We start from the raw sequence: 132,037 nt of genomic DNA, 5'->3' as shown, positions 1-132,037 counted from the left end.
CTGCTGTCCATCCCTGATCATCTTTTACGAGAGAAGCTCTGTTAAACATCGGACAGACTTCTTCTGGTATTTTCTCTCCTGTTCTCTCCGATTCAGACTGTTTGTCGGAGATTCTAGCGAGCTGTACAAGCTAGCGCGACAACGGCGGCGCGGAAAGCGAGCCGGAGCACTCGTAAGGCTGAGGCAGAAAGGGTTCCGTTCTGCCCTACCGTCAATTCATCTGGCGAATGTCCGCTCCCTGGCGAACAAGATGGATGAACTGCTGCTCCTCACTTCAAGGAACACGGACTTCAGCAGATCCGCCGCGCTGTGCTTTGTGGAAACGTGGCTTAGCGAACGAACCCCCCACCACGCCGTGGAGCTAGCCGGGTTCAGGCCAATGCGAGCAGATCGCAGCGCGGAGCTCTCCGGAAAATCAAACGGAGGTGGTCTCTGTTTCTACATTGATGAACGTTGGTGTACTGATGTCACGGTGTTGAAAGAGTTTTGCAGCCCTCTCCTAGAAACACTTTTCATAAATTGCCGGCCGTTCTATTCACCACGGGAGTTCTCCTCGATTGTCATGGCGGCTGTTTACATCCCACTACACGCACGTGACCAGGTAACAGACATGGAGAAACTTCTACCAAACTCAGTAATCATTGTTCTGGGTGATCTTAACAGGGCGAACCTCGCACACGAACTCCCCAGATACATACAGCACGTTACGTGTCCCACCAGAGGGGCACAGACTCTGGACCACTGCTACACCGTGATCAAGGATGCATACAACTCTGCGGCTCGTGCAGCTTTAGGACTCTCGGACCACTGTCTAGTTTATCTGATCCCGGCCTACAGGCAGAAACTAAAAACTTCTAAGCCTGTGGTGAGGACTGTGAGGAAGTGGACAGTGGAGTCAAGGCAGGACCTCCAAGCCTGCTTTGACTGCACCGATTGGGGTGCTTTCGAAGCTGCAACCTCAGACTTGCATGAACTCACTGACACTGTCACATCATACATCAGTTTTTGTGAGGATCTGTGTGTGCAGACTAAGACCTTCTGCACGTACAACAACGACAAACCTTGGTTTACACCGAACCTCAGGAGGCTGCGCAAAGTCAAGGAGGAGGCCTACAGGAGCGGCGACCGCAAGCTGTTCAGGCAGACCAGAAACACACTGAACCGAGAGGTCAGGAAAGCCAGGAGGTGTTACGGGGAGAACCTGAAGAGACACCTCTCTGCCAATCCTGATCCCTCAACGGTGTGGAAAGGTCTGCAGAGCATCACGGGCTACAAGAAACGAACCTGTCCTGTAGAGAGCCCAAGGCTTGCTAACCAGCTAAACAAGTTCTACTGCAGGTTTGATCGGTCCTCCCACACAACGGGACCTCCTGCAGCACAATCTACATACTCACCTCTCCCCACAACTGCTCTGTCCACACCTCTATCATCGTTGTCACCCACTCACTCTCTTGCAGAGGCCGCGCCCGCACTCCAGGTCCGCGAGGAGGAAGTGCGCCAGATGTTCTGGAGACAAAAGACCAGGAAGGCACCGGGCCCAGACGGCGTGTCACCTTCCTGCTTGAAAGTCTGCGCTGAGCAGCTGGCGCCCACCTTTGCACGGATCTTCAACCGTTCTCTGGAGCTGTGTGAGGTGCCCTCGTGCTTCAAGAGCTCCACCATCGTTCCAGTGGCCAAGAAGCCCGACATCACAGGTTTGAATGACTATAGACCCGTCACACTGACATCTGTGGTCATGAAATCATTCGAGAGGTTAGTGCTGAACCACCTGAAGGAGGTCACGGGCCCCCTGCTTGACCCCCTCCAGTTTGCCTACCGGGCAAACAGGTCAGTGGATGATGCGGTCAACATGGGACTGCACTACATCCTGCACCACCTGGACACCCCAAGAACGTACGCCAGGATCCTGTTCGTGGACTTCAGCTCGGCGTTCAACACCATCGCCCCTGACATCCTCCAACAGAAGCTCATCCAGCTTGCGGTGCCTGCCTCCACCTGTCAGTGGATCACCAGCTTCCTGACCAACAGGAGACAGCGTGTGAGGCTGGGGGGCATCACATCTGACACCCGGACCACCAACACTGGAGCCCCTCAGGGGTGCGTCCTCTCCCCACTGCTCTTCTCTCTCTACACCAATGATTTCTCCTCAGGTGACTCTCCTGTGAAGCTCCTGAAGTATGCAGACGACACCACTCTCATCGGACTGATCCAGGACGGTGATTGTCAGGGTTTTCCGAACTATCTTGATCTATGATTATGTTGGAATGTATGTAACCAGTAATAAATAACCTAGCTTGTTCCATCCTACACAATGTCGTAAAACATCCCCTGCTCTGCTAATCTAGAGGTCAAGGGCTTTTTAACTTGTCTATTCAGTCTACTATCACCCCCACCCTTTTTCTCTTAATAAAGATGCTCTTGTGGGAAGCGAGAGTCAGACTTCATTCGACCATCGCTGTAAGCACAGCGACGAGTGAACTCTCCGCCTGCAGGTGTCTAAAATGACTTGCTTGACTCCTGTGTGGTTCTTGCAAAATAAGTTAGAGTGAGCACTACTCTAACATTTTGGTGCCGAAACCCGGGACCCTCATACCCGCCATCTGGCTGACGGAGGAAGACGTGCTGCATTGTCGACAAGCCAGCGTCCATTAGGAGGACCTGGAAAAGAAAGTCCTGGGAAGAGAACTTCTTCGCTGGGCCAGCATCTTAGGTCTGCCTTTGTCTGACAGAGGTGGTTTGACGGGACCCGGAAATGCAACGAACCAGGGGTCAAGTGAGTTAAAGCCCTAAAGTTGTGGGATTGTGTGGTTGTGAAACGCCTAAAAGTAAAAGTGCACAGGAATAAAAATAGGCAAGACAGAAGATAAGAAGTCTTGTGGAAGGAGGGGGTGTTGTAGAGTCCCCCTCCGGATGAAGTGGCTCTTCTGGAGCAGTGGTTTTCAAACTGTTTTATATATTTTTGTAAAATCTCACGTACCTCCGTGTACCCTCATTTGACAACCACTGTTCTAAGGGGTACAACTTCGCGTTGGCAGGGCTGGGTAACAGGACTGTTGTCTTTAGTTCCCAGGGAAGGAAGGGGTGTTGTAGAGTCCCCTCTCCGGATGAAGCAGCTCTTTTTTTTTAAAAAGAGGACTTCGCGTTGGCAGGGCTGGGTAACTGGACAGTTGTCTTCAGTTCCCAGGGAAGGAAGGGGTGTTGTAGAGTCCCCCATCCGGATGAAGCAGCTCTTTTATTTTTAAAAGAGGACTTCGCGTAGGCAGGGATAAGAAATTTGTGTGGTTGAATGTGTGACTGGTAGGATAAATTGACTAAAAAGCAGTTCTAGCATTGATCGACGCAATAACACAGGCTAGTAATTTGTTAGAAGGTCAATTTAAACCTGCATTGAGGATCCTCAAAGAAAATAAAGAGATTGAAAAAAAAAAAACACTGTAAAAATTAAAATTAAGATGAGAAAAAGGAACGATAAATCTCTAGCTCTTGAAGGAGATGAGTTCATGGCGAGTAGATTTCTTGATTGTATGTAATACATGCTGAAGTGGAAAAAGAAAAGAGAGAGTTGAATTGTGCTAGACTGTGGTTGAAAGCTTCACAAGAGAGAAGAGAATAAATCCAAAAGACAGAAAGTTGAAAAGTGCTGCGACTATGTTTGTCAGGCCGGAAGACAATGAGGCCACAGTGCGCAGGCGCACTGTCCTGGCCACGGCTCCGGCCGCAGCTCAAGCAGAAGAGCAAGAGAGGAATTCCGCTCGTGTGCAAAACTTGTATACAACAACTATGCAGTGGGACAGGCATGCTGAAAAAGTGATCCAAAAAGGCAAATGTTCTGATGTATTTCCTCTAGATGATGATAATGATCTAAATGAAGATACAACGATCTTCTTCCAAAGTTCCCAAAGGTGAGAGGAAGAGAGAGAGACCAACAAGGCCGAAGGCCACCATATAATTCAAAACCCCCATCAGATTCTGACAACTGTTGGAACTGTGGGAAACGTGGACACTGGTCAATAGAGTGTTTTAGAAGAAGAAAAAAAAAAAGCGGTGCCAGTCAAGGGGCAGAGGAAGAGGCAGAGGAAAAGTCACATTTACAGCATGACAAGCTTCCTCTCCTTTGACCGCTCATGCTAATACAGAGAAAGAAAGAATAGATGCCCATATGACAGCAAAACATGTCATTGTCAGATTATTGGAACATTCATAGAGCTCCTGTCCTTACAAGAAGTATGACAATGCTGTTTGTATGCCCAACGACAAATTACCAGGGATCAAATTGTGTGTGTACACTGAAGTTAGAATTTGCAAATCAAGTGGTAAATGAATGCAACTTGAAGATAAATAAAAAAATTAGAATGTACTGTCCTTGTGTGCGTGGGAGGGACTAGCTCATGATCGACCACAGGAAATGGCCAGCCTGTGACGAATCATTGGTGCTGGGACCTACCCTACGCGCGCGAGAGCTGTGCATGTGTGTTAAAATGATGAAGATTGGCTAAACTTTTAGTGTAAAGAAATTTGCTAGACTGTGGTCTATTCAATTTGCACCGCAGAACAGAAACGATTTGGAAAGATAAAAATGAGAGGAAAAGAGAAAAATGTGTTTGCAAGCAGAAATTGATCCACAATAGTGCATGTTAAGTCTCGAGCCCTCATGAGAAATAAAAAAAAAAAAACACAGAACATGCTTTCAGGAATTGGAAGAAGCAAAATTGTGAATTTAAGACATTGCAATGCCACATTTAATAGGAATAATTGATTGATGGTGTTATAAAATTATACAAACTGCTATATGCGAGCTAAATCTGAGAAATTGAGTTCGTTAAATCTAAAAACAAAGAAAAAATCAGATTAATTTGCCAGTAGTTTTTATGAGTTGAGTTTTTTTTTGGATTGGTGGATTGTTCTATCAGGAACCTTGAGTTGAAAATGGTATATGAATGTTGTGTGGAGAGCTTGGATGGATTGAGACCAATGTGATGGAAAGACTCCTTTTTGGAGACTGTGTGAGATGCAAATGAGCATTGATGAATGATTGCCTTGAATGATAGGAAAATACAGGTTGAATGGTTGAAGCCGTTGGCGACTACTATGGAAAATTAGTAGAGCGACTTTGCTGAAAGAGTGGTTTTGAGTAAGTTGAATGCTAAAATGAAAAACATAGCTTTTGGATTAATGATTAACTAGAGAAAAAACTGGAGAACCAGTAACACATGCAGAAGATGTGTGAACTGGGAAATTGAGAAGCGTTTTGGAAAGAAAGTCAAATTAAATGATGGAATCATATGTAGTAAAGAACACATTCTCCCAAAAAGTTTGTCAGGGTGTGAGGCATGGGCGTTGCCAAGCCTCAGAAGGAGGGAGTGAATAGGACAGATAGTGGAAGATAGTAATAATACAAACCTTTACGACATATGGATTTTCTAATACATTTAGTGTCATACTGTGGTCAAATTCTATTCTGGTATCATGCAATGTATATCTCACTAGTAACCCTAAGTGTGACCGGGTCATGTTTCGGGTCAGGTTCGTGCAGGATTGTTTGGGCCTTGGTCCATGATCTCATTGGCAGGAGACATCTGGTTTCCATTAACAACTGACAAGATATGCACCCGAGTGAGGAAAGGGATGCTAACTCGTAAATAATGAGGAGATATTGGGAGTAATCTGTTGGTCCTTTCTTTAAGACCCTTTCTGGTGCAGATAGGTTAGCAACAAGAGAGATTTAGAGGTTCAACAGAAAGACAGTTAAAAGAAAACAACATTATTAATTTGGACAGTTGCAGGCTAACAGGAGCATGAGAAAGAAGAGCTAAGAAGCGGGATCCAATTTGATCAGGGAGATTGGAAATTCACAACACCATATTCTAAGTCACATTTTTGAGCAAGGTAATTTACACAGGTAATAACGTTTGAGAGGTCAAGACATAGATCAGGGCTAGATGTGGAACGCAGACCTCGTTGAGTTAATTTTGAATAATGATACTGAAGACAATGTACTGTCTCATTAAATAGGAACTATAGACAGAACGTAGCTCGAAAATAGGATGACTTGCAGGACTTACAATATAAAGACGAGATCGCTGTTACTAGGAGAATTTGAAGTTTGGTAAACAAACGTTACTAGCGAATTGATGGCAGCAGCTACATTTGGTTACAGGTTTGATGTCCCAGTCTGTCACTCTCCAGTGCCAGGATCCCTGAAAACTTGATCCCGAGACTCCACCTGCAGCCGTGGACGACTACAAAACGGTGCCTGGCTTTGAGGCACCTTTGATCTTTGGCAAGGACAAAGAAAGACTGTTGTTGTACTTGTAGGGGGACAAGTACACTCTGGAAGAAAGACGACATCCTCGGGGACGAGAAAAGACAGTGAGAAGCGGAGGAACTCACAATGTTGAAAATGGACTCATTTGAACAATGGACTCAGTCGAGAGTGATGGATGGGTTGGCTCTGAAGCAACAACAAAAGAACACCAACTTGCAGCAGAAGACACATGGACATGAAGTGGCCGACGGCCAAATCGCACTCCTTGCTGTGGCGTGGCTAAACTTGGTGGGGCTTGAGTCAAAGTGGACAGGAGCTTCATTGTGCACTGAGTTCGACAGAACTGAGGAGATTTGATAAAAATTTAATAATGCGTAGAGCTACAGAAAGAAGCATCATGGTCAGAGATTGAACAGATTGGACAAAACAAATAGGCTAAAACGGAGAGAAACAAGAGCGAGATCTGATGTTTTGGCTCATCAGGCATAAGAAGTAGAAATTGCGTTAGATACATTTTAGAATAGGACATTTGGACTAAAGTGAATTCAGTCAAGAGGAAGCTAGGTTGCTTAATGTACCTACTCAATAAAATAGTAAGTTCGTTGCACCACAGTGGAGTTTGGGTTGTCAGAAAGTTGGATACGTTAAATTTTTGACTTTCACACAATCATGCATAGGAGTCGCACAAGGCGACAGTTAACAAAACAATGACTGTAATAGGGATCACTTACGACTGCACCGACATGGAAAAGTAGAAGCAAGGGAGTTGAGTAAGGGATTATATGCAGAACAGTCCGCTATACAGTTGCCAATAGGAGGTTCTATCAAAAGGAGCTACATGAGAGATGTATAGAATCCCTTTGTCTGTGTTCGTGCGTAACCTCTGTAAAGTTGTGTCAGGCTGTTGTCGTTTGTCTGAGCCTTGGGTGGGCGCTCGCCGCTCGGTGTGTGTGCGTTTATGTGCACAACCTGTGTGGGTGCGAACGTGTTAGGAAGAAGACGGCATGGATAAGGGAATCTCCTTTAAGACAGGAGGCAATAAATGGGAAAGCCCCTGTCATAAACGGTCTTTGGTTAGGAGGAATCATTAGGAAGTGCTCAAACTCTTCTTTCAAACACTCCTATCTGCCTCGTTAAAAAGGGCATTTCAAGATTCAAGATTCAAGAGTTTTTTATTCGCCATGTTTGAGCGTGCCAAACAAGGAATTTGACTTCGGTAGAAACACACCCTCTGTTCAACATTTAGGTGACTAACAACATTCAGGACATGTGAATAATGGCAAAAACAGTGTAGACAAATTCAAAAAGGTGTGAGGAGCAGGATGTTATTGCACAGTAATGTCTCTGAGACTCTATGAGTGGTGTGAGTTCGTCAGAGCAACAGCCTGGGGGAAGAAGCTGTCTCTGTGTCTGCTGGTTTTGGCGTACCGAGCTCTATAACGCCGTCCGGAGGGGAGTAGTTCAAACAGACTGCAACCCGGGTGAGAAAGGTCTGTAGAGATGTTCCTTGCCCGATTCCTGGTCCTGGACAGGTACAAGTCTTGGATAGATGGGAGGTTGATTCCAATGATCTTTTCTGCAGTTCTGATTGTCCGTTGTAGTCTGTGCTTGTCTTGTTTGGAGGCCGATCCAAACCAGACAGTGATGGAGGTGCAGAGGACAGACTGGATGATGGCAGTGTAGAAGGTCTTCAGAAGCTCTCGCGGCAGGTTGAACTTCTTGAGCTGTCTCAGGAAGTACAGCCTCTGCTGGGCCTTCTTCCGGACAGAGTCTATGTGGCCGGTCCATTTCAGGTCCCGAGAGATTGTGGTTCCCAGGAACTTGAAGGTGTCTGTGGAGAGAATAGTATTACTGCGGATAGTGAGGGGTAAAAGTGGTGAAGGGTCTCGCCTGAAATCCACTGTCATTTCCACGGTCTTGAGGGGGTTCAGCTCCAGATGGTTTTGGCTGCACCAGTGTACAAGAGTTGCAAAAAGCAGATGAAGAACATAGGTAGCATGATCAGGGCCCTCAGGCTGAAGGATGTGTCAAATGCAAATTTACTGCCGCCTGATCTTTCCTCCTCACAGGTCGACAACCCCATCAATCCAGGAGACTGGGTCTACATCAAGGTCATCAAAAGAAAGAACTGGGCCAGCCATGGTGGGAGGGACAATTCCAAGTCTTGCTGACTTCCCCCTCCGCAGTAAAGATCGCTGTACGACCCAGCTGGATTCACCTCAGCCACTGCAAGCTACAGGGAGTGCTGGACCCCTCATTTCGGGGTGGTGGCGAAGTCTACGAACAACGATCCCAACTCCGCTAGGCGGGGGTATGTCTCGGTGTTCCTGTCATCTTAGTAGCAATGGGGCTCCACATGCCAGGTGGATCCTCTGCTGCGTTGTGGTTGGAGCATGCTGTAGTCTATGGACACATCTGAACAGACCAAGTGTCAATGTTGACCGTGGAAAACGATGGTTACACGGTGAGAACTTTGAGGACTGAACATGGGACCCCAGAAACCCACACGAAACCAACACTTGGTACCGGTATGTGAAGGTCGCTGTGAGAGCGCACACGCAGGAGGGATGTTATCTGTGTTTCCAAAAACTCCCCTTGCTCCACACAAGTTCACTGAAGCGAAATGTATGGCATCCATGGGAGGAGTTTGATATCAACACCGTACTGTCAGTCAGTGACGCTACCCCTACCGCCCTGGACTCGCAGGAATGAATCTGTGATCAAACTATTTTGGATTAATCCCAATGTGACTGTTGGAGGACGACAGATGCCACAAGTGGCCTAAACCAGGACGCTACCTGGAATGGACTACACGTGTTTCATCCAAGAAAACAAGACCCACGGATGCATTCACGACAACTGCTCTCCAGGAGGGAACTGGATGGGAGCTTTGGACATCACCGCTGTGTGCCAGGATGGGAGAGCCATTTCAAGGTGTAAGGGCTCTCCTGCCAACATGGCTGTACCATTGGACGGGTCCTACTTCATTCGGAACGGATCGTGGCTTTATTTATATTTTCTTATTGATAGCATTCTGGTCGCCGAAGGCAGAGGGACCGTGTGAGACTTTTCCTGCGATTTAACATCGGCCAGCAGGTTTTTAGATCACACAATAAGTTTGAACTGGAGTATTGAGGGAAAACCTCTTCTTCGCTGGAAGTTATTGCTATCATTGGTTGTTTTTGTCATGTTTCACCCTACACGTTCCCCAGCACGTCCGCTGTCGTCTCAGTTTTTTATTGATCTTTCTTGTTATTGGTTTTATTATTTTTACTGTTCTTCTTTATATTTTCTTCCTTGTGTTTGGTTGATCGGGTTCACATAATCATATGATAAAACAGGAGGGATATGTCAGGGTTTTCCGAACTATCTTGATCTATGATTATGTTGGAATGTATGTAACCAGTAATAAATAACCTAGCTTGTTCCATCCTACACAATGTCGTAAAACATCCCCTGCTCTGCTAATCTAGAGGTCAAGGGCTTTTTAACTTGTCTATTCAGTCTACTATCACCCCCACCCTTCTTCTCTTAATAAAGATGCTCTTGTGGGAAGCGAGAGTCAGACTTCATTCGACCATCGCTGTAAGCACAGCGACGAGTGAACTCTCCGCCTGCAGGTGTCTAAAGTGACTTGCTTGACTCCTGTGTGGTTCTTGCAAAATAAGTTAGAGTGAGCACCACTCTAACAGTGATGAGACTGCGTACAGACAGGAGGTGGAGCGGCTGGTCCACTGGTGCAGTCAAAACCATCTGGAGCTGAACCCGCTCACGACCGTGGAGATGACAGTGGATTTCAGGCGAGACCCTTCACCACTGTTACCCCTCACTATCCGCAGTAATACTATTCTCTCCACAGACACCTTCAAGTTCCTGGGAACCACAATCTCTCGGGACCTGAAATGGACCGGCCACATAGACTCTGTCCGGAAGAAGGCCCAGCAGAGGCTGTACTTCCTGAGACAGCTTAAGAAGTTCAACCTGCCGCGAGAGCTTCTGAAGACCTTCTACACTGCCATCATCCAGTCTGTCCTCTGCACCTCCATTTCTGTCTGGTTTGGATCGGCCTCCAAACAAGACAAGCACAGACTACAACGGACAATCAGAACTGCAGAAAAGATCATTGGAATCAACCTCCCATCTATCCAAGACTTGTACCTGTCCAGGACCAGGAATCGGGCAAGGAACATCTCTACAGACTCTTCTCACCCGGGTTGCAGTCTGTTTGAACTACTCCCCTCCGGACGGCGTTATAGAGCTCGGTACGCCAAAACCAGCAGACACAGAGACAGCTTCTTCCCCCAGGCTGTTGCTCTGATGAACTCACACCACTCATAGAGTCTCAGAGACATTACTGTGCAATAACATCCTGCTCTTCACACCTTTTTGAATTTGTCTACACTGTTTTTGCCATTATTCACATGTCCTGAATGTTTTTAGTCACCTAAATGTTGAACAGAGGGTGTGTTTTTACCGAAGTCAAATTCCTTGTTTGGCACGCTCAAACATGGCGAATAAAAACTCTTGAATCTTGAGTCATCTCTTGTTGGACCGTTTTCGGGACAATTACGTATATAGTCCCGAAGGGGGGAATGTTGCAAAATTTGGATTCTATGCGTCTCTGTATGTTGCCTTAGGTGGTCAACTAGCAGCAGTGAGACTACCATAAGCTATTTTTGCTGGCCAGAGAGGCTTTGGTTTCAGTAATGTATGGATGTTAGAATATGGAAGGGAGCAGCTGCCAAACAAGGAAGGGTAGATTACCTTTTTAGGCCATTGAAAGCAACAAGTAGACTGAGACGCGAACGGCAGCTGTTACTCCAAGCCATGACATCAACGGTCTGGGAAGATAGGCTTGTCTGTCAGGAAGGGGGGGCTGCTAACATCTTTGTATTTGGGGCCACTCGAATCTTTGGAGAGACATCACTCTGACATCGGTTGAATAAAATATTTTCCCAATCAGCCGTGTGTCACTGGAGTGTTCCTTCTCTGGGCCAGCCATCGCCCACCGAGTGTTTTTTTGAAGACCAGCAAAGCAACAAAGACCATTCACTACAGCATGCTGATACGTATATAAAGATGGTACAAAATTCAACATCTATGTATACGGCAAGTTGTATTATCAACACACTGAGAGTGATGATGTTGACCAATGTAGTACTTGTCATGACATGCAGACATGGCACGAAATATTAGGCCACTGCACCTACAAGGATGTGCTCAAAGTACAGAATGTGGTGAACGGTATGAAAATTAAGGGAGATACTGTAAAGCCAAATCAAGAGTGTAAAGTATGTATCCAGGGAAAGATTGCACAAATCCGAAATAGAAACCCTGATACAAGAGCAGAGGCTCCTTTACAAATGGTGTATACAGACCTAGCAGGTCCAATTGCTAATGAATCTATTGATGGTTAAAAATATGTGCAGTCATTCACAGATGACTATTCAAACGCAGTATTTGTATACTTTCTTAGAGCAAAAAATCATACTGTGTAAGCAGCTGAAAAGTTCTTAGCGGATACAGCACCTTCTGGAAAAGTAAAGTGTATAAGGTCAGACAATGGTACAGAATTCATGTGCAGAGAGTTTCAAACTCTGTTGAGGAAGAACTGTATCAGACATGAGACATCAGCACCATACTCACCCCACCAAAACGGGACTGCTGAAAGGGGCTGGCGTACACTTTTTGAGATGGGCAGATGCAAGCTAGTTGAACGTGATCTACCTAAATGTCTATGGAACTATGCAGTTCCAACAGCAGCCATAGTGAGAAACAGATGTTTTAACAAGCGTACAGGGAAAACCCCTTAGCAGATGTTAAGAGGTAAATTACCAGACTTGTCCAAAATGAAAAAATTTGGGTCTGAGTGTTACACATACAAACAAAACAAGGGCAAACTCGACTCAATGTGTGACGTAGGTCTTTTTGTAGGCTATGATAAAAACAGCCCTGCATACTTGGTTTACCACCCAGACACTGAGAAGGTTCAGTAACACAGACTTGTCAAATTTATGTACCAAGAAAATGCGGAGAAAGAGACACAGACGGTTACCATAGAACCAAACGATGAGGGCAGATGGAGATACCCTAGGGAGGACAGTACACAAGAGGCTAACGAGAACAGGGAGAAGTCTCAGGAGTCAAGTGTAAAAGACACAACTCCACAAGGTGGTACATCTGATGTATATGATCAAGAAGAGACAAGTACTGAACCTGTCAGTGGGAGATATCTTGTACTAAGAGAGAGGAGAAAGCCCAGTCATTTAAAATATTTCGTAACAGACAGCGATGATAGTGACAATTGATTACTGCTACAGAGCAATGTGTGGTATCCCAAACACATACGCAGAAGCAATGAGATCAGCTAACTCAAAACAGTGGGTTAAATCTATGGATGAAGAAATACAGTCATTAAAAGAAAACAACACATTTACTCTAACTATTCTGCGGAAGGGCACAAAAACAGTGGGGGGAAAATGGGTCTATGCTTTAATGGCTGATATGGAAGGTAAATTCAAAGCAAGACTTGTGGCAAAAGGTTACAGTCGAAAGAAGGGGATAGACCAGGGGTGGGCAAACTACGGCCCGCGGGCCACATCCGGCCCACGGGACCGTTTAATCCAGCCCGCCAACCCTGAACAAATTGTATTATTAAACTTTTTTTTTTTTGGTCATTTTGCCTGCAATGACTGCGTTTCCCCAGTAGATGGCGAAGCGCTCGCCTGCGCATTTACTACCGGAAGCTCGGTGCACACTCACAAGTGTGTGTACGTACTCAGTAGTACGGACATGGCGCACTCTCGCTCTATTCGTATCAGTCCCGAATTTAGAGCGTGGGCTTTGACGACAGCATTCTTGTAATTCGTGCGCTGAGCTTTCAGATGCAGTTTTGCGCTAAGGCCACCCACAAACCTTCCCCTGGAATCCTTCCATTAAAATGAGTCGCCCAAGGAAAAGCAAGGTGGACACAGTGCCGAGCGTTTAAAAGAGAGTGGCCAATTTGGCTCGACGTACGCGACGTGACGTTCAGCCACATGAACGTCAACATCAACCCGTCACAGATCGAGGTAAACGGACCAACACCTCGGATCTCTCCTAAGAATTGCCACAACAAATTTTACTCCAGACTATGACGCACTAGCAAAAAAGGGAGACAAACAACACTGTTCCCACTGAAAATGAACGGGAGGCTCTCAAGTTTATTGTAAAAAAATGCATTTTGAATATGATTTGTACACATAGCAGGGATTGAAACTAGCGACCATTCTCATTTTCAAACAATGCAGGATGCTCAAGGACATTGATGCACCACCTGTTTGCGACTAATCTTAACCTGTAAAGTTCTTAAGGCTTACTTTAAGGAAGTGTTTCCCGTTTCCTCACCTCTGTTACCAGGTGTTTTGCGAGTAAAAACTCTGCTCTGATTTTCAGATACCCCTCACCGTGTTGCTGTTTTGATTACTTTATTTGGATGTATGCTTTCACCGATTCTTCAAGATGATATATTTGGTCAGAATGTTTGCCGTTTGATGTGATCTCATAAAATAAACATCTTTCATTAATCTGACCTGCAGGCACTGAAGTGATGGAGACTGTTATTCATAATAACAGTGTCGTATTTTATGAGAATCACTGATAGCAGTTTTTTAGTGAATTATTATTATTATTTTTTTTAATGCTGTTAATACCGTTTTTTTCCGTGTATAGTGCGCCCCCATGTATAGTACGCACCCCTAAAAATGGCATGCTGATGCTGGAAAAAAGCTTGTACCCATGTATAATACGCACCCAATTTTTATGAATTTTTTTAAAAAAAAAATTATTATTATTATTATTATTTTTTTTTTAAGTCCCAATGATCGTCACACACGCAGGGAGGCAATGGGTCCCATTTTTATAGTCTTTGGTATGGTCTTAACTAGGCTGGATGTAATTTTTTTTGTTGGCGTTGATTTCTCCGACTGCCCGTAAACGCACCACCGCGCTCCGTGCGCACACGGGAAAGAGGCGGCTCTGTATGGGAGAGACGTTGAAGAGGAATAAAAACACCCTTGGAAACCAAAACTTGCCCCTCGTCGTGACTCGGAGCCGCAACAAATGTTTCGGATTTGTGTAGGGTACATTGTGACAGCAAACGAGCAGGTGATCGATCAAGCGTCTGATACGAGAGCATTGCGGTCGTATGGAGCGTGTTTGAAGTGAACAGCAGAGACGAAAGGAACAAGGCAAAGTGTTGTGAAATAAAATATGACCTGTAATATGCATTTTGTTATTTGCTGATTGAAACTGCTAATTAAACTGTGAATTGAAACTAATAGGAAGAAAACAACTCTCGCTCTTTATATAGCTGACGTGTCTTGCGCATCCGTTCTGCGCATCGGATCCATAGTGCGCATGCGCAGTCATACTGCCTCCGTATGACGTCCGGTCCGCGATGGAGATTAAAAAACAAACAATATTTGACAATAACACACCATCAAGGATTTCACCAAAGCATCAAACGATGTGTCGTCAATTATGAATTTTATTGACTAAGTGTGTTGGGCAGGATGGCTGAATGCGATGCGCGATTGACAACAAACAAGAAGAAAGGTGAGTTTTATTTCGGGGGAGGTTTGTCATGTCTCGTCCCCAGTTTTGCTATGTGTCTAGGTTGCCATAGTTTCTGTTCGCGTCGCCCCTCTCTTCCTGTGTCACCTCAATCGATGTAACGTGTTTTGTATTTAAGTCCTGTCTGCCCCTCGCTCACCGTTGGATCATTGCATGTGTTACTGTCATTCTGTTCCTGTCTTTGGTAATGTCACCCTGTCTTTTTGTTCCACGACTTTGTCGGTCAGTCCTGTTGTTGGTTTTGTTGTACCATGACTTTCTTTAAAAAAAAAAAAAAAAGAAAAAAAAAATTTAAAAAAAAATTTTTTTTTTTTTTTTCTTTGTACCCATGTATAATACGCACCCCAGATTTTAGGACAATAAATTAGTTAAATTTTGCGGACTATACACGGAAAAAAACGGTAAATGCATTTGTTTTCAAAAAACTTGCTTGGAATATCCATGCTTTACTACCTACTAAAGGCCAAAATCTTTTATGCAATGACCTTCACAGGTCGCTTATATGACTTCACACAAAGCCTACGTACATCTGCTCCTGGTTCGGCCCTCCGGTCCAAATTTAGAACCCACTTCGGCCCGCGAGTCAAAAAGTTTGCCCACCCCTGGGATAGACTATGGTGAAAAATCTCCCCAACAGCAAATTCAACCACTGTGAGAGTAATGATACAGAAAGCAGTCCAGGAGGATATGCTAATCCATCAAAAGGACGTAAAAGCAGTTTACTTACACGCCCCAATTGATTACGAGATCTACACAGATCAACCAGAAGGCTATGAAGAAGGGGAATGTCTTGTGTGGAAGGTGGAAAATCTTTTGTACGGTCTGAAACAATCTGGCCGTAACTGGAATAGGGTTCTACCCTCACGGAAAATAGTTTCACACAAAACCCAGCAGACAACTGTGTCTACGCAAAGGAGACCAGACAAGGAAAGGTGATTTTGATAATCTGGGTAAATGACTTGATCATTTCAGCCAGTAATGAGAAAATAATGATGTCAAAATGATGCTTTCGGAAAATTTCAAGATGAAAGATCAGCTTAAGCATTTTCTGGGTACCGATTTCAAAATATCTGATGGATGTGTGAAAATGTTGGAATAATTTAAGTAAAGCCTTGTCATTTATGAGTTTATGGCTTTCCTTTCATCTAGGTTCTTTCTCTTTAGTGACAGGGAAGTCTTTTGATCTCTGTCAGCCATATGTGTCCTTCCTGTCCTTATGTTATCTGTGTGTTTTTGTTCCTGTAAGAGGTAAACACAGTTTGAAGTGGTTGCGTACAAGTTATCCCATATTTACTCAAGTCTTGTTCAAGTGTTTCGGACAAGTCACTCATTGTTATTGACTGTTAATTTACTAAGTAAATAAAGTCTAGCCGAGGTTTAGTTGCATTGTTCCACAGGAAAAGCGGCAATTCAAGTTATCTGATCACACTCGAGAACGGCTCGGCCAACAACTGGAGAAGAACAGATGGACAAACTCTGCGGGGGTCACGGGCCGACAATGAAGTGCTAATTCACACCACACTACATTCCTTAGCTAATCAACGTTGCTACAGACACAATCTTCCCTCCCTTTAGTGTAGCAACGCCTCTGTAACCAGGGCAACCAAAACATTAAATAGAGGAGCACGTGGAGGGAGAACTCAGAATTGATGATTGTAACCGAGTTTCCTCTCTCTATCGTTCTCCTCGCGAGAAAAGACTTAATATTCTGTCTCACTGGTGGTTTGTTTGCTGTTGCTCTTCTCTTAATAGTTATTCAGTCATTGAAATAAACCTGACAGAAATTGGGGGCTCGTTCCGGGATCTCAACACGCCTTGAACGGTTCCAGCGGGCTCTTCGACGCAGGTGACAATCCTCGGCCGAGGTAAACAAAAACCCTTTGACGGGACTGTCTCGATCAGTCCGGCTGGACACCGGGAGGGTTGACGAGATCTTCCGAGGAAGAGAATCAGCAGACCGTGAGTAGGAATATTAATTCTACTAAATAGAAACAGTTAAATTCCGCAGGGGTGGATGTGGAGCCCCCTAGCTTTCAAGCTAGTTAAATTCTGCAGCAGGAGGGGCGGACTCCTCTGTTATTAAAAAAACAAAACAAAAAAACCTTGAGAATTCTAGACCCTATCAAGTACAACTAGAAACAGTTAAATTCTGCAGGGGCGGATGTGGACCCCCCTAACGTTTTATGTTAGTTAAATTCCGCAGCAGGAGGGGCAGACTCCTCTGTTCTTAAAAAAAAAAACGCGCGTGGTATGCTTGTGAACGGTTTGACTGAGAGTGATCTCATTTGAGCGCTCCTCTTAAATAGTAAGCGAAAGTCCCTACCCCGACATGAACTAAAATGCAAAGATTGGAAAATAATTGAAAGGCAGGATCCCAACCGATTAAAAAAAAGATTTCGATAAATGGGTTAAAAAATATGAATTTGAGGGACAACCAAATTATTAGGACTTAGAGGTGCCATAAACGAAACAACATAAATAAATCTTAAAGAAATTAAAGAAGGCATCTGATGATTTAGTGTTTTGGGAGAGAGAGAAAGGGAGAGAGAGAGAGAGAAAGAGAGAGAGAAAGAGAGAGAGAGAAAGAGAGAGGGAAAGAGAGAGAGCTCAGAAAGCACTGTATTGCAGGTAGGAAGATGATGAGACTGGGCCTAACAGTAGGCAGGCAAGAGAAAACCAAAATTTACAGAGTTAGAGAAGAAGGGAGAAGTCTAGAGAAAGTAGACACATGCTACAAATTCAAAACTAAAGATCATAGCGGGAGGAATACATAAATCATGCCCTCCATGCGGAAAAAGTAGTAATAGACAAACAAAAACGAAAACAAATGAAAGCTTCAAAACACACTTTTCTGGTAGACCAGGATAGTGACACTTTTTACCAAAATGCAGGCAGAGGACAGAAAGGCCAGAGAGGGCGAGCAATGTCTAAAGGAGGCTTTAGAGGCCGAGGAAGAGGAGTTGTGCAACCTCCAATAAAATGCTGGAATTGCGGAGAAAACGGTCACATGGCACGTGGTGTGTGTGTGTGCGTGTGCGCGCGGAGGATCCACATGAATGGGTGTGTGTATGAGTGCGAGTGAGATGTGTGTTCTATGGAAGAAATCAGTAATGGAGAATGTTCTGGAGGCTGTTGAGCAATAATAGGGAAATTGAGAAGTGGACGATGATGTGTTTAAGTTTGTTGGAGAAACTAAGATGAGCAGTGTGTGGCAGTAGAGAAAATAAGACGTGTGTGGCAGACAGTGACTAGAATGGTGGCTTGATAGGATGAGAATGAGACAGCAAATGTTGTGTAGAACACTGAAAGATGTTGAAGGTGAACATGATAGGGTAGGGCAACAGCAGAGTTGGCCTGCCCTTTGAGAAGGTGAAACTGATAAGCGTGCCTGCGCTCACGCGTTGTCGCGGGGCTGTCCGCATGGGCCTTTGCTATGCTCGTGTGGGCGATGGGCCGGCATCATGGTTGTTGCAGGAAATGGCCAGCCTGTGACCAATCAACATTGATGCTGCGCCCGCCCCCCCCCCCCCCCCCTCGCACGAGGGGTGCTGTGGCTGCAGGCGAAGCAGGGACAGTGTGATTTTCTCAGAGAGTGATGCTTAAGGAAGATGTGACAATATTTGCATGAAGGATAAAAGGCACTGATGGGAAAACAAAAGTATAACCAAAACGTCAAAACAGAGGATGACGTTTGCGCAGCGTTGTTTGTTTGTATCGTTTGTGAGCTGTGTCTCTGCTGTAAGTTTTTGTGTTGTCTGTGTACTGTCAGTGTTATGTGTTGAAATTGGCTAATGTAGGTGCACAAAAGAATTGATTTGCACCGCAAAACAAAAGCAATTTTGAAAAGAAAATAAGAAGAAAAGAAAGGCAAGCAATTTTTTGTGGGCAGGAACTGGTCCACACTGCATTAATGCCTATCCCTGATGAAACCAAATTTGAGAGATGGAAAGAACTTGCTTTCTGGGATTGGATGAAGCAAAATTATTAAATAACAACATTTCAAAGCTAAATTTAGAAGAAATAGTCGATTGGTTGTGTAAGGACTACACAAGTTTTTACATTTGAGGATAAGACAGTGATTGAGTTAGTTAAAGTTAAGAAACAACAACAATTAACTATTATATTAATTTTCTGATGGTTAATTTGTTGATTTTTATCTTTTCCAATTAGTGGATTGGTTTGACACCTTGAGGAAGGAAAGATTAGGATGTGGAACACGGGTTGAGACAACCAGTTACACACGCAAAGCATGTGTGCACTGGGACACTGAGAAGCATTTTGAAAGGTGTGTCAAAATTAAATGAAGATGAAATCATATGTAGTAATACAACGCTTTACTACATATGGATTCTCTAAATCGTACAATTGAGTAAAATAAAACATACTTTTTGACTTTTGTTCAAATTACTAAGATTCTTGTGATAAACGATGAGAAACTGATTGAAAAGAAACTACAAGAAACTACAACTAAGCTAGTTGTGGAAGCAGTCCAATTGCCACGACAAATAGCTATGTGCACGTGTGCAGGGCACGCACGAGACTGATAAGGTGTCAAGAGGTAACAAGCTTGCGGACGGAACCGCATAGCTGCAGTGCAAAAGACGCTTCAAATTTTATACACACAAGAAGCGGATTGAATTACTGAAACATTTTTAAAGATGTGCAGCGACAAAGTCCATAGATTGAAATTCAATCATGGACAAAGAGAGGGGCAAGAGTAGAGAATGGCATCTATAAATGACCAGAAGACTGACCTATCCTCCAAAAAAACCTATAAAAGCGGGCAGCAATATTGAGCCATGGTTGTGTGTCGCATGGCTCAAGAGGAGGGATAATGGGGCAGTTCAGTCAGCTTTATACATCATGTGAATTTGATTCATATTCAAAACAGTTAAACAGTTATAAAAATTTTTTTTTTGAAGAGCTTGTTTAACATGCAATCCACAGGGTTACCGTTTTTTTCCGTGTATAGTGCGCAATATTTTACTAATTTATTGTCCTAAAATCTGGGGTGCGTATTATACATGGGTACAAAAAAAAAATTTTAATTTTTTTTTTTTAATTTTTTTTTTTTTTTTTAAAGAAAGTCATGGTACAACAAAACCAACAACAGGACTGACCGACAAAGTCGTGGAACAAAAAGACAGGGTGACATTACCAAAGACAGGAACAGAATGACAGTAACACATGCAATGATCCAACGGTGAGCGAGGGGCAGACAGGACTTAAATACAAAACACGTTACATCGATTGAGGTGACACAGGAAGAGCGGGGTGACACGAACAGAAACTATGGCAACCTAGACACATAGCAAAACTGGGGACGAGACATGACAAATCTCCCCCGAAATAAAACTCACCTTTCTTCTTGTTTGTTGTCAATCGCGCATCGCATTCAGCCATCCTGCCCAACACACTTAGTAAAATTCATAATTGACGACACATCGTTTGATGCGATGGTGCAATCCTTGATGGTGTGTTATTGTCAAATATTGTTTGTTTTTTAATCTCCATCGCGGACCGGACGTCATACGGAGGCCGCCATTACAGATGCGCAGAACGGTTGCGCAAGACACGTCAGCTATATAAAGAGCGAGAGTTCAGTTCTCCACCTATTAGTTTCAATTCACAGTTTAATTAGCAGTTTCAATCAGCAAATAACAAAATGCGTATTACAGGTAATATTTTATTTCACAACACTTTGCCTTGTTCCTTTCGTCTCTGCTGTTCACTTCAAACACGCTCCATACGACCGCAATGCTCTTGTATCAGACGCTCGCTCGATCACCTGCTAGTTTGCCGTCTGTCACAATGTACCCTACACAAATCCGAAACATTTGTTGCGGCTCCGAGTCACGACGAGGGGCAAGTTTTGGTTTCCAAGGGTGTTTTTATTCCTCTTCAACGTCTCTCCCATACAGAGCCGCCTCTCCCGTGTGCGCACGGAGCGCGGTGGTGCGTTTAGGGGCAGTCGGAGAAATCAACGCCAACAAAAAAAATGAAATCCAGCCTAGTTAAGACCATACCAAAGACTATAAAAATGGGACCCATTGCCTCCCTGCGTGTGTGACGATCTTTGGGACTTAAAAAAAAAAAAAAAAAAAAAAATTTTTTTTTTAAAAAAATTCATAAAAATTGGGTGCGTATTATACATGGGTACAAGCTTTTTTCCAGCATCAGCATGCCATTTTTAGGGGTGCGTACTATACATGGGGGCGCACTATACACGGAAAAAAACGGTATACTGCCTGGTCATAAAAGATGCATTCTCAAAATGGTTTGAATTGGCTTCAACAAAAACACTGAATGCCTTAACAGTGGCAAAAACGTTATGTAAAGAAATAATACCGAGATATGGGATTTCGGAAATTAATTCTCGTGACAGAACTGGTATAAAGTGTGAAAATGTGCATGGGAAAAATGGAAGATCATGGACAAAATGTTTAGACCTGGTCAAACTGTACTAAATATTACAAGTACTGTGGGTTTAACCCCGTATGAAAAATTGTTTGGGCGACAATATAGATTACCATGTTTTAAAACCAAGTGGGAAACTAAGGATGATTCAAATTTGGCATTTACATTTTATATTTATAATTAATATTTTAAAGGCAAAAAGAACAAAGCACGTTCTCATTGAGAGCATTGAAAACAAAACGCTGGTGTTCTTCCAAGGGGGAAGGGCCACATTGAATATTGATAATTACATCAACTGCCATTAAAATAGCAGAAAGGTCAGTTGAGGTGGTCCTTGCAAATTACAAAAAGGTAATTTCTTTTGAGGTAACGTTCAATCGGGAAAAAGTGACCCAAAGGGAGCCTTACCTCTTAGAAAAATGCCGGGAACAAGAAAATGGAACAATGACGTTATTGCATGTAAGGTGGCTAGGCTATCTTTGTTGCCACTTTGTTGGCTTCAGCAATGTGGTATTTGTGGGAACTAAGTCATAATGAGTAGGGGAGAGATGAGTGAACAACTTATATTGATCACTCCCAAAAATTTTTTTTAATTATGCTGCATTGTAGCAATTTAAAAGATCAATTTGACCTTTGCAGGATGATCTGCTGTGTCAGATCTGGACTGCTATGAGAGTATGATGTTTATATGTATACTTTGTCAACAACCGCTGTAGATGTTAACGAATGGGATGAATATATCTAAAGTGAACGTGGATAATTTGTTTCAGGTAACTAGTATAAGAATAAACTGCTAAACGAAACAATTGATTGCTAATGGCAAAACAAGCTGTAAAGACAATTGAATAGGTCATGTGTATGGGTTTGCGACCATTGCTTTATGTTCTACCATCACCATTGATCAAAGATCGTGTGAAGTCTATCACGTCGATTGGATTGTAAGATGTGTGACAGAGCATTCTATATAGTAATATCCATTGAAGAAAGAAAAAAGAAACCATTGCTTTTAGAGAATGTAGTCAACCAAAATTGTATACGTACCGACATGCCAAAATCGGAAAAAGCTGGAAAAAACAAAAACATAATGTCTTTAAATTTGAGAGGCGACGATGATCTGACTGAAATTGATGCAATTAGAGTCCCCAGAGGAGTTCCTGATTAATAAGAATTAATTGACCAAATTGAAGCGGGATGGGAGTCCTCCATTTGCTACTGGTGGACGATGAACAAGAACGTTGACAGGATAAATTACATCCATTGCAACATGCAGAAATTGGGCAAACGGACACAAGCGGGACTTGAGGCAGTGCACGAACAGCTAGCCACGCCTTCCCTAATGTCAATCCAGAACCGCAATGCTCTTGTTATGTTGTTGTCTGGGAAAGGAAGGGTCTGCGCAATGTTCAGGGAACAATGCTGCACCTTCATCCAGAATGACACCGCCCCTGATGGGAGCCTGACGAAGATGATTGCAAACTTGCAATCCCTCAACACGAGGATGAAAGAGCACAACAAGTGGATGACTGCTTTTGGGAAGTATAAAGCCCTTGTGTCCTCAATTACTGCTATACTCACCTTGTGTGGATGTTGTTGTATTCCATGTCTCCGTGCTCTGTTTAATCGTCTTATCACTACAGCAATCTCGCCCATGGACGACGAGGTGGCCCGGGTATGCCTAATGTCTGAACGGCAGCATGTTGATGTTAATGCAATTTTTGCACTTGAGTTTACAGACTTTTTCCCAGATCTGTGTGTTTCCGAATGATAATATCGCAACATTTATCCTTCTTTGGTGTAAACTTATTTGTGCTCATACTAGTGATCCGACAGCCGAAAATCGAGAGACGTGGTTGTTTTTGGTGATGTAAATATTGAGCAAATATGTGATAAACGGGAGGGAAATGTTGGAATAATTTAACTAAAGCCTTGTCATTTATGAGTTTATGGCTTTCCTTTCATCTAGGTTCTTTCTCTTTAGTGACAGGGAAGTCTTTTGATCTCTGTCAGCCATACGTGTCCTTCCTGTGTGTTTTTGTTCCTGTAAGAGGTAAACACAGTTTGAAGTGGTTGCGTACAAGTTATCCCATATTTACTCAAGTCTTGTTCAAGTGTTTCGGACAAGTCACTCATTGTTATTGACTGTTAATTTACTAAGTACCGTATTTTCCGCCCTATAAGGCGCACCGGGGTATAAGGCGCACCTTCAATGAACGGCCCATTTTAAAACTTTGTCCATATATAAGGCGCACCGGCCTATAAGGCGCATAAAATAGAAGCTTTACTGCAACAAACTGAGGTTGACTAGGGTTGCGGTCTGCACCCACTAGCCAATAACCAACGAGCCCTCTGTAAACAATCGCGTTTCTCAAACAATCTACTATAAAATGATTGGAACTGACTAAAGTTCAATCTAACGCATTGGTACTACTTACCTATGTTTCCCTTCCATATCGATCCGTAGATTTACTCGAAACATTAACAGCGCGGCCTATTTTGACATGAAATAGCCTCGCGCGTATAGCAGCTATCGTTATAGCATTAGCCATCCGCGATTTCCTATGAGCCTCAGCTCGCAATCTCCCATGAGCCTCAGCAAAGTGTAAACAATCGCGTCTCTCAAACGAGCTCCTATAAAATGATAGGAACTGACTAAAGTTTGATCTAATGCATTGGTACGCGTCAGCAAAATGTAAACAAACAATCGCGTCTCTCAAACGAGCTCCTATAAAATGATCAGAACTGACTAAAGTTCGATCTAACGCATTGGTACTACTTACCTATGTTTCCCTTCCATATCGATCCGTAGAATTACTCGAAACATTAACAGAGCAGCCTATTTTGACATGAAATAGCCTCGCGCGTATAGCAGCTATCGTTATAGCATTAGCCATCCGCAATTTCCTAAGAGCCTCAGCTCGCAATCTCCCATGAGCCTCAGCAAAGTGTAAACAATCGCGTCTCTCAAACGAGTGCCTATAAAATGATCAGAACTGACCAAAGTTCGATCTAACGCATTGGTAGTACTTACCTATGTTTCCCTTCCATATCGGTCCGTAGAATTACTCGAAACATGAACAGAGCAGCCTGTTTTGACATGAAATAGCCTCGCGCGTATAGCAGCTATCGTTATAGCATTAGCCATCCGCAATTTCCTATGAGCCTCAGCTCGCAATCTCCCATGAGCGTCAGCAAAGTGTAAACAATCGCGTCTCTCAAACGAGCTCCTATAAAATGATCAGAACTGACTAAAGTTCGATCTAACGCATTGGTACTACTTACCTATGTTTCCCTTCCATATCGATCCGTAGAATTACTCGAAACATTAACAGAGCAGCCTATTTTGACATGAAACAGCCTCGCGCGTATAGCAGCTATCGTTATAGCATTAGCCATCCGCAATTTCCTATGGGCCTCAGCTCGCAATCTCCCATGAGCGTCAGCAAAGTGTAAACAAACAATCGCGTCTCTCAAACGAGCTCCTGTAGTGGGTTGACATAATTAACCCGGAATCTAAGTTCACGTTGCCGAGTTCCGGTGGGATGGTTTATACGTGTGGGAGTTTCCGGTTTGAGTAGTGTGTGTTAGGATCTCGAAGGGAAAAGAGTCGGCCCGTGGTTGAGAGAAGCAAGTTATAAATGTCATTAAAACAACTGCCGTTGGCACCGTCATTTATCACTCCGCCTCCGACTCCAGTCCTTGCACACCACACTGGTGACCCTGACATCAGTCCCGCTGAGGATTCCGGGACTGAACAGAACACCGAGCGAGACGGCATGGCGCATTCCGCCGTCCTTAGGCTGCCTGAGTTTTGGGAGACTTCTGCAGCAACGTGGTTCGCACAGGCGGAGGCTCAGTTCGCCCTCCGGGGAATTACGGATGACGCCACATGCTACTACCACGTTGTCTCGGCACTCGGAAGCTCCACCACGGCCAGAGCCGTAAGTTTCATCACTTCCCCTCCGGCCCAGGATAAATATGCAGGGCTCAAGGCTTATCTCCTCAGGATTTTTGAACTGTCGCGATCCGAACGAGCCCGGCTCCTGCTTGCTATTCAAGGCATGGGGGACAGCAAACCCTCTGAACACATGGAGATGATGTTAAACCTGCTGGGTGGGGAAGAGCCGAATTTTCTTTTCATTGAACTGTTTCTGCGACATATGCCGCCGCACGTCCAAACGGCCCTCGCAAATACGACCATTACGGAGCCGCGTGCTCTTTCGGAGGAAGCGGACCGTTTCTACTTGGCCACCCAGCGTTTCGCCCCTGGTGTGCTGGCCCCAACACGCAGCTACACGTCCCCGAGCGCTGGCGTTTCCCCTGGCAGAGGACGCGCTGCAACTGACGGCCGCACCAACACAGGTTTGTGCTACTTCCATGCACGTTTTGGCGCCAAGGCTAAAAGGTGCCGCTCCCCTTGCAACTTCGACACGACGGGAAACGCCAAGGCCTGCGCTCAGTAGTGGCCGTGACCGCAGGCAAAAAGAACCGGCTGCTGTTCGTTGAGGACACTCTCTCTGGTCGCAGATTCCTCTGTGACACCGGCGCCCAGAGAAGTGTCCTGCCGGCGACAGTGGACGACGCCGCTGGAGGGTTGCACGGCCCGCCCTTAACATCCGCCAACGACACCCCCATCAGGACGTATGGCACAAGGACTGTGGACGTATGTTTCGGGGGTCAGCGTTTCACATGGGACTTTGTCACTGCCGACATCTCCTTCCCCCTGCTTGGCGCAGATTTTTTGTGCGCCCACGGACTACTCGTGGATGTTAAGAACGGCCGCCTGGTGGACGCGTTAACCTTCTCCTCCTTCGCATGTGTCCGCGATGAGGGGAGTTATGTGAGTCTCTCCAGTTCGCTCTCCGTGGGCGACATGTACCAGAAACTCCTCGGAGAGTTCCCCAGCCTTACACGGCCCACTTTTGCCGCCACCACAGCTAAACATGGGGTCGAGCACCTCATCGAGACCAAAGGGCCCCCCATCTACGCTAGGGCCCGACGGCTCAACCCGGAGAGACTGACAATTGCTCGGGCCGAGTTCGCCAACATGGAACGCCTTGGTATTGTTCGCCGCTCTGACAGCCCGTGGGCCTCCCCACTCCACATGGTGCCTAAGCCGGACGGTGGTTGGCGCCCGTGTGGCGACTACCGCCGCCTCAATGATGCCACCACGCCCGACCGCTACCCGGTCCCCCATGTTCAGGACTTTTCGATACATCTAGCGGGGAAGCGCCTGTTCTCCAAAGTGGACCTAGTGCGGGGCTATCACCAAGTCCCGGTGCACCTTGCTGACATCCCTAAAACGGCGGTGGTGACTCCTTTCGGGCTTTTCGAGTTTCTTAGGATGCCCTTCGGCCTGAAAAACGCGGCCCAGTCCTTCCAGCGGTTGATGGACTCTGCGCTTAGGGACATGCCTTTCATCTTCGTCTACTTGGACGATGTCCTCGTCGCCAGCTCCTCGGAGGAGGAGCATGCGGCACACCTGCAGGCCCTTTTCACAAGGCTCGACCAGCATGGCCTGATCATTAACCCGGCGAAGTGCGTCTTCGGGGTGCCGTCGATCCAGTTTCTTGGGCATCTCATCGGCAGTAATGGGGCCACCCCCCTCCCGACAAAGGTGGAAGCAGTCTCCGCTTTTCCCCGCCCACGTTCGGCCCGGGGGCTCCGGGAGTTCCTTGGGATGGTTACGTTCTACCACCGATTCATACGCCCGGCGGCCCACATTATGCACCCACTGTATGAGGCCCTTAAGGGTAAGACCCCCAACCAGGACATCGACTGGACCCCCGAGAGGATCAAAGCTTTCGAGGATACTAAGGCTGCGCTGTGCCAGGCCACCTTGTTGGTCCACCCGTCGCCTGGAGCCCCGGTCGCCCTCACAACCGACGCATCTGACTACGCAGTTGGTGCTGTATTTGAGCAGTGGGTTGGTGGCGCCTGGCAACCGCTCGCCTTTTTCAGCCGCCAGCTGGTCCCTAGGGAGCGCAAATACAGCACATTCGACAGGGAGCTACTCGGCGTCTGGTTGGCGATCCGCCATTTCCGCTCCATCCTGGAAGGCCGTGAGTTTACGGTTTTCGTCGACCACAAGCCCCTCACGTTCTCTATGTCCAAGGTGGCTGAGCCGTGGTCCGCCCGCCAGCAGCGTCAGCTGTCATTTATCTCTGAGTACACCACAGATATCCGACACATCGCCGGCAAGTCCAACGTGGTCGCCGATTGCCTCTCTAGAGCGGTCGTCCACACGGTTCAGCTGGGGCTCGACTACTCAAGTATGAGTGCTGACCAAGCCTCAGATCCTGGGATCCAGTCGCTCAGAGACTCTGACACTGGCCTGCGTCTGGAGGTGGTCGCGGTTGGCGACTCAGGAGTCAGGCTGTGGTGCGACCTCTCCACCGGCCAACCTAGACCACTTGTCCCTGCCGGCTGGCAGCGGGCTGTCTTTGAGGCGATACACGGCCTGTCCCATCCTGGAAGAAAAGCGTCCGTGAGGCTGGTGGCTCAGAAGTTCGTCTGGAAAGGGCTGAAGAGGGACGTGCGGGCCTGGGTCGACTCGTGTGTGGCTTGTCAGCGTGCGAAGGTGCACCGCCATACCAAGGCCCCGTTGGAACCGTTCACTGTCCCCGAGAGGAGGTTCGACCACGTCATCATCGACCTTGTGGGCCCGCTCCCCCCTTCCCATGGTTTCACCTACCTCCTCACCATGGTGGACAGGACAACCCGTTGGCCTGAGGCCGTCCCCCTCTCCTCAACCTCGGCTGCTGACGTGGCCCGGGCGTTTATTGGCACATGGGTCGCGCGCTTTGGAACACCTTCAGACCTCTCCTCGGACCGGGGTGCACAGTTTACTTCCGAGATCTGGAATGTGGTTGCTGGAGGCTTGGGCGTCAAGCTGCACCGCACCACCGCTTATCACCCCCAGGCTAATGGGCTGTGCGAGCGGTTCCACCGCTCCATGAAGGCTGCTCTACGCGCCAGTCTGGTGGATGGCAACTGGGTGGACAGACTTCCCTGGGTCATGCTGGGCCTCAGGACGGCCCCTAAGGAGGACTTGCAGTCCTCGTCTGCTGAGCTCGTCTACGGCCAGGTACTACGAGTTCCTGGGGACTTCATTCCAGACGCCACGACGCCTTGGTCGGCGGCCGGGCAGCGGTCCTCCCTGCTGGAAGTTGCCGGGACGTTCGCACCTGTCCCCACGTCACGGCACTGCACCCCTGTTTCCCGGGTGCCCACCAACCTACGCTCGGCGGGTTTTGTGTTCATTTGCCACGACGCCCACCGCGGGCCGTTGCGTCCGCCTTACGACGGGCCTTTTAAGGTCTTGCAGCACGGGAGTAAGAGCATGGTCGTGGACATCGGCGGTAGGCCTGAGACTATCTCGGTTGATAGGATTAAGCCTGCCCACGTGGATGTTTCCCGGACATTGGAATTGGCGCAGGCCCCACGCCGCGGACGCCCCCCAGCGCCTCGCCCCTCCGACCTGACCGAGCTCCCCCCTGCCCGACCGACAACGCGACCGTCCAGCCCAGCGGTCTTTCCGGCGGCGCCCCCTACCCTTGACCCCCTGCCAGCCCCTGCCACCTACACCCGCTGTGGTCGGGCTGTCGTTCCTTTCCGGCGCGGGGATTTTGACTATGGGTGAATTCTGGGGGGGCATGTGTAGTGGGTTGACATAATTCACCCGGAACCTAAGTTCACGTTGCCGAGTTCCGGTGGGATGGTTTATACGTGTGGGAGTTTCCGGTTTGAGTAGTGTGTGTTAGGATCTCGAAGGGAAAAGAGTCGGCCCGTGGTTGAGAGAAGCAAGTTATAAATGTCATTAAAACAACTGCCGTTGGCACCGTCATTTATCACTCCGCCTCCGACTCCAGTCCTTGCACACCACACTCCTATAAAATGATCAGAACTGACTAAAGTTCGATCTAACGCATTGGTACTACTTACCTATGTTTCCCTTCCATATCGATCCGTAGATTTACTCGAAACATGAACAGAGCGGCCTATTTTGATATGAAATAGCCTCGCGCGTATAGCAGCTATCGTTATAGCATTAGCCATCCGCAATTTCCTATGAGCCTCAGCTCGCAATCTCCCATGAGCGTCAGCAAAGTGTAAACAATCGCGTCTCTCAAACGATCTCCTATAAAATGATCAGAACTGACTAAAGTTCGATCTAACGCATTGGTACTACTTACCTATGTTTCCCTTCCATATCGATCCGTAGATTTACTCGAAACATTAACAGAGCAGCCTATTTTGACATGAAATAGCCTCGCGCGTATAGCAGCTATCGTTATAGCATTAGCCATCCGCAATTTCCTAAGAGCCTCAGCTCGCAATCTCCCATGAGCCTCAGCAAAGTGTAAACAAACAATCGCGTCTCTCAAACGATCTCCTATAAAATGATCAGAACTGACTAAAGTTCGATCTAACGCATTGGTACTACTTACCTATGTTTCCCTTCCATATCGATCCGTAGATTTACTCGAAACATTAACGGAGCAGCCTATTTTGAAATGAAATAGCCTCCCGGGTACAACAGCTATTCGGTGACGCCCCCTGACTACAGTTACCGTAATGCTGGGAAGCGATGCGACCTTGTAATTTACTAGTCGTACTAAAACGTACTAAAACATTTTGGCAGAGCACTGTGTACAACCAGTATGGATCAATAAATTCATCACTTGATCCATATATAAGGCGCACCGGGCTATAAGGCGCACTGTCGACTTTTGATAAAAATTTAGGTTTTTAGGTGCGCCTTATAGGGCGGAAAATACGGTAAATAAAGTTTAGCCAAGGTTTAGTTGCATTGTTCCACAGGAAAAGCGGCAATTCAAGTTATCTGATCACACTCGAGAACGGCTCGGCCAACAACTGGAGAAGAACAGATGGACAAACTCTGCGGGGGTCACGGGCCGACAATGAAGTGCTAATTCACACCACACTACATTCCTTAGCTAATCAACGTTGCTACAGACACAATCTTCCCTCCCTTTAGTGTAGCAACGCCTCTGTAACCAGGGCAACCAAAACATTAAATAGAGGAGCACGTGGAGGGAGAACTCAGAATTGATGGAGATTGTAACCGAGTTTCCTCTCTCTATCGTTCTCCTCGCGAGAAAAGACTTAATATTCTGTCTCACTGGTGGTTTGTTTGCTGTTGCTCTTCTCTTAATAGTTATTCAGTCATTGAAATAAACCTGACAGAAAATGTCACAGAAAACATATGTACACAAGATTTTGGGAAAATTCAAAATGGAAAACTGCAAGCCAAGGGACACTCCTTGTGACCAAAAATTGTGTTATACTGAAGATGCTGTTAAGATGGATGATGCCAAAATGTATAGGTAGTTGGCAGCCTCATATATTTAACAACATGTACACGTCCAGACTTATGCTTCGTGGTAAGCAAATTATCACAGTACTTTTGTGAGCCAACATAGGAACAGTGGGTAACTGTGAAACACGTTTTCAGATACCTCAGAGGAACTACAAATAAAGAGTTGTGTTTCAGGAAAAACAACAGTGAGAATTTAGGCCTAGCGGACTATAGTGATGCAGACTGGGCAGCTGACGTTACAGACAGACGCAGCACCACAGGTTACTGAATAAGCCTAAGTAACAACAATGCTTTAGTCTCATGGAAAACTAAGAAACAGCCCACAGTGGCACTTTCAACATGCGAGGCAGAAACATGGCTCTGGCCTCTACTATGCAGGAGTGCATATATTTAGAACAGCTGTTGAAAAACATTGAGTACAAATACACACAAACTGTAGTGTATGGGGATAACCAGGAACAATCGCTTTAGCCAAAAACCCTGCGAACAGACAGAGGTGCAAGCATGTAGACATTAAGTATCATTTTTTAGATCGACTATAAACGAAGGAAAAATAAACCTGGTATATTGCACTCCTGAAGATATGATCGTAGACGTCATGAACAAACCTGTCAACAGATCAAAACTTAGAAAATTTGCAAGCATGATGTTTGGTGTTTAAAAGAATGTAAAAGATCCAAATCTGTATTACTATATCCTGTGTGTATTCATATTTTGTGGGGGGGATGTTGACAAAGGACGAGGAATTTGATCGATGGATTTAATGATTTAGAGTGCACAGATAGTTTGATAACATTATTGCTTATATAATAGTTATTTGATATATAATTTATATATCGTTATATGGGCCTGTGGAATATTTTAAAGTGCAAGAGCCGTCAGCGGCGCGCACGCATTGTTGACAAAGGACGATTGATGGATTTAATGAATTGGAGTGACGCAGATGGTTTTATTAACGTGTTATTTATGTAATAGTTTTTTGAATAACTCCGCCGTTCTCAGCTCTTAGTTTGTGTTTATGTCACGTTAGCATACCTATCGTTTAGCCTGTTGTTGCTCACGTGTTGTTGCGACGCTGCGTCAGCAGCGCAGCGGTTGTTTACATAAAGAACAAAGATTGACTCGACGAGCTGCTGCTGACGCGACATTGCGCTGCTGTCGTCCCTTGAAATTCAAAGTACAGTAATCCCTTGCTACATTGCGGTTTCACTTTTTTTTTTTTTTTTTTTTTTTTTTAAAAAAACAACATATATAAGTCGCTCCTGAGTATAAGTCGCCCCCCCCACCCAAACTATGAAAAAAAACGCGACTTATAGTCCGAAAATTATGGTAAAAGGAAAATGAGTTTATGATAAAAACAATTGAATTTGTTTTTCCCCTTTTCATGATGGCAGGGGAGGCGGAGCCTCCTCTGACCGCACGTCCCTGGTTACTATGTCAGGTGCCGTCTGCTGTAGCTAGCGAGCGATGCAAGTGAGGATAATGGACTTCGAACGTGGTAAAAAGAAGAGGAAAGGCGGTGTGGAGAGGGACAAAAAAAAAAGAAAGGCGCTGGAGGAGGACGTGGCCGGATTTGTTCAGCCCCCCCCACACACACACACACGGTGCCATTAAAAACTGTGTGTGCCCGCACGTGCATGCATGCCAGTTTGCATGTGTTGTGTGCATATGTGCCGCAGCCATGTAATAAGGCTGTCCCTCTGCTGATTTATTGTTAGATTTAGTACTAGTTGATTTTGTAAGTTGAAGAGTCATTTGTTATTCTTCTTACATGCACATTCCTCTAAACTTTGTAACTGGCCCTGGCTAAATTAATATTAAAATATATGTCTATGTTTCCTATGCAAAGGTGGAAATATTGCCAGATTTGGTGCTTCAGACAGTAGGCCCAGAACTAGATCAGAGCAGCTCAAGAACAAACAGTTATGTATCTATCAATGCATGGGATTGAATAGACTATGAGTATGCATGAAATATTTGGGATAAAAAAGCAAATATTTAACTATATCATTCTTTTGATATTGCTCAAATGTGTTCTTGTCGATAATATAATTATTATGCTGGTTGTTCTGACACTCCCAGCAGATGCAGAGTATACTGGCAAGACAAGTCCAAGGAGCAGTGCAAGGGAAAGGCCAACTCAGGACAGAGACAGACAGTCAGACTCGGAGAGACCTTTTGATTATTTTGCTCGCCCTCATTCTAGAGATTTTGATTTGTTTTTCCGGTACCACCCACAACAAAACCCAAAGAATGATTGTTTGTATGTGTGTACGCACAAATGCGTTTCGCTTGTGCCCATGCATTTAAGCGTGGGTGTGAACATGCACGTGTGGGCAAGGCCAGGGTAGCCTGAAAAAATCTCCCAGTCCGGCCGGCCCTGGTCAGCGTGGTGTACAAGTTGAAAATGCGGTGTTGGGTTCACAACATTTATCTGAAAAGAATCTCACAGAGGCAGGAGATGTCTTCAATTGGCCAGCGACCTCTGCAGAGGGGCGCAAACCAGACACACAGCAAGTGTGGCTGAGATTCGCGCTCTTCCTTCAGTTTGGTCGTGCCTTTTATTGAGGAACAACAATGGGGCAAGTGTACATGAATGCGTAGTTTCCCAGACAGGAAGGACATTTCATAATTACATCTCATGACCACAGAACAACGGAGATACTACTATGGACAGACCAGTATGGTCGTCTCATGACTTCAGCTGAACAAAGACGTAGTCTTAGTGCCCCTGGGATGCATCCCTCTGTGGCGTACTCATGACTTCTACTTAAATGAGACGTTTGTCTGCTTCAGCCATCCCATGACAACCTCATGATCTGTTCATGTATAGTCAACTATGGGGCTTATTGTGTAGCGCGACTCATGACTCCATACCTGAGTTCCTTAGCCAGCCATATGCTCCCAAGTCATTATCACGAGGCCAAACTGTCACATACTGCGGAAGATCTTGCACACATAAGTAGATACATAGAATCCAATGATAAAAAGTATATTTTTCCCAACATGCGGGTCTTCCCCTTCCCGGCATAATACTCTCGCAAGATCTTCCAAGCTTTTCTTCTATTGTCCGGTGCATCTCTCATAATTAATGAAAGGCTTTCGTCATCCAAAAACTGTATTAACTCAGCATATGCATCGGCGTTCTTCTTGCCCTCAGCTGCTCTCTCTTCTTCGCTGTTTGGTTCTTCCAGAATAGTTTTCTTCAATCCGAAAAAGTGCCAATGTCCAAGCATTTTGGTCTCCCACAGCTCGTACTTCGTTTCATCTCCGTCAAACATGAGGCAGCCTGATTGCTCCTTGAGCCTCCTGATGCTCTCTGTTAGTCGTTAGCGCGCAGTCCGTTGCGACTTTCTCTCGGCTTAAAACACTATTCTTCGGGTTGCTCCTGGGCCCATAACCTGTTGAGCTTCGCGCTGTTGTACTGCGTGTTATTCGAAGAAAGAGTGTGTTGGAGACAAAAAGGAAGCTTTCTCTTTTAGGCTCTTCTTAGCCACTTTTATTCAGAACTATTTACACACTTGCAAGGTTTCTTTTTAACTAACATTAGGCACACTTGCGCCCCCTCAATTTCAAACATATCACCGCATCTGAGTACACAAACATCAACTAGGCTCCATCTTAACACTCACCCTAATTTTTGGCTTCATACTGTCTTTCCTCGTCTCCCACCGTAGTCGCACTGAAGCCGAGTCCTACGTACGCTTCGTCATATTTCCTTGTCTTAGCTTTCGGGTGACTCATTTCTCTCATCTCCGTGTCCCTCCGCCATTCTTTTCAACCCTGTTAAATATTTTTCCATGGTGTCCCACTGCACTTTTTATCGCCTGCTCTGTACGGTGTGTCCGTATGTTCCGTGCGTTCCACACTATAGAGCGAATACATAGAACATAGAAACTATATTGTTACAATATTTATAAAATACTTTTATGAGCCTTTATTGTATTTTATTGTTTTTTTAAACACTGTATATTGTACTTTTAAATGTTTTTGTAAATTATTAAACATTTAGTAAACATTTTAAAGTCAAACTGATTTGCAGAAACACTTATTTATTCAAATAAATAAGAAAAGAAAATCGGCCTAGCGCGAGCGCATCCGCACAAGACTTTTATGATTTTATTTTTATACACTCTATTGTTCTTTTAAAAACGTTATTTTATTTTAAACACTTTAAAACATTTTAAAGTGTCACGGCTCCTCTCTGCTCTTGCGTGCTGGCCGACTGACGCGGCCCAGCTTGAGCACATCCACACAAAACTTTTATAATTTGGTTTTCTATACTCTATTGTACTTTTAAAAACTTTTTTTTTTTTAAACAATTTTTAAAACATTTCAAAGTGTCACAGCTCCTTTCTGCTCTTGCGTGCTGGCCGACTGACGTGCCCCTGTGGCCCAGTGCGAGCGCATTTGCACAAAACTTGTTTTCTATTTTGAAACATTTAATTAATTTAATTTTAAAGTGTAAATGTGTCACAGCTGCTTTGCTCTTGCGGTGCTGACTGGCTGACGCACCCCAGTAGCCCAGCGCGAGAGCAAACACACATTGCTCATTCCCGGCCGCTGTCCCAAACCCTGGGCGGCAGCTGCCGTTGTCCCGACTGTGTGCACGGTGGTGCATTTTTCCGTTGTGCGCGGGCGGCTGTGTCACGTCTGCTAATCGTCAGTCCCAGTTCTACTCCGCGTGGCGATTGAGCAGCGGAGACATGATAGTATGTGTGTAATGAAGTGCAAGTCTGAGGTGCTGCCGATATTGACGTAGACCAGGGGTGTCCAACCGTTTTGCAAGGAGGGCCAGATTTGATAAAGTGAGGGATCCGGGGGCCAATAGTTTTTTCGGACATTTTTAACTACAAATATTTCACGCAAATACACACTGTTATAAGACAAATTTCATTGTCCCGATTGTCTTTATTTTTTAAATGACAAAATAACCAAATATATGCCACTCAGGCAACTCTAAAAACACAAATTCTACCTTTCATTCATATCTGAAGAGTCAGATAACATTGAACAAACTATGAAATACCTTCTTTTTCCACTGATGACCATCACGAACTTCTTCATAAGTTAGCGGTATTGGAGACGGAAATTCACCGCCTCAAAGTGTATGTGGAGGTAAATGGACAATCTGGTAAGGAGACAATCAAAGTCAAAGTCAGCTTTATTGTCAATCCCTTCATATGTCAAGACACACAAAGAAACCGAAATTCCGTTTCCTCTATCCCACGATGACGAGACATTGTACATGATAGACATACAAGTAGATGACACAAAATAAAAACAAGAAGGCACAAACAATAAATAATAATAAATAAATAACATGAGTGATGAATAAATAATACCGTTTTTTTCCGTGTATAGTGCGCAAAATTTAACTAATTTATTGTCCTAAAATCTGGGGTGCGCATTATACATGGGTACAAAAAATTTTTGTATTTTACGGGCAGTCGGAGAAATCAACGCCAACAAAAAAAATTACATCCAGCCTTGTTAAGACCATACCAAAGACTTTAAAAATGGGACCCATTGCCTCCCTGCGTGTGTGACGATCATTGGGACTTAAAAAAAAAAAAAAAAAAAAAAAAAATTAAATTTTTTTTAAAAAAAATTCATAAAAATTGGGTGCGTATTATACATGGGTACAAGCTTTTTTCCAGCATCCGCATGCCATTTTTCGGGGTGCGTACTATACATGGGGGCGCACTATACACGGAAAAAAACGGTAAACAAATAACCCAATAAATAAGAGGAGCAAAACTGAGCCAGTGTGCATACAGCAGACAGTAAGCATAGCGCAAAGTACAGGACGCTACGCAGAAAGGGGGAGCGAGTTCAGGATCTTAACAGCCTGGAGTATGAAGCTGTTGGAGAGTCTGGTGGTGCGGGAGCGCAGGCTACTGTACCTCTTCCCAGAGGGCAGAAGATCAAACAAAGAGTGAGCGCGGTGACTCACATCACTCACAATCGTGGTCGCCTTGCGGGTGAGATGGGAGGTGTAAATGTCCTTCAAGGAGGGGAGTGAAGCACCAATAATCCTACCAGCCGTGTTCACTATGCGCTGCAGGGCCTTCAAGTTGTAGTCAGTGCAGCTGCCACCCCAAACAGCAATACAGCTGGAGAGGACGCTCTCAATGGTGCCGCGGTAAAATGTAGTCATGACGGCCGGAGGAACACTCGCTCGCCTGAGTTTCCGCAGGAAGTACAGGCGGCCCTGGGTCTTCTTCGCCAGTGATGCGGTGTTGGTGGACCAGGAGAGATCCTCACTGATGTGCACTCCCAGGAACCTGGCGCTGCTCACTCTCTCCACCACAGCACCGTCGATGGTCAGCGGCAGGTGTTGGGTGTGACCCTTCCGGAAGTCCACAACAATCTCCTTGGTCTTGTCGATGTTCAGCAGGAGGTTGTTGTCCCTGCACCACGTGGTCAGAAGGTCAACCTCCAGCCTGTATTGAGTCTCGTCTCCCTTGGTGATGAGACCCACCAGAGTCGTGTCGTCAGCAAACTTCACTATGCATATGTCGCTGTAGGTTGCAATCTTACCGTTGTCTCGAACCAGTGTACAGGAGCAGGCTAACGGACTGCTAATTGGCTCTACAAAGAAGAAGGATGAAGGATGTGTAAGCGGCAGTAAATCAGCCAGTAGTCCTCCCTGGGATTTACTAGGAGCAAAGCCGAAGCATATTTCTGGTAAAGATATGGGAAGATGGACAACAGGCAGAACCCAGCACCAACAGTTTAACGAGGGAACTGACTAGCCTGCACTGAGTGTTCCTTCAACCCCGGTACCAAGGAGGAAACAACCCTGGACAGTGGCTACAACAAGAAGTAAGAGCAAACCAACCCAAGACACAGACATTCAGTTGCAAAACAAATTTGCTCCACTTCTACAAGACCTCGACTCCCACAAGGAATGCTCATCTCCCAGTATCAGAGAAAGGTATGAAGCTAAATCATCCAGGAGAAGGTCGCAGCTAACAGCTGGGCATCAAACACTGATAGTGGGTGATGGAGCTGTAAATAAGGTGAAATACTTTTGCACCGAGAAAAACAAAGTACTGTGCTTTACCAACGACATGGTGTCTGATATCTCAAAAAAAATCACGAAGATCGCTGCTGAGCATCCAACAATGAGATCTGTAATCATACATACAGGAGAGCCTTAGACCTTGCGAAGCAACAATCAGAGGAACTGAGAGATGATTTTCTTAATCTCCTGAGCAAAATGCAATGTCTAAATGCTGAGGTGTATCTGAGTGCACCTCTGCCAACGCTACGACGAGGAGAGGAGCGCTTCAGCAGATTGTGGTGGATAAACAAATGGTTAAAAGATGTGTGTACTGCTCTATCAGTGAACTATATTGACAATTTTATCAGTTTTGGGGAACGCAGGCTCCTTTTTAAGGCAGACGTTTTTTGCCTTAATAAACGACGAGTGCATTTGCTGAGTGCCAACATTTTTACCCATGTGCGTCACCCAGGAACACCCTGTGTCGCCACGCAGGCACCAGCGAGTTCAGCCAAGGACAGGAAAGGAGATAGTGTAGATCAACAGACAACACAGTGCTCTTAAGGGCAGCGGACGCAGAAGTAGGCTTCAACTGCAACGTCATCATCCCTACTCCAACAAAAAATCTCTTCCCCAACTCCTCCACCCCAAAAACAACTGGTCACCCCTCCATCATCATCCCTACCCCAACAAATAGTCTTCCAGCTCCCAACTTCTGTTACCCAGTTCAGACGACTCACTCTTGGATTTCACTGACAAGATGAAAAACTTTGTCAATATTGGAATCCAACTCACACCACGTCTTTCCTTGTTCTCACCCCTTCCCCTTCCCTATCGTTCAGCCCCTCCCATTCCACCACGCACAAAACGACCTTCCACCGAAAATCACAGAGCCCCCTCTCCGCCCATGAAACATCTACACAGTCTAACCCCTCCCACTCCACCAGCTCGGAAACAACGCTTAACCAAAGGTCACCGCCCCCCACAACTTCCTCTGAGTCACGTCTCAGTGAGACTCACAGTCTGTGAGTCGGAGTCTCACAGTTATGTGGACTGATACGAGCCGGGTCCAGGGTATGATAACAATATTAAGATTGTTCTATCCCAGAATAAATCAGGGCCCCATGGAGCTCATACAGCTTTTCCAATCCCTGTGATGATAGGTAACAGAAAAGGGATCAAACTGGTGAGAAATAAAAATAGTTCAGTTATATCTGCCAATCTATTGAGTGTAGCATGTCATCCTGAAAACTCACCAGTGTCTCCTGTTAAGGAGTTACAATTAGCACTTTTAAATATCAGGTCTCTGGTTGGCAAATCTTTCTTAATCAATTATTTTATTAACATGCACAACCTTGATTTTATTTTTTAAACTGAAACTTGGTTAGGTCAGGACAATACTGCAGCAGTACTTATTGAGGCAACACCCCCCAATTTTAGCTCTCTTAGTGAAGCAAGAATACATACGATAGGAGGCGAAGTTGCCACTCTTCAAAGACAGCTTCCAATGTAAGAAAATGTCTTACGGTCAGTTTGATTCCTTTGAATATGTTGCCATTCAGTAGAAAGCCCCCTGTCGAGCAGTCTTAGTGACCATCTAACATTCTGAAGGACACTGACCACCCTAGCCACTCCCTTTTCGAACTGTTGCCATCAGGCAGACGCTATAGATCAATTAGGTCAAGGACTAGCAGATTCGCCAACAGTTTTTACCCTACGGCGGTACTCACATTGAATGCCGCTAAACGTGAATGATTATGTCTGTGAATGTTCTTCTGTGGGTTTTAGCTTGTATTTTTTATCTTTTTATTCTATTTATTTATTTATTTTTATCTCATGCGCTAATCGGTTGGCACTTTTTAAATTTCGTTGTACGTGTGACAATGACAATAAAGATCTATTCTATTCTATTCTATTCTACAGACCGCCCAAATATGATTCAAGGTTTTTTGATGAGTTTACCAAACTGCTGTCTATTGTGGGCATGCATTTTGACTGTGTTCCTTATTGGGTGATTTTAACATTCATGTTGATAACCTTAAAGATGGGTATGCTAAAGAACTTATAAATATTCTGGATAATTTTGGGCTTTCCCAGCATGTCACAGATCCAACACATAACAGAGGTCACATATTAGATCTAATTATTTCCAAAGGTCTTAAAATCTCCGGGGGGGTGCTAATGGGACGTCAAACGCTTTGTGTGGCGGGCTCCATCTAGTGTGGAAACTGAGAAGTGAGCCCAAGCTTCTTGTGCGAGCCATATTCAATTATGTTTTCAGAATTTGCTGCGGGCCAATAAAAACTGGACCGCGGGCCGCAATTGCTAATGGGACGTCGAGCGCTGCTCGCTCGCTTCTCTTCCGGGGGTGTGTCAGGGTTTTCCAAACTATCTTGATCTATGATTATGGTGGAATGTATATAACCGGTAATAAATAACTTAGGTAGATTAGTTTTATGCTTACGTTGGTATGTAACCGGTAATAAACCACTTAAGTCTGTCCCATCCTAAACAATGTCGTAAAACATCCCCTGCTCTGTTTTCCTAGATGTCAAGAGCTTTAACTTGTTTATTCAGTCTACTGTCACCCCCACCCTGTTCCTCTTAATAAAGATGCGCTTGTGGGAAGGGAGAGTTAGACTTCATTCGACTATCGCTGTGACAACAGCGACGAGTGAACTCTCCGCCTGCAGGTGCCCAAAACGACTAACTTGTCTCCGAGTGGTTCTTGCAAAATAAGTTAGAGTGAGCACCACCCTAACATTTTGGTGCCGAAACCCGGGATCCCTCATACCCGCCATCTGGCTGACGGAGGACGACACGCTGCACACCGTCGACGGGCCAGCGTCCATTTAGCCGGACCTGGTACAGAAAGACCTAGGAAGGAAATTCTTCGCTGGGCCAGCATCTTAAGTCTGCCTTCGTCTGACAGATGTGGATTGACGGGATCCGGCTGAACAGCGAACCAAGGAGACAAGTAAGTTAAAGCCCTAAAGTTGTGGGATTGTGTTGTTGTGAAACGCGTAAAAGTGCACAGGAATAGAAATAGGCAAGACAGAAGATAAGAAGTCTTGTGGAAGGAGGGGGTGTTGTAGAGTCCCCCTCTGGATGAAGTGGCTCTTCTGGAGCAGTGGTTTTCAAAATATTTTTGTCAAATCTCACGTACCTCCGTGTACCCTGATTTGACAACCGCTGTTCTAAGGGGACAACTTCGCGTTGGCAGGGCTGGGTAACTGGACGGTTGTCTTTAGTTCCCAGGGAAGGAAGGGGTGTTGTAGAGTCCCCTATCCGGATGAAGCAGCTCTTTTATTTTTAAAAGAGGACTTCGCGTTGGCAGGGATAAGAAATTTGTGTGGTTGAGAAAGTGTGACTGGTAGGATAAATTGACTAAATAGCAGTTCTAGCATTGATCCACGAAAATAATACAGGCTAGTAATTGTTCAAAGGTCAATTTAAACTTGCATTGAGGATCCTCAAAGAAAAATAATAAAAATAATAATAATAATAATAATAATAATAAAAATTGTATAAACCTAAAATACCAAATTAAGATGGGAAATAAAAACTGTAAATCCCTAGCTCTTGACGGAGATGAGAAGTACATGGCGAGTAAATTTGTTAATTGTATGCAATACATGCCGAAGTGGAAGAAAAAGTATGGAGTAGAAGGGAAGTTGAAAGTTGAAGTGTGGAAGATAGTGGTGGATGTTCTGGAGGAGAGTGTGAATAGAAAGTCAGAGGGACTGAAAAAGAAAAGAAAAGAGAAAGAATTGATTTGTGCTAAAATATGGTTGAATGCTTCACAAGAGAGAAGAGAACAACTCCAAAAGACAAAAGATAGAAAGATGAAAAGTGATGAGGCTGCGACCATGTTTGTCAGGCCGGAAGACAATGAGGCCACAGTGCGCAGGCGCACTGTCCCGGATACAGCGCAAGCAGAGGAGCAAGAGGGGTTGTCCGCTTGTGCGCAAAACTTGTATCCAAGCTTAACAGACCTGCGCCCTCCCCCATATAACAGCAAAAAAGGTCAGGGTCAAATGATTAGAAGCCCTGTACAAACAAGAAGTTTGACCACTGCTGCTAGATTTTCCCAAAATTTAGACAATGTTGATGTGTGCCCAATGATCCAAGTGCCAAACCCTATTGTAGGGGAAGGCCAACCTCCACATACATATGTTTTTCGGCCATGGACTTTGGAAGAGGCAAGGAAAGCAGTTGAAGGGGTTACCCCTGTTGCTGAAGACCCAGAAAAATGGGCAGAAGACATGGCTGGCATCATACATTCCTATAGACTGAATGGACATGAGGCAGGAGAAGCTGCAATGTCTTCCTTGGGAAAAGACTGGGCAAAGGTTAGAGGAAATTACACAGGTAGAAATAATCAAGGGCCTTTTCCCTATCCCGTTGAGGGAAATCAATTGGGAGGGGAGTATGCAGCACAATGGAATGATCTTGTGCAAAGAGTGCGAACAATATTTCAAAGACGAGCGAATTATGGTCATTTGGCAGGAATAAAACAGAAGCCTGGGGAAGATACTGATGATTTTCGCTTGAGATTTGAAAAAGAATTCAGGGTGCATAGTGGCATCCCATTCAATGATGCAGCTGAGAGTGCTTATCAGCAACAGCTTAAAAATGCGCTCCTTACTAATTTCCGCCCTGAAATAGGCAACTGGGTGAGGAAACATTTGGTGGAAGTAGATATTGCAAGTGTGACAACAACTATGCAATGGGCCAGACATGCTGAAAAAGTGATAAAAAGAGGCAAAAGTTCTGATGTATTTCATCTAGACGTTAATGACCTAGATGAAGATACAACAGTCTTCTTCCAAGGGTCCCAGAGGGGCAGAGGAGGTAGAGGCCAACAAGGTCGAAGGCCACCATACAATTCAAAACCCCTACAAGATTCTGACAACTGTTGGAACTGTGGGAAACGTGGACACTGGTCAAAAGAGTGTTTTAGAAAAAAACAAAACCAATCAAGGGGTGGAGGAAGGGGCAGAGGGAAAGCCAAATTCTCAGCATGACTAGATTGCCCCCCTATGACCTCTTGTGCTCCTACAGAGGAAGAAATAGTAGATGTTCATACAGCATGGGACATTCTGAGTGCATTAAAAGAAAAACCATATGTTACCTTAAACATTGGAGGAAGTGAAGTTGAGTTTTTGTGTGATACCGGAGCTTGTAAAACCGTAATAAAAACTAAAGTCCCTAATCTGAAGGCCTCCCAAAATACAATTTGGGTGAAATCTGCTGATGGGCAGGTACACAAGGAGAGTATCTCCAATCCAGTTGTAGTGAGAGATGATGAAACAGGAGTCATAGCTTCAGTCTCGATTGTTCTATCCCCAAAATGTCCCATAAACCTGCTGGGACGAGATCTGATGACTCGGTTGGGAATTGCAATAATTCCAGTAAAGGATGGCATGCGAGCATGTAGAGTGAGAGATGTAGACTCATATGCTGCACAAGCAGGTGAACAGATTTCCTGCTCCTATGACATCACTCCCGAACGAAATCCCAAGCTACCAAGCAGATTGCTGAGTGAAGCTCGAAAACAATTGTCCCGACCTGAATCAGAAATGACTTGTAATCAATTACATGTCACCATGAATATCCTCACTGATCCACATGATGAGTATATTGAAAGTTTTCTCAGTGACACAGAAGTAACTTTAACAATCACTGCTCTGTACACAGATCGCGGGTCATTTGCAGCTGCTGCTGTGCTCCTACCCGCTCCTCAGAAAGACAAATACAAGTTGTCAGCTGTACCCCACATTTCATTGTTCAAACCTCACAGTATAACATGGGCAGATGTGGGTTGCCGAATTAAACTTGCTAGATCTGTCACTGATTATGAGGACAAAGGTGATGGGTGGAGCTACAGTACCAGTTGTGACATGTGGAAGCAAACAGTGTGTGAAGTAGCTGTTGGTAGGGCATGCGCTTGTGCGCTAACCTGACTAGTTGACATTTGTTTGAGTGAAAAGGAGGAGGAGGAATTGGCTGGGCTTCCTGAAAAACTGTGGACAAAGGGGCCATCTGATGTAGGACTTTTAACATCCATTCCACCGGTACAGATCAAACCAAGATCAGATTGGCGTCCAAGAGTTAAGCAATATCCTTTAAAACAGGAGGCAATAAACGGGATTGCCCCTGTTATAAATGATCTTTTGACAGGAGGAATCATTAGGAAGTGCTCGGATTCTCCTTGCAACACTCCTATTTTTCCAGTCCAAAAGGCCAATAAAATTGATTGGCGAATGATACAAGATTTACGAGCAGTGAATGATGCAGTGCAGACAAGAGCACCTAATGTGCCTGACCCACACACACTTCTGAACACTTTGAAACCAAACCAGAAGTTTTTCACAGTAATTGATCTTAGCAATGCATTTTTCTCAGTGCCAATTCACCCAGACTCACAGTTTTGGTTTGCGTTTACCTTTAAAGGACAAAGCTATACGTACACCAGATTGCCACAGGGATTTGCTGATAGTCCAACTATTTTCATTCAAGCTATCATGGCCTGTCTGGCTGATTTTCAGATGTCAAACAAAAGCCAACTTCTAGTTTATGTAGATGATCTCCTGATAGCCTCTGAAACTGAAGCTGCTTGCAAGGAAGACTCCTTAGCGTTGTTACACTTTCTCTGCAAAACAGGGAATAAAGTGAGCAAGAACAAGCTACAATGGGTCAGACAGGAGGTGAACTATTTAGGTCACACTTTGTCAGCTTCTGGAAGACAGATACAGAGAACCAGAAAGCAGATCATTGCAGATGCACCGAAACCCGAAACAAAAAAACAAATGATGTCATTTTTGGGACTCTGCAATTACTGTAGAGCATGGATCCCACATTATGCGGAAAAGACACAACCGCTGCTGAACATTGTGCATGGAGTCCCCATGGCAATGACAGAAAAAATTATGTGGACAACAGTGGCAGATGATGCTTTTGTGGTGCTGAAACAGGCTCTGATAGAAACTACAACTCTTATCTTGCCAGACTACAATAAAACCTTTGTGCAAACAGCAGACTGCAGGAATGGTTTTATGACCTCAGTGTTGCTGCAGAGTCATGGCAGCAAACTAAGACCAATTGCATTTTATTCCAAAAAATTGGATCCAGTGGCTCAATCTTTGCCAGACTGTGTCTAAGCAGTGTGCGCGGCAGCGCTTGCAGTAAGACAGGCTGCAGATGTGGTGCTTTTTCACAAAATGGAGCTGCTAGTTCCACATGCTGTAGACGTGTTGCTACTGCAAAGTAAAATGAGCTTTTTGTCACCAGCCAGACACCTATCTTACACTGCTACACTTCTGTCACAACCACACATTGTGATAAAGAGGTGCACAGTCCTTAACCCAGCAACGTTGATTCCGTTGCCGGGGGATGGTACACCACATAACTGTTTGGATGCCACAGAACATCTACAGCTGCCCAGAGAAGATTTAAGTGACACGCCACTTGACAAAGGAGAAAAGTGGTTTGTGGATGGATCATGTTCAAAGGATCCTAGAGGGAACAATCAAAGTGGCTATGCAATTGTGGGATTGCCAAACCAGATTGTTGAAGCAGAGAAGCTTCCATACAACAGGTCAGCGCAGGCTGCTGAGCTAATTGCGCTAACAAGAGCTTGTCAATTAGCAGAAGATAAGGAAGTCACTGTATACACGGACAGTCAGTATGCGTTTTCTACTCTGTTCTATTTTGCGAAACAATGGGAGCGCAGAGGGATGACAACATCGACCGGTAAGCCGGTTACCCATGCCTCCTTGTTAAAAGACTTGTTGCAGGCTATTCATTTACCTGCTAATCTAGCTGTGTGTAAATGTGCTGCTCACACCACTGGCACAGATGAAGTCTCAAATGGAAACAGATTAGCAGACAAAATTGCTAAAGAAGCAGCAGCAGGGAAACATGGCCGTGAATTCTTTTTAATAGATTCAGAGGACACACAACTCATAGATAAAACTATACTGACAGATATGCAGGGCAATGCTCCAATGGTGGAAAAACGAATGTGGACGACGAAAGGTGCAATGATGGATACAGATAATATCCACCGCATCGATGACAAACCTGTTTTACCAAAATCACTTTTTAAGGCAGCAGCAATTGCGACCCATGGGCCTTGCCATGTGTCGACAGGAGGGATGAAGTCTATCATACATCAACAATTCACTACCTTTGGTTTAGATGCTTACTTAAAAAATTTTTGTAAAGCATGTCCTGTTTGTGTGAAACATAATCCACAAGGAAATATGAGACCTAAGAGAGGCTCATTTCCAAAACCGTTTTACCCATTTCAAATCATGCACATGGATTTTATTGAGCTCACACAAAGTGGACCTCACAAATACTGCTTAGTGATGATTGATGCATTTTCCAAATGGGTGGAAATAGTTCCATCTAAACGAGCAGATGCCTTAACAGTGGCAAAAGCCATCTGCAAAGCCATCATACCGACTCATGGCATCCCCCAAACCATTTACAGTGACAATGGTCCACACTTTGTGAACCAAGTTGTACAGAACATGGCTGTACACCTTGGGATGACATTAAAAAACCACTGCGCTTGGCATCCTGCGAGCGCTGGTCTGGTTGAACGAGCAAACTCCACTATTAAGAGCAGGTTGAAAAAATGCATGGAAACAACAGGCAGATCTTGGCCAGAGTGCCTAGACTTAGTGAAGCTCTATATGAGAATTACTCCCACTTCAGAAGGGCTAACACCTTTTGAAATCATCCATGGGAGACCATATAGACTACCTGTGTTCCCTGCAGATTTGCAAAAAGCAGATGAAGAGCAGTCCTTGGCAGACTATATGATAAGGACGCTCAAACTGAAAGATGTGTCAAATGCAAATTTACTGCCGCCTGATCTTTCCTCCTCACAGGTCGACAAACCCATCGATCCAGGAGACTGGGTCTACATCAAGGTCGTAAAAAGAAAGAACTGGCTCAGCCCACGGTGGGAGGGACCATTCCAAGTCTTGCTGACTACCCCCACCGCAGTGAAGATTGCTGAACGGCCCAGCTGGATTCACCTCAGCCACTGCAAGTTGCAGAGAGTGCTGGACCCCTAATTCGGAGTGGTGGGGAAGGCTAACTTCAAAGGAGTCCTATCGTTTAGGGTGGGACGTCTCAATGTTGGTGAAGAAAACAACGATCCCCACTCCGCTAGGCGAGGGGATGTCCCGGTGTCTCTGCCATCCTAGTAGCAACGGGGCTCCATATGCCAGATGGATCCTCTGCTGCGTTGTGGTTGGAGCGTGCTATGGTCTATGGACTCATTTGAACAGACCAAGTGACAATGTTGACCGTGGAAAACGATGGTCACACGATGAGAACTTTGAGGACTGGTCATGGGACCCCAAAAACCCATACGAAACCAACACGTGGTACCGGTACGTTAAGTTCACTGTGAGAGCCCACACACAGGAGGGATGCTATGTGTGTTCAAAGCTCCCCCCTTCCTCCACGCAAGTTCACTTGGAGGCCAGAGCAATGAATGTCACTGAAGCGAAATGCATGGCATCCATGGGAGGAGTTGGATATCAACACCCTGCCGTCAAAGTGAGTGATGACGACCCTTTCCGCCCTGGACTTGTGGAAGGCACCTGTGATAAGCTTTTCTGGACAAATCTCAATGTGACTGTTAAAGGACGAACATTACCGCAGGTGGCCTACACAGAGCGGCGGCCTGGAGTGGACTATACGTGTTACATCCAAGGAAGTGAGACCCACAAATGCATTGACAGTGACTGCTCTCCAGGAGGAAACTGGATGGGAGCTTTGGACATCGTCACTGAGTGTCAAGATAGGAGAGCCATTTCAGTTGGGGAGGGCTCTCCGACTAACATGTCTGCACCATCGAACGGAACATACTTCATACAGAATGGCTGGTGGCTGTGCGGTCACAAGGTTTATCCAATGCTGCCCGCCAACTGGACAGGAGTGTGTGCACCAGTGTGGGTGACAGACCACACCTACAGGATACGACATCGACAGCTGACGACAGCACGCAACTCTTCTGGACGTCAACGCAGAGCGGTTGCAACCTTTGACCCTCATGACCCTATCTGGGGTGCGAATGTTCCAGGCGACCATAAAGTATGGTCCGTTGGAGACAAAGTTGTTCATGCGCTTTTTCCCTGGGTCGGAGTAGGAAAACAATCACTCTTCATCGAGACACTGAACTATCGTTTTCAATCCTTTGCGAATCTCTCACTGCAAGTCAACGATGGACAAAATAGAGAGATTCAGGCTATTAGGCTGTTGGTCTTGCAAAACAGGATGGTTCTGGACTTGTTGACGGCAGCACAAGGTGGTGTGTGCCACATCATTGGGACTTCCTGTTGCACATACATTCCTGGAGAGAATGATACACACATCTACGACGCCATGGCTTCGCTGAAGAACTTACAGCAGGCCATGTCAAATGACAAAGTTCCACAACAGTGGGGTTTCTTTTCATGGCTATTCTCTGGCAACTGGTGGCAACTGCTTTTGAAACTAGTGTCTCCTGTGCTTGTTGTGCTGGTGTTGTTGTGCTTGTTTACAACCTGTGTTATCCCATGTTTGAAGTCTGCTGTGACGAGAGTCGTCTCTTCTACCGTAGCACACGTAAATATACAACTTCTTAGTCGTGACGGATGTGATGACCATGATGAAACGCGGATTGCGTAGGTGCTATTATACTGGACGTGTTTTACAGAAACTTGATGATTTGACCATCGAAAATGCTTCGCAAGTGATGGATACAATGATGTACTGTTTCTGTGTTTTTCTTTTTATTTTTTTGTTGATAGCATTCTGGTCGCCTAAGGCAGAGGGACCGTGTGTGACTTTTCCTGCATATTAACATCGGCCAGCAGGTTTTTAGACCACACAATAAGTTTAATCTGGAGTATTGAGGAATGTCCTCATCTTCACTGGAGGTTGTTGCTATCAGTGTTTGTTGTTTTTGTCGTGTTTCACCCTACACGCTCCCCAAGCCGTCCGCTGTGATCTCAGCTTTTTATTGATTTTTTTTTATTGTTGTTTTTTTATTTTTGCTATTCTTCTTTATATTTACTTACTTACTTATGTTTGATTGATCGGGTTCACATAATCATATGATAAAACAGGAGGGAGATGTCAGGGTTTTCCAAACTATCTTGATCTATGATTATGGTGGAATGTATATAACCGGTAATAAATAACTTAGGTAGATTAGTTTTATGCTTACGTTGGTATGTAACCGGTAATAAACCACTTAAGTCTGTCCCATCCTAAACAATGTCGTAAAACATCCCCTGCTCTGTTTTCCTAGATGTCAAGAGCTTTAACTTGTTTATTCAGTCTACTGTCACCCCCACCCTGTTCCTCTTAATAAAGATGCGCTTGTGGGAAGGGAGAGTTAGACTTCATTCGACTATCGCTGTGACAACAGCGACGAGTGAACTCTCCGCCTGCAGGTGCCCAAAACGACTAACTTGTCTCCGAGTGGTTCTTGCAAAATAAGTTAGAGTGAGCACCACCCTAACAGGGTGGGTTGCTAATGGGACGTCGAACGCTGCGCGCTCGCTTCTCTTCCTTGCTAATGGGACGTCAAACGCTGCGCGCTCGCTTATCTTCCGGGGGGGGGGGGCATGGACACAGCTCAACAGGTTCCCATTGGCTATTAGACTTAGACTTAGACAGACTTTATTGTCATTTTGTGAACACTCAGTGCACACAAAAGGAAATTACGTTGCATACGGCTCTCAACAAAGGAATGACATTTCGGCTGGATAAAAAGTGACATTTCTAAATAAATATGAAATAAGATAAGATAAATAAGATAAATATAAAGTGCAGCAATGAAGAAAACAAAAACAGTATTTACAAAGTGCGCAGGGGAATGCTAGGCTGACTGTTCAACAGTCTGACGACAGTAGGGAAAGAACTATTGCAGAACCTGGTAGACCTGCAGCGGATGCTGCGAAACTTCTTCCCAAAGGGTAGCAGGGAGAACAGTCCTTGGTGGGGGTGTGATGGGTCACTAATAATATTTCGGGCTCGGGACACGCAGAGCTGGGATGACAAGTCCTGAATGGAGGGAAGAGGAGCCCCGATGATCCTCTGCTGTCCTCACTACTCTCCTTACGTTCTTCCAATCGGAGGCGCTGCAACCCCCACACCACACCGAGAGACAGCTCGTCAGAATGCTCTCTATGGTGCTTCGGTAGAACATCCTCATGATGGGTGGGGGCAGGTGGGCTCTCCTCATCCTCCGCAGGAAGTGCAATCGCTTCTGTGCCCTCTTGACCAGTGTCGTGGTGGTCCCAGTCCAGGTGAGGTCGTCTGTGATGTGGACCGCCAGGAATTTAGTGCTGCTGACCACCTCCACATCTGAGCTGTTGATGATCAGTGGAGCATGGTGAGGCTGGTTCTTCCTGAAGTTGACGATGATCACCTTCGTCTTCTCCACATTCAGGATCAGGCCATTGTCTCCGCACCAGCCCACCAACTGCTCCACCTCCTCCCTATAGTCCAGGTCGTCGTTATCGCTGATGAGGCCCACCACCGTTGTGTCGTCTGCAAACTTCACAATGTGATTGGTGGTGAACCTGGGGACGCAGTCGTGTGTCATCAGGGTGAACAGCAGGGGGCTTAGGACGCAGCCCTGAGGGGAGCCTGTGCTGAGGGTGATGACATCTGAGGTGTTTTGTCCGACCCGGACTGACTGAGGTCTGTTGGTGAGGAAGTCTAGCAGCCAGTTCCGAAGGGGGGTGCCGAAGCCCAGGCGTTCGTTTTCCCACCAGATGCTGTGGAATGATGGGTGTTAAACGCTGAACTGAAGTCCAGGAACAGCCACCGCAGGTGGGTGTTCCTCTCCTCCAGGTGAGCCAGGCTCAGGTGAAGAACGGAGGAGATGGCATCCTCAGTAGAGCGATTCTTCCGGTAGGCAAACTGGAACGGGTCGAATGTCGGGGGGAGTCTGGAGACTATGTGGTCTTTGACCAGCCTTTCGAAGCACTTCATCATGATGGGATTCAGCGCCACAGGTCTGTAGTCATTGAATGAGGTGATTTGAGGTTTCTTTGGCACCGGAATGATGGAGGCAGCCTTGAAGCATACAGGCACCGTGGCTTGGCCCAGCGAGATGTTAAAAATGTCTGTGATGACACCAGCCAGCTGACCTGCACATTCCTTTAACACCCGCCCAGGTATGCTATCAGGGCCTGGGGCCTTACGTGGGTTGACTCTCCTCAGAGTCTTCAACACGTCGGCTGAGTTAAGGCAGAGTGCCTCCTCATCCTGATGGGGAACAGATTTAACTGCCGGAGTGTCATATGGTCAAACAAAGTCACACGCTCCAAGCTCCAAGTGACGCCCGATGTCGCTGATGGTGGAGGGGTGCACTTGCCTGTCTTGTTGTCAGTGTTGTGTGCTTCATTCCTGCATATCACGATGTGAATGTGTGTGAGTGAGACATAAAAAAATATCCGCGATGCACCAAATCTGTCCGCAATACAAGTTTTGAAAAAAATCCACGATAGAGCGAAGTGAAGTAAAGTGAAGCGCAAAGTAGCGAGGGATTACTGTAGTCCCTGCGCACACTCTTACAATTATACCGCCACTCCCACCTACTGCCGTGGATGTCTAATTACCCTTTAATCTAGTACAGCCAAAAAAAGGATGATCCCCGGGGTCACACGCTGGCCCCACTATTTGAGAAGGACTGAGACTTTAGTTCTGAAAAAAAAGCAAAAAATAAAAAGCAACTTTCAATGACTCTTGTAATTTTTTGTGGTGTCATTAGACTCCCCTTCGAAGAAGCGATGTTCACCTGTCAATGACAAAAAAGTAGATTTGAGTAGACAATTGAAAATCGTTTTCTCATCCAGGGGTATTGTGTGCGTGCGTGTGTGTGTGTGGGTGCGTGCACGCAAACTGTGTGTGCAAACTGCACTACGTGAACTGAATTGGAGTAGGATCACCAGACACCCTTTTGGTTGCATTTATTTTATTCTTGCATGTGGCAGAGATGACCCTTCATATAATGTAATAAGGCAATAAGGCTTTTATAATTTTTGGCGTAATGATTCAGGTTTCAAATTCAGTGTGAAATTCGTGAAAAAGCTTGGCCAAATATTGTATGATTTTAAAATGCCTTTGTTTTTACAACAGTTGGGACATAAAAAAACAAAAACAAGGAAACAATCACACAAAACCTCACATAGTACACTAATATATAATGTCAGGAAAGAAGAGCAGGTGATTACTTCTAAAATGGCTTCATTTTCAAAGTGATGTGCAACAGTAAAATCCAGTTGAGACGGAATGTCAATAACATTACTTATGAGTTTTGAAAAACATGGAGCTGTGAATAATCTCAGACATTGCAATTGCTCTCAGTTTTCGCTACTCCGTCAATATGTCCTAAAACGCTCCTAGACACAAAAATCAGCAGAGCCTCATAGAGTCCTGGGTGGCAGCTTCCGTTTATAGATTCCAGCCAACGCTTTGGCGGCACTATAGATCATTTGCCGCTGTGTCATCCCCGTCATAGCCAAAAGCCATTCTGTTTTATCGATGTTCGGCAGACTGCGTTCCAGGACATCACCTACTGTAACCATAAGACCAGACCATCGAAGGCTGTAGTCGGGAGGAGTCAGAGACTGAGCCTGTACGTAGATGAGAAACAAACATATTATCTGTCTGGCTCAACTTTGTTTATAGCATATTCAGCTCACATTTTCTTCTTATTTTGGTGACTCATGACTTGATAATCTGTTTACGTATCTGATGATACAGTGATTATTCTCACCAGGAGGTACACTATTTACTCTACTCTTCGTATTGGTGTAATTGTGTGAAAGGCAATGGCCTTCACAAATGTTATTCTACACCAGGGGTGTCCAAACTACGGCCCGCGGGCCGCAGCAAATTCTGAAAACATAATTGAATATGGCCCGCACAAGCAAAGAAAAACTTTTACCGCGAAGTCCCCAGAAATGGCTGCACCGAAGAAACGTAAAATAGCAAGTGAGTGTAGAATATTTCAAACACATTGGGAAAATGAGTATTTCTTCAAAGAAATCAACAGAGTGTGTTTGTTTGATTTGTAATGAAGATGTTGCTGTGATGAAAGAGTATAATGTCCGCGCATTTACTCCCGGGAGCCGTGTCAGAAAGCTCGTTGCACACTCACAAGTGCGTGTGCGTACTCAGTAGTATGTAGTAATTTCATCTATCAGTGCCGAATTTCGAGTGTTGGCTGTGATCTCTCCTGGTCCACCAACACCGCATCACTGGCGAAGAAAGCCCAGCGTCGCCTGTACTTCCTGCGGAAACTCAGGCGAGCGAGCTCTCCTCCGGCCGTCATGACTGCATTTTACCGCGGCTCCATTGAGTGCGTCCTCTCCAGCTGTATTGCTGTTTGGGGTGGCGGCTGCACCGACTACAACTTGAAGGCCCTGCAGCACATACTGAACACGGCTGGTAAGATAATTGGTGCTTCGCTCCCCTCCTTGAAGGACATTTACACGTCCCATCTCACCCCAAGGCGACCGCGATTGTGAGTGATGTGAGTCACCCCGCTCACTCTGTTTGAGCTTCTGCCCTCTGGGAAGAGGTACAGGAGCCTGCGCTCCCGCACCACCAGACTCTCCAACAGCTTCATACTCCAGGCTGTTAGGATCCTGAACTCGCCCCCCCTTTCTGCATAGCTTCCTGTACTTAGCGCAAAATGTTTGGACACCCCTGTTCTACACCATAGGTCGGCAACCCATGGCTCCGGAGTCACATGTGGCTCTTTCATCCTTCTGTTGTGGCTCCCTGTGACTTTGGAAAATAATGAGTATTTTATAAAAGTTAAATTTTATTTACCGTATTTTGCGCCCTATTAGGTGGACCGGGGTATAAGGCGCACCTTCAATGAACGGCCCATTTTAAAACCTTGTTCATATATAAGGCGCACCGGACTATAAGGCGCATAAAATAGAAGCTTTACTGCAACAAACTGAGGTTGACTAGGGTTGCGGTATGCACCCACTAGCCAATAACCAACGAGGCCTCTGTAAACAATCCTATAAAATGACCAGAACTGACTAAAGTTCGATCCAACGCATTGGTACTACTTACCTATGTTTCCCTTCCATATCGATCCGTAGATTTACTCGAAACATTAACAGAGCAGCCTATTTTGACATGAAATAGCCTCGCGCTTATAGCAGCTATCGTTATAGCATTAGCCATCCGCAATTTTCTATAAGCCTCAGCTCGCAATCTCCCTTGAGCCTCAGCAAAGTGTAAACAATCGCGTTTCTCAAACGACCTCCTATAAAATGATCAGAACTGACTAAAGTTTGATCTAACGCATTGGGACTACTTACCTATGTTTCCCTTCCATATCGATCCGTAGATTTACTCGAAACATGAACAGAACAGCCTATTTTGACATGAAATAGCCTCTTGCATACAGCAGCTATCGTTATATCATTAGTCATCCGCAAAATCCCATGACCCTCAGCTCGCAATCTCCCATGAGCCTCAGCAAAGTGTTAACAATCGCGTTTCTCAAACGATCTCCTATAAAATGATCAGAACTGACTAAAGTTCGATCTAACGCATTGGTACTACTTACCTACCGTTTTTTTCCGTGTATAGTGCGCAAAATTTAACTAATTTATTGTCCTAAAATCTGGGGTGCGCATTATACATGGGTACAAAAAATTTTTTTTATTTTTTTTATTTCTTTTTTTTTTTAAGTCCCAATGATCGTCACACACGCAGGGAGGCAATGGGTCCCATTTTTATAGTCTTTGGTATGGTCTTAACTAGGCTGGATGTAATTTTTTTTGTTGGCGTTGATTTCTCCGACTGCCCGTAAACGCACCACCGCGCACGGGAAAGAGGCGGCTCTGTATGGGAGAGACGTTGAAGAGGAATAAAAACACCCTTGGAAACCAAAACTTGCCCCTCGTCGTGACTCGGAGCCGCAACAAATGTTTCGGATTTGTGTAGGGTACATTGTGAGACAGCAAACGAGCAGGTGATCGAGCAAGCCTTGTCTGATACGAGAGCATTGCGGTCGCATGGAGCGTGTTTGAAGTGAACAGCAGAGAAGAAAGGAACAAGGCAAAGTGTTGTGAAATAAAATATTACCTGTAATCCGGATTTAGGTAGAAAACTGAACTCTCGCTCTTTATATAGCTGACGTGTCTTGCGCATCCGTTCTGCGCATCTGTAATGGCGGCCTCCGTATGATATCCGGTTTGCGTGTGTGCGAGAGCGAGAGAGAGCGAGGGAGAGAGCGCGAGAGAGAACGCTCAACCGTAGCGCGCCGCCGACCGCCCAACTGCACCGCGCTGGTCGATTAGTGTGACAGAGCCGTCGCTGAAATTTAGAAGATATTTTTAAAGTCCTGATGTACTTTCTAAAATTTAAGTGGACCTCAGTGCGCACTGCGCAGGGAGCTTAATTTGGTGCGGTCGCGCAACCGCAGCGCGCCGGGCGCTCACTGTCGCATTGCTTAAAGAGCGCCTTTGTGTTTTAGTCTTAACACCAAAGGAACAAGGCAAAGTGTTGTGAAATAAAATATTACCTGTAATACGCATTTTGTTATTTGCTGATTGAAACTGCTAATTAAACTGTAAATTGAAACTAATAGGAAGAAAACAACTCTCGCTCTTTATATAGCTGACGTGTCTTGCGCATCCGTTCTGTGCATTTTATTTCACAACACTTTGCCTTGTTCCTTTCTTCTCTGCTGTTCACTTCAAACACGCTCCATGCGACCGCAATGCTCTCGTATCAGACAAGGCTTGCTCGATCACCTGCTCGTTTGCTGTCTCACAATGTACCCTACACAAATCCGAAACATTTGTTGCGGCTCCGACTCACGACGAGGGGCAAGTTTTGGTTTCCAAGGGTGTTTTTATTCCTCTTCAACGTCTCTCCCATACAGAGCCGCCTCTTTCCCGTGCGCGGTGGTGCGTTTACGGGCAGTCGGAGAAATCAACGCCAACAAAAAAAATTACATCCAGCCTAGTTAAGACCATACCAAAGACTATAAAAATGGGACCCATTGCCTGCCTGCGTGTGTGACGATCATTGGGACTTAAAAAAAAAAAAAAAAAAAAATTCATAAAAATTGGGTGCGTATTATACATGGGTACAAGCTTTTTTCCAGCATCAGCATGCCATTTTTAGGGGTGCGTACTATACATGGGGGCGCACTATACACGGAAAAAAACGGTATGTTTCCCTTCCATATCGATCCGTAGATTTACTCAAAACATTAAAACCCATGGCTGACGGGGGCTGTCTTCAGGCTGCTGAGGGCCAGGGACAAAGCCTTTAGAGCGGGGGATGAGGCTGGCTTGAGGACTGCAAGGGCCGACCTGTCCCGGGGCATCAAAGAAGCAAAGAGGGCATTCTCTTGCAAAATTACCGCCCACTTCAAGGACAGCAAGGACGCACTGAGCCTTTGGCAGGGCATTCAGACCATCACGGACTAGAAGCCCGCACCGCAGAGCTGTGAAGGGGACGTCCGTCTGCTCAATGACCTTAACCGCTTCTTTGCTCGCTTTGACGCTCAGAACAGCACTTTCCCGCTGAAGGCCACTCCCCCTTCACACGAACTGTCCCTGTGCCTCTCTGCCGACAGCGTGAGGAGGGCGCTTGTCGCTATCAACATCCGTAAGGCGGCGGGCCCTGACAACATCCCGGGTCGTGCGCTGAAGGACTGCGCTGGTGAGCTGACGGATGTCTTCACGGACATCTTTAACACTTCCCTGCAGCAGGCCATCGTCCCGTCGTGTTTCAAAGCTGCCACCATCGTACCTGTGCCGAAGAAACCCGCTCCGTCTTGCTTCAATGACTACTGCCCCGTGGCACTTACGCCCATCATCATGAAGTGCTTTGAGCGGCTTGTCATGGAGCACATCCAATCAGTTCTCCCCCCCCCACCATTGACCCCTTCCAGTTTGCGTACCGAGCCAAATGGTCCTCTGAGGATGCCATCTGCTCTGCCCTCCACTCGGCCCTCACCCACCTGGAGAGAAGGGACTCGTATGTGAGATTGCTGTTTGTGGACTTCAGTTCTGCCTTCAACACCATTGTGTCACAACGCCTCATCAGCAAACTTGACACGCTGGGCCTCAGTACCTACCTCTGCAACTGGCTACTGGACTTCCTCTGTCAGAGGCCACAGGTGGTACGTGTTGGCGACAAAATCTCCGTCAGCATCACGCTGAGCACAGGGGCCCCCCAAGGCTGCGTGCTCAGTCCGCTGCTCTTCACCCTCCTGACGCATGACTGCACTGCAACCTACAGCGACAACCGCATAGTGAAGTTTGCTGACGACACGACTCTGGTGGGTCTCATCACCAAGGGAGACGAGACTCAATACAGGCTTGAGGTTGACCTTCTGACCACGTGGTGCAGGGACAACAACCTCCTGCTGACCGTCGACAAGACCAAGGAGAGTGTTGTGGACTTCCGGAAGGGTCACACCCAACACCTGCCGCTGACCATCGACGGTGCTGTGGTGGAGAGAGTGAGCAGCGCCAAGTTCCTGGGGGTGCACATCAGTGAGGATCTCTCCTGGTCCACCAACACCGCATCACTGGCAAAGAAAGCCCAGCGCCGCCTGTACTTCCTGCGGAAACTCAGGCGAGCGAGCGCTCCTCCGGCCGTCATGACTATATTTTACCGCGGCACCATTGAGAGCGTCCTCTCCAGCTGTATTGCTGTTTGGGGTGGCGGCTGCACTGACTACAACTTGAAGGCCCTGCAGCGCATAGTGAACACGGCTGGTAAGATTATTGGCGCTTCGCTCCCCTCCTTGAAGGACATTTACACCTCCCATCTCACCCGCAAGGCAACCACGATTGTGAGTGATGTGAGTCAACCCGCTCACTCTTTGTTTGAGCTTCTGCCCTCTGGGAAGAGGTACAGGAGCCTGCGCTCCCGCACCACCAGACTCTCCAACAGCTTCATACACCAGGCTGTTAGGATCCTGAACTCGCCCCCCCTTTCAGCGTAGCGCCCTGTACTTTGCGCTATGCTTACTGTCTGCTGTACGCACACTGGCTCAGTTTTGCTCCTCTTATTTATTGGGTTATTTATTTATTATTTATTCATCATTCATTTTATTTATTTATTATTTATTAGTTATTGTTTGTGCCTTCTTGTTTTTATTTCGTGTCATCTACTTGTATGTTTATCGTGTACTGTGTCTCGTCACCGTGGGATGGAGGAAACGGAATTTCGGTTTCTTTGTGTGTCTTGACATATGAAGGGATTGACAATAAAGTGACTTTGAACTTGAACTTTTGAACATTAACAGAGCAGCCTATTTTGACATGAAATAGCCTCGCGCGTATAGCAGCTATCGTTATAGCATTAGCCATCCGCAATTTCCTATGAGCCTTAGCTCGCAATCTCCCATGAGCCTCAGCAAAGTGTAAACAATCACGTTTCTCAAACGATCTCCTATAAAATGATCAGAACTGACTAAAGTTTGATCTAACGCATTGGTACTACTTACCTATGTTTCCCTTCCATATTGATCCGTAGATTTACTCGAAACATTAACGGAGCAGCCTATTTTGAAATGAAATAGCCTCGCGGGTACAACAGCTATTCGGCGACGCCCCCTGACTACAGTTACCGTAATGTTGGGAAGCGATGCGACCTTGTAATTTACTAGTCGTACTAAAACATTTTGGCAGAGCACTGTGTACAACCAGTATGGATCAACAAATTCATCACTTGAACCATATATAAGGCGCACAGGAGTATAAGGCGCACTGTCGAATTTTGATAAAAATTTAGGTTTTTAGGTGCGCCTTATAGGGCGGAAAATACGGTACTTAACATTGCATCAAAGTGTCGTTTCTTGAGTGTTGTCCCATGACAAGATACAATTAAAACATTGCTGAATTGAGAGGGGTGTACTGACTTTTGTGAGGTACTGTATATTATACACACACACACACACACACGTCAGGGGTGTCAAACTCATTTTTTTCACATGCCGCATTGTAGTCAGCTTCTTTCCGAGGGCCATGACTGTCAACCCAAATAAATGTATGAGTACCTCATATAATATACAGTAAAAGCTACAAAACAAACTGACAAACAACTCGTTTTCAAATCAGAAGTGTAAAAACTGGTCAAATATAAAAAATTTTTTTTAATAAAAGTGAAGACAATTTGCAATTCTAGTAATGACACGAATTTGATGCACAATTTGTCTTCGCGGGCCACATACCGTTTTTTTCCGTGTATAGTGCGCAAAATTTAACTAATTTATTGTCCTAAAATCTGGGGTGCGCATTATACACACCTTTTTTTTTTTTAAGTCCCAATGATCGTCACACACGCAGGGAGGCAATGGGTCCCATTTTTATAGTCTTTGGTATGGTCTTAACTAGGCTGGATGTAATTTTTTTTGTTGGCGTTGATTTCTCCGACTGCCCGTAAACGCACCACCGAGACGTTGAAGAGGAATAAAAACACCCTTGGAAACCAAAACTTGCCCCTCGTCGTGACTCGGAGCCGCAACAAATGTTTCGGATTTGTGTAGGGTACATTGTGACAGACAGCAAACGAGCAGGTGATGGAGCAAGCCTTGTCTGATACGAGAGCATTGCGCTCATATGGAGCGTGTTTGAAGTGAACAGCACAGACGAAAGGAACAAGGCAAAGTGTTGTGAAATAAAATATTACCTGTAATACGGATTTAGGTAGAGAACTGAACTCTCGCTCTTTATATAGCTGACGTGTCTTGCGCATCCGTTCTGCGCATCTGTAATGGCGGCCTCCGTATGATATCCGGTTTGCGTGTGTGCGCGTGTGTGCGAGAGCGAGCGAGAGAGAGAGCGCGAGAGAGAACGCTCAACCGTAGCGCGCCGCCGACCGCCCAACTGCACCACGCTGGTCGCATTATTGTGAGCCGTCGCTGAAATTTAGAAGATATTTTTAAAGTCCTGATGTACTTTCTAAAATTTAAGTGGACCTCAGTGCGCACTGCGCAGGGAGCTTAATTTGGTGCGGTCGCGCAACCGCAGCGCGCCGGGCGCTCACTGTCGCATTGCTTAAAGAGCGCCTTTGTGTTTTAGGATGAACAGCAGAGACCAAAGGAACAAGGCAAAGTGTTGTGAAATAAAATATTACCTGTAATACGCATTTTGTTATTTGCTGATTGAAACTGCTAATTAAACTGTGAATTGAAACTAATAGGAAGAAAACAACTCTCGCTCTTTATATAGCTGACGTGTCTTGCGCATCCGTTCTGTGCATTTTATTTCACAACACTTTGCCTTGTTCCTTTCTTCTCTGCTGTTCACTTCAAACACGCTCCATGCGACCGCAATGCTCTCGTATCAGACGCTTGCTCGATCACCTGCTCGTTTGCTGTCTGTCACAATGTACCCTACACAAATCCGAAACATTCGTTGCGGCTCCGAGTCACGACAAGGGGCATGTTTTGGTTTCCAAGGGTGTTTTTATTCCTCTTCAACGTCTCTCCCATACAGAGCCGCCTCTTTCCCGTGCGCACACGGAGCGCGGTGGTGCGTTTACGGGCAGTCGGAGAAATCAACGGCAACAAAAAAAATTACATCCAGCCTAGTTAAGACCATACCAAAGACTATAAAAATGGGACCCATTGCCTCCCTGCGTGTGTGACGATCATTGGGACTTAAAAAAAAAAAAAAAAATAATTAAATTTTTTTTTTTTAAAAATTCATAAAAATTGGGTGCGTATTATACATGGGTACAAGCTTTTTTCCAGCATCCGCATGCCATTTTTAGGCGTGCGTACTATACATGGGGGCGCACTATACACGGAAAAAAACGGTATTTAAAGACCCTAAAAAACGAATGCCATAAAACCTCTCAGATTTCACTTATTGCAGGGATGGTCTGAAATGTGACCCCTGTGACGTTGAGGTTTTACTGTATTCTGCTTTAACTGAATACTTATTTATCCACTTTCTGTAGAAATTATCATCGTCTGCAAAACAATGGCACATTCACTTTGCAGTTCAGGTAATTACTCATATTTACCTGCTGGACATGTTCGAGAGCCAGAGGAGTTGCCTGGGTGAAGACCTCCAGTCGGATGTTATGACCAGGGTCTTCCAGGATCAAACAGCCTATGTCAAACCACCTGAATACAAAAACATAATTTATGAGATTTGTATAAAATAAGACAAATTTTGGCATGAACCCAAAGTCTCTGCATTTAGCAGGGGGATAATTCGACTACTAAAATAAATGATCAAATAAATAATTTAATTTCAAGCTCTTCTTTGAAAAACATACTGAAAATGCGCATTTTTCATTTTTCCAATGTAAGTGTAAAGGCTTAATGAGAATTTTAGGCATTTTTTCAAAAATTTCAAACAGGTATTTTACTTATAATGTTGTTCTTTTCCCCTCAGGGGTCGCCACAGCGAACCATCTGTTTCCATCTCACCCTATCTTGTGAATATTCTTCTCTCACCCCAACTAACTTTATGTCCTCTTTCACTCCAGCCATAAATCTCCTCTTTGGTCTTCCTCTTGACCTCCAGCCTGGTGGTTCTATCCTTCTACCTATACAGTGCCTTGCAAAAGTATCCGGCCTCCATGAACCTTTCAATATTTCGCAACATTTCAGGCTTCAAACATAAAGATATAAATGTTTAATTTTTTGTCAACAATCAACAAGTGAAGTGGAACGAAATTTATTGGATAATTTAAACTTTTTCAACAAATAAAAAACTGAAAAGTGGGGCGTGCAATATTCTTCGGCCCCCTTGCGCTAATACTTTGTAGTGCCACCTTTTGCTGCAATTACAGCTGCAAGTCGCTTTGGGTATGTCTATCAGTTTTGCACATCGAGAGACTGGAATTCTTGCCCATTCTTTCTTGCAAAACAGCTCGAGCTCAGTGAGGTTGGATGGAGAGCGTTTGTGAACAGCAGTCTTCAGCCCTTTCCACAGATTCTCGATTGGATTCAGGTCTGGACTTTGACTTGGCCATTCTAACACCTGGATACGTCTATTTGTGAACCATTCCATTGTAGATTTGGCTTTATGTTTTGGATCATTGTCCTGTTGGAAGATAAATCTCCGTCCCAGTCTTAGGTCTTTTGCAGACTCCAACAGGTTTTCTTCCAGAATGGTCCTGTATTTGGCTCCATCCATCTTTCCATCAATTTTAGCCATCTTCCCTGTCCCTGCTGAAGAAAAGCAGGCCCAAACCATGATGCTGCCACCACCATGTTTGACAGTGGGGCTGGTGTGTTCAGGGTGATGAGCTGTGTTGCTTTTACGCCAAACATATCGTTTTGCATTGTGGCCAAAAAGTTCGATTTTGGTTTCATCTGACCAGAGCACTTTCTTCCACATGTTTGGTGTGTCTCCCAGGTGGCTTGTGGCAAACTTTAAACAATACTTTTTATGGATATCTTTGAGAAATGGCTTTCTTCTTGCCACTCTTCCATAAAGGCCAGATTTGTGCAGTGCACGACTGATTGTTGTCCTATGGACAGACTCTCCCACCTCAGCTGTAGTTATCTGCAGTTCATCCAGAGTGATCATGGGCCTCTTAGCTGCATCTCTGATCAGTCTTCTCCTTGTTTGAGATGAAGGTTTGGAGGGACGGCCGGGTCTTGGTAGATTTGCAGTGGTCTGATACTCCTTCCATTTCAATATAATTGCTTGCACAGTGCTCCTTGAGATGTTTAAAGCTTGGGAAATCTTTTTGTATCCAAATCCGGCTTTAAACTTCTCCACAACAGTATCTCGGACCTGCCTGGTGTGTTCCTTTGCCTTCATGGTTCTCTCTGCACTTTAAACAGAACCCTGATACTTTCAAAGAGCAGGTGCATTTATACGGAGACTTGATTACACACAGGTGCATTCTATTTATCATCATCAGTCATTTAGGACAACTTGGATCATTCAAAGATCCTCACTGAACTTCTGGAGTGAGTTTGCTGCACGTAAAGTAAAGGGGCCGAATAATATTGCACGCGCCACTTTTCAGTTTTTTATTTGTTAAAAAAGTTTAAATTATCCAAAAAATTTCGTTCCACTTCACGATTGTGTCCCACTTGTTGATTCTTGACAAAAAATTAAAAGGTTATATCTTTATGTTTGAAGCCTGAAATGTGGCGAAATGTTGAAAAGTTCAAGGGGGCCGGATACTTTCACAAGGCACTGTATATTCACTATCCCTCCTTTGTACATGTCTGAACCATCTCAGTCTGGCCTCTCTGGCTTTATCCCTGAAGTACCTAACATAAGCTGTCCCTCTGAATTTTACTTACAATGTTACTCATAAAAATATAAAATAATAAAGGGAAACATCTACATATTCTATTATAAATACGCTAGACGTTCAGGTGTGGCCTTAATTATTTTGGCCTAGGTTTATGGTTTTAAAAGGCTACACTTGTCAAAAGTGGAGAGAATGTGTGAGTGGCTGTACAAAGTTTGTCTTCAAGGAGTGTCTTACTTGTCTGGAAAGAGCTCAGCAATAAATTTTTCCATTGAGACCACTGGCTGCTTCTCGTGGATCACACCCAATCTTCTCAAACTATCAACGCGCTCCTGAGCCCCCTGCATCACTCAAGAAACAACGGCAGGTAAATTATTAATTTATATGGTTCAGTTTGAAATAAAAAAAATAATAAACATTAACATTTCAATTATTTCCAGGTATTTACATCCGATTGAGACAACTTTTGTTCAACCTCCTCATATTTCATGTCTACAACAAGAAATGGAACACTGACAGGCAGGCAAGTCACAATGCTTGTTGAACATACAATTAACAAGTGTTTTGTGTCTTGTCGAACATACTATTGGTAAGTGTTTTGTGGCTTGTCGAACGTACTACGTATTAACAAGTGTTTTGTGGCCCAGGAGCATCCAATTGATTGTGACTACACAGACCATTCAAAAAAAGGGCTTTGAATGTACTGCCAGTGATTTTCTTTAAAGACCTCACACTGCCAGGTTCGTCGCTTGCCGGGAACGACTTTTGTTGAATATACAAAATAGAAATTATTTTTTCATGTCGCGCACGCGCGCACAAAAAGGTATTTGGTCAGCCACCAATTGTGCAAGGCCTCCCACTTAAAAGATGATGCCTGTAATTTTCATCATAGGCGCATTTCAACTATGAAAGACAGAATGAAAAGAAAAAAAAACAGAAAATCACTGTCTGATTTTTAAAGAATTTATTTGCAAATTATGCTGGAAAATAAGTATTTGGTCAATAACAAAAGTTCCTATCAATACTTTGTTATATGCCCTTTGTTGGTCAAACGTTTTCTGTAAGTCTTCACAAGGTTTTAACACACTGTTGCTGGTAATTTGGCCCATTCCTCCATGCAAATCTCCTCTAGAGCAGTGATGTTTTGGGGCTGTCGCTGGGCAACATGGACTTTCAACTCCCTCCAAAAATTTTCTATGAGGTTGAGATCTGGAGACTGGATAGGCCACTCCAAGACCTTGAAATGCTTCTTACGAAGCCTCTCCTTTGTTGCCCGGGCGATGTGGTTGGGATCATTGTTATGCTGAAAGACCCAGCCATGTTTAAATTTCAATGCCCTTGCTGATGGGAGGTTTCCACTCAAAATCTCACAATACATGTGATCATTTTGACCCTACGGGGTGAGATCTTGCGTGGAGCCCCAGATTGAGGGAGATTATCAGTAGTCTTGTATGTCTTCCATTTTCTAACAATTGCTCTCAGTTGATTTCTTCACACCAAGCTGCTTACCTATTGCAGATTCAGTCTTCTCAGCCTGGTGTAGGTCAACAATTTTGTTTCTGGTGTCCTTTGACAGCTCTTTGGTCTTGGCCATTGTGGAGTTTGTTGTGACTGTTTGAGGTTGTGGACAGGTGTCTTTTATACTGATAATGAGTTCAAACAGGTGCCACTAATACAGGTAACGAGTGGAGGACAGAGGGGACTATAAAACAGGAGTGTCAAACTCCAGTCCTCGGGAGCCGAGTCACACATGTTTTCCAAGTTTCCCTTGTTAAACACATCTGATTCAAATGATCAGTTCATCCTCACGTTCTGCAGGAGCCTGATTAATTGAATCAGGTGTGTTTAATGAGGAAAACTTGGAAAACATGTAGTAATGCGGCCCCCGAGGCCTGGAGTTTGATACCTGTGCAGATGCTACAGGTCTGTGAGCACCAAAAATCTTGCTTGTTTGTAGGTGACCAAATACTTATTTTACTGAAGAATTGACTAATTAAATAATTAAAAATACAATTTGATTCCCTGGATTCTTTCCCCCCATTCTGTCTCTCATAGCTGAAATGTACCTATGATGAAAATTACAGTCATCGCTCATCTTGTAAGTGGGAAAACTTGCAAAATTGGTGGCTGACTAAATACTTTTTTTGCCCCACTATATACATACGTGTGGACACGCACGCACATTCACAAAATAGAAATTGTTTTTTCATGCTTTATATGTTGCATGATGTTCTATTACTTTACTCGTGACCAAACTAGATTGCATTTCAATTCTTCTCAATTTACTTCACTTCTTTAAGGGTGTATTCAGATCAGAAAAGTCGTCAAGTCCGCTTGTTTGATCCAGACCAAAAGCAAACTTTTTTTTTTGATACGGTTCCTATTCAGACTGCACATTTTGCAAATGAAGTATATTTTGTAAACACACCCACGCTTGTGTGTGTGTAAAAGATCTATGTTCCCATTGAACAGCAGTTGACCAGGGCGGCACACACAGCACCAAACCGGAAATGGAGGAAAACATTTGAGTCCTACGCGCTGCATTCCTGTTCTGCATATTTGTGCTGTTGTTTTCGGATCTACACTGTTTGTATTCACACCTGAAGCGAACCGCACCAGAGTTTGTTTGGAAGCAAACCGAAAGTAAAGCAAAGCAAAGTGGTTCTTTAATCCGCACCAGGATTCATCTGTGTGTATTCACACCTGCACAAAGGGTCCGGACCAGCGTTACAATTGAACCCTGGTCTGTTTAAATTGGACCAAACACTCGGGTCTGAATACACCTTCATGTATTTTTTTTTCTACCTTAATAAAAGAATCATTCTCTATAAACGGCATTTTGCATTTTACAATGGTTGTCTTTGTGAGATATTAAAATTGGCATGATGATCAGAAGCAGTTAAGTACAATGAACATTGAAAAAGAATGACAGAGGGAGAACATACCTAAATAAATACCACGCGTCTAAGAATACACAAATTTTACATCCGTACACGCATGTAAAATACGGATGTTTTTCAAAACAGACCTTGAGCCCCGCTGCATAACCCACAGGCTGAGGGGCAATGTTAGAAGAACCAATTTCTCCAGTCACCATGGCCATTCCAAACACCTCTTGAAAAGCATCTCTGACTGAATCAACATTTATCTCTTTAGTTGATGTCACAACAATGTCAATGTCCCCTCCGGACTCTATAAAGGAAAAAAACACATTGTTTCACATTCGTTCATTTTCTTCATCATCAAAAGATCTAAATACAGTACCTTGCGAAAGTATTTGGCCCCCTTGAACCTTTCAACATTTTGCGACATTTCAGGCTTCAAATGTAAAGATATACGTAAAAGTTAAATTTTGTCAAGAATCAACAACAAGTGGGACACAATCGTGAAGTGGAACGAAATTTATTGGATAATTTAAACTTTTTTAACAAATAAACTAAAAAGTGGGGCGTGCAATATTAATCGGCCCCCTTGCGCTAACACTTTGTAGCGCCACCTCTATCAGTTTTGCACATCGAGAGACTGGAATTCTTGCCCATTCTTCCTTGCAAAACAGCTCGAGCTCAGTGACGTTGGATGTTTGTGAACAGCAGTCTTCAGCTCTTTCCACAGATTCTCGATTGGATTCAGGTCTGGACTTTGACTTGGCCATTCTAACACCTGGATACGTCTATTTGTGAACCTTTCCATTGTAGATTTGGCTTTATGTTTTGGATCATTGTCCTGTTGGAAGATAAATCTCCGTCCTAGTCTCAGGTCTTTTGCAGACTCAAACAGGTTTTCTTCCAGAATTCCTGTATTTGGCTCCATCCATCTTCCCATCAATTCTAGCCATCTTCCCTGTCCCTGCTGAAGAAAAGCAGGCCCAAACCATGATGCTGCCACCACCATGTTTGACAGTGGGGATGGTGTGTTCAGGGTGATGAGCTGTGTTGCTTTTATGCCAAACATATCGTTTTGCATTGTGGCCAAAAAGTTCAATTTTGGTTTCATCTGACCAGAGCACCTTCTTCCCCATGTTTGGTGTGTCTCCCAGGTGGCTTGTGGCAAACTTTAAACAAGACTTTTTATGGATATCTTTGAGAAATGGCTTTCTTCCCTGCCACTCTTCCATAAAGGCCAGATTTGTGCAGTGCACGACTGATTGTTGTCCTATGGACAGACTCTCCAACCTCAGCTGTAGTTATCTGCAGTTCATCCAGAGTGATCATGGGCCTCTTGGCAGCATCTCTGATCAGTCTTCTCCTTGTTTGAGATGAAAGTTTGGAGGGACGGCCAGGTTTTGGTAGATTTGCAGTGGTCTGATACTCCTTCCATTTCAATATAATTGCTTGCACAGTGCTCCTTGAGATGTTTAAAGCTTGGGAAATCTTTTTGTATCCAAATCCGGCTTTAAACTTCTCCACAACAGTATCTCGGACCTGCTTGGTGTGTTCCTTTGTCTTCATGGTTCTCTCTGCGCTTTAAACAGAACCGTGAGACTATCAAAGAGCAGGTGCATTTATACGGAGACTTGATTACACACAGGTGCATTCTATTTATCATCATCAGTCATTTAGGACACATTGGATCATTCAAAGATCCTCACTGAACTTCTGGAGTGAGTTTGCTGCACTGAAAGTAAAGGGGCCGAATAATATTGCACGCCCCACTTTTCAGTTTTTTTATTTGTTAAAAAAGTTAACCGTAATTTTCGGACTATAAATCGCGTTTTTTTCATAGTTTGGGTGGGGGGGTTGGCAACTTATACTCAGGAGCGACTTATATATGGTTTTTTTTTCCAAATATTTTCAAAAAAAATAAATGTTAGGGTGGTGCTCACTCTAACTTATTTTGCAAGAACCACACTGGAGTCAAGCAAGTCATTTTAGACACCTGCAGGCGGAGAGTTCACTCGTCGCTGTGCTTACAGCGATGGTCGAATGAAGTCTGACTCAGGCCTCGTCAGGCGCTTATTTATTGAGAGAAACAGAGTGGGGTTGAAAGTGGGGGTTGAAAGTGGGGGTGTGGGAACACACAGGATAGTGTGAAGACGGTCCCCTGCTGATCAAAGCATAGCAGGGGACCTTTTACGACGTTCTGTAAACAAAGCAACTTTGATTGCTTCCTCTGCAGCTAGTCAATAAGTTGAAATGATCTTAGCACTTTGGTAAACTAATTTTGTCTAGACAGGACAAACTAGTTAAATTATTACAGGTTATATTCCAACATAATCATACGATGAAGATATTCTGCAAACCCTAACAATAAAAGTGAAACCGGGATAAACGAACCGCAATGTAGCAAGGGATTACTGTAAGTTGAATTTCAAGTGACGACAGCAGCGCAACGTCGCGTCAGCAGCAGCTCTTCGAGTCAATCTTTGTCCTTTATGTAAACAGCTGACGCAGCGTCGCAACAACACGTGAGCAACAACAGGCTAAACGATAGGTATGCTAACGTGACATAAACACAAACTAAGAGCTGAGAACGGCCCTGACGTAAAATTCAGAGTTATTCAAAAAACCATTACATAAATAACACGTTAATAAAACCATCTGCGTCACTCCAATTCATTAAATCCATCAATCGTCCTTTGTCAACAATGGGTGCGCGCCGCTGACGGCTTTTGCACTTCAAAATATTCCACTGGCCCATATAACGATATATAAATTATATATTAAATAACTATTATATAAGCAATAATGTTATCAAACCATCTGTGCACTCTAAATCATTAAATCCATCGATCAAATTCCTCGTCCTTTGTCAACATTGCCGCTGGAAGTCCACGCCGCCACACGCCTGTAAGTTTGTTTTGTTAAATAAAGAGCAGTTTACCAAACCCACGTCTTTCCTTGAACTTTGTTAACGCTACAATATAGTTATATAGTAGATCTGTGGAATAACGACGAGGCTGACGTCAGGGCGCACCTTTTCGCTTTTTTGGGCATTTTATGGCTGGTGCAATTTATACTCCGGTGCGACTTTTAGTCCGAAAATTACGGTAAATTATCCAATAAATTTCGTTCCACTTCATGATTGTGTCCCACTTGTTGATTCTTGACAAAAAAAAAAAAATTATATCTTTATGTTTGAAGCCTGAAATGTGACGAAATGTTGAAAGGTTCAAGGGGGCCGAGTACTTTCGCAAGGCACTGCATGTTTTTATTTCCAAGTTGACAAGATTTCTGTGCCATTCCATCCTCCTTTATTGATGAAAGAAGATGTGTTATTTTACACCACTGTCATCATTTGCCTATATGACTTGAGTGAAAAGAGATGCTTACTGATGTATGGAGCCATGCCAGGATCTAGAGTGGTAATCATAGACTCTACAGAATGTTTAGTCTTATCCAGGACTGTTTTAACAACAGGGTTGCCAGCGACTCCCTAAAGCGAAAACAAAGAGCATAATATCATCATCATCCTTTACCTGGCAAAGAATGGGCAGTATTGAATATCATTTAAGATGCAGTGACATTTCTAAATTCAGTATTCTGTGATAACTATAACTTCAGGAGAAACCTCAGAATTTGCACAGAAATAGTTGAATCACTCTGAAACTTGACGTGAACTGACCCCGGTTGGGCCTGTGAAACACTTTTCCTTTTCCGGACTAGGTATAAGCCGCTACTTTTTGCACAAGCTTTGAACAAGCGTCCGGTGCGGCGTATCTATGGATTTTTCATGATTTTTGTGATGACTAATATTTATACACTCGTAAAAAGGCTGTGGACAGACCGCTGTTGGCCGGCACCGCTTTGCTGGACGGAGGGATATGAGACTACACACGGTCACTGGGGAGAAGAGTGGTGTGTTGATCGCATGTCCGTCCGCCAGGCAAATAGTGCTGTATAATTGACACAAAGAAGAGACAGAACGAGATCAAGACGGACATTACTGAAGAAAGGAAGCTTTTATACACAAACCCTCGTTATGGGGGACAAACGAAATGCATATGATGCCGCTTTTAACTTAAAGGCAGTCGATTTGGTTCTTAACGAAGGAACTGCTCATGCACTGTAGAGGTTTCCTCCGGTCACTAGAGGGTACTGGGCTATTGTTAATGACATCTTGTTGCGTCACTCATTTCTTTCTTTATTTGCCGGTCACATATACTCTGGATATAGCTATACGTGTCGCTCGTATTACATTGCCAACTTTACCGCTGAAAGTGGTCCCATTTTATTTATTATTAGTTTTGTGTTTCCTGCACACTAAGTTTATTATGGTCGTCACAGATTTATACATGTTTGTATGTTTGCAGAGCTCCGTCATCTCTGTCAATAAGGGTTATGTTAATAAAAGGCGTGCGTCCCCGAAGAACCTTCCCTTTCCTGTGTATATTCTCATACAAATTGTAATTAAACATTAAAAAACCTGCTGCTAATGGTCCGGTGCGGCTTATATATGAACAAAACAAGATTTTCCCCTAAATTTAGCTGGTGCGGCCTAATCAGGTGCGGCTTATAGTCCGGAAATTACGGCACTATTGTGTGTGCAAATCTGTAACGTTGTTTTGTGTGGCTTCCGCCACACAGAGATGTAATATACAGGCACCCAATGAACCAATCAGAGGACACTACGTTTTACGTCGTTCAGGGCGGAAGACCATCAGAGGACTAGACGTAACACGTCCCGGAATACATACCTCCGCCGCCATTGGTAAATAATACTATAATTTGTGCTAAGTATGTACCTTTGCTGCCATTGATAAATAAATACTACCGTTTGTGGAAGCCACACAGAGACGTAATGAACAGGCGTAATATGCAGACCCGATGAACTAAGGACATTACGTTTTACATAGATCGGGGCAGTAAATTCGGAATCTACTGCATAACCTAAATGCATTTATTAGCTTCGAAATGTACACAACTGAAAATACTGAAGAAAAACATGCAGTCCCCAAACCGCAGCTGTGAACTAGTCATCTAGAAAATTCAAATGAAATTTAAATTCATACGAGTACACACTATTAGAGAAACAAAACAAAATTAAAATGTAATCAATCATTGGACAATTTCTTGATGTTGGCTTTACAATCATTGAACATTTACTTTAAAAAAGCCCCATATTCCCCTACTGCCATTGTTGTCTATGGATATTCTGGGATCCTCTTGCTCCTCAGGGAATGTGATTGGGGATCTGGCATCTAAACCCACAGTCATGGCAGGTTGCTGAACCATAGGGTTAGACAGTACACCTGGATATGAAAAGAAAGCCATGACACCACCCATGGTTGCAATAGAATTGAATAAAGTATGCTTTTGCACACATTATGTACCTGGAATAGAGGATGGGCTGAAAAAAGTTGGCATCAGCGGTGTCTGTGGTGTTCGACCAGCATGACCCCGTGTGATGTCATATCCTGCGCTCATGGAAGAATTGGAAATAGGAGGCCCAACAGGGGGTGCACCAGAAGAAAAGGATGGTGGTCCTGTGGAAGAGGTCAGGGGAGGCACAGAGACCGAAGTATTGGTGCTGAAGCGGCTGCCAAGTGAAGATGGAGGAGGAAATATGGAAGGTGGAGTCACGGGGCTGCTAAAAGCAGGAAGGGAAGAAGCATTAATTGAGCTAGTTCCTGCAGCGATGAGATGACTTGATGGATCTGAAACACAAATATTAAACCTTGATGATACTGTTTGTCAAATGCTGGTCATCTTTTAGACATTACTTGTTAACACTTTTTGTATTTAACATAACAATTTCACATTTACGGGCCTTATTGCAAAATAAATACTCCTCAAAATGACAGCCCAGGCAGTCTTTACGAGAGTAAATGAGCCCATATAGCTATTGCCTGAAATTTGCAGTCTGTAAGGCCGTTCATTTAGTTGTATAATTTTGTAGAAAATAAGCAGATGACAGACACACAAATGGAAACTTTCTGCCTTAACGAAATACTAATAGAAAAAGTTACTTGTTTACACAAGGCAGGAGAAAAAAAATACAGACTCACAATTATGAGGAAAAAATATGGACCAATAAAACCAAGTGAACAACACACCACTGGTTATTTGTTGCAGCACATCTGGCTTTTATAAAGGCCAGCAGTCTCAGAGGCATAGATTTAATGATTGATAATGATAAATGATGATGAATGAGTAATAAACAGTACAGAGATCCCTCGCCACTTTGCTCTTCACCTTATAGAAATGCGCTACTCCACGGGTTTATAATTGACAGGAGAACGGTGTACAAATGAATAAAATGATAGCGTGGGGTGTGCCTCTGACCAATGCGAGCAATTTAAATGAAAAAATGATTGATTCCCTTTTGGTAAAATACCTCGACTAGAATAAATACAAATGTCCTACCTATGCTCATTGGAGGAGCGCTGACTGAAGCAGCTGCACTTATTGGTGGTGTAGGGCTGGATGGAGGCGTAGTCTCAATCCCACTCTCTTCCATCATTTCCTTAACCTTAAGGGGAGCAGAATCTTTTGTGGAACAAAATTTTTACAAATAGTAGAATTAACCTGTTGTTGTGATTGTTCTGTAGAAAACACAAACAACTGTATCCAACGGAAAACAATTTTGCCAAAGGCTTACCTTTGCTTGTTTGTTTGAGCTTGCTCATTGTCACACTTCATCACAATTTCATTACATGCACTGCAAACACATGACTTGACCAATAGGGGTGAAGCAGGCCTGCTTATTCAATTAAAAATAAATCAGCTGGTTTACATCTCTGGTAGAAAAAAACTGTTGTGCCAAATTGTTAATTACCTCTGAAAGAAAAATGAATCCCCTTCCCTTTGATTTGGTTATAGTGGGTCAAATTACCGTTATAAAATTCACGTACTCGTCGTTGCAGTTTCAATGCACCCATTGAATGAGTATTATTAGTATAATTTCGTTGGATATGAGAAGTCATATTGTGTGACTGGTCATTGAACGCACCTCGCGTAAACTGCCGAACGGGAGGGGGTGTACTGTGTACAGTTCTTTTGCTTTTCCACACAGCTAGCGTTGAATAGAAACACTTTTTAAAAACAGTTTTAATAAAATTGAAAATCCGAAAACACTAATGTGAGTTATTCGTTTCTTAAAATGTCAACAGGCAAGTAATGTCGCACTGCGTGACAACCAATGCATGCGCGCTCCCGCATGGGAATTACAATGGTACAACTGCCGAGATGCGTCGAAAAATTGTAGCGTTCCGGTATATTTCACTGGGCATTTAGCGTTCTATGAGCAGGGTTCAATTAGCACTGCTCTTTATACTTTGAACAACACTTTGTTTTTATGAACACAATTTCATTAGCGAATGGAATCAAACCGCTGTGTGTGTGTGTAGAGCGCGAGCTATAACGTTACACGTGTACACTGCTGTTCATGACAAAGCGAAAGGAAAGTCCAGTACTGAAGATGTTCGTACGTTTTGTTTTTAGTTAAGCCTTAACTGTTAAGGGAAACACGTGTCGTTAGAGATAACGTGTATATAAATCCATATTGCACCATAAACAGCCTTTGTACTCACCTGCGAGCTGATCAGCGCGATTTCCCATGAACCACAGACTCACGTTGATGACGCCATGCTTTGCCACGTCTGCTCTAATGGTGAGTCCCTAAATTCGAGCTCCTCCCACTACAGGGAAATTGGACTCGCTCCTGACGGATCAGTTGCCACACCATAGCCCCCAGTTCAAAGGGATGTTGTCGTCCACTTCACAGAGTTGGAAGTCGGATAAATTCTACTTCCGACCCTCGTCGATTGCAGCATAACAACCATGAAAGGAATACACTCATGCCAGGCATCTTTCACGCGGTCAAGCCACCCGCGCCTGAATTTCAAAGGTGCCCATATTTTACGCTTTGCGGTAAAAAAGGAGCGAAGGGAAAGCAAAGCAGTGCGATACAATATAAACACGGCAAAAGAGAGCGAGGGAAAAGCACTGCGTGCGATATCGTGTAAACACATCCGGTTTTCAAAATAAAAGACCACCAATTTTGATTATGTAACTTTTCAAAATTGAAAACATTTGCACATTTATAATAGCCTCAGCAGTGCATTTCAAAATAATTGGTTCACATGACCTGGAAGTTATTGAACTAAAACCCTAATATTTACAGAAACAAATGCATAACATATAAGACGCATTGGAATGTAATTCTTCTTATCGTGTCTACAAGGCAGTTAGTTACAAGGCTTGGCTAGATGTGGTTCAGCCACAGATGAGTTCTGTCCCTTCTCATTAAACTCTGCTAAGTTCGACGCTGTGCAGGGATGTTCCAGCAGGGGGCATATGAGGAGGTCTTGCATGGTCTGCGGTTCAGTGCCACAGTCACACTCAGCGTTCCGATCATTCAGATGTCCCCATTTGGCGAGAGTGACTTTTGCACGTCCAACACCAGATCTTAGTCTGTTTAGGCATTTCCATTTTTGCTCCTCTTATGTTATTTGTTTATTTATTATTTATTCATCACTCTTATTTGTTCATTGTTTTTATGTTTTGTGTTGTGTACTTGTATGTATATTGTGTACGATGTCTTGTCATCGTGGGATAGTGGGAACGTAATTTCAATTTCTTTGTGTCTTGACATGTGAAGAAATTGACAATAAAGAAGACTTTGACTTTGAAGAGAGGATGTCTTTCATCCTACAATTTTCGGGGTCAATAGGTCACATAACCTTAATGCTATTGAGCTATAATGCTAATATTGACGATGTGGATATAGAGTCAAAAAGTCTCAAAACTAATATGGTCACTTCATTTATTAAAGTACATAAATGTTCACATACACAATCTGTTTGGTTTGCAAATATTGAGACTCATGCACATGAATGTGTTCTGCACTTTTGTTCTGAGATAATCATTAAACACTAGTGTAACAGTGTTCAGTGGCTTGCATGAGAGATTTGTAAACATTCGTAAACTGACAAGAACAATCTACAGAAGGGGGGAATGTTTCTATACAAATACATTGGGCAGCAAGAAACAGTAGCATGTTGAGAGAGAACAAAACCTTACAAGGGATCATCATCAGTGAGTTCATAATCAGGAGAGGAGAAAACATGGACCATCTCGAAACTAACAAATAAAGTTATTGTAATCACTAGGGGTGTAACGATTCATCGATACACATCAATTAATCTATATAATGCTCGACGATTTATTGGCATCGATGCTAAAGGTAAACATCGATTTATATCGCCGTGTTTGACCTCGGACATTAGACGCGACTTTATTTTGAAATCCAGTTCATTGTTGCTTGCTTCCTCTTTCCGGGAGCAGTGAGCACGTGTTGTGTTGTGAGCAGAGCACGCACGTGAAAGGGGAGTCGACAACTAGTACCCGGCTCCTGGGCTGGTGCTATGGCTAGTGTCCAAAAAGACGAGGAAATTTGCTCCCCTTTAGGCTTCAAGTCATTCGTTTGGAAGCACTTTGGATTCCAAAGAAAAGATGGCTCAACGGAGAAGACACGTGCAGTGCGGTGATCAAATATTCAGGGAGCACAAATCTCGCCGCACATTTAAAGAAAAAAAACACGACATCAAAGTTCAGTGTTAAAATAAGCACTTTGTATACTACAATACTCTTGTAATTTCCTAAATAGAGTTTGCAGTACCTTGTTGATTTTGCGTATGAATTGTTATAAATCAGGATATTGTTCTATATTTTATATTAAAAAAAAAAATCGATCGAAGAGCACTATATCGCGATATATCGTGAATGAATCGCAGCAGGCTTTAAGATATCGGCAAATATCGTATCGTAGTTCTGTGTATCGATATTATATCGTATCGTGACAAAACCCGCGATTTACACCCCTAGACTGCACTACTTCCTGCGCCACCTAGACACCCCAGGAACGTATGTCAGGATCCTGTTTGTGGATCGCTCCCGATATCCTCTACCAGAAGCTTATCCAGCTCGCGGTACCTGCCTCCACCTGCCAGTGGATCACCAGCTTTCTGACAAACAGGAGACACCAGGTGAGCCTGAGGACCATCACGTCCGACACCCGGACCACCAGCACTGGCGCCCCCCAGGGGTGTGTACTCTCCCCACTGCTCATCTCTGTCTACACAACGATTCCTCTTCAGGAGACCCTTCTGTCAAGCTCGTGGAGTATGCGGACGACACCAATCTCATCGGACTGATCCGGGACGGTGATGAGACTGCATACAGACAGGAGGTGGAGCGGCTGGTCCACTGGTGCAGCTAAAACCACCTGGAGCTGAACTTGCTCAAGACTGTGGAGATGACAGTGGACTTCAGAAGAGACCCTTCGCCACTTCCACCCCTCACCATCCTCAGTAATGCTATTCCCACCACAAACGCCTTCAAATTCTTGGGATCCACAATCTCCCAGGACCTGAAATGGACCGGCCACATAGACTCTGTCTGGAAAAAGGCCTACCAGAGGTTGTACTTTCTGAGACAGCTCAGGAAGTTCAACCTGCCACAGGAGCTGCTGAAGACCTTCTACACTGCCATCATCCAGTCTATCCTCTGCACCGCCATCACTATCTGGTTTGGATCGGCCACCAAACAAGACAAGCGCAGACTGTAACGGACAATCAGGACTGCGAAAAAGATAATTGGGACCAACCTCCCATCTATCCAAGACTTGTACCTGTCCAGGACCAGGAAACATGCAAGTAACATCTCTACAAAGCCTTCTCACCCAGGTCACAGTCTGTTCGCACTACTCTCCTCCGGACAGCGTTACAGAGCGCTGTACGTCAAAATCAGACACAGACACAGCTTCTTCCCCCAGGCTGTCGCTCTAATGAGCTCACACCACTCATAGAGTCTCAGAGACATCACTGGGCAATAACATCCTGCTCTTGCCACTTAAATGTTGTTAGTCACCTGAATGTTGTTAGTCACTTAAATGTTGGACAGAGGCTGAGAACAACCGGAATCAAATTTCTTGTTTGGCATGCAAAAACTTGACCAATAAAGCTGATTCTGACTCTGTCCCAGCCCCCAGGCCAGCGCCTCCCGATGCCACAACTGAGGATGGGAATTGTCTGTTGGGCCACCTGATGACAGTGCTTGGGAGACGTGTTCATCAGATGACTCGGACTTGTCGGACTGGTATTGACGCGCGTCAGAGTAACCCACCCGGGTCGGGTTGTTTTTGGGACGTCAAGAGCCGTCCCTTGGGGGGGTATTCTGTCACGTCCCTTTGTCACCTGACTTCCAGCAACGTCCCCAATCAAGCCAATCACCAGTACCTGCCACTGCTTGTTAGGTCAGCTCTATTTCAACCCTGTGAATCGGTTCGTCTCCTTGCCCTGCCCATCACGCCACTGCTCACTGTGCTCTGGCCACTGTGCCCTGCCCGAACAATTCCCATTGCCAACTTTGCCCATGTTCCGACTCGCCTTTCTCGCTGCCTGTCCTGACTATACTCGCCTGTCCTTGACCACGCTCTCATCGCCTCGACCACCTGCCTGCCTGCCTCCGACGCCACGCTGCGCTCTTCTGCTCAGCCACACCAGCAAGACCGGCAGTCCAGCGTTCCACTTCCCCTTTCCCTTTTTTAATAAAGATTCGTGCTGTATTTGGTCACCCCGTCTCCAATCGTGACACAAGTGTACATACTGTAAATATGAACTATTTTATTATCATAAAAAATGATAAGGTACAATACTGTAAATATGTTTTTAGAACTCTTATTATAAAAACTTCTTTATAACAAGGTACAAGTGTACGTACTGCAATTGTATGGGCACTCCCTGCCTTCTGCTGGCGTGCGGGCAACTTGTGTGCTATAATTCCTCAATTTAGAATTTCAATTTTTTTAATTTTGGATTGTTTTTTTTTAAAATTCCACAATGTACTGAAGCCGTGATAAATGAACCGCAATGTAGCGAGAGATTAATATATTCTCTTCTTTAAAATGCCATATACATTATTGTTATTGCCAAAAATGATGCATAGCTAAATACCTGTTTATAACTTATTCATTTCTATTGCTCTAATGCAGTGCTTCTCAAATAGTGGGGCGCGCCCCCCTTGGGGGGCGCGGTGCTATTCCAGGGGGGGCGCGTGTGACCCTGGGGAACAGGCTTTTTTTTTGGCAGTACTAGAATAAAGTGTAATTGCGCGTTTACTACAGCAGGGGGCAGTGGCGCTCTCATTGTTACTTCTGTCACGTTTGCGACAGTGCAACATTTTACGACTTACAAGACAAGTTAGGATAGTCACGGTGGGGAGGGGGGGCGCGAATAGTTTTCTTCTTGCTGGGAGGGGCGTAACAGAAAATAATTGAGAAGCACTGCTCTAATGTGACACTTATTACTTGTCAGAGAATTCTTTCAGATACTATAGTTTGATTTTTCCATCCACAATATCCTCATATAGAGATACATTGAGGAGAAGATAATCCTTCTGAGTGATATCTAAGAAATACATGTGATCCTTTGTGATTTTTGGGTTAAATCCTTCCTGGACCAGCTTTACCTTCTGCTGCTTAAAAGTCTCAGTGACATCCAAAGAGGGCTGAAAACACAAATTGAGCAGGTAAAGATTTGTAAAAATACAAACTTCGGTTGACAAGATGACATACAGTACCTGTATTCTGAGAAACCATGGCCAAGCATATGCAGGTAGAGTTTCAACCAAGTGGTAGTAGAGTTTTGGACCATGCAACTTGTGCTCATGTTTTAATACAATGGCAGCCATGCCAGCTCGACCTTCATATCCTGCGATGAATATCACAATCACAACACAAGCAAACATGTTTCACTAGTTATGCAAGAAGGAAATGGAAAGCTAACACTAAGGATTTGATTTAAGCATATATAGGTAGACTTTAATTCCAGTTAGGTCAACAATGCAATAATAATAATAATAATAGGTCCACCTGTGTGGCATTTGCATGTTCTACCTGTGCCTGCGTGGGTTTTCTCTGGGTACTAAGAGCTACTAAGTTCGTGTTATATACTTGGTCGTCCTGCCCTCGTTCCTGACAAACTGTTTCTCGGGTGTAGGTCAGGAGTTGGATACTCCAGTCTTAGAGAGCTGCTGTCCTGCCTGGTTTACAAGTTTCCCTCCTTACCACAATTGATTCAAATGATTAGGGTTATTATCAAGCTTCTGCAGGTCTTATTGATAAGTGTCATTATCAAGCTTGGCTAATGCTGATGTAGTTACTGTAGGTATAAAAAAATAGGATGGATATGTGGATGGATATTTAAAACAATTTTCCACAAAGCAAATAAATTGAACATTTTATCGCAAGGTACGATGCTCTCATGCTTATTGCACACAGTATCACATGCAAGGTCAGCAATTAACAACAATATTACAAACCTGGTACAGTGACTCCATAAACATTAGCCTCTTGAATAAAATCCAGAAGACATAAAACCTCAGACACCTCCATAGTGGACACATTTTCACCTTTCCACCTGCAAAAAACATTTGGATGATTCTTTTTTTCTTTTTATTGTGTCTCAGAATATACATAGCAATCAAACTGCTAACTATAACTGTTATTATTATTAGTCTTAATTATTATCATTAGTCTTAGTATTTTTACATTATTATCCTTATTTCATTATTACTAATTTTAAGGAAGTACTGCTCATCTACTGCGATCTACTTTTTGGGCCTAAAGGGAAATGTGCTTTCGGCAGTTTGCAAACATATTTTGTTAAAGCGGCGCTAGACTTATAATCATATCAACATAATTTTCAGTAGTAGTGTACTCGTGTGGTGATTAATAAGTGGAAAGGAAGGAATGTGCAGGCTACATTAATTGGTTTTCTTCAAAGTATTGTGGAACAGGATGTCCAGACAGGGAGGACATCTCAAGGCCGATGGGGAACGCGAATAACAACTCGTCTTTGTGGTCCAGACACCTGTGCTGAGCAGGGGAAAACCCAAACGAGGAGGAGATGACCATCAACCATCGACCAATCACCACACAATATTTTGCATGCTTGAATACTCATATTGTGTTTCTTTAAAACTGGGCAACCAGGAAGAATGTGTTGTCTTTGATGGTCACGAAGGCACACGAGTATTTTGGTGTTAAGGACCCGGGACCCAGGCGCCTGTATTAGCTTGCTTTGTCAGGATTAAACAATCGGTATAAATTCGGCCTAATTGATCTACTGGTCTTCTCTTTGACAGAACGAACTAGCAAAATTGTTAGGTGCGACAGTGTGTGGATTTGGACATAACAATTCTTGTGTTAAGTGTTGATCGCAATTTGGAGTCAGATCAATAGCTAAAATTTGTATCCTAACAATTTCTTGGCGACCCCGACGTGATGTCAAGAGAAGGGTCATTGACAACTCGTGGTCTGTGTCCAAGTCATCGGACAGTTAGTCTGGGACAGCTGTCTCCCGGTCAGCGTACCGTTTGAATAAGGAATAAGCGCACAACGTTGAGCTGGTACGACGTCTCCTAAACCCTGAGCTCATCAATGATAAGGTAAGCAGAATACCTGTTACTATATGTCGAAATTCTGCAAATTGAAAGAGTCAATTTAAGAGGAGACTGTCGTTCAGATCAAATAAGGTGTGCAAGCAATTAGAAACAGTTAAATTCCACAGTGGGAGGGCGGGCTCCTCTGTTTTTCTTTTTAGAAACAGTTAAATTCCGCAGTGGGAAGGCGGGCTCCTCTGTTTTTTTTAGAAACAGTTAAATTCCGTGGTGGGAGGGCGGACTCCTCTGTTTTGCTTCGTCGTGGCGGACAAGGGTGCGGTGACGAGCGTATTCAAATAGCTGGGGTGTTTTTGAGATCCCCGAGGAGAAGTGAGGCCTCCTCAAAAAGTATCCGGTGGTAACAGTTCCTCCTGTGAGAGACCAGACCGCTAAAACATCCAAAATGTGCAACCAAATTGGGGGGAGAGTGTGTGTGATGAGAGGAATGAATGGAGTGAGATTGAGAGGAATGTATGCTGATGTGGAAGCGCAAATTGTGAGCTACATGAGAGATGGATTCGAATCCCTTTGTCTGTGTGTTCTGTGTATGTGCGTAATCTCTGTAAAGGTTTGTGTCAGTCTGTCGTCGTTCGTCTGAGCTCTGTGCGAGCACTTTGTGTATTGGCGTGCGCGCGTGCGGATGCGTGTGTGTGTGTGTGTAGGTGCGTTTGTGTGCGCGCTCGGTGTGTGTGCGTTTATGTGCACACCCTGTGTGGGTGCGGGTGTGTGAGGAGGAAGACAGGATGGATCAGAGAATGTTCAAGAAAGGAGGGGGCCCGTTCGGCTCCAAGGCGCGTGGAATGGCGCTATACCGGCGAGGGTGGGGGCCAGCGGGACGCGCGGGCCTGGCCAGATTGTGACGTCAACATTGATACGCTGAACCCCCCCCCCCCCCATCATCCAGGGGCGCTGTGCTGAGGAGTCCGCAAAGGGGGGGCTGGGTCCCCCGGGAGAGGTCAATGTTGAGGAGAAGTGAGAGAAGAGAGGGGGGCTAACTTGTAAATAGTGAGGAGAAAATTTTGCGTAGGGAGGATTCCTTTTACAATTTAATATTGTATGGGGTTTTATGTGTGTGTTGTGGGATGACAGTTTGTCTGTAATGGTGTATGAATGTCAAGTCTGTGCTTGTGGTGTGGTGTTTGTGTATTGTGAATGGTTGACATGATTCAAAGTTGGGGTAATGTGATCACAGCAGAGGATAACATTCCTCTCACCTGAAAAATATAAAGATACTACAGATTTGAAAAAGCACGATTGATCAGGACTAATTTTGGACTAAATATGGGTTTAGGATTACTCAGGGGCACCATCGACAACAAAACAGTGCGATGGAGAAGGCCCATTTCAGTAATATGGTCAGACAAGACAGAACTAGTATCGAACATCAAGACTTTGGACGATTTGACGTGTGACGACTTTGAGCTCACCCGACGGGGTGACGGACTAGGTGGACAGTGACCAAATGTTTGACGCTTGAGCTTGCTTGCGACAAGAGCACGCTCTGCTTTGTTTTTCTGTGTGACTTAATTTTTTTTGCAGCAGCAACAGCCACCAGCCAAGGAGCGGATTGCGCGCTGCTTGCGTAACTTGTTTTTGTTCTTGCAGATTGTCGATTGCGTTCGTGGAAAGTTTGTGTTGAATTTACAATATGTTGACCCTTTTGGTTTTTATGATGAACTTGTTGATGACATGGTTTTCAAGACATGATCCGCGGGCGCCAGGATTCATTTTATGACAGTTTTTATTTTGTTACTTGATGTCTGTTTTTGTGTGTACAAATGTCCGCTGCCAGCAGGGCTATAAGCTCACTGACAGGAGTGCGATGATTTTTGTTTGTGTTGGAGAGTGTGTGGTGGACAGTCAAGTTTTAAGGACTTGGAGTGACGGTCCCGGGGCCCAGATGGGAGCTAGAGGTTCCGCGGGCCTGACTACAATGAGTGTGGTGATGAGAGGGGACGCATTTGCAGGTTCCTTTTGATAAATAATGACACATTGGATGAATTTGTCAAAAGGGGGAGTGGTAAAATAGAAATGGGTGAGTATGTTGTAAAATAGAAATGGGTGAGTAGGTTTCAATTTGTAATTGTGATATACAACGCAGTGATATAGTCCACTATTTGAGAAGCACTGTCTTTGACAGAACGAACTCGCAAAATTGTTAGGTGCGACAGTGTGTGGATTTGGACATAAATCTTGTGTTAAGTGTTGATCGCAATTTGGAGTCAGATCAATAGCTAAAATCCGTATCCTAACAAGCCGAGCCCTTCGGGTATATTGCTCAGTGTTGGCAGAGTAGCCATACAGCAGCAGGTACATGCGAGGAATCCAATCACAGCAAACTCGGTGGAATAAAATAAAGAAAGACGAGGAGGCCGATCAACTCCGTTGGACACCATTCACTGCGACTACTGCGGCGTTGGCTTGTAGGGACCCAACTGTGCAGCATGCAGGAAGGCTTTTTATTAAACACGCCCACTTAACGGGTCATCACAGGTGGTTTCAATCATACAATAATCAAGATACTATCATAAGAAAATAACACTATTTAAACATATGACAAAACATACAATAGAAAATGTATAATTGGGAGCATCTCTCAACACCCCCACTTGCTCTCACATTATAAACCTAAAGAAAAGAGTACCTTGACATTTTAGTCAGAAAACAAGTCCATTTTCCTTTAGTTAGACCCAAACATAAATCCAGCAAATTTTGCCAACTTAAATTTTGTTGCAGGCTTGGTCATTACATCCGCAACCATATGTTCAGTCGGACAGTACACAAGAGACAGTTTACCCTCGGTAACATTGGACCGGATAAAGTGGTATTTAATATCCACATGTTTGCATCGCTGTCTTTTAACAGGATTCTTTGCTAATGCAATCGTGCCTTGGTTGTCTTCAAACACTACAGGTAGCTTATACACATGTTTATCAATACCATCTAGCAGTTGTGTGAGGTATAGACATTCTTGGATGGTTGCAGCCAGAGCAATATATTCTGCCTCACAAGTAGACAGTGCTACAGTTGGCTGTCTTTTTGTCTTCCATGACACTAAAGTACCACCCTGAGATAGAGTTACACAATAACCAGTTGTACTACGTCGATCTATATCACCAGCCCAGTTCGCATCACTGTAGGCTTTTATACCCAGGTTTTCATCACTCATTTGGTAGCACAACTTCTTGTCACTAGTACCCTTTAAATATCTTAGCACATGTTTAACTGTACAAAAATGTTCAACAGTAGGTTGATTAAAATACTGTGACAGCTTGCTTACAATAAAACTCAAGTCAGGTCTTGTACATACAGTTAAATAAATAAGACTACCCACTGCTTCTCTGTACATTGAAACATCACTCAATAACGCAGCATCATCTGTGTAGTTCAGTTTTTGTTCACAAGGTGTCGATCTACCTTTGCAATCTTGCATATTAAACCTATCTAAAATTTTCTCAACATATTTAGCTTGAGACATTGTTACACAGTTACTGGTTTGCTCAAAATCGATGCCCAAGAAATTTTTCAGTTTACCCAGGTCCTGCATTTTGAACCTTGCTGTCAGCATGTCTTTTGTGACCTCCATAGCTTCTTCATTACTTGCTGCAATTAATAGGTCATCAACCCATATTATCACAATGACTTTCTCATGTTCTGTCTCTCTTGTGTAAACACAATGGTCAGCTTGGTTTTGGGTAAAATAATTTTCTGTCAAATGATCATGCAACAACTTATTCCAATTTCTGCCTGATTGTTTTAACCCATACAATGACTTCTCAATTTTGCATACTAACTTCCTATCTGTTTGGGATCTCTCCTCATACCCTTCTGGTTGTTCCATGTAGATCTCACAGTCTATGGGTGCGTTTAAATATGCGGTTTTCACATCCATTTGGTGTAAAATCAACTTTTCCTGCGCTGCTTTCTGCATCAGAACTCTAACACTGGTCATATTAGCTGTAGGAGAAAATGTCTCCCCATAATCCACACCCATCTTCTGGCTATATCCCTTAGCAACATATCGGGCCTTGTACTTCTCAGATCCATCAACATCTGTTTTAATGGCATACACCCATCTACCCCCCACTGCTTTCTTGCCCTCTGGCAAATTGGTCAGGGTAAATGTGTTGTTTTCTTTAAGTGAATGCATTTCCTCATCCATGGCTTTAACCCACTCTTTTGCCTTATCTGAGGCTACAGCTCCTGAAAATGACACAGGTATGTTAAACATTACGCGATAACAGTAATCAATGTTACTCTGGACTTGATCAGTCTCTTCATCATCAGACACATATTTGGACACATTACAATCTGTGTATCTGTCTGGCTGCCTTCTCTCTCTGGTAGGGTAACGGCTACCATCAGGCTCACGTTTGATCTCAGCTCTTTCTTGTTGTGGTTGGTGGTGGCTGACTTCAGGTTTTTGTTCTCCGAACACAAGATTTGGACTTCTTGGTTTGGTTTTTACAAAGTCATCATCCTCATCTGTGACATTAGTCTGTGTTTGTTGTTCTACACCTGATTTTGCCACAAACTTTACCAATCTGTGCTTTTGCACTTTCTTACTGATAGGGGAATACACAATGTATGCAGGACTGGTTTTATCATACCCAATAAAAACACATTTTTCACACCTTGGATCACGCTTTCTCTTGTCTTGTTTATAGGCATAACACTCTGAACCAAACCTCTGCATCCTAGACAAATTTGGTCTTCTTCCTGTCAACATCTGAATGGCTGTCTGCCCTGTTCTTTTGTTAAAACACCTGTTCCGGATCACAGCAGCAGTTTGGACTGCATAGGTCCATAGTTGTTTTGGCAAACCACTATCAATGAGCATACACCTTGCCATGTCAAAAAGTGTTCGCCAATTGCGCTCAGCAGTACCATTTTGATGAGGAGAGTACGGTGCTGATGTCTGATGTTTAATCACGTTTTTAGTGAGCAAAGTCTGGTAATATTTACTTGTAAATTCAGTACCATTATCAGATCGGATACATTTTACTTTGCCATATGGGGCTACATCAGCCAGAAACCTTTCTGTAGCTTGAACAGTGTCACTTTTGTTCTTTAAGAAATACACAAAAACAGTGCTGGAAAAATCATCAGTAAATGAAACTGCATATCTGTAACCCTCTTTAGATTCTGGATGGATTGGCCCTGCCAAATCTGTGTGAACTAGTTCTAGAGGGGTCTTAGCCCTCACATCAGGATCTTTGTTCCTGGTTTGGAAAAACTTTCCTTTAGTACACACTTCACAATGTTGAGGTTTGCTTATTGACCCCTTAATTTTCATGCCATCAACAACATTTTGTAATTTCTGAATGTCTTTATAGTTGCAGTGTCCCAGTATCTCATGCCACGTCTGAATATCATGACATCCTTTACACTGATCATGATCACAATCATCATCATCATGTACTGTATGCAAATAATATAGTCTATCACGTACGTGGATGGGGAATTTCGTACCGTCTTGGTAGATGAGGACGTTCTTCTCCTCCTTGAAGACCACAGTGGCTCCCCTGGCCGTAGCTGCTTTCACGGATAGGATGTCTTGTGGGTAGGATGGGATGTACAGCGCCTGCCTCAGCGTTGCGTTCAGGTGTCTACCTGTGCTGTCGATCAGGCAGACTTCTGCATCACCTCGGCGCTCCGCGACGCCCTTGCACCGCGTGCCGTCCGCCAGCTCCACGCAGTGTGTCTCGGCCTGGAACCCGTCATCAAACCGCTTGAATTTTGCCAGGTCTGTGATGATGTGCGAGGTAGCCCCGCAGTCAACCATCAGGCCTCTCACGTCGACTCTTGCTGCCCCCTCGCTCACTCGGAAGAAGTACTCGTCTCGGTCCTGGTCTTCAGTCTCCCCGTGGACCCTCCGTGCGTCGTCCCGGTTGACGCGCTGCTTCCGCCTGCAGGTCGCGTCCCGGTGTGTGCTGCTCTTGCAATGACTGCACCACAGTTTACGCCGGCAGGCTCTGGCCATGTGGCCCTTCAGGCCGCACTTGAAGCACACCACCTCCGCGGCGCTCCTCTCGGCTCCTCTGTCAGTTGGTCTGTCAGGTCTCGCTCTCCTCTGCCGTACGTTCATCACGTTATCATCTGCTTCAGCCCGCATCTTCTCTGTGTCCTCGTAACTGCGCATCTTTGTTTTGAATTCAGAGAACTGCATCGTTTCATCACGTTGTGTGACATGGATTGCAAATGGTTTAAAGGACTCCGGCAGACCTTTTAACACCATTGCTACCAATAGTCCATCACTTAATGTCTCACCGGCATTTCTCAGCGCTGTGATTGCGGTCTCTGCCCGGATCACATACTCGGTCACACTTTCACTCTCAGACTTCTGTAGTGATGTCAGTTCTGTGTAGAGACTTATGATGCGTGGCTTGCCTTTGCCTTGATAGTAGTTTCTTAGGATCTGTAGGGCCCCTCGCCCGTCATCTGCAGCATCGCGCATCACCAGCGACAAACTTTTATCATCCAAAAACTGAATGAGTTCTGCATACGCTTCCTCATTCTTTCTAGCGTCTTGCTGTAGTTCGTCTTCTTCCTCGGTTGTGGGCTCGTTTAAGATAACGTCTTTCAAATCCTGCAATCGCAGGTGGCCCAAAAACTTTGCCTCCCATAATTCGTAATTCTTTTCATCACCGTCGAACATTAACCGCGACCAGCGGCTAGCAAAACTGTTCCTCTCTGCAGCCCGTCCGCTCATGGTGCTCACAGCGTGCTACCATCACCAGTACGTCGGTGGGAACATGCGGTGTTGGATTTACCTGGGCCCATAACCTGTTGGCAGAGTAGCCATACAGCAGCAGGTACATGCGAGGAATCCAATCACAGCAAACTCGGTGGAATAAAATAAAGAAAGACGAGGAGGCCGATCAACTCCGTTGGACACCATTCACTGCGACTACTGCGGCGTTGGCTTGTAGGGACCCAACTGTGCAGCATGCAGGAAGGCTTTTTATTAAACACGCCCACTTAACGGGTCATCACAGGTGGTTTCAATCATACAATAATCAAGATACTATCATAAGAAAATAACACTATTTAAACATATGACAAAACATACAATAGAAAATGTATAATTGGGAGCATCTCTCAACACTCAGGCCATTTTTGGTGGTAATAGCTATAACTATAGGCATGCGCGCACGCGCGCACACGCACGCACACACGCACACGCGCACACACGCTCTCTCGCTCTCTCTCTTGGGCAGTCCATCGATTTCAATGATGACGTTGCTCCAGATTAAAAGTATGGACAGTTATTGGGGTGTTTTGCGGCGGTGCATAGCCATGTGGCTGTGCAGGCCGATGCGTGATCCGGAGGTCTTGCCACATGAGGTACAGGGGTAAGTGGTACTGGAGGGCGTTGGCCCTGCAGCACGCTGATGCCTCTGTGCACGGCGTTGTATCCTCCTCTCTGTGGCCTGCTCCTGAAGGTGAGTAATACCTTGGTGGTAGGTAGAACTCCAGGTGTGGCAAACAGCAGCCAGGGACTCAAGTGCTGTAGGTGTAATGTCACACTTCAGGAGGGTTTTGAGATGATCCTTGTAGCGATTTTTCTGGCCCCCTGCAGCTTTCTGACCACCCAAAAGCTGGCCATAGAGGATCTGCCTAGGGAGGCGGTAGGTAGGCATACGGATCACATGACCTACCCAACGTAGATGTTTCTCCGCAAGGAGCAGGGCAATGCTGAGTGTGTGGGTCCATGTCGAAGATCTCAACATAGGCCACCCTGTCTTCCCAAGACACACCCAGGATCCGTTGCAGGCAGCGGATGTGGTAGGCCTCTAGGTTTCGTACGTGCCTCTGGTAGGATGTCCAGGTTTCCGAGCCATATAGAAGTGTAGACAGACATACTGCCTTATACACAGCTGCTTTGGTGGAGATAGTAAGACTCCTATTCTGGAAGACCCTGGATCTGAGCCTGCCAAAGGCAGCGGAGGCCAGGCCGATGCGGACCTGAATGTCGTTGTCGATGTTGCAGGAGGACAGAATACTGCCTAGGTAGGTGAAGTGTGGGATGATGGCAAGGGGATGACCATCGAGGATGAAGGTGGGCGCGCAGGTTTGGGGGGGTGGACTCTTGCACAACTGTGTTTTCTTGATATTAATTTGAAGACCAATGGCGCTGTACAAGGAGGCGACCACATTTAGCGCACGTGTAGGGACTGTGGTGAGCGGGCGAGGAAAGCACAGTCGTCTGCATACTGTAGCTCCAGGATGTGTTGGTTTTGGTGAAGGCTTGGAGGTGCCGAATATTGAATGGGTTGCCATCCAATCTGTACTGTACCTGTACCCCATCGGAGGGCTCAAGTAGTTTATGAGAGAGGAGGGTGACTGTAGAGAGGAAAATGTTGAAAATGGTTGGTGCTAGAACACACCCTTGCTTGACCCCCACATCCACACTGTAGACTATGGATTGTTGGCCACCAACGTGCACACAGGCTTGCATCCTGTCGTGGAACTGACGCAGGAGATTTCTGAACTTGGGTGGAACCCCCAGCTTCCCCAGCACTTCCCACAACAGTTCCCGGTTGACTGTCAAATGCCTTGGACAGATCAATGAAAGCTAGGTACAGGTCTTTGAGGTGTTCTTTGCATTTCTCCTGTACCTGTCTAGCAACAAACATCATGCCTCGCTTACACCTGAAGCCACACTGGGATTCAGGCAGGATGTTTTCACTGACATGGGATGCTAGGCGGGGTAGCATGATCCGTGCTAGCACCTTCCCGGCCACTGATAAGAGGGAAAGGCCTCTGCTGTTCCCACAGTCTGCTTTGTCACCTTTGCGCTTAAAGATTGTTATTACCCTGCCCTCCAAATATGTTGAATATCGACGACAGTAAGCTCAACCACTTTCACTCAACAAGACTTTGAAGGCCAGGTTGAAGGTTGACTCCAGGTTTAATAACAAGGGAAAGGTGAAACAACGATGCCTTGTATAACACAAAATGTAGGTGGTAGTTTTGCAAGCAGCATTCTCTTTCAACACTGTGCTGAAACATGCTCTTACTTCCTGATTCTAGTCACGTGACCTACTCTATCTTAATGATCACAGACGTCAAAGATCACAGACTGCAAAGACATGACACTTCCCGTCTGGCATTTTGCCACAACCTTAAAGGTCCTAAGGTTCTTACTGGGTGAAATGTTTCTAATCAGGGGCAAGAAGGAGGACCGTCTCAGAGACGGGACGCTGGTACAGTTTTGTCCCGCCCGTCTTGGAGACCTTGACCTCGACTTTACGTACCATGCCATCGATGCTGGGGAAGACCTGAGTAATCAGTCCCAGAGGCCACTCGTTTCTCACAAGCTGATTGTCTTTGAGAAGGACAATGCTCCCAGGCTGGATGTCTGGGGTGGGAGCCTGCCACTTCTGTCGCGGCTGAAGTGATGCGAGGTATTGCTTCTTCCATCTATCCCAGAACGTTTGGGCCAGATGTTGGACTTGGCCCCTCTGGGACTTATGGAGGTCTTTGATCCAGTCACCGACTGGGGCTGAAGGTATATTCACCTTCTGGGTGAGAAGGGTTGTGTCGCTGTGTAAAGTAGTCTCGTCTAGTTGCATGTCGATCTCTGAGGAGATGAGTTCAGCAAATTCCACTGCAAGAACCGCTGCACAGAGCTCGAGTCTTGGCACTGTGTGCTCGGGGATGGGGGCCAGCTTAGCCTTACCCATAACGAAGCCCACGTGGATGGTGTCCTCTTCATCTGTTAGCCTAAGATAGGCTACAGCACTGATTGCTTTTGTTGAGGCGTCGCAAAAGACGCATAACTCTCTGCGTGACATTGCTGAGAGATCTCTGCGTAGGTCCGAGGTATCTGGAGGGTGCCAAGGTCGTCCAAAGAAGACCGCCATGTGATCCACGTCTCTTCCATCTCTTGTAGGAGAGGGGAGTCCCAGTCGCTATGATCCTTTGTTAGTTCTCTGAGAATATCTTTGCCTTGGATGGTGACTGGGGCGATGAACCCGAGAGGATCATAAATGCTGTTCACGGTAAATAGGATACCTCGGCGGGTGAAGGATTTCTCTTCGTCGCCTAACTTGAAGGTGAAGGTGTCGGACATTAGGTCCCAGTTGAGGCCCACGTTGTGCTGCATGGGAAGCGCATCGGAACCGAGATCCAGGTTTTTGAAGTCTGCAGCGTGGTCTTGGGCTCGAAAGGCCTCCATTAGTTCTCTATTGGTTGAGGCGATTTTATGCAATCGCAAGTTTGATTCTGAGAGAGTGTATTGCGTTCTCTTGAGCAGGTATACTGCTACTTCCACTGTAGGGAACGACGTCAAGCCATCATCCACATAAAAGTCGTGTTTGACAAACTGTTTGACGTCGGGGTCCCCGTTCTCTGTGCTCTGCCGGAAGCAGTTGATGGCTACCGCAGGGGAGGGACTATTCCCGAATACGTGGACCCTCATGCGATACTCGATAATGTTTTTGGATGGGTCGTTGTCCGGGAACCACAGGAACCTCAGGAAGTTGCGGTCCTCTTCCCTGGCGAGGAAACAGTGGAAAATTTGTTCGATGTCTGCTGTCACTGCCATAGGTTCCTTCCGGAACCTGAGAAGTACCCCGAGCAGGGTATTGTTAAGGTCAGGCCCGGTCAGCAAAACATTATTCAGTGAGACTCCTCCGTGCTGGGCCCTTGAGTCGAACACCACACGGATGTTGCCGAGCTTCTTTGGATGATAATCGCCCAAGGTTGGCAAGTACCAACGCTCTTCGCCCTTCTCCAGAGGAGTGGCCACTTCTGCGTGTTTGTTCCGAAAGACCTTCTCCATGAAGGTGAGGAAATGCTGTTTCATCGCTGGTTTCCTTTCAAGACTTCGTCTCAGTGATGAAAGTCGATTTGTGGCCTGGACTTTGTTGTCAGGGAGGCGACGCCTTGGTGACTTAAATGAAGCGGGGCCACCCAGCTATTATCTTTGTCTTTCTTTAGGTTCCTTTCCATGATGTTCAGGATTGAGAGGTTGTCAATGGAGGGAGCCACCTTATTCTCATCCTTTGTTTGTTGAAACATTGTAGAACCCAGCTGGTCGGTTTCTCCATTGCCAGTAAGTTTCTCTGTCGACTGTAGCTGAGGATGATCGGTGCCTTGGAATTGACAAGACCTCACTTTCACCTGAAAGACGTTCGGGCAGGGTTCGAAGATGGAGGGGCGTTTTTGCTCTATAGTCTTGGTATACAGGGCATTCGTGGTGTCAGGCTTGTGTACCCCTCCCAAACACACATTTCTGACGATCATCCATCCAAGGTTGAGTTTCTGGGTGAATGGAGCATCTCTTGGACCGTTCACCTGCTTGCTGACTTTATGGGCCGTGATGATGTCTCGCCCAAGGAGAAGCATTATGGGAGTGCTCTGTTCAAGTTCTGGGATGAAATGAGCGATTGATTTCAGGTGAGGGTGGTTGGATGCAGCATTCGGAGTTGGTATCTCGGATCTGTTGTTTGGGATGTCGTTGCATTCTACAAGACTTGGTAGGAGAAGCCTAACTTTGCCGTCCATGTATTCGATTTGGTAGCCCGGAGCTCTTCTCCCCATAGTTTCTGTCACTCCAGAGCATGTGAGGAGAGAGTATGGAGAAGGGGGTCCTTGGACATTGAAGGTGTCGAAGAACTCTGTCATGTAACATGGAGTGTGGGGGGGAACAAATGGTGCAAAAAGTGAGTATGGATTGCGCCCAGGAATAAATTGGCGAGGCTGACATTCCAAATTTTAGCAGCAGATGGTGCAAAATTTGAATTGAGATTTATTGAATAAATTGGCAAAGCTGAAATTCCAAAATCTTCCAAGAGATGGTGCCAAACCGTTACAGGAGACCAAAGATGGGCAAGACCAGCTGAACTAGCAAAAATAGAATGAAACGGGGTCGGTTTTTTGGGTCACGCACGGAAGCACTAATGTGGTTTGTGGTGCCAAGGTGCCCACCAATATAAGAATAGTGGTGTGTTAAAAAATGTTTAAAAGATTAATTCAAGGGTTTTGATTTTTGATTTTTACGGTTGATTGAAGGGTAACTTTGAAGTATTATTTTTATAAAAAGAGAAGTGAAGAAAAGAGGAAGTAAGGTGCTGGCCAGGGTTTCGGCCAAATTTTGGTGGAAGATAAAGAGTGGGGCGGAAACAGCTGCCCGAAAACAGCAGGTGTATGAGCATGGGAAACTGGACAGCATAGAGGCCAGCGAGGGGGGGGGGGACGGCCAGAGAAGTCTATAAAAAGACCGCCATAGGCAGGTACGGGGCTCTCTCCTGGACCGCGTTCATACGTGAAGAAGCCCGTATGAGTTTCAAGACTTTTTCTAAAGCCTTCGAGATCTTTGTGTGAGACACAAGATCGCTGGCCTGGATTAACTTGGATTTACTCAAAAGAATTGGACTGGACAACTTTGCGTGAGGAGCTAGGTGAGGGGAACGACTCTTTCTGTATTTCCGCGAGGGGGGGGGGAGACAGTCATCGGGTAATCGGTCCTCTCGAGGCCAATCTAGCTTCCAAATTGGATTTTTAGAAATAAGATCGAACTGATCACTCGACTTTATTTCCACCAAAAATAACGCCCAATTGGTAGCTACCTTTTCCCTCTTTTCTGATTTATTTTTTACAGATTAAAAATACTCTGGGATTGAATGATTTTATTTGCAAGTGTATCAGTGAATGAGATTGTTCAGTTTTTGGAGGATTGAGATTTGTAATTCTATTTCATGCTTCTTCAATAAATGTGTTTTAAATACTCATTTAATTCGTTGTGCACTAATTTGTATGATATATGCAATCGATTGTTTGTGGTTGGTTTGATAATTCGATTTATTAACAGGAGATTATTATGGTATGCAATCATACCGTAATAAATAAAGAGAACGAATATTAAATTAGATATATTTAATTTGAGAGTAGAATTAAAAGTAATTTAATTGTCCGTAATTTAATTTACTCCCCAAAATTGCCTTCACAATTATTTGAGGGAAGAGCGCATCTCGTTAAACATTTAATTCGGATAAATATTTGTGTCATTTGAGTTTGATAACGAAGGTGTTTAAATTCGACTATTTGGATTAGTGGTAGAGTTATAATTAGTGAATGTCCGTCGGGCACGGGCTCGTTCTTAACTTTATCGGGCCGCGTCGAAAGCTACTTTGGATGATTTGGGGATTAATTTGCCTTCAAAATTAATTGCAGGATAATTATAATTCGATTAAATCATTTTGATTCGTATTAAGTAAAATATTATTTCTTTTAAAAACAATCGAGTTGGTGGAAGCATTCCCACGGTTAAGTGTTTATATATATAATGTTAGAATTAGTGATTTAATGCATTAAATTCATTCTCAAATACTATCATTGCCATACTTCTACTACTTTGATTTTTTTTTGAAAAAAGGGAAGTAGGCTCGCTACTTCCTCAACCCAGTAGAGCGGGGCCATATCAAAAGTTACTTCGGCAAAACTAGTGCTAGGGTGCGCTAGACAAACGAATCCCTGAGGCCTTAACCAAGGCATCTAAAAATACCCATAACGTAATACCAGCATCAGACAACCAAAGGGAGCCATCATTATGGCGCGGTCATTTCGACGACTCGCCTCGAATTGAGTTACTCGGCTCGCGCGTCGGATGACTTGAGAGGGATTGCCATCGTAAAGGATTGATTCTGGTAGAATTAATTTAACTCGGGTGGTCAGCTACGGACTAGTCCCTTCACCCCCGGTTTATTGAACCCGTTACCGGGGAGCCGGTGCCACTTTAATAAAAGTGCGCGTTTGACAACTCGGAACGAGCCAAAGATTTGTTGCTGTGTTCATCGATGATTGCGTGGACCATTGTCGCTTTCTCACGACGGTTGACAGAGTAAATCCTGACAAGGCAGATTTTATAGCATTATCTGTCGCTCTGATCGCCACCGCAGACATCGGTGCAATTGCTTGTGGCCTCCAAAGGAGCTGTAGGAGCTAGCTCCCCGCCATGCTCTGTAGTGGGGCCTGGCTCCTTGGTCTGCGATACTGGTCCAGGGGGAAGTGCAGAGTTATGTTTCCCACTTTCGCATTCAATACATGTGGCTGTATACTTGCAGTCCTGGGCCATGTGCTTAGTAGACGTGCAACATTTAAAGCAGATTCTGTGCTCTTTCAGGAACGCTTTCCTCGCCTCTATGGGTTTCTCCCGGAAAGCCCGACATTTCCTTAACAGGTGGGGCTTTTTGTGAATGGGGCACTGGCGATCGGGGCTCTCGGCTCCAGCGCTGCGCTCCGCAGCACCGACGTCCGTCTTGTGGACTGAGATCTCCCTTTGTATGTGCATTTTCGTGTTCTTGCTTGGTTCAGGAATGTCCGTTTGGCTAATGGCCTTGAAGTCAAAGTCAGTTTTATTGTCAATCTCTTCACATGTCAAGACACACAAAGAAACCGAAATTACGTTTTCTCTATCCCACGGTGACGAGACATATTACACGATAGACATACAAGTAAACGACACAAAATAAAAACAAGAAGGCACAAACAATAAATAATACGAATGCTGAATAAATAATAAATAAACAGATAACACAATAAATAAGAGGAGCAAAAAGGAGCCAGTGTGCATGCAGCAGACAGTAAGCGTAGCGCAAAAGTACAGGACGCTACACAGAAAGGGGAAGCGAGTTCAGGATCCTAACAGCCTGGAGTATGAAGCTGTTGTTGAGTCTGGTGGTGCGGGAGCGCAGGCTCCTATACCTCTTCCCAGAGGGCAGAAGCTCAAACAAAGAGTGAGCGGGGTGACTCACATCACTCACAATCGTGGTCGCCTCGCGGGTGAGATGGGAGATGTAAATGTCTTTCAAGGAGGGGAGTGAAGCACCAATAATCTTACCAGCCGTGTTCACTATGTGCTGCAGGGCCTTCAAGTTGTAGTCAGTGCAGCCACCACCCCAAACAGCAATACAGCTGGAGAGGACGCTCTCAATGGTGCCACGGTAAAATGTAGTCATGAAGCTCGGATCATTCATGATTTTAGCCTGATGGAAGATGATGTCCACGTAAATTCCAAAGGGAAGGAATGAAATTCCGTAACGTTGTTTGTAGCTGAATCCAATAGTCCGCCACTTCTCTTGCAGGCTAAAGGACAGCCTTTGAACCAGGGGACTTATTCCTCTGTGTTGGGAAAAATATACTTTTTATCATTGGATTCTATGTATCTACTTATGTGTGCAAGATTTTCCGCAACATGTGACAGTTGGCCTTGTGATAATGACTTGGGAGCAGATGGCTGGCTAAGGAGCTCATGTATGGAGTCATGAGCCGCGCTATACAATGAGCCCCATAGTTAGCTAGCCATGAACAGATCATGAGGTTGTCATGGGATGGCCGAAGCAGACAAACGTCTTATTTAAGTAGAAGTCATGAGGACTCCAACAGAGGTATCCATCCCATGAGCACTAAGACTACATCTTTTGTCTAGCTAAAGTCATGAGACGACCATACCGCGTCTGTCCTAATAGTATCGCTGTTGCGCGGTGGTCATGAGATGTAATTGTGGAATGTCCTTCCCGTCTAAAGAAGCTATGCGTTCATGTACATGTACACTTGCCCCATTGTTTGTTCCTCAATAAAAGGCACGACCAAACTGAGGGAAGGCGCAGATCCCATCCACATTCACTGTGGCTGGGGTGTGTCCTTCGGCAGAAGTCGCTGGCCATCAAAGACGTATCCCGCCTCTGTGAGATTCTGTTCAGATAAATGTTGTGAACCCAACATTTTCTGGTGGCCCGTACGGGGATTCCTGAAAATCTGCTTGCTGATCCGAGGAGTGTTGAAGACGCCGAATCCGTGCACGGCAGAGGTCATCACAGGACCCTGAAGGAAAGCCCTGGGGAGCGATGTTCATCCACCAGGCCGGCGAAGTCCAGTTCAGCACCTCTCGGCGGCGACGATTGACGGAATCTTCAAGAGAAATCTTTCAGAGATTCGGTGAGACCTCTTTGTTGGCTGCGTGGTTGGGGTATTTTAGTCCCCGGAAAAAAGGGTACCCGGGTAAGGGCGGCGGAGTCCTTGTGAATTCCAAGTGATAGGAATTCGGTCTACAGATGGAACTTGTAGACGTAAATACACCTCGTTGTGTTAAAATTCCGCAGTGTGAATGTGTGTGTGAATGGTAGCACGTATGTGCTGCATGTAATATAGTGCGAAGAAATAACGAATTTCTGTGGAAGCACAGGCAAGAATTCCTCACCAGGAAACTGGTCGAAGCAGGAATTACCACAGAAAGTCGTTATCCCACTAAAGAAACATTCCAGCTTTAGAAATCCCTAAGATTTGACAGATTGGACTAAATTCATTAAAATGGGGGGCCGTCAAAGTGTTATTGACAATATATAAGAAGATGAGAAGTATACATGTTAAATAAGTTACCAAACTTGAGGCAAGTGTCATTAAGAACGATGAGGCCGCAAGTATGTTTGTCAGACAATGAAGCCACAGTGCGCAGGCGCACTGTTAAACAGAGGAGCCTGAGGCAAAAAGCTCTTTCTGCTCCTATGCAAAACATGCATCAAATACCTGTAACTCCCCCATATAATAGCAAAATATGTCATGCTCAGTCAATTAGAACTCCTGTACAAACAAGAAGCATGACGAAGGCTGTTAAATTCCCCCAAAGTATAAACGATGCTGATGTATGCTATGCGAATGATACAGGTGTCAAACCTTATTGAAAGATAAAGCCACTAATATGAAAAAATAAAAATAAAAATAGTAAAACCAACACATCAAATAGAGGTAGACGTTTGCGCAGCGCTGTTTGTTGATGTTGTTTCTGTATTTTGTCTTTATTGTGGGCCCTTGTCTTGTCCTTGTGTTTTCTGTGTGTTTCTGTGTGTCTATGTGTTAAAATTATGAAATTGGCTAAAATAGTGTGCAAGGAAATTTACTAGACTGCGGTCTATTAGATTTGTACCATGACACAAAAAGCAAAATGATTTTGAAACTAGAAGATGCAATTTCTGGAGAAATTGGATGTGAAGGCGTAAAAGATTAATAAATACTTAGAGGATGCAACAGAATGATGTTGAAGCAGAATTGAATCGGTTGGAAAAATGTAGAAATTAGAGATGAAAGAATTAATTTTGTGAAATTTTGCAGAACATTTAATCAATCAATCTTTTATTGGCCAAGTTTGAGCATGCCATACAAAGGATTAATAAGATAACGTGAAAACATAATTTTTTAATTTAGCGATTTTGGGAATGTTGAAAACTCTCCCCGGTGTGTCGTGAATGGGCTGAATGATGTGAATTTCAAATTGGGACAATGTTAATCTGAAACATAGAATGTGCCATTAGGAATGAATGGAAGAAAAATTGCCATAAATTTGCAAATTTTGTGGAAATGAAAAGCTTATGGAATCAAATGAATGCAAGCATCTCTTGCGTGAAATTTCGGAATATGTCAAAATTGGAATGAGTGGGTTGTTTTATCAAGAACCTTGAGATGGGACAAATTCAAATGAGGAATGTGAATTGAAGATTATGTATGACTGTGTGAACAGCTTGCAGAGGACTTGAGGAGAGTGGGACCAGTATATAATGGAGGCTGTGTGTGTGTGTGTGTGTGTGTGAGAGAGAGAGGGAGAGGTGCAAATGAGCAGGAATGAATGATTGACAAGATACAGGTTGAATGGTTGACGTTGTTGGAGACTGCTATGGGAAAATTAGCAGAACAACTTTGAAGAAAGAGTGATCTTGAGCAAATTTAATGCTAAGAAAAGAAAATAGGGCTTATTTCACAGTGGTTGACTGATTATCATGAATTGAATGGCTGGTTTTACGCTTTCATTTAAAAGTCAAGTTTTGGTCTACATTATTGATAATTGCTTTTGAAACAAAGGAAGCGTGGGGATGAGATTCCTTTCTCCTCATGCAGCATTTAGGCCTGAGAGGATATGAAGTCGAGTAACAAAAGTTACGATGGGTAAAACCAGAAGTAAACTATGTTGGTTTACTCTCAGCGAAAGGGAGAGCACTGCAATGAGGCAGGAAACAGGCTATATTAGACACAACACGACCTGTCACAAAGAGCAATGTTTTTTTTTTCTGTGATTCCTTCAGAGCTTGGGCTCCACATTATGCTGAAATTGCTAAGCCACTGACACGAGTGGCTCATGGACAGTCGTTAGCAGTCGAAGATACATTCGCGTGGACACCAAAAGTAGAAGCATTGACAAATTAAAAATGACATTAATTCGGACAACAAAGGGTGCGATAATGGATAAGGTGTTATTGACCACGTCAGCAACGAAACTGTTTTGCCAAAATGATTTTTTAAGGCAAACCCAATTGTGTCACTTATGTGACAACAGGGGGGGATGAGTTATTAGTTACCTTCGGTTTAGATTCTTAAGTGAAATTTAAAAAAATAAATAAATAAATAAAAAACATGTCCTATTTGTGTGAAACATGATCCACACAGGAACCTAAAAGAAACTATATGAAAATCACCCCCACTTCAGAAGGGTTAACACCTGTTGAAAACAAAGTGGAAAATGTGTTCAAGTTATACTAGGTGGATTGCTAAAGGTGCACATCTGACAGACAAAGACATATACGTTGTAAATAATAAGCTTGCTATCTCTAAATCCCTTTTTAGAGCAGCTGCAATTTCGACACAAGGAAGTACTCATGTGTCGACAGGGGGGATGCAGGAGCTAATATCACAACACTTTACAACGTATGGTTTCAATTTGTACTCAAAACTTTTTTTGTAGAGCTGTGAAGTCTGTATAAAAAAAAATAATCCACAAGGGAATGTAAAACCAAAAAGAGGAAAATTCGCAGAACCGACATATCCGTTCCAAATGTCGCATATGGACTTCATAGAACTAAACAGGTGTGGACTGTACAAATACTGTTTAGTCCTAATCGATGCCTTTTCAAGGTGGACAGAAATAATCCCAGCAAAGAATGCAGATGCTATAACAGTAACAAAGGCTATCTGCAAGACCATTATTCCCAGTTATGGAATCCCAGAGACCATTTATAGTGACAACGGACCACATTTTGTCAATACGGTCATTAACCAAATGCATGGCAGAAACGGGAAGACCATGGCCCGAATGTCTAGATTTTGTAAAACTCTATATGAGGATTATGCCCTGTGGCAAGGTTTTAACCCGATATGAGATCATTCATGGCAGAGCATACGGGCTCCCACTGTTCTCACATGATCAAGACACAGCCACAGAAGAGCTAACTCTAGCTGACTAACATGATCAAAACCATGCAAACGGAAAACGTGTCAAATGCAAATTTACTGCCCTCCACTCCTTTATCTCCACAGGATGGCTCAGCAAAACCAGGTGACTGGGTCTTCATCAAAGTAATCAAACGGAAGACGTGGTCTTCACCCCGGTGGGAGGGACCATTCCAAGTCCTACTCACCACACCCACAGCTGTGCAGAATGACCCAGCTGGATTCATCTCAGCCACTGTAAGCTGCAGAGAGTGCTTGGCTCCTAGGCCCCGGTCAGGGCGAAGTATCCGGCTACAAAGGGGGTGCCAATTATAGTTTGGCATCAGTCTCAAACCGGTGAAGAACTAAGAACCCTGATCATTTAGCTCCCTAGGGGTTCAGGTGGCTCTGTGGAACTGAACGGAAAATGGCACTCAGAGGAGTGCTTGTCTGTGCTGTGGCTGTAGCATGCTTGCCAATGACATGGAGTGTCCAGGGTCCCCAAGGGGAGAGTGGAACTTCCGCTCGAATCAAGAGAATGACGACCGAACTGTTGACAAAGTATATAAAGATAAACCCAGATATACCCCATGCAGACAACATGTGGTACCAGTATGTATCCATGTTGGCCGAAACATACAATCAAAGTGAATGTTATGTATGTTCCATAATGCCACGATCAAGTCAACAGCCCGTCCTACATGCCCGATCCATGCCAGAGAAAAATGGATGGTGTTTCGCAATACTAAGGGCTTTTGGGTTTAATCCCATCGAAGGACTCAGACGGTCGGAAATTAATGAGGCACAACTAACCGCCCATCCCTGTTACAACATCTCAAGGCCATTCACAATAGTGTCAAGAAGTTCTGACGTCACACCCGCACCAGTGACTCTCGAAGTGAGTGAAACCATCTCACATCCCCTGTGCTTCCGACAAAGACGTGTTGATGGAATAAGGGTGGGAGATACAAAGCGCTGCATCACCACCGCACTTCTAGAACCTTCCAGCAAGACCTCGATGAATACCACCTTAGCAATCAGACAAATCCTAGCAGGAGGCGAAAATCCCCACTCCATCATCGAAGGGGGATGGTGGCTCTGTGGTCGCCGAGGCTACGCAGTCCTTCCAGGACGATGGGATGGCACATGTGCCCCCGTATATGTGTCAGATCACACTGTGTTCCTCAGTCTGACACATTTTCAGGAACATCATCAGCGAAAGACACGTGCAGCTGTTGCCCCCACCTTCCGACCCTACGACAGTGTCTGGGGCTCAGACGTACCAGATGAATACAAGCTTTGGAGCACAGGACAAAAGGTGGCACTCACACTCTTCCCACAGGCGGGTGTGGCTAAGACTATTCTCCGAATAGAAACTATGGACTACAGGTTGAAGACCTTTGCCAATTTTACTCTAGAGGCCCTTACAGGTTACCAGACGGAGCTGCAAGCCCTGAGACTAACGACACTACAGTCCCGAATGGTCTTGGACCTCCTGACTGCCGAGAAAGGAGGTGTGTGTGAAATAGTTGGTACCTCCTGTTGTACCTACATCCCAGGAGAAAATGACACCAACATCGAGTATGCCCTACAAGGCCTTCGGAACCTCCGTAAGGCTATGTCCCAGGACGAAACTCCAGCCAAGGACGTCCATCCCTTTTGGTGGCTGTTTTATGGCAATTGGAGGCAACTTCTCTTGAAAGTTGCAGTTCTTTTATTTTCCATACTGTTATTGCTCTGTATTTTTACATCATGTATCATACCTTGTATTCGTCACATGATGACTAAAATGTTGACATCAGCGTTTGCTATCCGGAATGTCATGTTGGTCCAGCGTGAACAAGATGAGTGGGACCACCTTGCGTAAACCGCCTACCTATTTGTTTTTTTTTCCTTTTTTGATGGTCCAGGAAAAAAAAAAAAAAAATACATTCCATTATGACGAACATGGCCAAAGCCGAATGGAGAGCTGTAGTTCTGGTAAACCCTGGAATGTAAACTTTCATACTTTTTGATGTTACTATACTATATTGTGTAGGCGTATACTCATTTATACACATATGTAGTTATTAGTTGATGTTTTGTTTTCCCATGAATTCCAATGTTAAACAGGGGGGAATGTTGGGAAAAATATACTTTTTATCATTGGATTCTATGTATCTACTTATGTGTGCAAGATTTTCCGCAACATGTGACAGTTGGCCTTGTGATAATGACTTGGGAGCAGATGGCTGGCTAAGGAGCTCATGTATGGAGTCATGAGCCGCGCTATACAATGAGCCCCATAGTTAGCTAGCCATGAACAGATCATGAGGTTGTCATGGGATGGCCGAAGCAGACAAACGTCTTATTTAAGTAGAAGTCATGAGGACTCCAACAGAGGTATCCATCCCATGAGCACTAAGACTACATCTTTTGTCTAGCTAAAGTCATGAGACGACCATACCGCGTCTGTCCTAATAGTATCGCTGTTGCGCGGTGGTCATGAGATGTAATTGTGGAATGTCCTTCCCGTCTAAAGAAGCTATGCGTTCATGTACATGTACACTTGCCCCATTGTTTGTTCCTCAATAAAAGGCACGACCAAACTGAGGGAAGGCGCAGATCCCATCCACATTCACTGTGGCTGGGGTGTGTCCTTCGGCAGAAGTCGCTGGCCATCAAAGACGTATCCCGCCTCTGTGAGATTCTGTTCAGATAAATGTTGTGAACCCAACACTCTGGCTGTGCCTAGGTAGTGAAGGCCTGGAAGAGTTCCGTCTGCCTTGGCTGCTCTTAATTCCATCAAGAGGTCTCTGAGCTCATGCAGCTTTGCACAGTCTTTGTTGGTGATTTTTGGGGAAATTGTTGATGCGTTGGAAGAGAGCCTCTTTGACTACTTCAGGGGCTCTGCAGCATGCGTCCAGTTTGTCCCATGTCATCTGCAGTCTTCGTTGGGGGTGATTGGCATTGACATCCCTGATACGCTTTGCATGCTCTCCCGACTCTTTCCCGAGCCACTTGACCAGTAGATCCATCTCCTCGCTGGGAGTGAGATTGAGTCATCTCACTGCGTTTTGAAAGGACAGTCGCCAAGCTCTGTAGCTTGCAGGCTTGTCGTTGAATTGAGTCATACTTGTAGTGACCAGCTCGCGACGGGCAAAATATCTGACAACGTTGTTGATACCTGATCGGTCGTGCTGGTTGCTTTGGGGTGTGTAGTTGGGCACGGTAGGACGTGATGGACCCCGGTATCTGGGTGTAGCTGTATATGTGCCCTGATGGCCCTGTGTATCTCTTGGGATAAGAGATGTGATAGGGGCATGTTGTTGTGGCCAATGAGCTGGTAGTCTGTTCGCCGGTGTATAGGTAATAATAGTAATCACAAATTATGTTTATAACGCACTTTACATTTGGAGGAATCTCAAAGTGCTACATGGCAAGTAAAAACAAGAAAACAAAGCAAGGACAAATATGAAACAACTGGACAACAACCAGGATGTGAGAATAGGATTACAGAAATGCTAGAGTAAAGAGGTGAGTTTTAAGTCCGGTTTTGAAAGAGTCAGTGGATTGGGGTGTTCTTCGGTGGTCGGGGAGGGAGTTCCACAGTGTGGGTGGTAGGTGGTGTAGGTGAGGTTGGCATCGGCCGGACCATTCTCTGATATGGGCCATTGAGCTGTAATAGAGTTACCTGGCACAGTATCTGCACGTAGATGATTCGTCACCTTGCGGGGGAAGATAAGGTGCTGATGCAGACTCTACGTGTAGCCATCTTGCCTCGTCGTGAGAGTGTAGATGTGGTGCCATTGTTGGCTCTGTGAATCGCTGTCCAGGCTTGTCTTGAGAAAATTGTTGTGATGCCAAGGTTAGCTGAGTATGTAGCTGAACAGGCTCATCCTGGGAGAGTACATGTGGCGGTGCTGGGCGCTCTGTGTATAGCTGGTTAGTGTTATCCTGAGTGAGAAGATCCGGAGGCGGGTTGGATAATATGTTTAGCAGTTTCGGTAGGAGCGTATTCTTCCCGCGCGGCGGTTGAAGGCTCCTTGGACTGCTGAGCGACATATTCCCTGGTCCATTCCAGTGGGTTAAAGGGACTCTCATCGAGTTGAATCTTCCTGCTATCTCGCTCACTACTGTTTTTGATGCTAGCCGCTGCTTCTAGAGCCTCTGCTTTGGCCTCAGCTGCAGCCACGTTTTTCTCTAATGATAGCTTCTCCATGCGTGCCACTAATTGTGCCTTTTCGATCTCCATGCATGCCTCTAATTGTGCCTTTTCCATTTTCAGAATCATTTCTTTATCTGTGAAGGAAAGGAGTACTTTTGCTGCCTCGGCTTCGGCGCGGGCCATGGCAGAATCGCCAGAGGACGCTTTTATAGAACATGATTTGTAAGATCTAGACTTCAGTGACTGTTCTTTTTGTCCATCCATAGTCTGAGTTTGGCGTTTAACTTTGTTACCTTCTGCGGTGAAGACGTTTCACTATCCTGCCCTCCAAATATGTTGAATATCCGAAGACAGTAAGCTCAACCACTTTCACTCAACAAGACTCTGAAGGCCTGGTTGAAGGTTGACTCCAGGTTTAATAACAAGGGAAAGGTGAAACAACGATGCCTTGTATAACACAAAATGTAGGTAGTAGTTTTGCCAAACTGCAGGAGAGAATAGCACAAGCAGCGTTCTCTTTCAACACTGTGCTGAAACGTGCTCTTACTTCCTGATTCTAGTCATGTGACCTACTCTATCTTAATAATGATCACAGACTTCTAAGATCACAGACTACAAAGACATGACAGTTATGATTTTTCTCATGACTAATACACTTACGCACTCAGAAAAAGGCTGAGGACCGCTGTTGTGCTGTTATGTTAATAAAAGTTAGGCATCCCTAAATAATCTTCTCTTTCCTGACAATCATCTTTGTGTACCGTTTTTTCCGTGTATAGTGCGCAAAATTTAACGAATTTATTGTCCTAAAATCTGGGGTGCGCATTATACATGGGTACAAAAAATCTGTAAATTATTTTTTTTTTAATTTTTTTTTTTTTTTTTTTAGAAAACAAAACCAACAACAGGACTGACTGACAAAGTCGTGGAACAAAAAGACAGGGTGACATTACCAAAGACAGGAACAGAAAGCAAACAGACATCATGACAGTAACACATGCAATGATCCGACGGTGAGCGAGGGGCAGACAGGACTTAAATACAAAACACGTTACATCGATTGAGGTGACACAGGAAGAGAGGGGCGACGCGAACAGAAACTATGGCAACCTAGGGGCAGACAGGACTTACCGTTTTTTTCCGTGTATAGTGCGCCCCCATGTATAATACGCACCCTAAAAATGGCATGCTGATGCTGGAAAAAAGCCTGTACCCATGTATAATACGCACCCAATTTTTATGAATTTTTTTTATGACATTTTTATTTTTTTAAATTTTTTTTTTAAAGTCCCAATGATCGTCACACACGCAGGGAGGCAATGGGTCCCATTTTTATAGTCTTTTGTATGGTCTTAATTAGGCTGGATGTAATTTTTTTTGTTGGCGTTGATTTCTCCGACTGCCCATAAACGCACCACCGCGCTCCGTGCTCGCACGGGAAAGAGCCGTGCGGACGTGAAAAATGCGGCTCTGTATGGGAGAGACGTTGAAGAGGAATAAAAACACCCTTGGAAACCAAAACTTGGTGATTTCAAGTTTAATTTCGAGGGACATTTGTCACGTCTCGTCCCCAGTTTTGCTATGTGTCTAGGTTGCCATAGTTTCTGTTCGCGTCGCTCCTCTCTTCCTGTGTCACCTCAATCGATGTAACGTGTTTTGTATTTAAGTCCTGTCTGCCCCTCGCTCACCGTCGGATCATTGCATGTGTTACTGTCATGATGTCTGTTTGCTTTCTGTTCCTGTCTTTGGTAATGTCACCCTGTCTTTTTGTTCCACGACTTTGTCGGTCAGTCCTGTTGTTGGTTTTGTTTTCTAAAAAAAAAAAAAAGAAAAAAAAAAAAGAAAAAAAAAAAAATTTAAAAATTTTTGTACCCATGTATAATGCGCACCCCAGATTTTAGGACAATAAATTCGTTAAATTTTGCGCACTATACACGGAAAAAAACGGTAAATACAAAACACGTTACATCGATTGAGGTGACACAGGAAGAGAGGGGCGACGCGAACAGAAACTATGGCAACCTAGACACATAGCAAAACTGGGGACGAGACGTGACAAATGTCTCTCGAAATGAAACTTGAAATCACCAAGTTTTGGTTTCCAAGGGTGTTTTTATTCCTCTTCAACATCTCTCCCATACAGACCCGCCTTTTTCACGTCCGCACGCCTCTTTCCCGTGCGCGCACGGAGCGCGGTGGTGCGTTTACGGGCAGTCGGAGAAATCAACGCCAACAAAAAAAATTACATCCAGCCTAGTTAAGACCATACCAAAGACTATAAAAATGGGACCCATTGCCTCCCTGCGTGTGTGACGATCATTGGGACTTAAAAAAAAAAAAAAAAAAAAAAAAAGAAATTCATAAAAAAAAAATCATAAAAATTGGGTGCGTATTATACATGGGTACAGGCTTTTTTTCCAGCGTCAGCATGTCATTTTTAGGGTGCGTATTATACATGGGGGCGCACTATACACGAAAAAAAACGGTATATTCTCTTTCAAATGGTAATTAAACATTAAAAACCTTACGCGATCATGCGGCGACTTTACGTGCATTTTTTCTAACGGCCATCCGGGGCGGCTCTCAGGTAAGAGTGAGAGAGGTGGAATATATGCGTCGAGGAAGACCGTAGTGGCGCGTTGTGCACGAGGAAATTTTGCGTAAACAGAGCCCAATGATGGATGACACTTGAAGGCGTGTGTATGATGCAGCTTTCAAGTTAAAAGCCATTGAGCTGGCTGATAAAGAAGGGAACAGAGCGGTTGCACGTAAACTTGGAATAAATTAATCGATTTGAAGTGGCCCTCCGACTTGAATGGGAGGCTTGGATGACCAGCGGCGAGAAATCGTTTACAAAAATTGGACGCATGCAACGAGCAACTTTCGCACAAGTCTGCCAGTGGATCCTGACAGCGTGGAAGAAGTGTGAAAAAATCCACCATCACCAACTGGTTTCGAAAAGCTGGTCTGCTGCGTGACGGAGAGGAGAGCACAAGCTCAGGAGTGAATTTGCCTCAGGACGAGAGTGAAGATGAAAGCGACAATGAAAGAGAGAATAAGAAAGAGTGTTGTGACGTACATCTGCCGCTATTCCACTCGGACACTGAGGAGGAAGATTTTGCTGGTTTCAGGTGACAGGAGGATTAAAACTTTAAAAAGGCTTTCTGTGTACTGTCTTTCTTTGTAAATAACTCTTGCGCACGTATGGCTTATAGACCGGCGTGGCTTATATAAGTATAAAACTAAAAAAATCAAGAATTTTAGCTGGGGCAGTTTATAGTCCGGTGCGGCTTATAGCCCGAAATTTACGGTACATATACGTGCCGTGCTACCTGTCACCAGCCGGTACTCTGTCACTCAATCACCATGGTTACCATTTACAGCCACGCCCCTTCCATTAAGTCAATCACCCACACCTGTTCCTGCTCATCAACCAGTTCTTATTTAAACACCACACATCAGTCACTCCTTTGTCAGTTCGTCCCAGTATGCTACCTGTCCGTGCTCTTGCTCTGTGCCTTGTTGCTCTGTGCCTTGTTGCTCTCGTTGCCTCCCAGTTGCCAACCTGTTTCCGTGTACTGACGGATCAAGCCCGAATGCCCTGACCAAGCGCCTGTCCAACAACCAAGCCTGAACACCGCCAGCCCTGACTGAATGCCCGATGACTGACTGACTCCCTCCTTGAACTCCACGCCCGATCCCCTAATTTCTCCAATAAACAGTGTATCGCATTTGGTCGTCCTGCCCGTCTGTTCTTGTCACAGAACGAACTGACCAAATCACAACCAGCGTGCCCTGTTTTTCCCCCTCCTACTATTGAGCGACCGGCACACACTGAAACGCGGCTAGAGGAGCTGTCGGCTCAAGTCCTGCGCCTCACTTTGCTGCTGCAGCCAGCATTGCAAGTTGGCTAAGCCACCGCGTCCACTCCGCTGCTCATCCTGCGTCAGCCCACTTCCTCCATGCCAGTAGAGGGCTTCCCGAAATCTGAGGTGGGAAATCCAGAGGGATTTGACGCTAACCCAGGGGTGGGCAAACTACGGCCCGCGGGCCACATCCGGCCCACGGGACCGTTTAATCCGGCCCGCCAACCCTGAACAAATTGTATTATTAAACTTTTTTTTTTTGGTCATTTTGCCTGCAATGACTGCGTTTTCCCAGTAGGTGGCGAAGCGCTCGCCTGCGCATTTACTACCGGAAGCTGTGTCAGAAAGCTCTGTGCACACTCACAAGTGCGTGTACGTACTCAGTAGTACGGACTTGGCGCACTCTCGCTCTATTCGTATCAGTCCCGAATTTAGAGCGTGGGCTTTGACGACAGCATTCTTATAATTCGCGCGCTGAGCTTTCAGATGCAGTTTTGCGCTAAAGCCACCCACCCACAAACCTTCCCCTGGAATCCTTCCATTAAAATGAGTGACCCGAAAAAAAGAAGTGAGTGCCGAGTGTTTAAAAAAGAGTGGCCAATTTGGCTCGACGTACGCGACGTGACGTTCAGCGACATCAACATCAACCCGTCACAGATCAAGGTAAACGGACCAACACCTCGGATCTCGCCTAAGAATTGCCACAACAAATTTTACTCCAGACTATGACGCACTAGCAAAAAAGGGACACCAACAACACTGTTCCCACTGAAAATGAACGGGAGGCTCTCAAGTTTATTGTAAAAAAATGCATTTTGAACATGATTTGTACACATAGCAGGGATTGAAACTAGCGACCATTCTCATTTTCAAACAATGCAGGATGCTCAAGGACATTGATGCACCACCTATTTGCGACTAATCTTAACCTGTAAAGTTCTTAAGGCTTACTTTAAGGAAGTGTTTCCCTTTTCCTCACCTCTGTTACCAGGTGTTTGCGAGTTAAAACTCTGCTCTGATTTTCAGATACCCCTCACCGTGTTGCTGTTTTGATTACTTTATTTGGATGTATGCTTTCACCGATTCTTCAAGATGATATATTTGGTCAGAATGTTTGCCGTTTGATGTGATCTCATAAGATAAACATCTTTCATTAATCTGACCTGCAGGCATTGAAGTGATGGAGATTGTTATTCATAATAACAGTGTCGTATTTTATGAGAATCACTGATAGCAGTTTTTTAGTGAATTATTATTTTTTTAATGCTGTTAATAAATGCATTTGTTTTCAAAAAACCTGTTTGGAATATCCATGCTTTACTACCTACTAAAGGCCAAGATCTTTTATGCAATGACCTTTACAGGTCGCTTATATGACTTCACACAACGCCTACGTCCATCTGCTCCTGGTCCGGCCCTCCGGTCCAAATTTAGAACCCAGTTCGGCCCGCGAGTCAAAAAGTTTGCCCACCCCTGCGCTAACCAGTACAGAGTCCGGCCATTTCTTTGAAGTTGATGGATTTAGTTTGCGCTCCAGCCTCAGATATTTGCCTCGTAGGGAGCCAAGGTGGGATTTACAATAACGCACCTCACCAGTAAGGGCCTCCAATGTGGAATGGCCAAGTTAGACCGCCAAAGCACCCGCCTGTGCTTCCTTTGAGGCATTCACTCAGGAAATGACCAAAGTCTTAGATATTAGCTCCTCCGTCACCGAGGCATCGCGGAAGCTGCTTCTTGGAACATGCCCTGAACTTCCGCATTGCTGTCAGTCAGAATTTGTAGTCGATATTTTTTTTGAGTCTGGATGACTATCGAGCTTGTTTCATACTAGACCAGGGGTCTCCAAACTTTTTGCAAGGAGGGCCAGATTTAATAAAGTGAAGGGGCCCGGGGGCCAATAGTTTTTTCAGACATTTTTTAACTACAAAAATGTCATGCAAATACACACTATTATAAAACAAATTTAATTGTCACAATTGTCTTTATTTTTCAAATGACAAAATAACCAAATAAAAGCCATTCAGGTAAATGTGAGCAACTCTAAAAACACAAATTCTGCCTTTCATTCATATCTGAAGAGTCAGATAACATTGAACAAACTGTTTGAAATACCTTACATTTACATGAGTTTAAAATTATTTTTGCCTCATGAACATTTTAAACGAGAGTTATAAGTAATGCAACGTTGTCTGTTATTAAAACTTAAAACAAGTGAATTTTGCTCTTGTCATCTACAATATTTTTCAGAAGGTAATAGTTTTTGTCACGTCTACAGGTTCATAACATCAACAGTATTAACATGGCTACTTCGTAGCTTGCTTTGGTAAAAGTAAAAGTAATGCAAATTTGTCTGTTATTATTAAAACTTAAAACAAGTGAGTTTTGCTCTCGTCATTTACAATATACAATACAAATGTTATATGTATGAATGTAGGTACGTCTGTATGTGTATATGCATGTATTTTGTCATGTCTTTTATTGTGTACAATAAGCTTATTCTTTTTTCACATGTTTGAAATAAATAAACGAAACGAAAACGAAACGAAAACGAAATATCTTTCAGAAAGTAATAGTTTGTGTCATGTCTACAGGTTTATAACATCAACAGTATTAACATGGCCACTTCGTAATATTTAATATTATGTAATATTTAATTTTTATTTAATTTTGACTCACAGCCCCGCGTGAAGAATCGCTGTTGTGATGCCATTTCAGCTTGGAGCTGCTTCACTTTATCAGCGCGGTTACTCCCTGTTAGCTCCCTGTGCCGAAGAAACCCGCTCCGTCCTGCTTCAATGACTACCGCCCCGTGGCACTTACACCCATCATCATGAAGTGCTTTGAGCGACTTGTCATGGAGCACATCCGATCCGTTCTCCCCCCCACCATTGACCCCTTCCAGTTTGCGTACCGAGCCAAACGGTCCTCTGAGGATGCCGTCTGCTCTGCCCCCCACTCCTGGAGAGAAGGGACTCGTATGTGAGATTGCTGTTTGTGGACTTCAGTTCTGCCTTCAAGACCATTGTGCCACAACGCCTCATCAGCAAACATGACACGCTGGGCCTCAGTACCTACCTCTGCAACTGGCTACTGGACTTCCTCTGTCAGAGGCCACAGGTAGTACGTGTTGGCGACAAAATCTCCGCCAGCATCACGCTGAGCACGGGGGCCCCCCAAGGCTGAATGCTCAGTCCGCTGCTCTTCACACTCCTGACGCATGACTGCACTGCAACCTACAGCGACAATCGTATAGTGAAGTTTGCTGACGACACGACTCTGGTGGGTCTCATCACCGAGGGAGACGAGACTCAATACAGGCTGGAGGTTGACCTTCTGACCACGTGGTGCATGGACAACAACCTCCTGCTGAACGTCGACAAGACCAAGGAGATTGTTGTGGACTTCCGGAAGGGTCACACCCAACACCTGCCGCTGACCATCGACGGTGCAGTGGTGGAGAGAGTGAGCAGCGCCAAGTTCCTGGGGGTGCACATAAGTGAGGATCTCTTCTGGTCCACCAACACCGCATCACTGGCAAAGAAAGCCCAGCGCCGCCTGTACTTCCTGCGGAAAGTCAGGCGAGCGAGCGCTCCTCCGGCCGTCATGACTACATTTTACCGCGGCACCATTGAGAGCGTCCTCTCCAGCTGTATTGCTGTTTGGGATGGCGGCTGCACTGACTACAACTTGAAGGCCCTGCAGCGCATAGTGAACACGGCTGGTAAGATTATTGGCGCTTCGCTCCCCTCCTTGAAGGACATTTACACCTCCCATCTCACCCACAAGGCGACCACGATTGTGAGTGATGTGAGTCACCCCGCTCACTCTTTGTTCGAGCTTCTGCCCTCTGGGAAGAGGTACAGAAGCCTGCGCTCCCGCACCACCAGACTCTCAAACAGCTTCACACTCCAGGCTGTTAGGATCCTGAACTCGCTTCCCCGTTCTGCTTAGCGTCCTGCACTTCTACTGTCTGTATGCACACTGGCTCTTATTTGTTGTGTTATCTGTTTATTTATTATTTATTATTACTCCTATTATTTATTGTTTGTGCCTTCTTGTTTTTTATATTGCGTCGTTTACTTGTATGTCTATCGTGTAATATGTCTTGTCACCGTGGGATAGAGAAAACGTAATTTCGATCTCTTTGTGTGTCTCGGCATGTGAAGACGTTGACAATAAAGCAGACTTTGACTTTGAGCTTGTCGTATGTGTCAGCATGTTTAGTCTACTAGTGTCTCTTTAGGTTGAAATCCTTAAACAAGGCAACCGTCTCTTTAGAAATTAGACAAACACAATTGCCTTGATTTTCAGCGAAGAAGTATTGTAATTCCTATTTCTCTTGAAAGCGACGTTCCTCAATGTCAACTTTCCTCGTTTTCTTTGCAGTCGCCATGGCAGAAATGAGCGGCGAGGGGTGGTGCCGCAACTTTTGGTAATAGGAAGAATTACAGTTTTATGATTTTTTTTTTCTTCAGTTTGACAGTGCAGGCGGGCCATAAATACTGTTGTGCCGTTTCTGATCGGGGTTCGTTTCGTGATCGCGCCGTTTGATTGACAGCTCTGGCACGCTCATAATCGATTGAGTATGTTGCTGTGATCGTGTGCGTCTTTGACACAAAATGAGTATATAAGGTTCATTGTTACTACTGTCCACTGTTGTGCCGTTTGTCCGATCGTGGTTTGCTTTGTGTGCACGCCGTTTGATGGACAGCTCCGGCGCGCTCCTTAAAGTTTGCCTCGCATCGTACGAGTAGCCGTTACGCAGCGGCACGGCGGCTTACGGTCGCCAGAAAATGTATTTTGTTGTCTCGATTGATGACTTGTGTTTGATGTGTTGCCGAGAGTATATCATGTATGCCTATTTATTATTATTATTATTTTCCAGTAATTCAGTAAAGCAATCAAAACTGAACCACGTCTTCCTTCCTGTGTTCTGACTGACACCCGGGGGTGAAAAGAGCATAACCATCCGAGTCCTCAGGCTCCCCAACAATAGCGGTAGCAGTTTGCATTATTTTATCGCAATGTTTTTCCTTATTCAGATTTGTTTCAAGACTACAGTTAGACTTCACTTTGATGCTTAATGCAATTATTGCAATTTTGTTGTTTCATCACAGTAGATTGGTTTATTTACATTTCAAAAACCAGAAGCCATACATTTACAAATGTGATTGCACTTTAGTTTACATATTTAAATGTTCAGATATGAAGATGTGATAGACAGTTTTTGCATGATTTGAATGAGGCAAAATAAGCTTTTTCTCTCGAATATATTGTTCTAATCATTTGTTTCAGATGTACTGTAATTATTTTCTGTATAAAAAATAAATTTGGTGTTCAAAAAGTCTTTTTTCAAACTTGAATCTTGAAAAAGAGGGGGTCATCTTATAATCGGGGTCGTCTTATATTTGGGCCAATACGGTAATTAACAACATTCATGAGCAATTTTTGGATTACAAAATGTAAATACCATCATTGGCACAAGAAACAGTTGAATATCTCCTCCGTATCCTCAATGGGATCAAGGGTAAGTTGGAGCCTATTCCAGTTGATTTTGGACAAGCAGCTGGTTGCAAATAAATTGTAAAACACATACAAACAAGAATCCACCCTTGCAAATTAAAGGGCCCAATTAACAAGCATTTTTTTAATATACGTATGTATGAGGAAGCCAGAGCACTTAGACATAAGCCATACAAACACAGAAAGTATAAACAGAACCTGTTGACTGTGAGGCAGACATGCTAACTACATGGCTACCATGTTGCCCGTAATACAATACACTATAGTTATGACATGGACTTCCGGAAGGGTCACACCCAACACTTGCCGCTGACCATCGACGGTGTTGTGGTGGAGAGAGTGAGCAGCGCCAAGTTTCTGGGGGTGCACATCAGTGAGGATCTCTCCTGGTCCACCAACACCGCATAACTGACAAAGAAAGCCCAGCGCCGCCTGTACTTCCTGCGGAAACTCGGGCGAGCGAGCGCCCGTCCGGCCGTCATGACTACATTTTACCGCGACACCATTGAGAGCGTCCTCTCCAGCTGTATTGCTGTTTGGGGTGGCGGCTGCACTGACTACAACTTGAAGGCCCTGCAGTGTATAGTGAACACAGCTGGTAAGATTATTGGTGCTTCGCTCCCCTCCTTGAAGGACATTTACACCTCCCATCTCACCCGCAAGGCGACCACGATTGTGAGTGATGTGAGTCACCCCGCTCACTCTTTGTTCGAGCTTCTGCCCTCTGGGAAGAGGTACAGAAGCCTGCGCTCCCGCACCACCAGACTGTCAAACAGCTTCATACTCCAGGCTGTCAGGATCCTGAACTCGCTTCCCCGTTCTGCGTAGCGTCCTGTACTTTTACTGTCTGTATGCACACTGGCTTTTATTCGTTGTGTTATCTATTTATTTATTATTTATTGTTACTCTTATTTTTTATTGTTTGTGCCTTCTTGTTTTTTAGATTGCGTTGTTTACTTGTATGTCTATCGTGTAATATGTCTTGTCACCGTGGGATAGGGAAAACGTAATTTCGATCTCTTTGTGTGTCTCGGCATGTGAAGATGTTGACAATAAAGTAGACTTTGACTTTGAAATCATGGAGCCACGGTGACCAGGTGTTTAGAACAGCGGTCATCAATATAGTGCCCATTTAGCCTAAAAAGACCATGTGCTCTAAAAAAAACTCATTATTGAAGGGACATTATAATTTTCTTTGAATGTTGTAAAGCCAGTCACTTAAGAATATGCACATCGCCTCACGACCTTAATGGGGTTAAGCAGTTTAGAAAATAGATGGACAAATGAAAAATCATTTGATGTGGAAAATGTGTTCTGACACAAATATTGTTGATGGATACCTGAAAGTGTCTCCAATGCGGTCACGGAAGTAAAGAAAACCTCTGTGGTCCTGCAGCAGGAGGTCTCCGGTGTTAAAATAGAGATCACCCGTTACAAACACATCCTTGATCAACTTCTTTTCAGACTGGACCTTATTTCCAGCGTAACCCAAGAACTGGTTCATAGCCGTCACAGGGGCAACCAGGATACCAACCTCACCTGCTCAAATACAGTACTCAAGAGTGATTCCAGACTAATAAAACGTCTTTCAACTTGAGAATATATGTTGTAATGGTGTACATACAGATCATGGAATTACCTATGTGCGCTCGTACACATCTTCCAGACACAGTTCTGAATGGTTCATATGTTTGTGTATCATATCTCAGGAGTTCAAAGGGTACTGTAAGCTGTAGAATCAGAAATGTTTCAGAACTAACATCCAACTACCGTAATTTTCAGACTATAAATTGCGTTTTTTTTCATAGTTTGGGTGGGGGGGCGACTTATAATAAGGAGCGACTTAAGTGGTTTTTTTTCAAAAATGTTCCCCCCCAAAAAAAGTGAAACCGCAATAAACGAAACGCGATGTAGCAAGGGATTACTGTAATTTGAATTTCAAGTGACGTCAGCAGCGCGACGCGGCGTGGTGCGGCGGTTGTTTCATAAAGGACAAAGATTGATCACAGGATGACGAAGATGACGAAGGACCCCACGTACTACCGGCATCATTAGGGGCTTTGTTTCTAAGTGACACGGCAGACGAAGAGTTTGAAGGATTTAAGGATTTGGAGTGCCACAGAAGGTTTGAAAAACTAGCATGGCTTTTACACACGCCCGGTCCTATTCTATGGAGCTCTCTTTCACCTCCGTGGATGGAAGTCTGGGGCCGGCACTCGGCCGGGTGGCTGTCCGGGGACGGTGGATAGGGCTCGGTCATGGCTTTTACGCACGCCCGGTCCTATTCTATGGAGCTCATTTCCACTTCCGTGGCTGGAAGTCCACGCCGCCACACACCTGGAAGTTTGTTTTGTTAAATAAAGAGCCGTTTACCAAACCCACGTCTTTCCTTGAACTTTGTTAACGCTACAATATAGTTATATAGTACATCTGTGGAATAACGACGAGGCTGACGTCAGGGCGCACGCGCGGCGTTGTTGACAAAGGACGAGGAATTAGATCGATGGATTTAATGATTTAGAGTGCACAGATGGTTTTATAATACTATTGCTTATATAATAGTTATTTGATATCTAATTTATATATCGTTATATGGGCCTGTGGAATATTCTGAAGTGCAAGCACCGTCAGCTGCGCGCACCCATTGTTGACACAGGACGATCGATGGATTTAATGATTTGGAGTGACACAGATGGTTTGATAACATTATTGCTTATATAATAGTTATTTGAGATCTAATTTATATGTCGTTATATGGGCCTGTGGAATATTTTGAAGTGCAAGCGCCGTCAGCGGCGCGCACGCATTGTTGACAAAGGACGATCGATGGATTTAATGAAATGGAGTGACACAGATGGTTTTATTAACGTGTTATTTATGTCATAGTTTTTTTTAATAACTCAGAATTTTACGTCAGGGCCGTTCTCAGCTCTTCGTTTGTGTTTATGTCACGTTGGCATACCTATCGTTTAGCCTGTTGTTGCTCGTTCATGACTGTTCTTGGTGTTGGATTTTGTCGAATAAATTGCCCCCCAAAAAGCGACTCATACTCCGGAGCGACTTATGTATGTTTTTTCTCACTTTTTTGGGCATTTTATGGCTGATGCGACTTGTACTCCGGAGCGACTTATAGTCCGAAAATTACGGTAAACACAATCTTCGATTTATCATGTTACTGATCAGAGTATGAATTCACTTAACATAGAAGAATTCCAAAATTATTTTCAATGGTTATTTCTAGTCAAACAGGACATTGTATTAATATTTTTTTTTAAATATATGGTAGAATTATGCTAGTTTTTTTTTTTTTTATTACCTTGTTAATTCTTGCGAGAGAACATTAGATACATTATACAATCACTGGTAATAGATACAATGATAATACCAATAATAATTCCTAACCTTGTTGAAGTAGCTTGCTCTCCCAATCGGTCCAATCTCATCAGTATAGTTGAGAAAGCCTATGCTGGCCTCAGTTAAACCATAACCTTCTCTGACCTTGAGTGTATGAAAGCGTTCAGCAAATTCCTTCCACACATCTGATCGAAGCCCGCTTCCTGCTGCAAGCCAAACACTGTGACTGTTCTCTTCTGGAACCTGCATTTATAGGAAGACATTTTCAACTAAACTAAGATATTCATCATATTATTTTCAACATTTAGGAGAATATGAATGTTTGTTTGATTTCATTATCATATGCCTCCTTATCTTTCACTGTAGAATCACTTTTTATCAAAAGAATTCTCAGGAATTTCCAATTTTTTAGAACTATGTTATGCTACGTATGTTATGTACGAAGTTATTGATATAAAATACCGTTTTTTTCCGTGTATAGTGCGCCCCCATGTATAATACGCACCCTAAAAATGGCATGCTGATGCTGGAAAAAAGCCTGTACCCATGTATAATACGCACCCAATTTTTATGAATTTTTCTTTATGAATTTTTTTTTTTTTTTTCTTTTTTAAGTCCCAATGATCGTCACACACGCAGGGAGGCAATGGGTCCCATTTTTATAGTCTTTGGTATGGTCTTAACTAGGCTGGATGTAATTTTTTTTGTTGGCGTTGATTTCTCCGACTGCTCATAAACGCACCACCGCGCTCCGTGCGCGCACGGGAAAGAGGCGTGCGGACGTGAAAAAGGCGGCTCTGTATGGGAGAGACGTTGAAGAGGAATAAAAACACCCTTGGAAACCAAAACTTGGTGATTTCAAGTTTCATTTCGAGGGACATTTGTCACGTCTCGTCCCCAGTTTTGCTATGTGTCTAGGTTGCCATAGTTTCTGTTCGCGTCGCCCCTCTCTTCCTGTGTCACCTCAATCGATGTAACGTGTTTTGTATTTAAGTCCTGTCTGCCCCTCGCTCACCGTCGGATCATTGCATGTGTTACTGTCATGATGTCTGTTTGCTTTCTGTTCCTGTCTTTGGTAATGTCACCCTGTCTTTTTGTTCCACGACTTTGTCGGTCAGTCCTGTTGTTGGTTTTGTTTTCTAAAAAAAAAATAAAAATAAAAAATAAAATTAAAAAAATTTTGTACCCATGTATAATGCGCACCCCAGATTTTAGGACAATAAATTCGTTAAATTTTGCGCACTATACACGGAAAAAAACGGTAGATCATTCTCAGGCTAAACCATGAATAATAAGATCTGAATTCAATCATTCAGTTAGTGATCTAGAATGATTTTTTTTCCTGACCTGACAAGAAGCACATAAAATATCACAAGAAAAGCAATTTTCTGTGAAATTCTACTACTGAAAATAAATGAGAAAAACTATCCCTATTGTAGAACAACATGACACAAATGAAATTTCATCTTACCACGGCATGGTTGACCAGATATCGACAGAGCTCGCCTATGTACTGCACCACTGTCACATTATATTTGACACAGTCCTTCCAAAACTGAGTTGCTGAGAACTTTTTCCTTAAGACACAAGTTGCACCTTTGATCAAATTGAAGACAAAGACATGTCGGACAAGTAGTATCAGTAATTATGAATACCAGGCTATTAAAACGACATTGCATACTCTGGTGTAAATATAGTAGTTAGTAGTTATTGCATTCCAGGTGCATGGTCGCTTGATGACTAGATTAGACACTAGAATTGTACTGCAATTGTAATGTATTCTTTTATGTATGGAGTCAAACCTCTACATACGAATTTAATTCGTTCCGGGAACTACTTCATATTATGTATCATGAAGGAATCATCACCTTTTTCCTTTTTTCACCAATACTACCATCTGCGTTAGCCTTCTTGGGACGCTAACTGACGTCATCCCGACGTGCCGCCGTCTAGTGGGCTAACCATAATGACGTATGTTGGGAATTACTTCGGATCTTGAGTCAAATATCTGATCAAATTCCATATCGTATGTTAAAAAATTCGTATGCTTAAGCAATCGTATGTAGAGGTTTGACTGTACTGTACTTGGTATTGTTATGACATTTATTGTTTTTTGCCCCCTTCTTGGACATATCACACGTGAAAAAGACCTTGGTCTCAGTGCCTTTTATTTACTAATTAAATAATGGTTGTGATTGATTGATCGATCCATCCATCCATCCATCCATCGATTCATTCATTCATTCGTTCATTCATTCACTGAGATACTTAATCACACACCGCACAGAGAAGCAAGCATTCTACATAGGGGTGTAAATCGCGGGTTTTGTCACGATACAATATCATATTGATACACAGACCAACGATACGATATTTGCCGATATCTTAAAGCCTGCTGTGATTCATTCACGATACATCGCGATATAGTGCTCTTCGATCGGTACTGCAAACTCTTTATTTAGGAAATTACAAGAGTATTGTAATATACAAAGTGCTTATTTTAACACTGAACTTTGATGTCGTGTTTTTTCTTTAAATATAAATATAGAGATTTGTGGTCCCTGAATATTTGATCACGGCATGGCAGGATTTACAAACTGCACGTGTCTTGTCCGTTGAGACATCTTTTCTTTGGAATCCAAAGTGCTTCCAAACGAATGACTTGAAGCCTAAAGGGGAGCCAATTTCCTCGTCTTTTTGGACACTAGCCATAGCACCAGCCCAGGAGCCGCGTACTAGTTGTCGACTCCCCTTTCACGTGCCTGCTCTGCTCACAACACAACACGCCGCTCACTGCTCCCGGAAAGAGGAAGCAAGCAACAATGAACTGGATTTCAAAATAAAGTCGCGTCTAATGTCCGAGGTCAAACACGGCGATATAAATCGATGTTTACGTTTAGCATCGATGCCAATAAATCGAAGAGCATTATATCGATTAATCGATGTGTATCGATGAATCGTTACACCCCTAATTCTACATATTTGCAGACATGCAAGGAAAGATGTCAAACTGTGATGCCCAGCTTTGCCTACTGTTCTAAGACGTTCTTACCAAGCTGTATGCATCCTCCAATGCCTAACAGGGAAGCAGACATGTGGTAAAGAGGAAGAGTGATATAGACGATGTCATCAGATGTAGCGCCGCACATCTGAAAGAATGCCATACTCATAATGGCTTTAAGGTGACCCACACGTGCTGCCTTTGGGAAACCTGACAGAGAAAGGGACATCATTTCTTCATGTCTACATTTTAACAGGTTCATTTCTAATGATTTAATTCATAATAGAGCAGAGGTTGGCATTCCGTCCCAGGGACGTATTGGTCTGTCCGTCTGTCACTGACAGACACCCATTTTACAGATGAAGAAAAAAAGGGACGGACTGTGAGGACAGATGCAAGTGTTTCTTCGTGTGTCAATGTAATCATCCCTATATAGGTCAAGTGCCGACAAACCTCGTCGTCTGTCACTGACAGGAGCTTATTTCACTGACAACTGTCGGAAACACGCTCCTTTGTCTTGCGTGTGTAACGCGCATGGCTAAAGCCCACGTATCACGCTAATGAATTCTACTGTTTTACGTTTCACTCATTTAGTTGTGGTCTGTACAAAGTGGAATAGTGTTCCTTTTGTCTGAATTCCTGGTTTTGCTACCATCACTCTTTTCTACTTGTTCTGATGTGCGACTTAGAGCAAGCCGTTTTGGTGTGGTCTCTTTAGATGCAAATGAGATACAGTCAAACCTCTGTTTTCGACCACAATCCGTTCCAGAAGGCGGTTCGAGAAGTGAATCGGTCGAATTCAGAATCTATTTTTCCCATAACAAATAATGGAAAAAAAATCAATCCGTGCCAAGACAAAAAAAAAAAAAAAAAGCCTTTAAGCATTTTTTTCATTTGCGCATTTTTGTCCGATCGCGCAACTGCAGCTCAACTGCAGCGCAACTGCAGCGCAACTGCAGCGCAACTGCAGCGCAACTGCAGCGCACCGCCGAACGCGCAACCGTAGCGCGCCGCCGACCGCGCAACTGCACCGTGCTGGTCGCATTATTGTGACAGAGCTGAAATTTAGAAAATATTTTCAAAGTCCTGATGTACTTTCCAAAATTTAAGTGGACCTCAGTGCGCAGGGAGCTTAATTTCGTCAGATCGTGGAACCGCAGCGCGCCGGGCGCTCACTGTCACATTGCTTTAAGAGCGTCTTTGTGTTTTAGGATGGCTTTACTGCTCCCACTTCCTTTCTTTGAAGGAAAGAGGTCAAAATACAAAAAGTCCTGCCTAGCTACAAAAACAGATATGCTCAAACCTCATTGAATAAAGTATATAAACAGAAAAGTATATTCACATATTAAATCAATAAAAGAAACATTTTAAGCATATAATTATACTTACACACCAAATCAATAAAGAAGACATAACTAGACATTTTTGATAGGTGGTAATGACAAAGGTTTTTATAACTTTATGATCTGATATATATTTGAGAACTTTGAAATAACAAATGTTTTTGATATATTGCCTGAATAGCTCAATGACCCTTAAGGAACTGTTTAAGGCATGCCTGATGTTTTTTTTTTTTCTAAATCATAGACACGGCCAGAGTCGTCTTGACCGTTCAGTACTTGATTATATCTTGTGTTTTGACTACCGTAATTTTCGGACTATAAGTCGCGTTTTTTTTCATAGTTTGGGTGGGGGGGGGCGACTTATAACAAGGAGCGACTTATATGTGTTTTTTTTTTTCAAAAATTAAAAAAAAAAAAAAAAAAAAAAAAAGGTGAAACGCCGATAAACGAACCGCAATGTAGCAAGGGATTACTGTAATTTGAATTTCAAGTGACGTCAGCAGCGCGACACGGCGTGGCGCGTCGGTTGTTTACATAAAGGACAAAGATTGATCACGGGATGACGAAGATGACGAAGGACCCCACGTACTACCGGCATCATTAGCGGCTTTGTTTCTAAGTGACACGGCGGACGAAGAGTTTGAAGGATTTAAGGACTTGGGGTGACACAGACAATTAAGGCTTTTACGCACGCCCGGTCCTATTCTATGGTTTTTATAACTTTATGATCTGATATATATTTTTGAGGACTTTGAAATAACAAATGTTATTTGATATATTGCCTGAATAGCTTAATGACCCTTAAGGAACTGTTTAAGGCATGCCTGATGGTTTTTTTTTTCTCTAAATCATGGACACGGCCAGAGTCGTCTTGACCGTTCAGTACTTGATTATATCTTGTGTTTTGACTACCGTAATTTTCGGACTATAAGTCGCGTTTTTTTCATAGTTTGGGTGGGGGGGGCAACTTATAATAAGGAGCGACTAATGTGGGTTTTTTTCAAAAAAAAAAAAGGGGGGGAACCGGCGATAAACGAACCGCAATGTAGCAAGGGATTACTGTAATTTGAATTTCAAGTGATGTCAGCAGCGCGACGCGGCGTGGCGCGTCGGTTGTTTACATAAAGGACAAAGATTGATCACGGGATGACGAAGGACGCCTCGTACTACCGGCATCATTAGCGGCTTTGTTTCTAAGTGACACGGCGGACGAAGAGTTTGAAGGATTTAAGGATTTGGGGTGACACAGACTATTAGGGCTTTTACGCACGCCCGGTCCTATTCTATGGAGCTCAAGTTCACCTCCGTGGATGGAAGCCTGGGGCCGGCGCTCTGCCGGGTGGCTGTCCGGCGATGGTGGATGGGGCTCGGTCATGGCTTTTACGCACGCTCGATCCTATTCTATGGAGCTCTCGTCCACTTCCGTGGCTGGCAGTCCATGCCTCCACACGCCTGGAAGTTTGTTTTGTTAAACAAAGAGCCGTTTACCAAACCCACGTCTTTCCTTAAACTTTGTTAACGCTACAATATAGTAGATCTGTGGAATAACGACGAGGCTGACGTCAGGGCGCACGCGGGGCGTTGTTGGCAAAGGACGAGGAATTTGATCGATGGATTTAATGATTTAGAGTGCACAGATGGTTTGATAACATTATTGCTTCTATAATAGTTATTTGATATATAATTTATATATCGTTATATGGGCCTGTGGAATATTTTGAAGTGCAAGCGCCGTCAGCGGTGCGCACGCATTGTTGACAAAGGACGATTGATGGATTTAATGAATTGGAGTGACACAGATGGTTTTATTAACGTGTTATTTATGTAACAATTTTTTGAATAACTCTGAATTTTACGTCAGGGCTGTCCTCAGTTCTTAGTTTGTGTTTATGTCACGGTAGCATACCTATCGTTTAGCCTGTTGTTGCTCATTCATGACTGTTCTTGGTGTTCTTGGTCGAATAAATTGCCCCCCAAAATGCGACTTATACTCCGGAGCGACTTATAGTCCGAAAATTACGGTAAACGTCATATGTCGCCTAAATGCGAGACGCCAGCCTTTCGATTACTACTGAACGCTCTGCACAGAGGGAAATATTTTGCCTAACAAAGAAAAGATACGGTTGGAAGCATGATTAAACTAAGAATTTAATGATGTAAGCAAAGACATGGAGTATCAAAAGAAAAAACTTTGCATAGTCAGGGAACATGAATAAATTGATGATGTCACATAATTCCGTACAAAATGACAAAATTGAAAGAATGATGAATGGATGAGGTGCGACAGTGTAAGAATGGAGCAGAATGTTTACAGGAAGGTCACTTGGAGATAAAACCAGCAGGTGCCAGAGGGAGACAGCCAAGGACTCGGCCAAAGATGATCACCAAGGCCGAAAGACGGGATGGAAGACAACAGCCCCCCCACACACACACCGAATCGCCCATAACCAGCACCCACTCCCATGGAATCAAACTCTACTGCGAACTTGCCCCACCCCAAAGACTCAGCACCCATCAAACTCGGCCCACACCGGCATGTGCAACTGAATATAAGCTTTCTGCTCTTGAAAGGCCCAGCGCTGTATTGTATTTTCCTGAAAACAGAGCTTTCTTAACAAGAATTGTGATTGAACTCAACCAACCTGTGTAAGTCTAATTTCTGCTTCAGTGTCTGAGCATTTTCCTAAATCTGAAGAAATTAAAAGAGCACGCAGTGAGTAAATTGGATAAACAGGTGATTGGCAATGGCTTTTGCCGTGAGGCCCAGATAGCGCTCCCTAAATTATGGACAAAATCCAACACTGGCTAAAAGTTTTGCAAATGAGTAGGCAAATGAAAATAAGGCGGCTGTTGTCGCAATACTGCTGCCAGCCGGTCCCCCATATAAAAACAATTTTTTCAACGGATCTACGCGATTCACGAAAATGATACTCCCGGCGGAAAGAAAACACGGAAATCTGCGGATCCGCGGAAGATTCTCATCCCTGATTAAAAGTAAACATATTTTGGTGATATAATACTTATGCAATACCTGTGGTTCCAGAAGTAAATATGAAGAGGAAGTTGGACATGATGTTAACGTTGGGTGGGCCACTTTTGTTTCCTGTTGACATATTTTCCACTTTATTGAGTAAACTGATTAAACCCTCAGAAATTGGTGAGTGATGCATCACACACACAGATATGTTGTCTTTCTTTAGGTCAGACAAAACGGGCTCCACCAAATGATCCAAACCTGCAGACAAAATGAGCCATCATCCAACAAAATAAGTAAAAAGTCCTCTTAATCATTTGTTTGATTCTGTGAAACATAATGTAGAGCACAAGGTGAAAGGGAGTGTGCCCACATACCTCTGCCCACAACAAGCGTCTTGGCTCCACAACTCTCAATGCAGCGAAGCAACGATTTAGCTTTAATGTTGGTGTTAAGAAACGCTACTTCACATCCCAGTTTACTCAGTCCCAGCCATACGCAAACAAAATCCGGGTGGTTGTACATTAACAGAGCAACAATGCTTCCTTGTTTCAAAGAACTCTCCCTGAACGCGTTCGCAAACTGATTACTTCTTCTGTCCACATCTTGATAAGTCAGCCTTTGATTTTTAAAGAGAATGAAGGGCTTGTTCGGGTTCCTACTCGTCTGAAGGAGAAAGCAGTCCAAATATGTGATGATTCCTTGCTTCATGCGAGCGTTCAACGACTTTTTGTACATCCGGAGTTTCAAATAATACCTCAAATCGACCCAGTAAAAGGGGTGATACAGTTTCTGATAGAAAAGAAGAGCTAGCGAAGCCGCTAAAACACTACTGAACAGAAGAGTGAACATCGTCGCGTTAAAATCCGACTTGCTGCAAAATGCTTGACAAGCAGTGGCAAATACCGTTAGCCCCTGAGTGAACTATTCGTTAAAAACAACGGCTCTTTTCAGTGAACGTGAGTGAACGAATCACTTCCTAAAGTGATTCGTTCTTTTTTCAGTTCATATGACTTCAACAAGTAGGTGTCAGTAATGCGCGTTGAAACTGGTGCCACCTAACAGTTGTGCTAGATTTGGTTCTGCCGTGAGATTTTGTTCCCCCTGCCGCGGGAGCGCGCACGCCTTATTTGGAAAGCGAAAAACCGATGTCGTACGGCGTCAGCACTATGTTGTTTTCAATTAGAACATGAAGAACTCACGTTTGCGTCAGTCAACTTTAATTTTTAGAAAGGATTATTCTCATTGGATGTCTTTAAATTCATCCACGCTGAAATTTCTTCTCAATTATTCATTCAAATCAATTCACTCAAATCATTCTTGTTATGAAAGATTTGATCATAAAATGTGTGTGGATTTTTCTTAAATGAACACGTTTGACATTGCTATAGTGTCAGCTTTTAATTATATGTCGCTGTCATTTTAAAGCAAATTAATAAATGCAACAATATTAATTTGCTTTGAAAATACCTGAGTAATAAAATGGATGGATGAATGATGATCACAATTAAGTAGAAAGTCTCCTTTGTAATATACCGTTTTTCTCCATGTATAATGCGCCCCCACGTATAATACGCACCCTAAAAATGGCATGTTGATGCTGGAAAAAAGCCTGTACCCATGTATAATACGCACCCAAATTTTGACTCGTACTTAAGTCCGTAAACGTAACATTTTTTCAGAAAAAAGATCATCTTTGGGAACAACCGGATGTTATTCTGCCGGTCAGTATCAAAGTCAAAGTCAGCTTTATTGTCAATCTCTTCACATGTCAAGACACACAAAGAAACCGAAATTACGTTTTCTCTATCCCACGGTGACGAGACATATTACACGATAGACATACAAGTAAACGACACAATATAAAAACAAGAAGGCACAAACAATAAATAATAAGAATGCTGAATAAATAATAAATAAACAGATAACACAATAAATAGGAGCAAAACGGAGCCAGTGTGCATGCAGCAGACAGTAAGCGTAGCGCAAAAGTACAGGACGCTACGCAGAAAGGGGAAGCGAGTTCAGGATCCTAACAGCCTGGAGTATGAAGCTGTTGTTGAGTCTGGTGGTGCGGGAGCGCAGGCTCCTATACCTCTTCCCAGAGGGCAGAAGCTCAAACAAAGAGTGAGCGGGGTGACTCACATCACTCACAATCGTGGTCGCCTTGCGGGTGAGATGGGAGATGTAAATGTCTTTCAAGGAGGGGAGTGAAGCACCAATAATCTTACCAGCCATGTTCACTATGCGCTGCAGGGCCTTCAAGTTGTAGTCAGTGCAGCCGCCACCCCAAACAGCAATACAGCTGGAGAGGACGCTCTCAATGGGGCCACGGTAAAATGTAGTCATGACGGCCGGAGGAGCGCTCGCTCGCCTGACTTTCCGCAGGAAGTACAGGCGGCGCTGGGCCTTCTTCGCCAGTGATGCGGTGTTGGTGGACCAGGAGAGATGTGCACCCCCAGGAACCTGGCGCTGCTCACTCTCTCCACCACAGCACCCTCGATGCTCAGCGGCAGGTGTTGGGTGTGACCCTTCCGGAAGTCAACAACAACCTCCTTGGTCTTGTCGACGTTCAGCAGGAGGTTGTTGTCCCTGCACCACGTGGTCAGAAGGTCAACCTCCAGCCTGTACTGAGTCTCGTCTCCCTTGGTGATGAGACCCACCAGAGTCGTGTCGTCAGCAAACTTCACTATGCGGTTGTCGCTGTGGGTTGCAATGCAGTCATACGTCAGGAGGGTGAAGAGTAGCAGCCTGAGCACGCAGCCTTGGGGGGGCCCCTGTGCTCAGCGTGATGCTGGCGGAGATCTTGTCGCCAACACGTACCACCTGTGGCCTCTGACAGAGGAAGTCCAGTAGCCAGTTGCAGAGGTAGGTACTGAGGCCCAGCTTGTTGCATGCGCTAGCAAACTCAATAGCGAAGAAATATTTCGGATTTGTGTAGGGTACATTGTGACAGCAAACGAGCAGGTGATTGAGCAAGCGTCTGATACGAGAGCATTGTGTTCGTATAGAGCGTGTTTGAAGTGAACAGCAGAGAAGAAAGCGCATCTGTAATGGCGGCCTCCGTATGATATCCGGATTAAAAAAAATAATAGTAATTTAAAAGAAAAATAAAATTGGACCCATGTATAATGCGCACTAGGGGTGTAAATCGCGGGTTTTGTCACGATACGATATCATATCGATACAAAGAACTACGATACGATACTTGCCGATATCTTAAAGCCTGCTGCGATTCATTCACGATATATCACGATATAGTGCTCTAAGATCGATTTTTTTTTTAAGTAAAAAATATAGAACAATATCCTGATGTATAACAATTCATATGCAAAATCAACCATATCGTATGTTAAAAAATTTGTATCCTTAAGCAATCGTATGTAGAGGTTTGACTTTACTGTACTTGGTATTGTTATGCAATTTATTGTTTTTTGCCCCCTTCTTGGCCATATCACACGTGAAAAAGACCTTGGTCTCAGTGCCTTTTATTTACTAATTAAATAATGGTTGTGATTGATTGATCGATCCATCCATCGATCGATTCATTCATTCATTCATTCGTTCATTCATTCACTGAGATACTTAATCACACACCGCACAGAGAAGCAAGCATTCTACATAGGGGTGTAAATCGCGGGTTTTGTCACGATACAATATCATATCGATACACAGACCAACGATACGATATTTGCCGATATCTTAAAGCCTGCTGTGATTCATTCACGATACATCGCGATATGGTGCTCTTCGATCTTTTTTTTTTTTTTTAAATAAAAAATATAGAACAATATCCTGATTTATAACAATTCATACGCAAAATGTACATGGTACTGCAAACTCTTTATTTCGGAAATTACAAGAGTATTGTACTACGTATACAAAGTACTTATTTTAACACTGAACTTTGATGTCGTGTTTTTTCTTTAAATGTGCGGCGAGATTTGTGGTCCCTGAATATTTGATCACCGCATGGCAGGATTTACAAACTGCACGTGTCTTGTCCGTTGAGCCATCTTTTCTTTGGAATCCAAAGTGCTTCCAAACGAATGACTTGAAGCCTAAAGGGGAGCCAATTTCCTCGTCTTTTTGGACACTAGCCATAGCACCAGCCCAGGAGCCGCGTACTAGTTGTCGACTCCCCTTTGACGTGCGTGCTCTGCTCACAACACAACACGCGCGCACTGCTCCCGGAAAGAGGAAGCAAGCAACAATGAACTAGATTTCAAAATAAAGTTGCGTCTAATGTCCGAGGTCAAACACGGCGATATAAATCGATGTTTACCTTTACCATCGATGCCAATAAATCGTCGAGCATTATATCGATTAATCGATGTGTATCGATGAATCGTTACACCCCTAATGCGCACCCCAGATTTTAGGACAATAAATTACTTAAATTTTGCGCATTATACATGGAAAAAAAAACTGTATACTCCTTGTAGCATGTAACGGTACCCAAAAAGAGGAGTTTCTTTGCATCGAGGTTTATGCAAAGAGCTCACGTAATTATATTGTTGCTTTTTGGTGAAGTGAATGAGTATTCCGTCTGTAGGACTGGTCTTTGAATGCACCCCGCTTCAATGGCAGAACGCGGATGAATTTAAAGACATCAAATGAGAATAATCCTTTCTAAAAATTAAAATTGACTGACGCAAACGTGAGTTCTTCATGTTTTTATTGAAAACAACATAGTGCTGACACCGTACGACACCGTACGACATCGGTTTTTCGCTTTCCAAATAAGGCGTGCGCGCTCCCGCGGCAGGGGGAACAAAATCTCACGGGGGAACCAAATCTGGCACAACACCGTAAAACAAAACAAAAAAGAAAATGATGTAACTTCCCGTTCACGAACGAGTCGTGAATTGCATTTCCCGTTCACCAACAAACAATCAGTGAGTGATTTGCATTTCCGGTTCATCGCGAGAACGGATCAGTGAGGGAACGAATCATGACTTTCCCGACTTCCTGTTCGCAAACGAGTCAATGGGTGAACTGTCTTCCCGTGCATCAACGGATCAGTCCGTGAACGTGTTGCGTCACCTGCCATGAACTATGTAAACCAGAATGTAGATTTACGATTTGCCAAGGAAAGAAAGAACCACTCACTGTAACACCACTTCTTTTATGCTTGTTTTCTCCAAGCTAACGGCTAACTTTATTCCAGGAAGGGATTTGCCGTTATGCAACAACAGGGAGATTATGCTTCTGTCAGGTTTAATTCGCTGACTGAATAACTGTTAAGAGAAAAGTATCAGCAGACAAACCACAAGTGAGACAGAATATTAATTTGATGCTCGCGAGGAGTGCAGTACAGATAGCTTACAACAATCTCACTACACTAAATATCTGTTTGCACTCCTGCTCTTTTTATTTGGATTTGCCCTACCCACAGTGTGAAACAAAAGCCCCTAAGGGGAAGGGGGGAAGCGTGTGGGCTTTGTCTCGTAAGCAAGAAAACCGCAAGGTGTTATACTTATATGGCAATATAGGAAGAAGCATTCAGCTTTTAGCAACCACTTAGTGGTCGGGCTGATCTCGAACGGTGACGAAACAGCCTATAGGGAGTAGGTCCAGAAGCTCACAACCTGGTGCTCGGCAAATAACTTGGCTCTGAACACCACAAAGACAAAGGAAATCACCGTGGACTTCAGGAGGAAGAAAAGGGATCTCCCTCCCCTCTATATCAACAACAAGAGTGTGGAGAGGGCCCATGACATCAGATTCCTGGGAGTCCAGATCTCCGATGAACTCTCCTGGACACGCAACACCTCAGCTGTCATCAAGAACACTTCCTGCAGTATGAACCGGAAGCTTATGCTGGCCTTCTACCGCTCCTCCATTGAGAGCCTGCTGATGTACTGCCTGACTACCTGGTCCGGGAGCTGCACTGCTGCAGAAAGAGGGAAGCTACAGAGGACAGTCAAAGCAGCGCAGAAGATCGTTGGCTGCCCTCTCCCCTCCCTCATGGACATATACAACACCCGGTATGTCAGCAGAGCTCGCAATATTATCAAGGACAACACACATTCCGCCTCCCAGCTGTTTGAGCTGCTTCCTTCTGGGAGGCGCTACAGATGCATCACCACAAGGACTACCAGACCAAAAACCAGTTTCTTCCCGAGAGCCATCACATAATTGAACTCTGAGAAGAAACAACACCAGCTATAAGACGTTACCAATGCACCTTTATACTAACGCTGTCACTGCTGCTGTCAACACGATGTGCAATAACTATTTATTATTTACTTCCTGTACTTTACCTCATTCATGTTTATATAAATAGCCATATTGTATATACTGTAAATACAATTATTTCACTTTTATTCATTACGGTCCCTTTATACTTCTTAATTTTTGTAATGTTTATTTTTTTGAGATTTCTTTTTTCTACATTCTCACTGCACTGGAAAGGGACAAGCTCTCCAATTTCGTTGTACAATTGCATTGTAAAATGACAATAAAGGGCATTCTATTCTAAAACCAACACAATTCATGAACTCAAATTACATATCCAGTAATCCCTCGTTTATCGCGGATAATTAGCTCCAAAAACCACCCGCGCTAAGTGAAATCCGCGTGGTACAGTCACCCTCTCATCTGTACATTTTTTTTATCTGTACATTTTTTATGTGTCAATAAATGTATATGAAACCATTGAAGTGCATATTTTATTATTAGGACATTAAATTGTTTCAAACACGTAAATAATGAATTAATAGTATTTATTTTTGTTTTTTATTTATTTGTATAAATATTGAAAATATAAATATTATACGTGTGTGTGTGTGTGTAACATGTTAACAACTCGGCAGGCTAACGAGTTAGCGGAAAGATGCTCTTTTCTTTGGAATCCAAAGTGCTTCCAAACGAATGACTTGAAGTCTAAAGGGGAGCAAATTTCCTCGTCTTTTTGGACACTAGCCATAGCACCAGCCCAGGAGCCGCGTACTAGTTGTCGACTCCCCTTTCACGTGCAGCAACGCTGCGCACTGCTCCCTGCTCCCGGAAAAAGGAAGCAAGCAACAATGAACTGGATTTCAAAACAAAGTCGCGTCTAATGTCCGAGGTCAAACGCGGCGATATAAATCGATGAGGTGGGCGAAGCTGGAGTCGGAGCTGGATCGGCGATCTGCTTCGACGAACAAGCGGTTCTTCTGTATCCTCAAATTCTCCACAGACTGTCGTGGACCGGAAAGCGACACAAGATCTCGGGACAGACGGACAATTGGGTCTGCGCTGGCGGCGTTTATATAGCGCTGTCCATGCGGCTGTGGCAGGTGGCGGCGATTCCGCTGATGGGGGGGGCGTGGTCCTGTCGCAGGTGGCGCCAGTACGTGACAGAACCCCCCCCACAAGGGACGGCTCCCGACGTCCCCAGAGGACTAAAACACAAAGAAATCAGACGGCAGAGGAAGGCAGCCCCCCCCCCCAGACGACCAGGCGGGGGGGTTAGTACTCCGTCGAAACGTCCGATTCCTCGTCGGACGCAGGATTGACGGACGCGGGGGCAGAGGGCTCCGGCGGACAAGGTCGCCTCGGGCGCTTACCTTTTGGCCCCTCAACCGTCCTCGGCCGTCCGCGCCGGGGGCCCGGTTGGTCCGGGTGACGGCGATCGAACTCCGCGATGAGCGAACGGTCGAGGATCCAGCGGCTCGAGACCCAGGAGCGGTGGGCGTGGTCATAGCCCTCCCAATCCACCAGGTATTGGAAGCCACGACCGCCCCGCCGCGATCAAAGCAGGGAGCGGACGGCGTAAGCCGGGCCCCCCTCGATGAGCTGGGGCGGCGGCACGGGCGCCGGTGCCAATGCGCTCTTAAAAACGGGCCGCACACGGGACACGTGGAACGTGGGGTGTACCTTCATGGACTCCGGTAGGAGGAGACGGACGGCGGACGGGCTGATCACTTTCTGGATGGGAAACGGCCCAACAAAACGCGCAAAAAGAGCCACACCCGCTGGCCCACTCTGTACTCCGGGGCCGGCGACCGGCGCTTGTTTGCCTGGCGGGCGTAGCCTGAAACAGAGCGGAGAAGAGTGGTCCGGGCTCTCGCCCAGGCCGGACGACAACGGCGGACACAAGCCTGGGCCGACGGGCACGCCGCTTCACGTTCCAGGTGGGCGAACAAGGGTGGCTGGTACACAAAGACGCAGTGGAAGGGCGACAGTCCCGTAGCCGAGCTGGGGAGGGAGTTGTGGGGGCGTACTCCACCCAAGGCAGCTGTTGGACCCACCCACGCTGGTCGCCGGCGGCCATGCATCGGAGGGACCTACCTAGCTCCTGGTTCAGACGCTCCGCTTGACCGTTGGACTGAGGGTGAAAACCCGACGAGAGGCTGGCCGT

General features: G+C 44.5%; 4 protein-coding genes across 15 annotated transcripts; 1 reads left to right on the top strand and 3 right to left on the bottom strand.

Annotated features, from left to right (window-relative positions):
- Positions 1 to 35,670: 35,670 nt before the first annotated feature.
- On the bottom strand, positions 35,671 to 38,738 carry LOC133163607 (uncharacterized). 2 transcript variants are annotated; one of them, XR_009716418.1, is made up of 3 exons: positions 38,100 to 38,738; positions 37,179 to 37,229; positions 35,671 to 37,101 (listed from the first exon to the last, which is right to left on the bottom strand). XR_009716418.1 is itself a non-coding variant. In XM_061293664.1 (2 exons), exons 1-2 carry the CDS (start codon positions 38,101 to 38,103, stop codon positions 36,448 to 36,450), a joined length of 786 nt encoding a protein of 261 aa, XP_061149648.1. In that variant the 5' UTR covers positions 38,104 to 38,738; the 3' UTR covers positions 35,671 to 36,447. The 2 variants fall into 2 exon arrangements, 1 of the variants encoding a protein (XP_061149648.1); XM_061293664.1 differs by having other exon boundaries at positions 35,671 to 37,229.
- A 12,888-nt stretch (positions 38,739 to 51,626) lies between these two features.
- prrc1 (proline-rich coiled-coil 1) lies at positions 51,627 to 73,815 on the bottom strand. 2 transcript variants are annotated; one of them, XM_061293254.1, is made up of 9 exons: positions 73,370 to 73,815; positions 72,204 to 72,326; positions 71,171 to 71,494; positions 70,944 to 71,089; positions 69,171 to 69,273; positions 65,930 to 66,093; positions 63,139 to 63,242; positions 60,700 to 60,802; positions 51,627 to 52,304 (listed from the first exon to the last, which is right to left on the bottom strand). In XM_061293254.1, the coding sequence occupies exons 1-9, from the start codon at positions 73,395 to 73,397 to the stop codon at positions 52,095 to 52,097; spliced, it is 1,305 nt and encodes a 434-aa protein (XP_061149238.1). In that variant the 5' UTR covers positions 73,398 to 73,815; the 3' UTR covers positions 51,627 to 52,094. The 2 variants fall into 2 exon arrangements, with proteins under 2 accessions (XP_061149238.1, XP_061149239.1); XM_061293255.1 differs by having other exon boundaries at positions 72,204 to 72,309.
- A 772-nt stretch (positions 73,816 to 74,587) lies between these two features.
- Positions 74,588 to 124,718, bottom strand: LOC133163397 (long-chain fatty acid transport protein 3). Of its 10 annotated transcripts, XM_061293250.1 has the most exons (11): positions 124,068 to 124,151; positions 123,896 to 123,951; positions 123,748 to 123,819; positions 119,425 to 119,583; positions 117,844 to 117,968; positions 116,421 to 116,615; positions 114,658 to 114,748; positions 114,359 to 114,557; positions 79,161 to 79,258; positions 78,420 to 78,550; positions 74,588 to 78,347 (listed from the first exon to the last, which is right to left on the bottom strand). In XM_061293250.1, the coding sequence occupies exons 3-11, from the start codon at positions 123,785 to 123,787 to the stop codon at positions 78,171 to 78,173; spliced, it is 1,215 nt and encodes a 404-aa protein (XP_061149234.1). In that variant the 5' UTR covers positions 123,788 to 123,819; positions 123,896 to 123,951; positions 124,068 to 124,151; the 3' UTR covers positions 74,588 to 78,170. The 10 variants fall into 10 exon arrangements, 7 of the variants coding, with proteins under 7 accessions (XP_061149234.1, XP_061149229.1, XP_061149230.1 ...); XM_061293245.1 differs by having other exon boundaries at positions 123,748 to 123,951; positions 124,068 to 124,708; XM_061293246.1 differs by having other exon boundaries at positions 114,359 to 114,422; positions 123,748 to 123,951; positions 124,068 to 124,708.
- On the top strand, positions 95,420 to 102,153 carry LOC133163399 (uncharacterized). Its single transcript, XM_061293253.1, has 2 exons — positions 95,420 to 96,227; positions 99,591 to 102,153. Exon 2 carries the CDS (start codon positions 99,910 to 99,912, stop codon positions 101,347 to 101,349), a length of 1,440 nt encoding a protein of 479 aa, XP_061149237.1. The 5' UTR covers positions 95,420 to 96,227; positions 99,591 to 99,909; the 3' UTR covers positions 101,350 to 102,153.
- Positions 124,719 to 132,037: the final 7,319 nt, after the last annotated feature.

The sequence above is a fragment of the Syngnathus typhle genome, linkage group LG12 (assembly GCF_033458585.1).
Source record: "Syngnathus typhle isolate RoL2023-S1 ecotype Sweden linkage group LG12, RoL_Styp_1.0, whole genome shotgun sequence".
NCBI classification, from domain to species: Eukaryota; Metazoa; Chordata; class Actinopteri; order Syngnathiformes; family Syngnathidae; genus Syngnathus; species Syngnathus typhle.
The sequence above is the reverse complement of the archived record's forward strand: the minus strand, read 5'-3'. Positions and strand labels throughout refer to the sequence as shown.

Bases quoted from the DNA above. Each gene is read 5' to 3' on its own strand.
- prrc1 (XM_061293254.1), bottom strand. From the start codon at position 73,397: ATGGGAAATCGCGCTGATCAGCTCGCAG. The intron at 71,495-72,203 runs GTAGGACATTTG...TTTGTGTTTCAG, and splicing joins CGCTCCTCCAATGAGCATAG to ATCCATCAAGTCATCTCATC. The intron at 60,803-63,138 runs GTAAGACACTCC...TTTTGTATTCAG, and splicing joins GCTGAGCTCTTTCCAGACAA to GTGGTTTGACATAGGCTGTT.
- LOC133163399 (XM_061293253.1), top strand. From the start codon at position 99,910: ATGGCACTCAGAGGAGTGCTTGTCTGTGCTGTGGCTGTAGCATGCTTG.
- LOC133163397 (XM_061293245.1), bottom strand. From the start codon at position 124,542: ATGTTCACTCTTCTGTTCAGTAGTGTTTTAGCGGCTTCGCTAGCTCTT. The intron at 116,616-117,843 runs GTAAGATGAAAT...CTATAAATGCAG, and splicing joins ATCTGGTCAACCATGCCGTG to GTTCCAGAAGAGAACAGTCA. The intron at 78,348-78,419 runs GTACTGTATGTC...TTGTGTTTTCAG, and splicing joins CATGGTTTCTCAGAATACAG to CCCTCTTTGGATGTCACTGA.